The 144,179-nt window shown below is 37.7% G+C and overlaps 2 protein-coding genes across 2 annotated transcripts; one reads left to right on the top strand and one right to left on the bottom strand.

Annotated features, from left to right (window-relative positions):
- The first annotated feature begins 24,586 nt into the window (after positions 1-24,586).
- On the top strand, positions 24,587-57,287 carry Smarca5 (SNF2 related chromatin remodeling ATPase 5). The gene is made up of 24 exons (XM_076864203.2): positions 24,587-25,210; positions 28,635-28,709; positions 32,823-32,989; positions 35,220-35,320; positions 36,651-36,751; positions 37,476-37,655; positions 38,639-38,794; positions 38,875-39,006; positions 39,914-39,982; positions 41,660-41,769; positions 43,656-43,882; positions 45,684-45,805; positions 45,886-46,038; positions 46,887-47,019; positions 48,417-48,565; positions 48,772-48,891; positions 49,817-49,927; positions 50,243-50,356; positions 50,708-50,830; positions 51,402-51,534; positions 52,380-52,498; positions 52,911-53,123; positions 55,308-55,415; positions 56,006-57,287. The coding sequence occupies exons 1-24, from the start codon at positions 25,031-25,033 to the stop codon at positions 56,069-56,071; spliced, it is 3,162 nt and encodes a 1,053-aa protein (XP_076720318.1). The 5' UTR covers positions 24,587-25,030; the 3' UTR covers positions 56,072-57,287.
- An 11,995-nt stretch (positions 57,288-69,282) lies between these two features.
- Positions 69,283-140,816, bottom strand: Frem3 (FRAS1 related extracellular matrix 3). The gene is made up of 8 exons (XM_076865228.2): positions 135,638-140,816; positions 134,172-134,261; positions 94,406-94,552; positions 90,759-90,989; positions 87,647-87,772; positions 80,983-81,234; positions 71,274-71,423; positions 69,283-69,494 (listed from the first exon to the last, which is right to left on the bottom strand). The coding sequence occupies exons 1-8, from the start codon at positions 140,814-140,816 to the stop codon at positions 69,283-69,285; spliced, it is 6,387 nt and encodes a 2,128-aa protein (XP_076721343.2).
- Between the last annotated feature and the right edge of the window lie 3,363 nt (positions 140,817-144,179).

Genomic DNA, 144,179 nt, shown 5'->3' with positions numbered 1-144,179 from the left:
ACTTGTGATCCTCTTGCCTCAACCTCCAGAGTCACTATGATTACAGGCACATGCCAATGCACCTGACTTCTTATAATAATTCATAGGACTCATACTAGACTTTAGAAAATAAGTCAAGGTTTTATATAATGACACATGAATGAACCATTGCTATTGTATTTATATAATCAGAATCCACTTTTTAATATGATATCCCTGAAAGTTCACATGTACTTCAAAGTTTTAAAAGCAGTGAACTATACAAGCTATGATATTTCAGTATTGTAATTTTCTCTTATTTTGAAAAAATAAAACAATTTTGCTGAGGTTTAATTCATGTACATAGAATAACAAGTATTTAAAGTGTATAAATAGATATCTGAGTCTGACATATGTATTAATCTGGGAAATCACCATTACAATCTTTCTTTTAAATATAATATTATGTCTAATGTAGAAATAAAACAAATGTGTTATTTGATATGGGATCAAAAAGGGCTTGATAAGCTAAGTATGGTGGTAAATGCCTCTAATCCCAGGGCTCAGGAAACTGAGACAGGTGGATCACAAATTCGAGGCCAGTCTTAGCAACTTGGTGAGGCCCTCAGCCACTTAGTTAGAACCTATCTCAAAAAGGGGATGTGGCTCAGTGGTTAAGAACCCTTAAGTTCAATCTCTGATATGGAAAAAAAAAAAAAAAAGAAAGAAAAGAAAGACTTAATAGACTGCTTAGATTGCTACCTTCTAGATTTTTTATGCTGGAAAATTGGCATCAATATCAAATGCTTTATTTAGAACTGATAATATATGCTTTTTTTGTTTGTTTATTTTAATGTGGTGCAATGCCTCACATGTGCAAGGCAAGTGCTCTACCACTGAGCCACAAACCCAGCCCAATATGTGCTTTTCATTGAAGTAGAAAACATTAACATGAAATTTATCTCCGTAACCATTTCTAAGTCTTCAGTTCAGTAGTGTTAAGTATCTTCACATTATTGTGAAACATATTTTTTTTATTATTGGTTGCTCAAAACATTACAAAGCTCTTGACATAACATATTTCATACATTTGATTCAAGTGGGTGATGAACTCCCATTTTTACCCCGTATACAGATTGCAGATTTCCATAACATTTTCATTTCATAAATCTGAAACTATACCCATCAAATAACATTGTAAGTTTAGTACACATGCAGCCAAAGCAAGCACAATAGTATATGCTTTTGTAAATATCATTACTTTATTTGCCTTTATAGAATTTCTTAATTCTTTTGATGTTTTTAAGGACATCATTTATGCTGAGTTTAGTCCTGCATCATTTTGATTGACTTTTTGACTAAAAATGTTATGTCAAATTAGTCCTAAGAGAGTGTTTAAAGTGGGTATTTTCAACTTATGCCTAGAGCTTTTCTTTTTTTCTTTCTTCTTGTTGCTGGGGATTGAATCCAGGGCCTCATGAAATGCAAAGCACACGCCGTACCACTGAGCTCCACCCCCAGCCTCTATACCTGACTTGAGTTCTAGAATTTGCATCTTTATTAATATCATCAATAATTTTTATAAAAGAGCCTGATAAGCTCGTGCATGCCTGTAATTTTAGCTACTTGGGAGGCTGAGATAGAAGGACCACAAATTCCAGGCCAGCGTGAGCAATGTATCAAAATAAAAAATAAAAAGAGCTGGGGAGATAGCTCAGAGGTAGAACACCTCTGGGTTGGTGCAAACTATTCAATGTAAAAACATCTGCATTTTTAAAAAACCCACATATCTAACAATTTTTAGTGATCTACACTTCGGGTTGAATCTGAAAAATAATTGAATAATATTTAATGGTTTACTTTATTTAAATGATTTATTAATCACAGTTGCTATAATTTAAATTGTTTATGTATTGAACTCCCTTTATATTGTGCTACATTACTTGATGCCAGTGTTTGTAATCTATGTAATATATACCTTAACATGCACAGTTTTTGTCCTGATTTCTGTGATGTGAAGAAAACTCTCATTATCTCACTCAACTGCTTATTAGCTGATCCTTTGAATGTTGAACAGCCTTGGCAAAAACTGCATCTGCATATTATGCCCTTAACAATATCACACTGGGATGATCTCTACTGCTGCAAAGACATTGGATTTTATATCAATTTTGATTGCAATGTTCACTTCACCTCATGATTATAAGAATGTGATATAAAACTACTCATCTTTATGTCCATTCTTACTCTTTACATGTTTTTTGCCCCTTTCCCAAAAAATATTGCAGTAAAGATAAAAGTAAAATAAATTAATAAGGATCAAGTTATTCCTTGCTTGGTTCCCTCACCATTAGGGAGAACTGATCTACAATTCTGAAAGTTTCTGAAAAAATCCCAGTCTGAACTATATTTTGAAAGTCTAAAATTCTGTACACCAGGTGGATAATTTTCAACAAGAGTGCACAATTATTTATCACTCGAATTAGTTGGACATTACCTAGAAAGATTAGTCTGAATTTTTCCCCCATTTGGAGTTTTTCTTGTTATTTTTCAGTTATAGTTGACATATAGGTAGAAGATAAAAGCTTAACTTGTCCCACTGATGAGGTATCAGTGATATATTCCATTGAAATTAATCTTTTTTAAAATTTGTTTTTCTACAGTGATTTTTTTTAAAAAAATTTTTAGACGTTGATGGACCTTTATTTTATTCATTTATTTGTATGTGGTGCTGAGGATCAAACCCAGTGCCTCACACATGCTAGGCAAGTGCTGTACCACTGAGCTACAGCCCCAGCCTGAGAATAATCTTTTTATAAAGTATTTCACATTTTTTCCCAAAAGCTTATTCAATTATGCCAATAATATATTTCATCTATCTTAGACATCATTGGTGATTAATCAAGCATTTTAACTTAGAATTTATAATATTTTAATGTATTATCTAAGCAATATACAGGTGAAAATTTAATAACAACTGAATTTTGTACTAAAGATATGCTAGTAAAAACAAACAATAGAGCCTACATCTTGGGAGCAAATCTTTACCCCTCACACATCAGATAGAGCACTAATCACTAGGATATATAAAGAACTCAAAAAGCTAGACACCAAAAAAACAAATAACCCAATCAATAAATGGGCCATGGACTTGAAGAGACACTTCTCAGAAGATGATGTACAATCAATCAACAAAAACATGAAAAAATGTTCATTATCATTAGCAATTAGAGAAATGCGAATCAAAACCACTTTAAGATTTCGTCTTACTCCAGTCAGAATGGCAACTATTGTGCATACAAACAACAATATTGTTGGCGAGGATGTGGGGGAAAAGGTACACTCATACATTGCTGGTGGGACTGCAAATTGGTGTGGCCAATATGGAAAGCAGTATGGAGATTTCTTGGAAAATTGGGAATGGAACCACCATTTGACCCAGCTATCCCTCTCCTTGGTCTATACCCAAAGGATTTAAAAACAGCATACTACAGGAACACAGCCACACCAATGTTTATTGTAGCACAATTCACAATAGCTAAATTGTGGAAACAACCTAGATGCCCTTCAATAGATGAATGGATAAAAAATGTGGCATATATACATAATGGAATATTAATCAGCAATAAAAGAGAATAAAATTATGGCACTTGCAGGTAAATGGATGGAGTTAGAGAAGATAATGCTAAGCGAAGTTATCCAATCCCAAAAAACCAAATGCTGAACGTTTTCTTTGATATAAGGAAGCTGATTCATAGTGGGATAGGGAGGGGGAGCATAGGAGGAATAGATGGACTCTAGATAGGGCAGAAGGGTGGGAGGGCAGGGAGGGGGCATGGGGTAATTAATGAGTTGAATATGATGATCATTATTATCCAAAGTACATGTATGAAGACACAAATTGGTGTGAGTATACTATGTATACAACCAGAGATATAAAATAATTGAGCTCTATATATGTAATAAGAATTGTAATGCATTCTGCTGTTAAATATACATAAAAAATTCCTGCAATTACATAGTAATCACTCACTTATAACTTTATAGTAAGAGTTTATGTATAACATCTGTATACTAAATTTATAACAATATCTTATTATAAGTCAGTATTTAAGTTAAAAATATTTATATAATGTAAATATATATTTATAATGTATGTTTAGAAATATTAACATTTGTTTATAATGTTATATTTTTTAAAAAGTAATATATTTTACAGATTGTTTATAAATAAATATATACTTATATGACATACATCTATTATAAACCATACATATAATACATATAACATGTTAAGATATTTCATAATATATTTTATATTTATGTCTATATTTATGAATAAATATATTCTATACACATGTTTATACATGCATGTATTATCTACACATGATAAATGATAATATATCACTATATGTTATTAAAATTTATATTATGAATAAATATATTATACTAGTACTTTAAAATTAATTACTGATGACCTATTTTATAATGGAAATACTTATGGGTTTAAGGCTTAATTTTAATACTCACTGACTCAGCAATAACATTTTGGTACAGCAAACAAATGGAAGATCTGAACTCCAATATGAAATGTCAAATTTAGCCAAAAGTACCATAACCAATAGGAAATTTATTTCTCTTTTTTTAATTTTCAAAACATTTGATAATCATTACATCAGCCAGAAGACACAGCTCTCTGTTTATAAACACAGATTATCTTAGATATTAAATCATTGAGATTTTCCCATTATCAAATTTGCACCTCATTCACAAAATGGAATGAAAAATATCAGTCAAGTTAGAAAACAACACTTCACTTTAATCTGCTAGAAAACTATACTGATTTTGTGGGATGAGATACATTGGTACCATCTGTTGGAAAATTATCACTACAATTATACAATTTGTCTGAAATAATTAAGAACATCTGTATTAGTTATCTCTTGCTATGTACCTAACTATCTATCAAATTATCTGAAAAGTTAGCAACTTGAAGCAACAGTATACTTCAGTCACTGTCCCACAGTTTGTATGGATCAGGAATTTGGAGGGAACGCGGTTAACTGATCCTAGAGGTCTCCTGAGATGGCAGCCACAGTATCATTGTGAACTTCAGTGTTCTGGAGGCCTGCCTGGGACTGGATATCTGCCTCCAGAGCTGCCCCCTCATAGGGCTGTTGGCAGAAGGCCTTGGTGCCTCACCCACAGGCAGCTTAAATCCTAACATTATCACATCTGGGTAAAGAACAACCCGAATATTCATATGGTGTCCCTATTATTCCGTTTATAATGTAAACAATTGAGAGACAAAAATCTTTCAGGGGCTTGAATTATAAAATAAGCCTTCCATGATAAGTTATATCAAGCTGTTTAGGGAAGGGTGGCTTAGTGCAAACCCAAACTCTTAGAAAACCCAGTAATTTAGGGCCCAGATTTAAACCTGGCTAGTATTTTGGTAAGAAACAAGTTTTGATCCATATGGGATATGCACTGGGCACAATCCCAAAATTTAATTCAGTTTTACATGGTTACAGTGGCTGGATCAGGATTTTTTAAAAAAATATTTTGAAAGTTGTTTTAGTATTTCCCTTGAACTGAAGCAGAGATAGGGAAAACATGAAAACTAACATGAAGTCATAATTCGGTTGCAATTACATCTTTGTATTTCCTGTTTGGAGTTTTACCTATTTTGATCAAAATCATCTGTGATGTGAAATTAAGCCTCATCAGTTCAAAGTAGTATTTATTTTCCAGAGAGAACTGTGAATTGTCTATCTTATGAAAGATTCACCTAGTAAGGCAATGGGGCACCCACTCCAGAGCAAGATAAGAAAAAATAAGGGTTCTAATGACAGGCAGGACAGCACAATATTTCAGGCAGTAACCAGCTCTGGAAACATGATGTGTAAAATAATACTTGTTAGGGACTAGCTTTGTTTGCAGCAAGAAAGCTTGTGGTACTATATTTAAGACCCAGAGTTGTTTGCAGTTAGAGCAACACCACTTGGCTGGGAGCTTCTGTATCTAGGGAGACATGGAAAGAGAAAAATATTTATAGGCAAATGTAATCAAGGGAATTTAGAATGCTATCAACAAGATCAATGGCTCAGTCTCCCAGTCATTCCCACAGCCAGCATGTATTTGGCCTTCCTGTTTTGCATGTCTCACTATTTCAACCACCTTTTTTTTTTTTAAATTACTTCATCTACATTACTATTTTTTTCTTTTTTTGGTACTGAGGATTGAACCCAAAGGTGCTTAACCACTGAGCCACATCCCAGCCCTTTTTTATATTTTATTTAGAGACAGTGTCTTGCTGAGTTGCTTAAGGCCTTACTAAATTGCTGAGTCTGGCTTTGAACTCACATCTTCCTGCCTCAGCCTCCCGAGCCGCTGGGATTAGAGAAGTGCACCACCATGCCCGGCGCATATTAAGTATTGCTTCCTATTCGCACTTAAAGACAATATCTTATACCTTAAAATAGGAAAGAAATTTTTATCTCCCCACAGGACACACTGGAGAATTCAAAACCAGAAAATACTTGTCTTGGTCTATTGTGACCAAAAGACCTAACCAGAAAAATTTTAGAGGAAGAAAAGTTTATATGGGGCTCACAGTTTCAGAGGTTTCAGTCCAAAGATGGCCAACTCCATTGCTCTGTGACTGAGGTGAGGCAGAACATTGCAGAAGGGTGTGGGAAGGAAAGTAGCTCAGGAAAGAGAGAGCTCTTCTCACTAGGGACAAAATATATAAGCCACAGTCATGCCCCCCAGGGACCCACCTGCTCCACCCACTCCCCCTCTGCCTACAGTTACCACCCAGTTAGTCCCTTTCGGTGGATTATGCACTGATTAGGTTAAAGCTTTCATAAGCCAGTCATCTCACCTGTAAATTTCTAGCACCGTTTCACACATGAGCTTTGGGGGGACACTTAGTATCTAAACCATAATACTGGGAAATTTATAAACAACAGAAATTTATTGCTCACAATTCTTGAAGCTGGGACCTCCAAGATCAAGGTGCCAGAAAATTTGGGGTCTGGCCTTATTCCTCATGGCACCTCCTATGTGTCCTCAAATGAGAGAAGGGGCAGACAGAATCTCTCTATAAACAGGGCATTTGTAAGACCATTAATTCCATTCATGAGGGCAGAGCACTCATGACTTGGTCACCTCCCAGATGACACTGCCAGCATCACTGCCCTGGGGATTAAGTTTCAGCATGGGACCGGGACGGCGGTGGTACAATCATATCATAGCAACACTTTACATAGAAGTCCATAAAATTAACCTAAAATAACAATGGAATAGTCAAAAAGGCAAGTACAAGACCTTGAATTGTCGTTTAACTCTTTTTATTGGACATGGTAAGCTTATTGGTCTTTTATTATAGATGGCACTGTTGTTGAGTCACAAAATTTTAAAAGGATCTTTATTAAATCCAGATATTTATTATCTTATTATTCAACTAGCTCAATTGTTAAAAGCCAATGAAGTTAATTAGTATATATAATTAATTAGTATTAAGACAACAAAAAACCTGATCTAAAATAACTAAGTAGAACAAATTGGGTAGATCTATTTTTGGAACATCATAAGGATTAACCTGCAATAGATCAATCACATTTATTATAATTGCCACTGAAATATGTTACATTTATACTGCATGTAGTTATGCCCTCAAACTTTCATACTTAATTTTTTGACTTTTCTCCATCAAACAATGAGAAGTTAACCAGTTGGTCATGTTTAGCCAAAATATTTGCATTGTTGTAAGTAATTAAAATCAGCACACTAAATTTTGAATTCTGTGATAATTTCAAGGTCATTATAGAGAAGAAACACAAAGTCACATTCATTTCTATGCCAAGGTAGATAGCATTCAATAATATCCCCAACTTGGGGGAATAGTTTTTATCAAAATTTAAAACTACTAAGCATTTGACTTCTCTTTTGGAACTGAATGGATTATTAATATTTTTAACTCTCTTGGGTTGGTGTGGTGCCTGGCTCAGGTGGTGCCCCAGAATTCAGGGACAGCAATGCTAGAGGACTCCTTGGTACATAACCAATTAACATGCTCCACTCCTTAAGGGGCTGCCTGACTTCCAGGGTGAGGCCAGGATGCCTGAGTCTTGTCTTTACTCTGCCTTGGAGCAGAGTTGACATGTCCCTGTGGATGTGCTTAATTTTCAGTGATTTCTCTTCTGACTCTGTGTTTTTCATTCTTGTGCTCGGAACATAGTTTGTATTAAATGTCCTTTCTAATTATGTGGTGTTAAGCTTGGGACCAAGGACAGACTCAGTGAGGAGGCACAAATGGGCTCCACAGGCCTGTTCCTCCCCAGGCTCCTGGCAGCTGAGCTCCCTCTGTAATGATACCTAGTTAACAAATGGAAAAGAGGTTTCCCCTGTGCTTACCACTGGTCATTTCACATCCTTCCGTCTTTCACTAGGAAGGGGCAGGGAGAGTCACTAATTCCAATCCCTTCTCTTCCCCATCTCTAAAACCACAGAAGAAAAAAAAATTTAAAGTCTGGTAACAGAAAAGGAAATAGTATGTGGCTAATTTTATCTTGAAAACTTGCCCTGTGCTTAGAGTTCTTTTTTTTTATGTTTATTCTGGATCCATGATTGAAATTTTAGAGTTACCCTCAGTGCTCTCTGTCTACATATGTTTATAATTCAGAGACACTTGTTTTTATTGCATAAGTGTGTAATATTTTTCCATCTGAGCATAATTTCAATAAATTAGATTATAAACTCATTATCAAAGGGGCCTTTTCCAATTGACTGATAAAAGTAAATAAGAACTTGCTGGGGGTGGTAGCATATGCCTGTAATCCCAGTGACTTGGGAAGCTGAAGCAGGAGGATCTCAAGTTCAAACCCAGCCTCAGCAATTTAGTGAGGCCCTAAGCAACTCAGCAAGACCCTATCTCTAATAAAACATAAAAAGGGTTAGGGATGTGGCTCCATGGTTAAGACCCCTGGGTTCAATCCCTGATACAAAAAAAAAAAAAAAACCTTAAGTGGCTTAAATGACCCTAAAATTCCCAGAAAACTTTTCTTTATTTATTTCTTTCTTCCTTCCTTCCTTTCTTTTTTTCCTCAGATATTGGACCTGGGTGCTTACCCATTGACCCTCATCCCCAGTTCTTTTCATTTATGTTTTTGAGACAGGGTCTTTCTAAATTGCTTAGGGCCTTCCTTAATATGTTGTCCAGGTTGGCCTCAAACTTGAGATCCTCTTGCCTCAGCCTCCTGACTACAGGCATGTGCCACCACACCCAATTTGTAAGACTATAAACGTGCTAGAATCTAAAAGGAAAAAAAATTGTTCTTACTGAAACTAGCAAGAAACATTTTAAGAAACCAAGCTCACAGAAGTATATCTTTGACAAAGAAAACTAATTGAATATCTTTTCATTTAATTAAATTAGGTGTGTCTTCTCTGACTTATCAGTGTTAAGTATAATTTGATCCTGCCTGAATTCTGATGGGGAATTTTTTTTTTCAAAATTTATGTAAACTAGCCTTACTTCCAGTTTAAGATTGTAAAAACTATAAATTTGTGTTTAGTTAAATTGAATCATTATTCTGATTTTCAACAGTATTTTAATTTTATGTAAGTCAACTTGAAGCTAATTTCTTTAGGGAACTTAAAACTTTGGACTTACACTAAATTAGTTTTTAGGTATTCATTGTAATCCTGCATCATAAGTAAGATACAACACGGACACATTTGTTGCTAAGTACAATTTTCAGTTTATATGTTTTTGCTTTGTATTTTAAATGCTATAAAGAAGCTATTTCTTTGGGTCTGTTAGTGAATGTGCTTAATTTTGCTACTTTGAGCAGTTGTATGTGTGTGGCTGTACTAAAATTGTCATGTGTATTCCTGAGCTCCTAATCTGCTGAAATGCCAGTGTATGATATACAGTTCACAATATCTACCCTTCAGTTTTTGACAAAATAAAAGTATAGTGATTTAATTTGATTGGATTAAAAAATACCTAGAAATCTGGTAAAGCATTATTTTGGGGTTTGTCTGTGAGGATATTTCTAGCAGTAATAAGTGTGTGAGTCTAAGCAGATTAGGTGGGGAAGATCCACTTCAGGTGGATTTACAGTGGTCCCTCCTTATCCATGGGGGATACATTCCAAGACCCCTGATAGATGATTACAGATAGTACCAAACCCTGTGTATGTGTGTGTGAGTGTGTTCTGCATATACCTGCCTATGATAAACTTGAATTTATAAATTAGGAACAGTACAAGATTAATAAAAATAACTAATAATAAAATAAAGCAATTATGACAATGTACTACTATAAAAGATACATGGACATGGGCCCTCTTTTCCTGAACTCTCACTGTGTTGTACTCACCCTTCTTGTCATCATGAGATGATGCAACCCAACATGCTGAGTGGAGAGGGCTGAAAGATGGGGGCATTGTGACAGTGTTGTTCTGCTATCGACCCTCTGATGATCTGTCTCTTTAGTCAGACTTGTTCAACTCTTTTGAAAATGTGGTGGCAGCAGCCTCATCAGCAGATGCAAAACAGCTTCAGGATGTTCCTCATTGAAAGTTTAGTCCTGAATCCGTGTAACTGTCCCTTCTTTGCAGTAAATGGCTTGGTGTCACTCATCTCAGGGGATCCCTGCTGAAGTCTTCATACAGGCTCAATGCTTTCTGGCACCAGGTGTTGTTGTTGTTGTTGTTGTTTTCAGAGTAGAAATTAGAAGTTTATTAAAGGACAGCAGAAAAGACTTCTCCCGGAGGAAGAAGGGGACCCAAGAGATGGAATCCGTGGAAGTGCGGTTGTCTCTCCATTTTATAGTTTTTGGTGATGGAATGTAGGTGGGAAGGCCTGAAGGGTTGGGACACAGGTGGGCCAAAGAAGTAATCTGGGCAGGAAGGACTTCATTAACACTTCTTTGGGATGGGCTATCTTTAAATCTGCTGGGGCTGTTCATTAATATTTCTTTGGGATGGACTTTGGGCCTAGGGCTTTTCTCGGGACTTCATTAACATTTCAAGAGTTGCTCAACTTTTTCGGGAATTTATTCTCATGGCTTCCATTTTAGATCTCACTCGATATTAGACCCGATTTACCTAACTACACTGACTACCTAACTTTAAATCTGGCTTCATTCCCCCCTCTAATTTTGGGAACTCCTTACTGATGTAAGGAAAGGGGGCGAAGATCATTCTGGCTTCTTCAGGCTGAAAGGGGACGATGTTGGGCAAGCAGTTTGGAGTCCCCTTTAAAAATCGGGTCTATCGAGTGGTCCATGGTAGAAGTCCAATTGAGAAGTATAGGCTGGAGGGCCATTTGAATGATGGGTGGTCTATAAGAGAAACAAGAATTCATTAGTACTGGAACCAGATTGATGCAGCAATAAATGCCACAGCACAGGAATATGCCAATGAGTATGATGCCAAAGACAGAGACTAACAATGTTTTCTGCCAGGAAGTACCAGAGAACCAGGAGCTAAGATATTGTTCCCATGACAAAGTTGGTGAGGACATGGCTTCTATCTGAGCATGTAAATCTTTAAGGGTATTTGTCACATTGCCAGAATTTTCAGGAATGTAAACACAACGTTTAACTTTTAGGGTTATAGATGTCCTTTTTCTTCAGATACAGTATGACCTCTGTATCTAATAGAGAAACCTTTAATCTTGTTATTCAGGGCTGGATAATCATACTAGCAAACACCAAGCCTACCTGTGTAGGTTAGAAATAGCTGTAGGCCTTAAACTAAAAACTACTCTGGCAGTTCTTTTTGATAGTTATCAGGCATTTCTGTCTGAGAATCCTTCTTTGTAGCCTCCAGTCTTACTTATTTGGGGAGGCTAACATAAAGTGTATACCTTAAAATATTATTATTATTATTATTTTAAATGTCCAGGAATGGCTGTGTTTTGGTTTTACCTGTCTTTGGTAAGTGTTTAAAATGAAGCAGTCAAACTGACTTTTGTTTCTATCTTTTTTTTTTTAATATTTATTTTTTAGTTTTCAGCAGGCACTTTTGTTTCTATCTATTGTTAACAGTCAGCTGAGTTTTTATGGGAGTCATTCCTGGGGAAATTTGAGAGCGGCTTCTCAGTTCTGCTAGTGCCATTTGCGCCAGGATGGGTCTAGATCACCAGGTGTTGTTATTAATTGCATCACAATTCTCCTCATGTCTTCCACCCATAAATTTAATGCCTTTTTTGTCTTAATTACTATTTTTCACACTATGGCCATAACTTTTGCAGTTTGAGATATGACAGCAAAACTATCATGAATTTCTTTTTTTTTTCTTCACAATTTCATAGATGGAAGGTTTATTCTAACTACACATCTCAGCAACCTCAACCACATCTTATAGATGTTTTCTTTCCTTAAAAAGTCAACAATGTTCATTTTTTCACTTAAACACTTTACAGGTTTTTCTTGCCATATCCAAATTACCAACATGTCTACCCTTGTGCTTTGGGGCCATCATTGAGTAAAACAAGGGTTAATTGAACTCAAGCACTGCAGCATAGCAGCAGTTAGCCTGATAACTGTGACTAATAAGTGGGTAGAATTTACAACATGGATACAAGGGGAAAAGGGACGATTCACATCCCAAATGGGATGGAGTGGGGCAGTGCAGAATTTTACCAAGCTACGCAGAATAGCAAGCAATTTAAAATTTATGAATTGTTTATTTCTGGAATTTTCCATTTAATATTTTTGGACTGAAGTTGAATTCAGGAAACTGAAAGCTGTGGAAAGCAAAACCACGGACAAAGGAGGTGTTTGTTACTGGATCTGGAATGTCTCCCAAAGCCTTATGTGTTGAAGGCTTGAACCCCAGCTTGTCCAGCTATTAGGAGGTGGTCCTACTTAGAGGAAGTAGATCACTAGGGGTATTGGGACTTTATCCCCTCTCTCTTTCTCTATCTTCTGTTTCTGGCTGCTGTGAGCTGAAAAACTGTGCTGTACCACACACTCCCCGCCATGATGCTCTGCACCACCACAGGCCTAAAAGCAACCCAACTACGGCCTAAAACCTCTGAAACCATGGGACAAATATCAAAGGAATAGAAAGTCAATTTAAAGAAATGGTGGTACACACTTGTAATCCCAGTAGGCTGCAGCAGGAGGATCACAAGTTCAAAACGAGCCTTAGCAACTTAGGGAGGCCCTTGTCAACTCAATGAGACCCAGTCTCAAAATAAAACATAAAAAAGGGCTGGGGATGTAGCTCACTGGTTAAGTGCCCCCTGGATTTAAATCCCTGTTACCTCACCCCACAAAAAAAAAAAATGATAAAGTCCAAAGATGTCAAATTAAATATAAAGAGATTTTCACTGAAACACATTGTAATAAAATTCTCAAAAGTTAAAGACAAGAATTTCGAAAGCATAAAGTAAAAAACATTTTGTCACATACAAGGGAAACTCCATAACTTCTCAGCAGAGACCATGAAGGAAAAAGAGAGTGGAGTAAGACATTCAAAATGCTAAAAGAGCAAAGCTGACATCCAAGAGTACTACACTAGGCAAAGCTTTATGTTATAAATAAAAGAGGGATTTTACCAAAGAGATGAAAGATCTGTGCACTGGAAACTATAAAACACTGATGAAAGAAATCAAATAAGATACCAATAAATGGAAAGATAGTTCACATGCGTGGATTAGAAGACTTGCTACTGCTAAAATGTCCACACAACCCAAAGCAATATACAGATTCAATTTAATCTCTGCCACAATTCCAATGGAATTATTCATAGAAATAGGAAAAAAAATCCTAAAATATATGTGCAGCCACACACACACACACAAATACCCTTCCACCAAATAACCAAAACAAGAAGCAAGAAGAAAAGAGTTAGATGTTATACTACCTTTTATGATTAGGATCTAGAAATATCCCCTGAAAACCTCATGTTTTCAAAGCATAATCCCCAATGCAGAAAGTTTCAGAGGTAGGGTTTTTAAGCAATGATTAGAGCTATGACATCATTGGTGGATTAATCCACTTGATGGATTAATTGGAATGGACTACTGTGTGGTAAGTGTAGGTAGGGTTCTTTCTTGAGAAAGTAGGTCACTCAGGGCATATGCTGAAAGCCATAGCCAAGTAGGAATGACGCATGGCATTTTGGGGTTGAAAGGTGACCCGGCTCAGGGATTAGGGTGGCTCCAGGTTTAGGGTGGATCCTGCTGGGAATAGGGCGGCTCCAGGTTTAGGGCGGATCCTGCTGGGATTAGGGCATATCCTGCTACCTCCAGCGCCCGCTCCTTGAGTTCCTGTTGAGTTCTCGCGAGGTTCTGAGAGAATTGGTACTCAGAGCCTGGTGGAGGGAGTGTATTTTTCCCAGAACGTGCGTGTAGAGTGCCGGTGAGAGTTCGGGAATAAAGAGCTGCTGTTTGAATCTACAAGGCTGTGTGGTAGCTCGGTTATTTTGTGTCCAGCCAGACTGCGGCAGGCATACCCTTGAACTATCTTTTCTCCTCTCTCTCTCTCTCTCTCAAGCAAAACCACGGACAAAGGAGGTTTTTGTTACTGAATGTAACAAAAACTTCTGGAATGTCCTCCGAAGCCTTATGTGTTGAAGGCTTGGACCTCAGCTCTTTCTATATATGTTTATATGTGTACATATATATAGATGTGTGTATACACACACACACACACACACACACATATATATATATATATATATAGAGAGAGAGAGAGAGAGAGATATAGATATATAGATATATATACTTCCTGGCCATATGCCATATGCTGAGCAGCTTTCCTTTGCCACACCATGATGTTCTGTCTCATTTAGAGCCCAGGGCAATGGAATCAGATGAGCACATATTAAGATGGCTGAAACTGTGGATCTCAATAAACTTTTCCTTCTCTAAGTTGTTCTTATTAGATATCTTTATTATAGCAACAAAAAGCTGACTCACACATTACCTGATTTCAAAATATGCTCCAAACTACTGTTATCAATACAGTATGATACTGGTGTAAAGACAGACATATCAGATAATATAACACAATTAAAGAACCCAGAAATGAATCCACACATGCCCAGTCAACTGATCTTTAACCAAAATACCAAGAACTCATGATAAGAAAAGGAGAGGATCTTTAATAAATGATGTTGGGAAAATAAGATATTCACATGCATACGAATGAAATTAGAACTTTATCTCACATCACAGACAAAAATCAACTCAAAGTGGATTAATACTAAATGAAAAATCTGAAACATGAAAGTACTAGGAAAAAACAGAGGAAAAGCTTCTCACATTGCCTGGACAATGGTTTTATTTTATAAGATCCCCCCTCCAAAAAGCACAGAAAACAATAGGTAAATAGTATTGCATCAGACTAAAAAGTTTTGTCCAGCAAAGGAAACAATTAACAGAGTAATGAGACAGCCTATGAAACGAGAAAAATATTTGTCAACTGTATATCTGATTAGGGATTAATGTCCTAAATATGTAACAAGCTCAGATCTGGGGACATAGCTCAGTGGTATAGCACTTGACAAGTGAGTGTGAGGCCCTGCGTTTGGTTTCTATTACTATTACTACTACTACTACTACTACTAGTACACACACACACACACACACACACACACACACTATTCAAAATATGTAAGGAATTCAAACAATTCAATAGCAAGAAAACTAATAATCCAAAGCAATAAGCAAAGAACTTGAAAAAACATTTCTCAAAGAAGGCACACAAATTATCATCAGGCATATAAACACATACTCAACATTAACAGTCATTAAAGAAATGCAAGTCAGAATAGCAATGAGATATCATCTTATACCTATTTGAAAGGCCATTACCAAAAAGACAAAAGGTAAGTTTTGGCAAGAACATGCAATTAAGGGATCCTCGGAAAATGTTGATGGGGAATGTAAATTACTACAGCAATTGTGTTAGGTTTCTGTTACTTTAACAAGTGTCTAAGATAAATCAACTTAAAAGAGGAAAGGTTATTTTGGCTAACATTTTTGAACATTTCAGCTCATGTTTAGTTGGCCCATTGCCTGCTGCAAGACAGTACATCATGGTGGGAGCATGTGACAGAGGAAACTGCTTACCTCACAGAAGCTGGTAAAAAAAAAAAAGAGAGGAAAGAACTATTATTCCAACCTTAAGGGGAACCCCCAGTGACCTAATATCCTCCCATGAGACCCCATCTCTTAAAAGGTTTCACCACCTCCCAGTGGTGCCATAAGCTGGCATAGACTTTAACCCATGAGCCTTTGATGGATACCTACCTAATCCATACCAGCAATCATGGAAAACAGTATGGATGTTCTTCAAAAAAATTAAATTAAAATTAGAAATTGCCATATGATCCCCAATTCCACTTCTGGGTTGATATTCAAAAGAAATGAAATCAGGGCCTAGGAGAGTGATCTATATTTCCATGTTGATTATAGCATTATTCATAGCTAAAACATAGACTCAATCTAAGTGTCCATCAATGGATGAATGGATATAGAAAATCTCATAAATGCACACAGACATGAACTCATGTACTCATGCCCATGCTCATACTCACACAAACACAAGGATGAGAATTGATCATTCGCAACATCAATGGATGAACCTGGAGGACATTATCTAAATGAAAGAGCCAAGTACAGAGAGACCAAAACATTATGACCCCACTTACATATGGACACCTAAAAAGTCAAATTTATAGAAGTAGAGTATAGAATTGTGGTTTCAGAGGTTGTGGAGTGAGAGAAATGAGATGTTTAAAAGGTAGAAAGTGATCATTATTATCCAAAGTACATGTATAAAGACACGAATTGGTGAGAATATACTTTGTATACAACCAGAGATATGAAAAATTGTGCTCTATATGTGTAATAAAAATTGTAATTCATTCGACTGTCATATATAAATAAAAATTTTTTAAAAATAAAAAAATAAATGGTAGAAAGTTTGTATTATTCAAGTTGATCAATTTCTGGAGATCTAAACTATAGCATGGTTACTGCAGTTGATAATACAGTACTGAACACATGAAATTTGCTAGGACAGTAGATCTTAAATATTCTCAAAAACAAACAAAAAAACAAAAACAAAACAAACCATACACACACAAAAGGTGAGTATGTGAGGTAATGGATGTGTTACCAAGCTTGATTTTGGTAATCATTTCACAGTTTATATGAATATCAAAAGATCATATTGGGTAGCTGAAAGATATGCAACTTTATTTGTTACATTTCAATAAGGTGGTTAAAATAAAAAAGAACATTTTGTCTAGTGCTATGTCCTGAGAATTTTCTTCCATGTTATTTTTTTGTAAAAGTTTTACCATTTTCAATTTTACTGAAGTCTATTTATTATTGAAGTCTATTATTAAATTTTTTTGATGGTACAGGAGATTAAACTCAGGGAGTTCTCTACCACTGAGATACTTTCCAGGTTTTTTGTTTTCTATTTTAAGACAGGGTCTCAAATTTGCAATCTGTCTAACTAAACATCCCGAGTTGCTTGGATAGTAGGTGTGTGCCACCATGCCCAGATTATTATTAATTTTGAGTTACTTTTATACTAGGTTTGAGACTTATAGCAAGCTTCTTCTTTATCTTCATTTTCATCTTTTTCCTGACTGTGGACATGCCATTTCTCCTTAACAATTTGTTGAAAATGGTTCTTTCTCTGTTGAATTACTTTTACATATTTGTCAAAAATCAAAGGAATATATTTACATGAGTCTACCTGGGTTTTTTTTATTATGTTCCATTGAATATCTGTGATCTATGTATTACTTCACCAATATTGAACTCTCTTAATTACTGTAGCTATATAATGAGTGTTGAAATTGGGTAAGCTCCTCCTACTTTATTATTATTTTGCCCTATTTTAAAAGCTATTGTAGTTCCTTTGACTTTTCAGGTTACAACAATCTTGTCTATAACTAAGAAATCTTGTTGGAATTGAATTAAACTTGCATATCAATTTGGGGAAGAATTTACTTGTTTACTATGTTGGACCTTCTGATCTACGAACATGGTATGTCTCTCCTTTTATTTAGATTGTCTTTGATTTCTTTCACTAGTATTGTGTAGTTTTCAGCATTCAAGTTATATATATGTATATATGTTTTGTTCCATATATATATATATATATATATATATTTTTTTTTTTTTTTTTTTTTTTTTTTGAGACTGACTATGTAGTTCAGGTTGGCCCCAAACTTCTGGGCTCAAGTGATCTTCCTGTTGCAGTCTTCTGAGTTTAAGCATGTGCCATCTTACCAAGCAGTATTTAATTCTGTAAAGCAATTCTGACTGATATGATAATTTAATTTCTGAGGTCATGTATTCATTGGTAGTATATGGAAATACAATTGAGTGTGTGTGTGTGTGCGCGCGCGCGCAGGCGCGCGCACGCACTGAGCATTGAACCTAGGGCCTCACACATGCTAGGCCAGTGCTTTACCACTGAGCTATATCTACAGTCCATACAATTGATTTTTGTTCATTTTTCTTATATAATAAAACTTTGCAAATCTTATTTGTAGGTATGGGAATTTTTGTAGATTTACCGAGATTTTCCTATGGAGATGATTACATCATATGCAAATAAGGATAGTTTTGCTATTTCTTTCAGGGACTGTGTTGAATATGTATGATGTGAGCAGATAGCCTCACCAATTTGTGTTGTTAAAGGGAAAATATTACCTCATTAAGCATCATGTTAGATGTAAATTTTATCTTTTTTTTTTTTTTTTGGTGGTACTGAGGTTCGAACCTAAGGACTCGCACATGTAGACAAATACCCTACCTCTAAGCTAAATGCCAAGACTTTTCATTTTGAGAAAGGGTCTCATCAAGTTATCTAGGCTAGCCTTGAATTTGTGATCCACCTGTCTCAGTCTCCTGAGTAACTGGGATTATAGGCATGAACCATCATGACTGGCTAGCTGTAGGTATTTTGTAGATGATCTTTAAGTAGAGTAAGTTCCTATTCAGTTTTTTTTTTTGTCCAAGAATATTTATCAGGAATAGTTATTGAGCTTTTGTAAAATACTTTTTTTTGATACATCAATTGATATAATCATTTAACTTTTTTCTCTAACTTGTTAATATGCTCAATAATATTGACCAATTATCAGATACTAAACCAGCCTTATATTTATGGATTAAATATTATCTGGCCAGGGTGCTTAAGTCTATTTTTATATTGCTTAATTGTATCTGCTAATATTTTATTAAGGATTTCTACACCTATAATCATTGGTGATATTGGTCTGCCATTTTATTTCATTCTTTTTTTCGTATTGTCTTTCATTTGGTATCAGAGTTACGTTAACTTCATAAAATGAACTGGGAAATATACTTTCCTCTTCTATATACTGTAGGAGATTGTGTAGAATTGACATTAATGTTTCTTTAAATATTTGTTGGAATTCTCCATTGAGTTATTTATGCTTGGATATTTCTTTTGGGGAGTTTTAAAAGTTACATTATGTAATTATAATGCTAATCACATAATCTAATATTGTCTGAGTTATAGTAGCTTGTATTTTTCAAGGAAGTAGTATATTAAGTTGCTAAATTTATGTTTGCAACATTCCTTTATTATTCTTTTGATGTTCTCAGGGTCTATAGTGATGGGTCCTATTTCATTACTGATAATGGTGATTTATGTCTTCTTTTCTGTCTTTTTAGAGGTTTGTCAATTTATTTTATTTCAAATAGCTAGTTCTTTGTTACATTTTATTTTCTCTATTTTTAATTTCATTGATTTCTACTCTTGTATTTATTCTTTCCTTCCTTCTACTTACTTTGTGTTTATTTTTGCTCTTTTTTTCCTAGGTTTTTGAGGTGGAAGCTTAGATTTAAGGCTTTTTTAAAATGTAAGATTTGGTGCTATTTCCTGTTTAAGCAGCATATTAACTGTGTTCCACAAATTTTGATGTATTGTATTTTCATTCCATTCATTGTGTTAGTTTGAATTCTCTGGAGACTTCTTCTTTGACCTGTGGACTATTTAGAAGCATGCCATTTAATCCGGACATATTCCTTCTAATTTTTGAATACTGATTTTAAGTTTGATTGCATCATGTGTATGCATTTAGAATTGCTATATCTTCCTGGTGGACTGATGCTTTTCTCATTACACGATTTTCTTCTTTGGCTATTTTCTTCACTCTAAAGTATATTTTACCTGATAATGATATAGCCATACCTGTGCTATTTTAATTGTTTTTGTGGTATATCTTTTTAAATTTTTTTTACTTCCAACCTTTTGAGGAAATGAAACCCAAATTTCTTTACTATAGCTTTAACTATAAATAGTTAATTCTTCCAAAAAATGCTTCAAGGATAGTAGTTAAAATTTAAGGCCATGGGCTGGGGCTGTAGCTGAGTGGTAGAGCACTTGCCTAGCATGTTGCATTCGATTCTCAGCCCCACATGTAAACAAATAAAGTAAAGATCCATTAACAACTAATTAAAAAAAACTTAAGGCCATAATATTTGGGTTCTTAGGAGTATTTTACCTATATTTAATCTAATTAAGAAGAAGAAAATGCAGAGAGAACTAAAACAACTTTGACAAGAACTAAAACAAATTTAAAGCAGTGTTATGTGCATCTAACAGATATAGTCACCCACTGCTGTGGATTAAAGGCCAAATATGAAGGGAATGTATTTAAGCCTTACTTATTTATTAAGAGTGTGGTCAATGTTTCTCTAACTTACTTTCTTAGGTTTTCATAAAATAAAATGAGTTTCAATGAAGAGAGGTGCAGGATTCCTACTTTTGTCCTTTGTCAAATCTTAATTCCTATCTGTTACCATTCAGTGTCATAAGAGAGCCCTGGTTCTTTGACATCTTTTGTCCTCTGGCATCGTTTCTTTGGTCCACTGTTTTGGTACAGCATATGCTGTTCTTGCACACTAAGTCTAGATAGGAACTTTAGGTGTTAACAATGTGTATCTAATGATTTGAGATAGAACACTAACATGATTTTAAAATGCAGCATTCTGTCGCTAGGAGCATGGTTAAAGCACTAATCCCTCTGGTGTTTTCTTGTCACAATTCATCTTACCTTCTGCTTTCTTAAAAAACCAGACCCTTCTTCCAACCAGACTCTGACTCTTATCTTAGCCTTGTGATTCTTCAAGATAAAAATAGGTAACACTCGAACCCAGAGGTCCCCATTGAACACTATATTAAGCAACTGACATGCACTATTATCTCATTTAATTCTTATGACATCATTATAAGTATTATCTCAGTATTATTATATAATAAGAATATTTACATAACTATAAGAATGTTAATTATAAGAATATTATTTCAGTGTGATAATAAAAAGATATGAAACCAATTTCAAAGACATTGAAACTTACCTATATTTACACAACTAATTTCTAGTGCCTGCATGAATCTAGGCTTGCCTAAATTCCCAGTCTATTTTTTTAAGAACTACACTAATTTTACATTATGATATCAATTTGAGAAAAGCTAAATAGTTTTAGCTTTTGAAGCAAAACAGGCCTTTTTGATTTTTCCACCAGGTAAGTACTGCCATCTACCTCATTAACACAGCTAATGTCCCTAAGAACTCAGTTTGAAGTCATCCTGGTTTTTTATTTGTTTTTCTCCAGCTCCCCTTACCCCTCTCTCATTCTAGACCCTGCTCCAAATCTTTTCTTCTGTCCCTTATGTTAGACTAAAATTTGAACATTGTTTTACCCTTTTAGCTTCTATGATTCTTTCCTCAATAATTCTCCTTATACACCTTTCATATGAGAAATACATACAGACAAACATGTTTAAAAGGTAACTGCAATTGGGGGGCAGTATTTATTTATTTGCACTATTTTTCTTGCTATTTATTTCTTTCCTTAAATAGTTATCACAGTCAAGTCCCTTCATTTATATACTTATGTATAATTTGAGGGTTTACAAATCAGTCCAAGACTTCTTCTAAAACTGTAAAGAGTAAGGAAATACTCTGAATACTAAATGTTATATTCTACTTAACAATGTAAATATTTAATATTTTTTCAATAGTTATTTATGAGTGTGTATATGTCAGGTGACACCGTAGACACTACCCTTTTACTCTTTCACACTCTTTTTTTTGGTTAAACTTTTTTTTTTTTAAATAAAAGACAAATTTTCTTAAAACAAGAAGATGTTTAAAGGCTACCAAGTTTTAATTATTCAAGGTGAAATAAATTCTGAGAATCTTATATACAGTATTTGAAAGGAAAGTGAGGAACTGGGGAGACAGGTGAGCAAGAAATGAAAGATGGAGACCAGGCAGAGATACGCACAAGAGTTTATTTGTCAGAGCTGACAAATAAAGGCCATCTGGCCATAGACGGAGAGAGGCAATACAGCCTCAGATTCCTAGACTTTTTTGGGGCAGGCTCAGGGACTTGAGCCTGGTGGGTCCTAATGCAGGTGGTGAAAGGTTGTGTTGGTAGGAGGGAATGGTGAGCTTTCTCAGAAATGCCCTTGGGCGGTAAGCAAAACTTTTTCTTAAAATGGAGGTGGTCACTTAAGTTGGCCGTCCAGATGCTAAGCAAGTACATTACAGTATTGTTAGTGTAGTTAATAATAAATACTGTGTATTTGAAATTTTTGCTAGGAGTAGATCTTAAATATTCATCCTTCCACCCCATGAAAGGTACCTATGAGAGGTGAGGGACATTAATTAGCTTGGTTGAGGTAATCATTTCACAGTATATCTGTGTATCAAAACATCACATTATGCACCTTAAATATATATAATTTTATCTTTTGCAGTGCTGGGGATTTTACTCATGGTCTCTTGCATGGGAGGCAAGAGTGCTCTGCCATTGAGTTACACCCTCAAGTCTATATATTTTTTTGTCAATTATATCTCAATAAAGCTGGAAAAAAATTTTCAAAAGTTTTCCCAATACAATATGAAAATTTATTTCAGAAAAAGAAATGGAGACCAAAAGTTGGATATACATACCAACAACATTCATTTTCAATACTTTTATATAAATATAATTGGAAACTTTTACATATTTTCGAATTGCTAAAATTCTTTTTCAGGTAACACTTCATAATAAACTTTTCTGTATTAATGATTGTTAGAGGTTAATAGTTGATTTTATGGTTGGGCAATAGTTTTAGGATTATATTTTGGGATCTTAAGCATTTTTGTCAGGTTTTTGCAAGTACATATGAAGATGGTTATTTATTACATGAAGATGTTTATAAACTTATTTTATGTTATACATAGGCATTTGTAAACAATCTCAGAAACAGCATTTCTAATGGGGTGGGGGGTGCATTTCTCCTTATCTTAATTCTTTCATTATTCATATTTTTCTTCCTTGTGATACTAGTGATTTAACCTAGGGGCACTCTGCCACTGAGCTCTAACTGTGATCCTTTTTATTTTTTTATTTTGGGAAGGAGTGCCTTGCTAAATTGCTGGGACTGGCTTTCAATTTGTGATGTTCCTGCCTCAGCCTTCCCAGTAGCTGGGACAACAGGGTCACCACACCAGCTTCCAAATCTCAAGTCTGATCCAAGAATTCAATTACTTAAAAATTTTGCAGGCTATATATTCAAAGGAGATTCCTTCTGTTTGAAATTTAACATAACTAAGTTGGCTCAACCCTCAATTTTTGAAAATGTCTTTGTTATTCAACAAATATTGATATAATACTGGTCATGGGGAGGATAAGACAAAAAGACCTGATGAGTAGGGAAGGGTGTGCGGATTGTCTACTGTAATACACAGATTTGTTCTCAAACACAACACAATGTGTGGTGTGTGTGTGGCTGGGGCTTGAACCCACGGACAGGTTCACCATTGAGCTTTTTGAGACAGGCTAAATTGCTGAGGCTGGCCTGGCATTTCCCATCCTCCTGCCTTGGCCTTCCATTCCTTGGAACTACATGCATGTTCCACTACACCTGACTTGCTAACATTTTCGGGAGAAGAATGTGCACTTTTATATTTGTTACTTGAAAAAAAAAAAAAAAAAGATACATCCTATCACCTGTCTTTCTCATCTGTTGATATGCATGTTTCTCCCTTACTGGGTAGTGTGCACATTAGCTTATCTGCTCAACTTCCAGCAGATAAATTCATTGGAAACATATTACTTTGTACCTAAGGGGCAGAAGGTATTTAGAGATGATTTGCCGTAGATTTAAATGCACAGACTTAAGACACACTTTAAACGGATTTTTTTTTCTTACACAACAAAAAAAGGGAGACGTCACTTGGGATAACCAAAACGTCACGCCTTATGGTGAAGGCGGCGGAAGTGGGAAGGCCAACAGAAGCCTCTAAATTTAGGAAGCGCAGAACTTAGTAAAGGTGTCAACTAGTTCCGAGTACCCCAGACTAGCCCCTAAGACGCCGCGGCGGCAGACAGCAAACCGTTAAGAAAGCGCCTACTACGACGCTCGCGTCACGCCAAGGTCCCGACGCACAACCTACGTCTCTGAGCGTTCCCTCGAGGCCCCTCCTACCCTTCGCTCTAGAGCCCGCTAGAGGTCCTAAGGGGGCGTGGCCAAATGTGAAGAGAATGCGCTTGCGCGCCTGGGATCAGCCAATGAGCTAACTAGCAATCTCGCGAGGGTTGAAAGTCGGTGGCGTAGGTAGTTGTCTTGGATGCTAGCGAGGTAGATGATATCTATCAGAGGAAGAAGAGGAGGAGGTGAAGCGAGTTCCCAGCCTCAGTCTCTCTTTCGCTTTCCTTTCCCTCTCCCCGAGCCCTCCGCCTTCCTCTAAGTCAGCCCGCCCTCTCTGACCTCAGTGACCTGGTTGGCCCCGCCCACCCTCGTCGACGTGATTCCCGCCGTGAGGTAATCGCCGGTGGAACCCAGAGCCCCGCGGAAGAGGTCGCCGAGGAAAGGGAAGCTGCTGGGCCCGGCTCAGGCCCGTCGCGGAGTCGCGGCGCGGGCGAGGTTCCGGGTGGGCCTCTTGCTGCTCCATCAGTCCGTTGCGACGTAGCCACCCGCGCCTAGGCCGCCTTCTCCATCCCCGCCGGCCAGGCCTCTGGCAGCAGCGGGTGACGCAGACAGAACATCATGTCGTCCGCGGCCGAGCCTCCGCCACCCCCGCCTCCCGAGAGCGCGCCTTCCAAGTCCGCAGCCTCTGCCGCCAGCAGCGGGAGCAGCAGCAACAGCAACAAAGGCGGCCCCGAGGGCGGCGCGGCCCAGGCGGCTCCCTCTGCGGCCGGCGCCGGCCCCGCGGACGCCGAGATGGAGGTGAGGGCGGCTCGTGGCGCGGGAGAGGGTGCAGAGGGGAGGAGAGCTGGTTCCCTCGCCTTGGTGCAGGGGGTCGCGCGCAGAGTCGTAGCGCGTCTTTGGGCCCCGTGTGATCCGGAGTGAGGTTCCGACTCCTGCGCCCTTGCGTTAACCCAGTGCAGCCGATCCAAATGAGTAAATGGTGCTTTACGTTTAAATTGTGTTTTCTTTTGAGAATCTTGCCAAATCTTCGAACGCTCTTATTAAGCAGATGTTCTTGATTACTGTGTCCGGGGGAAACCTATTCCTTCCACCTCCATAATTCCCTCTCTCCTCCTCGAATCTAGGTTTTAGTTTCTACCAAACTTCGGGGGAGGGCGGGGGAGATGCCCTTTAGGAGTGGGATAGGCAGGCGGGTTGGGGCGGCAACTAAAAGCGGCGCATCCGAGGACTTGGGCCTCCTTTCTTCGTTCCGGTCCTTGCGGAGGCGGTATCTGTCTGTTCTGGGCAGAAACAATGGCGAGAGCTGGATGGCCGAATGCGCAGTGGGGATAAGCGGGGCGCAGCTGCTTCTGTGAAGGGAGCGGAGGCCCCTCCCAGGCACTGTTGCACCGGGAGGGAAGCGAGCTTGGCTGCAGTAGCAGCAGCCGTCTTGAGTCCCCATCTAATTTGGGGGTCTGGATGGGTGGATGAATGTATTACAGAATCAGGGCAGATGTTTGGCTTTCTGTCCCGGGCATTTCCGCTTTTTGGGTTTTGGCCTCTTTAAGAAAAAAAACTTAAGCACTCGCTGTTGAGCCTTTTGGGGCCTGGGTTGGCTAGGGGGTGGTGACAGTACCATGGTTTTGAGTTTGTGCGAATGTGCCCAGGCGGGTCTCATGGGTATGCCTCTAGGCTTTGCGATGTCTGGGAACAAAGTGATTGTTTCCAATTTTTATTCTTGGCCTTGGACCTGTTTGAAGATATTTTGTAGCTCCAGCCCAAAGATTTCTGGGATTTTCCATACTAAGGCAGAATGAAAGTAATACTGCTTCTAAAATGAGCCTTAATGCAAAATTAACACAATAAAGAAATGATAATGGAGTTTACCATTGAAGTGATAGGTTTTTTTGGGGGGGGGTACAGCTAGGGTAGGGTAAAGAAACTGAACTTTAAGTGATGAGGGTAGGTTTCAGTGGAATACATGCTAATACTCTGCAGTTTTCAGTGATTAAGATTTGTTTCACAGTAAAATATGTTCAGTGTTCTTTTATTTTCCCTTTAAAGTTTTAAATGGTTCTCTTGTATTATCAGGTCTGTTTAACTTGAATTCCTCCAGCTCCAAGGCGTAAGGGGTTTGGAAACCTTTGACGCTGAAAGCAATTGGGTGATTAAATATGCAGTTCCCCTACAAAGAGATGTACTTAGTTATCCTCAGGTTTCCAAAGGGACTTCTGTTCAAATTTGGGATAACAAATGTCTTACCAGAGGCCTTATTTAAGTATCAGAAAGGAGAGCAATTTAAATAAATATTTTGACTTTTTGAGTTCACATTTTAAAATTAAAATTGAGTTAAAGTTTAAATTTGAGTGATAACTCCTGAAATCAGTAGTATTTTCATTGGCCAGGTGAGGAAATCCAATTTGCTGATCAGTAGAACCTTTGCTAGAACTCAGGTCTGATTCCAAAAGTGAGCCTTTTCCCACACATCTTGCTTTGTCATGTACCTAAGATGCTTGGCAGTTTCAGTTATGGAAGAATGACTTAGTTACTTTTACCGTTATGTTAGGAATATCAGTAACTTTATTTTTTATCTTTTTTATTTTTTTCTCTCTACGTACGCTTCATAGTGATTTTTTTTTGTCTTTTAAAATAAATGTACCAGTTTTTACTGCTTCTTTAACTGAATTCAGAATGATTTGAGATTCAGAATGTTTTTCATGACTGAAGACCTTAGTCTAGTTATGCATTTGGAAAAAAAATACTCTAAATGCCTTTTTCTTGTTTGAAAGTAGAATTTAAGGTGATCTTTTTTTCTGACAAATCTCTTTTTCCCATAAAAAAATTGTTAGCTTTCCCATGTATTCAGTTAATTTTTCTTCTTGCTTTTTTCCCAGTAATACGTCAAGGAACAGTTCCATTTTTTTAGTTGTTTTTGATAGTGTTCACCTTATTTATTCATCCTCATTGACCAGACATAGGTAGACATGCTGTGTGCCAATAATTGTGTGCCCTTAAAAGGGCTGAAATTCAATTTTTTTTTAAATTATAGAAGAAAGAATGACAATTGTGGAAAGCACTTTGATTTTCTTTGGGTATACCTTTGGTAGTATTCCAGCAGGAATTTTGTTAATTGACATAGATGGTAGTTTGTCACTTTTATCTACAAAGACCAGAGATTTATGATGATATAAGGGAACACTGATGCTTAAAAGCCTTAGCAATGAAATTAGACTTGAATTTAGGTCATTTTGGCCCTTCTTCTAAATTCCAACAGCTCTTGTCTCCTATACTTTGTAATCATTTATAACTTTATAATATTATGTATTGACATGCACGTGTGTGTGTGTGTGTGTGTGTGTATTAGTTGTCAATGGACCTTTATTTTATTTATTGATATATGGTGCCGAGAATCCAACCCAGTGCCTCACACACACTAGGCAAAGCACTCTACCTTTGAGCCACAACCCCAGCTCAATTGCATGGAACTTTGTAGTGTAAAAATTGGTGCTAATTTTTTTGTGGCATTTGAATGCTAGGATAATCATTTGTAAGGATAACATTTAATACTAAGTTAGTAATCACACTGTAGTTAAGAGTATTCAAATTAGGCTTCAGGATACCTTTTTTGTAATATTCCAGATGATGGAAATTAAGAGTGACTAATGCTCCCTTCCATGTGTACATTTGTGTAAAAGCACAGTTAGATAGATGCAATTTTATGGTAAAAAGGGGAACTCTTTTCATGTTTTATACTATTTTAATTTGGTTTCATAATTTTATTAGAAAAAAGAGGTATAGGGCTGAGATTGTGGCTCAGTGGTAGAGGGCATGCCTAGCATGTGTGAGGCGTCTAGCAAGGTTCAACCCCCAGTACCACATAAAAATGAATGAATAAAGGTATTGTGTTCATCTACAACTAAAATATAAAAAAAGGAGTGTAGATTTGCCCATATGACTTGCATTGATAAGTAATTTTATTTGAGGATGATGTTGATGGTAATATTTTGTTTCAATCTTGGCAGCAGCCAGACAGCTTACAAAATTGGGTTAAACAGATTATTATCCCCATAGTATTTTATTTTATCCTTATCAGGTTTCCTCTCAGGTTAGATAACAGCCATTTAAGTGTGTAGGGAGTTTGGTAAGGAGTATATTATTTGAAATGTGCTTTGGGCTGAAATCAGTGTATAATGGTGAATTGACTATTCTGAAGAACAATCCCATGATTTTTCCTTTCTGTTAGGAAGTATTTGATGATGCATCTCCTGGAAAGCAAAAAGAAATTCAAGAACCAGATCCGACCTATGAAGAAAAAATGGTATGTTCTGGATATGTATAGAGTATGTAAAGAAACTTTTTGTTAGATGATTAAATATACTAAATATCCATGTTTACCTTTTATATTTAGAGCACAGATGTCTCAATGAAGTATGTAACCTGGAGTACTATAATTTCTATTTTTATTTGTCTACATAAACCAAATCTGATATTCAGTGAATTAGTGAACAGGATGTAATTGTCTAATTATGCTAACACCTATGAGATTTTAGCATCAAAAGTGAGGTGAGGGGCCAGGATTGTAGCTCAGTGGTAGAGTATTTGCCTTGCATGTGTGGGGCACTGGGTTCTATCCTTAGCACCATATAAAAACAAATAAATAAAATAAAGATTAAATTAAAAAAAAAAAAGAAAAAATGAAGTGAAGACCAGAGAAGTAGTTATTCTGTGTATATTCATTCCCATTTTTGTATTGGAGGTGGAACCCAGGGCCTTGCACGTACTCAGTGCTCTACCACTGAACTACCTGCCTAGGCCATGGCTGGGATTTTTACAAAAAGAAAACATGACACACTTTTTAAAGACAAAGTTTACATCCCATATGTTTTAGGAAACAACTTTTTAAAAAAAAAATATTTATTTTTTAGTTGTAGTTGGACACAATAACTTTTTAAAATTTTTTTATTTTTATGTGGTGCTGAGGATCGAACCCAGAACCCATGTGCTAGATGAGCGCTCTATTGCTGAGCCACAACCCCAGCCCAGGAAACAACTTTTTTAACATGACTTGACATAACCAGAGCTTCAAATGAGTTTTAACAGCAAATGCTTATGATCTATCAAACCCTGTTCTGAGGGCTTTATGTAGCATAAATACAAGAATATTTGAAATCCTTAAGGTGAAATGTGTCAGTTAATAACACTATAGTATGTTTCTTAAGAGTATCCTAATTTTCTTGTGTGTGTCCAGTACCCAGCATAGTATCTGGCACGTAGTAGAGCTTTATATATATTTTTAAAATGTACTTTTTCCTTGTCCTTTGATATTCTCTTCAAAATCAGCAGATATTCTTAAACCTCTTAAATACTACGAATCCTAAAATTGTTATGTTTTACGTATACATGTAAATTTATATGTACATGTGTAATATACATAATACATGTGCAGCGTTACATATGATTTTATATATGATTTCTATAACATTTTGTATATAAGTAAATACCCCTTTTACCCTTTACAATTTAGATTCTGACACTAACATTGTATTAGTGAATCTAACTTAAAATTTGTTGGCTTTAGTTTAATTATTCTTGATCTCACTTATGTTTGACATTGTTGACCACCCCCCAAAAAATCTTTACTTACCTTGAGACACCTTTTACCCCCTTGAATACCCTATTTGATTGTGCCTTTGTCCTTTGTTACATTCTGAACATTTCTTCCTGGACAGCTTGATTCTTACTACTGGATTTCACTTGCTGTCTTTAAATGGGATACTTTTATATCTTTTATTTTGAGCCCAGATACCTCTTATTGCTTGTTGGGCATTTACTTTTAAATCACATTGGGACCTCTAATTTGAGAATATCTAGAATTGAATTCACAATCTTTACTTTACACACATACTTAATGTTATTTCAGTGAATGAAAGTTTCTCAATATATATCCAAGATGCCTGTGACAATACCTCCTACTTTTTATTTTCTTACATGTTTATTGTCATAAATCTTTCTTTTTTATTTTCCCCCTTCAACCTAGCTCAATATTCTTTTTTTTTTTTTTTTTTTTTTAGAATTTTAATATTTGTTTTTTTTAGGGTTTTTTTTGGCAGACACAACATCTTTGTTTTGTATGTGGTGCTGAGGATCGAACCTGGGCGGCATGCATGCCAGGCGAGCACGCTTGAGCCACATCCCCAGCCTGTTCAATATTCTTTTATTTTGCATGCATGCACTTTTTTTTTTTTTTTTTTTGCCTCTTAAGTTTTTCAGTTTCCAAGCTTCATTTCATTTTGTGACATGATCTGCCTTTGAATAGTTTTCTTCTAAACAAACTCCCATGTCATCTGCTAATTCTTAACCATAGCATGGGTAAGTCCCCATTATTTACTCTTCATTCTTGAATCTGGGATTCTGAGCACTGCTTCCAAAGACAGAATAACTTTGTTTGTTTTTGCGGGGGAGGTATTGGGGGTAGACCCCAGAGGCTGCTTAACCATTGAGCCATATCCTATTTTATTTAGAGACAGGGTCTCACTGAGTTGCTTAGGGCCTCACTAAGTTACTGAGGCTGGCTTTGAACTCAGTCCTCCTGCCTCAGCCTCCCGAGCCACTGGGATTACAGGTGTGCGCCACCATGCCCTGCAGATTTATGGTTTTTATTCTTGGGCTTTTAGTACCTAAAACTTGACTTGGCTGTACCCTCCTTTCCCCCTAAGTTTTTGGATGTATCTTTCTACTCTATTTCTGCTAACCCTAATTTTCAGGCTTTCCACACACACACACACACACACACACACACACAAAATCACACTTATCTTATTTACTGTGTATTTTCAAACATATATATATAGTCTCTGATGCCTTGTTTTTTTTCTGTCTCAGAAAAAAGCTGGTCCATGGTTGTTCAATATAATCTCATTTAGTTCATTCAGTTCCCTAATTTTGCTATATTAATAGTTGCTGCATTTTAGGATCAATTTTTTTTTTTTTCCTTTTTACCACTTTTAACCTTTTAGGATCTCAAAATTATTTTCATTTTAGCCTGTTCATTCCCTTAAGCAGCAAGGTGCCTAGTTTTCCCCCTAGTGATCGGGACAATAATAGTGACTTGATAAATTTTGAATACTATACAAATTTTGAATACTATACTTTTACCTTGCATGTCTAGAATTTAACCTGTGGATTTATTTTCAAAGGTTATATATTTTGATCTCAAACATAATTACAGTAATTGTGAGTAGACGAGTTTCAGTTATATGTTATTGGCTTTTATTATATATAATTTTGTGTAAATGTGCACATACTTATATCTTAGTTCCGTACTTGAAATGGTTTGTAATCTTGAAAAGCATAAACTAAGGCACATCATTTATAGGATGTTGCCAGGGAGGAACATGTTGACAGCCTGTTCTAATTGTGCATATCAGGTTGCTTCTATGACTGTTACTATGACCCACTGAAACACTTTTACCACTTCCTGATGGCAAATTTAGCTTCAGTTTTTACACTATTGTGATTTTTAAGATAACCGTTTTCCCTTTTAAAGTATGTGGTTTTTATAACATAAATGGTGTTCGGATACCTTCAGTGTTTGCTTTGGAGGGTCTTTTTGTAAATCTCTAAAACTGACATTTTAAACATTTTTATGGCAACATTGTTGGGTAACTGGTTTATCTGTTGAACTTCTCTAGTTTCTCTTTGTTTAAACAGACTCTCCTGTCTAAAGTCTGGTTGCCTAATGTCTTGAGATTTTATAATTTTTTTTTTATGAAAACTTCTCAAGGATCTTACCCTTTTTTTGGTTTATACATATTTTCATTCTTTTGGTGTGGTAATAGGAAACATTCAAAGGGGCAGATGGCAGATATGAAAGGCAGGAATAGTGTTGAACTACATTAAGTTAATGAATATTTCATGGTTTTTAAGCCTGATATCTTTTTAAAATTTGACACTAGCCTAACTGATGAATGACCAGTGCCTTTTCTCCGACTTTTGAATAAATTCACTTGTAATGCACAATGCCTTTTAACGTCTTTAAAAATATTTTTTTTTGTCAACTATTTTAAAGTATAACATACATAAAATGATTTTGAGTTTTGGCAGGTATATGCAGTCATGTAAATAACACTACAGTCATGATGTAGCATAGTTTCCATCCTGTTAAAAGCTTCTGTCCCTCTGTAGGCAGTTCTTGCCCCAAACTCTTGCCACTTTTCATCTGCTTTGTGTCTGTAGTTAGTATTTCATACACTGTAAGTGGAATCATATACTGTAGACTTGTGTTTTGTCTTCCCTTGACAAAGTGCAAATTTTAAGACTCATGTTGCATGTGTCAGTAGTTTGTTCTTTTTATTCCTGAATTCATAATATGGAGGCTTATTGAAATTGATTTCCAAAGTTTTGATGAAATGTACCTTAAACTTTTTTGCAGCAAACTGACCGTGCAAATAGATTTGAATATTTATTAAAGCAAACAGAGTTGTTTGCACATTTCATTCAGCCTGCTGCTCAGAAGACTCCAACCTCACCTTTGAAGATGAAACCAGGGCGCCCACGAATAAAAAAGGATGAGAAACAGAACTTGCTCTCAGTTGGCGAGTGAGTAATAGTTTATACTTCATAATTCAACCTTGTTTATTACCAATGGTTTTCATTAGAAGCATAAAGCTACTTTATTTAAAAAAAAAAAGTTAATACAATTGTGTATTTGGCCCCATTGGCTTGGTAGGATGTAGCTGTAAATGTGTAAGTATTTTAAAATCCTGCATAGTCTTATTTTTTTATAGCATTATATAGTTTATGGATTGCAGCAGTTATATTAAATAGGGAAGTCAAGTATTAATGTTGTTTCTTACAGAGGGTACAAATGCATAAGTTAAGTATCCTATTTATCATCACATAGAAGTACTTAGAATAATCCAGGCTTGAACTTGGATCTGAACTGCTTATGCTCATCTCCAAAACCATATACACGCCTTGAGGGTATTACTTTTATGTGAAATTTGTGCTGGTGTGTGGAATATTGTAATAATGTATGCCACAGAAGTTTGTTTAGCATTTTTGTTAAACAGTTGTCTTCCTCTAAAAATTGAAGTGTCAAGTTGTATGCCATCGTTTGGTGGTGATTGAAAATAAGTATACACGTTGAATTTATCATATTCAGAATTTTTGTGCTGGTTGGATAACTTAGGACATTTAATTAGTAATAATAGATTTAGGGCATCTTGACTCCCTGGAATGGCTGCAGTTTCCACTGTGAAAAAAATGTGGTCAGTAATTGTAATACATAAGATTATCTAAAAGAAGAAATTAAAAATTTATCAATGTTAAATTCACAGAATTACCATGCAAGCAAAATTTCTTCATTTTATTTGAGATATTCTGTTTTTTCAGTATGTCTTATACCTTGTCTGTTGTGTCTAAAGTGCTATTTTAATATTTGAAACTTTTTAAAAGTCAACTTTGTATATCAGATGTATTTAAATTGTTTTAGAATTGAAGTTTATATCTACTTAAATATATTAGTGTCATATACTGGAAATTGGAACTACTATAACAAATACTTTTATGGGGTATTAATATTATTAAAGAAACCCCTCTATCACTAACCTAAAAGATAAAGGTAGCCCCCCTGAAGATATATAATGAGTTATTCAATTTGATTTGCTCATTAAATAGTGTTATTGGGAAAGATGATTTAGAGGTCTCAGTAGGGCCATAATCTGCTTTCTAAATTAGATCAAGATATTTACTGAAAGTATAAAGGTCTTGAAGTTGGAAGCTTCATAATTGGGAAGAAAGTGGTTTTATTCACTTCAGCTCTATAGAGGTGAAGCAATTTGAGCTTATGAAGTTGTAGTTAATATATGGTATTTTCAGCTTTTGTATATTTTAGATAACTGTAAAACATTTTAGATTTATATTTACTAGTAACTTTTTACTATTCACTTGTGTGTGTGTGTTTGTGTGTGTGGTGCTGGGCATTGAACTCAGGGCCTTGTGAATGCAAGGCAAGCACTCTACCTACTGAGCTATATCCCCAGCCCTTTTACTGTTCACTTTCTAGGTTAATTTAGATGCCTATGAAAAATTTTTATTATTATTTTTTTATTTTTTGTGAGTTCATTGTACTTTAATAATAAGGAAAAATTATAATAAGGAAAGCACAAAAATTCCATAACCATGCCTATTTTATTCTATGTGACTTCTTTTCTAAATGATAGTTGTCAAAATTGATTTTTTTTTTTTTTTAGGCTATAAGATTTGAGACACAGCAACTAGGAAATGGCAGTAACACCTCTCCCCCAAATTTGATGTTTGCCATGAGACTAATTTTTCTTCTGAAGCATAAATATGGGTATCTGATGTTTTAGGAATTCATGTAATCTCACAGATTAGCGGAACCTCACAATGAAGAGAAAATCAGGATTTGGAAGCTTATTCTGATTCCACACCCTCACAGAGTTTTAATAACCAAAAGTGACATTGGTTGTATCTGTACCAAAAAATATAAAAAACTACTTCTATAAATTGATAACATAAACTGATGTAACCAAGGATGTAAAATATTCAAATGCAGTATTTATACAATCAGTGAAAAGATATTCCCTAAACAGTTATAATTTAAATATAGCCACAGTTTCTTTGCAATTCAACCTATTAAGAGGTGGAAGCAATTGTTTTGTCCTTCATTTTATTTTTATTTAATTTTTTTTTAATTAAAAATTACTGTGGACTCTTGAGGCCAGCCACTTGACTTGCTATGTTGAATTGTAGCTGGTAGTTAAAGCCAAAACTCAAATCATTTGATTTTATTTTCATTTGATAGCTACCGACATCGTAGAACAGAGCAAGAGGAGGATGAAGAACTGTTAACAGAAAGCTCCAAAGCAACCAATGTTTGCACTCGATTTGAAGACTCTCCATCATGTATGTTAAACATACTTAAATTACTTGATTTTTGAAAGATCTCACTTTGAGACATCCTTCGGTTAATGTTTTGGATTTATCTTGGCTATAATTTGTACAGGGACTTTTTTCATAATCTTATATATTTATTGGTTGTGAATAAGTTTCAGATTTTTTTTTAAACGGAGGTAGTAATGTGTTATATAATGTGATATTGTATTTCAGAGGTGTATAAAATGTCTTTGAGTTTATTATTGTTTTAAGATACATGTAAAAGTAGGTATGATTTCGCCTTTTACCTGTTCTGGATAAGAAAACTAATTTGTAAAAAGAAAACAAAATTCATGAAGAATTTTGCTTACTCATCTCATGCTGTTATAGTAGCTTTAATTTTTTTTTGACATATATTTGTTTTCAGTGGTTTTCTAAAAGGAAGAGTATTTAAATAGGTTTGTATAGTCTTTTTTTCTTGTCTGTTGGCATTAGAGACTTACACATTCTCTTGAAGCCTAGCATCCACCCCACCCCTCCAAACCTCCTCTAATGCTGCTTTATTTACGTGAACTCTTATCTAATTGAACTTCAGCTGGACTCATCTAGTTAGAAATTCAGCAATTGGTTTAAGGTGTACACTTTCAGACTTCCTTTTTTTTTTTTTTTTCTTAGCACCTGGTGTCTATTTCTATCCCAATGAAATGAGGCCAGAGCCAGATGTATGGCATAGGGGGAAAGGAAATTTTGGATTATTTTTTGTCTCTCATTGTTACATTGTAACTAGCACTGGTTATTTTTCATCCTTAAGCAGTGATTTGACTTGGCAGGCAAAATAAGTAATGTGTATATCCTGAAAGAGTATTATTAGTCTAAGATGTATTGGGAAAGTAGCTTAGGAGAAATGGTGAAGGAAAAGGAATTTCCTATCATCTCATTTTTACTAGGAGGAAAATAAAATCTCCAGAGAACCTGTGTCTGATCTTTATGAAAGATGAAAGCGTTCGATCACAATTTTTTTTTTTTTTTGGTAAGGTTAGAAAGAGAAAGAGGTTAAAAAGTCTAGGACCAACATATGAAGAACAGAAATTGAATGATTTGGATGAATACTCTAATCCCCAATCATGTTACCAGGACTTGGTTATCTTTCACATCATTCGTGCTCCTACTCCATTGCAGACTCCAACAGCTACCTCTAATGATTTGGGATTTGCAGAATTCATGTAAGAATATCCTAGAAAAGAAAGCAAAATCAGTAGGCAAATGTAGGCCATAGTTAAAGCTCTGGGTATCAGATGAAGGGGGCTACTTTGTATTTCCTGCCTTTAAAATGTAACCTTGGGTTTTCTCTTGTTCTTAGATGTAAAATGGGGTAAATTGAGAGATTATCAGGTCCGAGGACTGAATTGGCTTATTTCTTTATATGAAAATGGCATCAATGGTATCCTTGCAGATGAAATGGTATGTGATTGGTAGTTTTGATTGAAGGCATGTTTTGTAACTTATTTTATAGAAAGTTTAAAATATACAGCATGTTTTGTTGATGGCAGTCTGGAATTTTTAGTAACTAATTTTCCTTCAGACTATTTTATAGTTGCATTAGTGAAGTCTTCATTTGTGCGGAATTATCTATGAAAATAGATTTAAAAATAACACATTTTGTGAAACTTTTTTAAAAAAACTTTTGTAGTACCATTGTGTAACCATTTCCCTCAATTTTTATGAAAAACAAACTGAGGTCATTAAATGTTTATCATCTGTAAATATTAATTTTGTTTTCTAGAATGGCAGCTTGTACAGTTTAGTTTCATAAAAGATTTTATCTCTTATTTACTACTATTAATTATATAATAAAGGTTTTAAAAAGATTCCTTATTACCGTAGGGGTAAAATACTTAATTGGTTGAAGAAAGTATAGTGTCAAAGGAAAAGTGTTTTGGTTCTAACTGTGCTACATGACCTGGGGAGAATCACATTTTCTGAGCCTCACTGGGGTGATGATAATACCTCTGTCATAGACTTGTGAAAATTACACTGTGAGCTTTCAGATATTAAGTTTTTGTTATATGTTAGCTATCATAAACATATAGCATTTCTTTTAAATGTTCTGTATATGTTGGGCAGTATAAATATGGAACCCTGCGTTTGTTTTTTATTGTTTTATGATTACTCTGAACTCTTTCAGGGCCTGGGAAAGACTCTTCAAACAATTTCTCTTCTTGGCTACATGAAACATTATAGAAACATTCCTGGTCCTCATATGGTTTTGGTTCCTAAGTCTACATTACACAACTGGATGAGTGAATTCAAGAGATGGGTACCAACACTTCGGTCTGTTTGTTTGATAGGAGATAAAGAACAAAGAGTAAGATATTAGTATTTCATTACATTTTTTCATATTAAAGGATTTTGAATTCAGGCTTGGGGTCAGGAATTGCTGGAGGAAGGATAAAAGAGAAAGGGTCTTTAGAAATATTAGTAATTTGTAAATGTAATATTGTCTAGATAGTTAAAATTTTTCCCAGAGAGAAGGCATTAGAGACTAAGAATATGGTTTTCCTCACATTTTGGAGGGTGATTGTATAAACTCAAAGCCTGTGCCCTTCAGCAGTATTTTGTTTTTAAAAACAAACGGTTTTGAATGTGAGAGGCAATTGGAAATTTAAGGAACCAGATTTTTAGGTTAGTGTTACAATGTTGATTAATAAATAACATCTTTTGGGGAAGAAGACGTGGAAATAATGACACCATGAAGAATGTAAAGGTCAGATTTGGCAACTTACTCATACTGCATTAAATGACTTTGTACTTACTTTGTTTTCCCTTTCTTTATCTCAGTGATGAGTGTGAATTGCTTTTTTTCCCTCATAGGTAACCAAAGGGTTGTGTTAAGTTACCAGATTGCTTTTTGTTTGGAACTTACTTAACCATTCTTTGCTTCAGTTTTCTTACTTGTGAAATGAGAGTAAAAATAGCAATGTGTTAATACATTTATGAATATGAAGAGGGGAATGAACATGTTTACTGCAAACAGTCCTTCAGTCTTCCTTTCTTCATATTAAAAACTTGTCTCAAGTATTCCAGGACTTAGTGAAATTGTAGAATGAAGACCTTTTGAAGTTTGTATTCATCAGCCTTGTCTTTTTTTTAAACCTAATGATTCTAAAATCTAAATGATGACTGATTATTTCAGTGATAGGAAAGCTAGTTCTGAATGTTTACATGATATAGCAACTCTATCCCTTTTTAATATTCCTACTCCCTTTTATGGATTAGATTACTTGTCATCAAGAAGTTTAATGTATAATTGATTGCTGAACGTTGTAATTTTTAAATTTTGCTACACAGGCTGCTTTTGTCAGAGATGTTTTGTTACCAGGAGAATGGGATGTTTGTGTAACATCTTATGAAATGCTTATTAAAGAGAAGTCTGTATTCAAAAAATTTAACTGGAGATACTTAGTTATAGATGAAGCTCACAGGATCAAAAATGAAAAATCCAAGGTAATTTGATATTCTGAACATTGTGTTTGAGAATTTAATCCATATTACAAATATTCTGATGATGGGATTGGTTCTTTCAGTTATCAGAAATAGTGAGGGAATTCAAGACTACAAATCGACTATTACTAACTGGAACACCTCTTCAGAACAACTTGCATGAGCTCTGGTCACTTCTTAATTTTTTGTTGCCTGATGTCTTTAATTCAGCTGATGTAAGTATTTCTAATTGTTTTCTGGTTAATAATTATGTTTTGTTTAATGCTTATGTGTTTTTATAATAGAATTGGCCTGCCTTTTAGTGCTACTTGAGGGAGTCATTAATTTCTCATGCTTTTATGTAGTTAAACCTGGTGTTAACCTATTAGTTGTCTGTGCATTCTTAGAATTTATTTTTGAGCCTTTTGGTTTTAGTCTCATTTCAAGTCATTGTTTTCTTTGTGTGCATTGGCATAGGTTGCCATTGGCATGACAGTCCTAGTTGATAGTCATGTTGGTCTGACTTTGTTTCAAGGATTGTGTTTGGGTTGACTGCTTCTATTTTCAGGGTGCTGCTTTAAGCATTCCCAGGTGAATTTGTATATCTCATATTGCTTATGTTTTAAGGCTCAGACATGACTTTCAAATATGACAAAATCTGCCTAACCTTTGTTATGTGATATTCTAATAAGCAGAACTTTTTAAGTCATAATATTTATCTTAAGTCATTAAGAAATGATGGTAGCAGCTAGGCGCATAGGTGCACACCTGTAATCCTTGCAGCTTGGGAGGCTGAGGCAAGAAGATTACAAGTTCAAACCCAGCCTCAGTGACTTAGCAAGGCCCTAAAGCAAATTAGATGCCAATAAGAATTTCCTCTTAACAGGATCTCTTAATGAGATCCTGTCTCAAAATAAAAAATTTTTAAAAAGCCTGGGGATGGGACTTAGTGGTAAAGTGTCTCTGGGTTCAATTCCCAGTACCAAGAAAAAAGAAAAAAATATGGACTTGAACTTAGTGGTTTTAGTAGATCACAACTCAAATATTATACAATTCTAGGAATTATTGTTTTATCTGGGATTATTGGAATTTTGTTGTTCATACTGTCTCTAACCTTAAGATATGTTTTATTTGTTAATCTAGGACTTTGATTCCTGGTTTGATACAAACAACTGTCTTGGGGATCAAAAGCTAGTTGAGAGGCTTCATATGGTAAGTATTTTGGAGTAGTGTTAAGCATATTTCTAATGAGAAGAAATGATAAAGATTAAAATTAGATAATATTCTAGTTAACAAAAGCATAATGGCTATAGAATCAAATCTGTTTGGATCTTATTTGATCTTATAATGGGGATATGGAGTGATGTGTAGTGGCTTAGTGTTGGAACCTAGGATGGGATTTTAACTTAATGAAGGTAAAAAGTAATTGCAGTTAAAAAAAGGTATAATGAGGGAAAAAGCATTACTTAATGACCCATATAGACTACTTTTAAAGCTTAGTCCCATTTAAATTCTATAGAATCTAATAAGTTACTTCTGAAAAGACAAATGATCCATCTATTGTTTGGAATTCTAGTGACAATATATAAGTCAACTAATATTGCATTGTGTGAGCAGAGCTGGTATTGTGGTTTTTGTTTTGATGTGTAGCTTTGTTCCTTTCTAGGACAATGCACAAGTGAAAGTTGGTAGGTAAAGAAATTTCCTCTTAACAAATCCTAGATAAAGAAAGATACATACCTGGTGAGCAGGAGAAAGCAGTACCTTGTAAACATGTTGTGGAAAGCCCCTTGTGACTTGTCACCTTTGAACTTGTTTTCACATTTTGGTGTGAATAATTCTTTGGGGATGGGGAATTGGAGGGGTAGGGGAGAGAAGGTTGCCCTGTGTATTTTAGTATGCCTAATAACACCCTTGACATGTCTCCTCCTCATTAGATGCCAGTAATAGTATACCTCTAGATGTAACAATGAAAAAGTGTCCCTAAACATTGCCAGTGTCCCCTGGAAAGCACAGTCATGCTCTGCGCCCCTTCCCCTGTGACCTGACCTTTCTAATATATTTACTTGATGAAAATTAATTGAACTATACACTCATGATTTGTATACCCTGCATATAGGTTGCTTCCATAGATTAGGATAATAAATTTAAAAGCTATTCATAAAGAATTCAGTGTGGACCTCCCAAATTTTAAGCACTGTATAAGGGCAAAATTAAAAAGTTTAAGATCTTGTTAATTTTTAAAATATTTTTCTTTATTTTTAAAAAGTTTTATGAACGTATGAAATCTGAAAGGTCGTACTTCATATTTTTTTTTTTTTCTAAATAGAAGATACAACAGGAAATCAGCAGTGTGAAGTGGCTGCAGAAAAAGATACAAGTTACTAGTTTTAAACCTGGAAGGCAGTCACTGTAGAAAACAACATCTTTAAAATGTACTACTGTTTTTAGTGTTTTATGAGTGTAATTGTATGTTGGTTAAATAACAAAATTCTATTATTACCCTTCAGGAACTTAGTAGTGGTAAATTATATATAGTTTGAATGGAAAAGTCCTAAGAATCATTTGATATTCGAGCAGACTAAATGTTGGTAAAGACATTAGTCTATATTTAATAGGTGATTTTTGTTCTTTTCTTTTAAATTTATTTTAACTAGGTACATATGACAGCAAAATGCATTTTGATTCATTGTACACAATTGCAGCAGAACTTTTTATTTCTCTGGTTGTTGCATGATGTAGTGTCACACCCTATGTGCAGTCTTACATGTACCTAGGGTAATGATGTCCATCTCCTTCCACCATCTTTTTAATAGGTGATTTTAAGATTTTGAAAAAATACTAGTATTACAGGTAAGGTCATCTCTGTTTCTCTTTGCTTTTTCTAAGGTTTTGCGTCCATTCCTCCTCCGTCGGATTAAGGCTGATGTTGAAAAGAGTTTGCCTCCCAAGAAGGAAGTGAAAATCTATGTGGGTCTCAGCAAAATGCAAAGGGAATGGTATGTTTTCTAAGATACTTGATATCACTATTCTCAAAATTTCATTTATATAGTATTTTGTTTTACTAATTTGTGCCTTCATGGAATTGTTTGCTGGATTGAACTCATCTTGAAAAGAGGCTTGCTCAGCATATGTATCATAAAATCTTGAAGTACAGTTGAGAGAATCACGATGAAGCATAGTAAATTCATTTTTTAATGAACTGAGACTTTAAATTTGGGACTTAAACAACAATACATTGAAAACCCTCTACTTTGGGATTTTTTTTTTTTTTAATTGTTGAGGACCTTTATTTTTATTTATGTATTTATATGTCTCACACATGGTAGGCAAGAACTGTACCTCTGAGCCACAACCCTAATCCTCTACTTTGGTTTTTAAGAGGAGAATAGGGTGGTGCAAGTGGGAGACATAGAGTTGGTTAACTTGGTGATTAATAAGTAATTGGATCATGGATTTTGGCTAGCTAGCCTCTGGTGAAATTGTAGATTATAAACATATAAAACTTACGTGCTTTCTTTTATCCCATAAGACTCCATGTATTTAAAACACTATTCTGAACCAAAGTTTTATTTTAGGCAGAATAAAATGTCCTTTTGAGAAATGATGATGATGATACCTGATAGCTATTTTTACATATTTGTATAGGGCAGTATATAAGTTGTGTTCAAAAGAGGGAAATAAGAGCTGCCCTCTTTACTTGTCTTACCATATTTCAAATGTATTCGATAACATATTTGCAAAATATTGGAGTAGCAAAAAGGCTAAAGGGATATATAGAGATCTGAGCATGCTCTCTGAGAAAGAGAGGTCCACTGTAGAAAGTGAGCTATCCTCAGTGTCCTCAAAACTTTTGAAAGGCTATTACAAAGTAGTGAAGATATTAGGCTTGTCTTGTATATATCCTATAGAACTAACACATGAGTCAGTGCAAACATAAGGTAAGTATTTTTTTTAGTTAAACATGAGTGAACTTTATCAATCAGAATGATGATGAACTTTACCTTGAGTAGTTTTTATGCTCCAGGATGGAGGTTAAACATAGATTCCTTAGGTTGCTTAAGTTATTTTGCTCAAGGGATTCAAAGTTTTACTGAAACTTCAGTGTTTACTTATTCTTTCAGTAAACTGAAATTCTGTGTATGCATTCATGACTTTTTTAGTAATTCGCCTTAGCCTGTGGCTGTAGATTGATAGATCTCATATCTCCCTCTCCCTATGTGTTTAAGCAGATGTTTAAATCACATTGTATTCATCTCATTTTCATCCTCCTGCCTTACCTCTCATGTTTCTTCCTTCTCAGATTAGGGTTCTACTCAAATGCTGTACTAGCTACATGGTATGTGAGGCAGTTGTGCATCACTTAATGTCAAGATAAGTTCTGAGAAGTGGGGTTTAGGTGATTTTGTTTTGTACATATCATATAGAGTGTACTTGCCCAAAGCTTTGAACTCACTAGATGATGTGATTTCATGGGACTGCTGCCTGTGCTCACTGAAACATCATTATGTAGTGCATAATTATAAATGAGTAATGGTACTTTCTGTTGCAAGACTAGAAACTAAAATTATGTTTCAAAATTATAATTACTCAAAAATGTTGTATTATACTGCTATATTTAATCCCATCCAAGGAGACCATTTTGTATTTTTCAAATAATGATGTCCTCAAGATCCAATGCATAAAGTATAGAAAGTAGCACACTATGGGCTATAAAGAAAAAGCAGAAAAGAGATTACAGATGATAGATTCTAAACCATACCTTAGAAGTTGATGACTTGTTTCTTACAGGTATTTCAGAGTTGAGTTGGAATGGGAGTATATAAAGTGGCAGGGTTTAGTCAGGGAATATTTGAGTCCTTAAAAATACTTTTCTTTTCAATAGGTATACTCGGATATTAATGAAGGATATAGACATACTAAACTCAGCAGGGAAGATGGACAAGATGAGGTTATTGAACATCCTGATGCAGTTGAGGAAATGCTGCAATCATCCGTATCTCTTTGATGGAGCTGAACCTGGTCCACCTTATACAACAGATATGCATCTAGTTACCAATAGTGGCAAAATGGTGGTATTAGACAAGTTGCTTCCTAAATTAAAAGAACAAGGTATTGTTACTTGCATCAAATTGAGAAATAATGGAAACTTAAAATGCTAGTGTTAAAACAAAGGGAACAATACCCTTTTGAAATGACAGCTCTGACACTTTTCTAAAATTTTCTGTCCATTATTATCTGAGGTTCCCCTCACTTCCTAGTAGGCCTTAAGTCTCTTAGCAGGTAATAAAGTAGCAGAGGCAGAAACAATTCCTGGATTTGGGTGTGTTTCTTTTTTGGGGGCGGGGGTAATGGGGATGGAATCCAGAGGCACTTAGTCACTGAGCCATATCCCCAGCCCTTTTTAATACTTTATTTAGAGACAGGGTGTCCCTGAGTTGCTTAGGGCCTCGTGAAGTTGCCGAGGCTGGCTTTGAACTCCTGATCCTTCTGCCTCAGCCTCCTGAGCCACCATGCCCAGTTGAGTTTCCATTTTATATATGCTTTCCTAGAAATTTCAGCTTTTTAATCTTAAAGTATTAGAAATTCTTCTTCTACCCCTACACAGATCCCAGATCTTTTGTTAGATAATGGTGTCATGGTCATGGTATTGTTTTTCAATTATTTGGTTTTAAAAATTTAATCAAATATAGTTTACATAGACTCAACATTTGTATGCTGATTTTGTAAATACAAAAATAGATGTGTATCTCTGCTATTTATATTGGTATATCGAAATTACATGAATTTGGAGAACTTAGTGTGAAGCCAGCTTTAGCAGTTAACACCTATGTAAAACTTGTTTTATCTATGATATACCTACTCTTTATAGATTATTTGAAGCAAATTATTCATTGTGTAGCTCTTAAGGATGTTCCTTAAAGATGAGGAATGTCACATTTTAAAAAATTTAATGATTGTGTAATATCAGATGTACAGTCATTTCAAATTTGTTTTTTCTCTGCATGATTTTGGTGGGAAAGATAATCGAACTAGTTGACGAATCTCCTGTGTGATGAATCTCTGTGATACTATCACAAACATAAGAGTTTGTGAATAGTTACTTTTTTCTTTTTCCTTTTTACACCTTTGTGTGGAATATGTTTCTAAAATATTTTCCTTGAAAACAAAGTAATTATTAAATTGTTTGGGAGGAGTGGCACGAGCTTGATAGGAGTTCTCAGGTATTGACGTGAGCTATATTAAACTCTGCAGGGAAGATAATGACTATTGAAGATCATTATACGTTTGGGTTACTAGAATGTGTGATGGTAGAAGATTATAAGTCTTAGCTTCTGAAAACAAAATTATTTCATAATCATTATTTTTTCAGAGTGGTCCCTTTGTCTTCCTTCATTCTGCTGAAGATTGCAGAGATGATAGGCAGCCACATAATTTGAGACATGGTAGATAAGTGGAAGGATTTAAGTGTAGATAAGAGGCATAAGTTTATGGTCCTTTGATTAGAACTAGAATGAGATCAGGGATATTTGGTGTCCATTGTGAAATATGGGAGGCTTTGTGAATGGAAGAATTGTTGTTGATTAGTGGAAGATTATTTTAAGTATCTGTGAGGTAACAAGCTAATGATTCTCTCAGGCTTTGGGATGGCAAGATCTCCCAAACTGGAGATAGATAGCCTTTTTGATTGCCTTAGTACATTACCCAAATATTATCCTTTCTGTTTGTGTCATGATGGAAAAGAGGTAAGAAATTACTGATTGGAATAGTTAATCATGTCATTTTTTACCTGAAACCAAGTAGATAACTTGAAATTAAGGTATAATATGTTAGTTTTGTTTAGCTTTAACTTTTGGAATAGATTTTTCTACTATTGAAGCCTTTAATAGCAGGCTATTATATTTTCTAACAGGGTCACGAGTACTAATCTTCAGTCAAATGACCAGAGTATTGGACATTTTGGAAGATTATTGTATGTGGAGAAATTATGAGTACTGCAGGTTGGATGGGCAGACACCCCATGATGAGAGACAAGTGAGTGAAATTCTGGGAAGGAGAGATAAAAATATCAGATAATACAATTTTCTGATCCTGACTTTATTTTATATCCATAGGATTCCATCAATGCATACAATGAACCAAATAGCTCAAAGTTTGTTTTCATGTTAAGTACGCGTGCTGGTGGTCTTGGCATCAATCTTGCAACTGCTGATGTAGTAATTTTATATGATTCAGATTGGAATCCCCAAGTAGATCTTCAGGCTATGGTAAGAGAAAACAAATATTCTGTGCGTAATAGATTTCATAGTTAGGCAAGCTAATTCTTCCAATGTCAGTGTCTTAACCCAGTAAATTTGATTTTTCTCTGATCCAATGGTTTAGTGAGGGTGTTTTGAATACCATCTAAGGGTATATTCATCTTACGGCTCTGTCCTAACTTGGGATGTAGGAGTCATCTGCTGTATCTTCTGTACCCTGATAGCAGAATTGGGAAGAGTAAAGAATTGCCCTGGGAATGTTTAGTGGGTCAGACCTGAAAGTGCTCCCACATTGATTGGCCAAAACTGAAATGTAGCATAACTTAACTACTTTGGGAACACCTCGCTGTTCTCTTACTTTACATGCTTAAATTTCATGCTTGTATATGGGAGTGTCTGGCTGGATCAGGAAATTATTATTATGCTCAGCATTATGATCTGTAGATTAATATGAAGATTTACAGATTTTTGTTTGATAATGCTAATGACTCAGTCTGTGATACTGGTGATCATTAAGCCAACTTTATTAAATCTGATAACTGGAGAAGATTTGATAATTATTACAAATAAGAAATGCTTTGTGGGAATGTGGTTTGTAGATTTACTAGATGTTAAACAGAAAATTGTATTCAAAGTAATTTTCAAATGTGCAAATTTCTCTATTGTATTTATAAATTTAGTAATATTTAAAGAATAGGAACTTTATATTGTTGGTGAAATTTATTTTTTTCATGTCACATCTTTAATAGAAAGCTAGAAAGTATCTTCTACTTAAGAATATTTTATCAGTATATACTTTTATGTATTATTTATATGACTTTTTAAGTATATTCAAAATAACATGTTATTTCACTTAGGACCGTGCACATAGAATTGGACAAACCAAGACTGTCAGAGTGTTCCGTTTTATAACTGATAATACTGTTGAAGAAAGAATAGTAGAGAGGGCTGAGATGAAACTCAGACTGGATTCAATTGTTATTCAACAAGGTGGGCCCTAGAACTTTAAAAATTTACTAAGTTGGATTGATAGAATGAGTGATTGATTGTACGATTGTTTTTTTTTTTTTTTTTTAAGGAGAAATCTCGTCTGTTGAGTCAAGCTAGCACCCAGTAGAGATGGTTTGAATTCCAAAGATTAAACCTTAGTTTTGTTATTAAGAAGATGGGTTGGGGCTCAGGAAAGTTGAGATCTGAATATTGATCTGCTAGTTAGCTGTTTTTTTTCTATTACCTGAGCCAGTTTCTTAATCTACTAGATGAGAATAAAAATAACTATTGCTTAGGATTTTTTTTTTAAATTATTTTTTTAGTTATAGGTGAACACAGTATCTTTATTTATTTTTTATGTGGTGTTGAGGATTGAACCCAGTGCCTCACACTTGCAAGGCAAGAGCTCTACCACTGAGCTACAGCCCCAGTCCCTTGCTTAGAATTTTTAAGAATTAAATAGAATGTGTATATAAAATAGCTAACATTCAGCATAATACTTATTAAATAGAGCAGAGTGATTATGCTTTGTAAGCACTGTTGCTTACTTGGGGAGATACCGAAGAAGTAAAAATTAAAATCAGAGAGTCTTATTTTTATAAGACTAAAAAACTACTTATTAAGTACCCTTTGTATGGTAAGTGTTTTCTAACTTTCAGGTTCTACATTTAGTGTGAGGGAGTGAGACACTGAGTAGATTAGAGGGTAAAAATGGAATTTTATTTTGGATTGATTAAATGAAACTCGAAATTCCCATTCTAGATTAGCGTTTTTAAGGAAGACACAATATTGATGCCTATATTTTTTGAAAACACGAATTACACAGATTGGCCAATACTTACCAATTGAAGGTCTTTATTAATGCTAAATTTCATCTCTGATCAAAGTAAAGTTTCAGGAGTTTTGAATTCTTCAGATAGAGAAGTTTTTAGAAACTGATGTTACATATTTCAGTTTTTAAAAGTTCGATTTCATGAAGGTTTTTTGTATTTCACTTTTCTGAGGAAAACTTGTCTTAAGAGATTTGCAATGATATCTTTTTTTGCTCATCAGAAACTTTTGTTTATAATGCTCACTTATATTTAAATTTGTGAGTTTTTTCTTCCCCAGTAATTTTGATTATCAAGTAGTGTATCTATTCCACAAAAGAGAATATCATTGAGATAATATATAGTAGGTGACATTACATAAGTCATAAGCTTTAGAAACATTTCAAAGCTGAAAAGTTGGCATTAAGTTTAATAGGAAAATGATCAGATGTGAATTACCAGTAAACAGAAATGATTGATGTTTGAGACAAAAGTACAAGTTTATTACATCTAACATTTAGAATTTCAAGTTTCCAGTAAAATAAAGACTGTTTGGCTAACCTTATACAATACAAACTTTTATCTCAGGGAGGCTCGTGGATCAGAATCTGAACAAAATTGGGAAAGATGAGATGCTTCAAATGATTCGACATGGGGCAACACATGTATTTGCCTCAAAAGAAAGTGAGATCACTGATGAAGATATTGATGGAATTTTAGAAAGAGGTGCAAAGAAGGTGAGATGCAGATTAAATAATAATGCTTTTAATGAGCGTTACAGACCAAAACTATTTGAGGGACTATTGTTCTGTGAATTTATAGATAATTTTTATTATTATTGTATTACTGTAAAAAGCAGCTTTTGTGTACGGTAAAGTCATTTTCATTTGACTGCATGTCTAGTGCTTTTTTCCTTTCTCATTCTGATGTTTCTTTTGTCTAGACTGCAGAGATGAATGAAAAACTCTCCAAGATGGGTGAAAGCTCTCTTAGAAACTTTACAATGGATACAGAATCAAGTGTTTATAACTTTGAAGGAGAAGACTACAGAGAAAAACAAAAGGTATTTTAGAAAGAGATTTAGTGGGGCTTGGGTTGTGGCTCATTGGTAGAGCATTTGCCTGGCACATGTGCAGAACTGGGTTTGATTCTTAGCACCACATGTAAATAAATAAAACAAAGGTCCATCAAAAACAACAAAAAATTAATTAAAAAAAAAAGATTTAGTAATGAAGCTTTATTTTCCTGGAAACATGAACTTTTAAGTGCTAGATGTAATACCTTGTAATTGTGTCTCAAATAGTTTTTTAATTAGATGTATATAAATGTATCTAAATTTTTTTCATTATAGAAAATTTTATGTTTGTAAGTGCTGAAATGTTTTTAAAGTTTATGTAACGAAGTTTAGTTGTATATGGTTATAGTGAAGTATGTTCTTGCAACAAGAGAATATAGTAGTTTGGGATATTAGAAAATGAAAAAAGTCAAAAAAAAGGTCACAGCTGATTTTTTTTTTAAACAGACTTGCTTGGTAATATGAAAAGGAATAATTTCTTAATTTCATAAGTAATACTTGACTAATGTAGAAATTGAGAAATACCTATAGAAAAGAAAATATAATTCTACCTAGAACGTATCTAGAGTTTTCCTTATTAACATTTGGGCACATATATCCTTAGAGGTTTTCCTAGGTTAAATGTGTTTCTCCATTTTCCTCCTAATTTGGTCATAGCAAATATTCTGCAGCATTTTCCCTCACATCCAACAGAATTATTCATTTGGGCAAGAAACACTTCCTGAACACCTGTGCTGTTTACTAGACATTGTCCTGTGTTAATTACATGGTATTCAGCAAAACATTATAGTTCCTACCCTTGTCAAAGTGCAGGATTTTTTTTCAGTATCTTTTAATTCTTAAACATCACTCAATAATAATTTGTTACAGTAATAATGCAAGTTGATGATTTTAATTGTTTCCCACATGCTAGATTGCATTCACAGAGTGGATTGAACCACCCAAACGCGAAAGAAAAGCCAACTATGCTGTTGATGCCTATTTCAGGGAAGCTCTTCGAGTTAGTGAACCTAAAGCACCCAAGGTGAGTTGACATAGCGTCAAAGTATCTTAACATTTGAAAATATAAATTACTTTTTAACATTCTTGCAATAAAATAAGATTGAATATTATACTTTGTATGCTTTTTATAGAATATCCTCTTCAGATTTCAGTTAACACTTTTTAAAATTAATTTTTAAGTTGTGTGTTTAAAATTTGATTAATGTCAGTTCAGTTTTATTGAAAGATATACTGAGTTGCTTGGAGAATTGGCTGTTATGATTTATGAAATGAGAAAACTAAGTGTAGTTATTTTTTTTTAATGGACAACCTTTTTTTTTTTCTTTCTCTTTCTTAGGCTCCACGACCTCCAAAACAACCCAATGTTCAGGATTTCCAGTTCTTTCCCCCACGTTTGTTTGAATTACTGGAAAAAGAAATTCTGTATTACAGAAAAACTATTGGGTACAAGGTAATTGCAGTTCTCCATTTTGTGTCCTCTTCCACCCTGAAATCATAAAATATATGAACATTAACTATTATTTGTTTAACTATTTTAAGCCTAGTAGGAAAGAATATTATTTATGTATCATAGCTGTATATGCCTAGCACATAATGTTTGAATTGTTCTTCATTAAAAGGAAAGGAAAAAACTTTATTCATGAATAATCTTTATTTTTAATATAATAAATGCAGGGTATTAGTATGTTTTCTCTTGTGATTAGATTGGAATTTGTGAAATGTTATTTAGTTGATTAAGAATGTAATTCATTACATGCTCTTTAAAATATATTGTTTGATGGCATGGGAAAATATCTTTTAGGTACCTCGAAGTCCTGACCTTCCTAATGCAGCACAGGCACAGAAAGAAGAGCAACTTAAAATTGATGAAGCTGAACCCCTTAATGATGAAGAGTTAGAGGAAAAAGAGAAGCTTCTGACACAGGTATAGTCTTCAATCGATTCAAAAGTTAGTAATTGTTAATTTTATAAAATATCCTGTGAGATCATGTTGGCATACAAAGTATATTTCTTATACAGAGAGAATAGCTGAACATGGTAAAACATGGATAAATGCTACATTTTAATTGTCATTAGTTGAGGTGGTCAAGAAGATTATAGATTTGCACTTGGTAGAGTGTGTGTAATTTTGAACACCTTATTTTCAGTGTTCCCATCTTTCCTGTGAATCTTCCACATTGCTACCAAGTTATTTTCAATTATAAACTTCTGCTTGCTGCTTTTAAAACATGGGATTCATTCAAGGTCTTTCAGAGTGCTATTTAACAAAAGCTTTCCTTTACCTTATGTTATTTACTCCTTTTAGCAAACTACAACAGCAAAAATTTCCCCTTTCATACAGCATATTTTACTGTCTCCAACTTTGAGTTATTGCTTGGGTATCTAAGCAATTAGAAACATTTTGTGTATTATTTGGAAGGATAGGTAAAGTATAATAGCATTTTTCCCATGTTTAATGTGCTGTAATGAAATATTTTGTTTCTTTTACTATATAGGGATTTACCAATTGGAATAAGAGAGATTTTAACCAGTTTATCAAAGCTAATGAGAAGTGGGGTCGTGATGATATTGAAAATATAGCAAGAGAAGTAGAAGGAAAAACTCCAGAAGAAGTCATTGAATACTCTGGTAATTCTTTTATTATTATAATACATATTTTATAAGTCTTGCAAGAGCTGTTCGAAGTTTCTTGTTTTCTTATTCTGAATTTTTATTCTGAATAGTTTTGATCAGCTAAAGTTTCCATTTTAGTGCCTTGTTTTGTGCTTTTTTAAAGAATATGAACATACACACACACACACACATACACATATATGTATATATAAATGTAGAGAGAGAAATACATATTTTTAGTTGCAGAAGGATACCTTTATTTTATTTATTTTTATGTGGTGCTGAGGCTCAAACCCAGTGACTCACATGTGCTAGGCAAGTACTCTACCATGGAGCCACAACCCTAGCCTGACTTTGTGCTTTTTGAAACAAAAAATGTCTCCCTCTCTAAAATAATTGTCTGTTTTTTTTTTTGTTTTATTTTATTTTCTCTTTTTAGCTATAGCTAAAACTATAGCCAAGAAAGCTAAAATAGACACAAAATAATTGTGCTTTAAAAAAATTTTTTTAGTGTGCTTTAATTTTCAATTTATTATTTTTCTTTCAGTTCTCAAGTATTAGTATGCTTTTGTTTTTTGAGGTCAGTTGGAAATGTCCAATTGAATATGTGTAGTTATGCTGTGCTGAGTATGCTTAGAATTTTAGATGAGAGGAAGTTTAAAGAGTTGGTAGGTAATTTAAATCATCCATTTATCTCTTCTTTCATTTAAGGAAATTGAAAAATTATAAGTGACTTGCTTTCTAGTATTAAGTGTGGGATAATTGGGAATGTTTCTTAGTCCTTTGCAAATAAATTACAACAAGTTAACATGTATGCTTCCTCCACTCATCCCATCTGACCAACTTTTATTCTTTTAAAGCTGTGTTCTGGGAAAGATGCAATGAGCTCCAGGACATAGAAAAGATTATGGCTCAGATTGAAAGGGGAGAGGCAAGAATTCAGAGAAGAATAAGTATCAAAAAAGCACTTGATACAAAGGTACTTTGTATGTTAATAAAAATTGTACTATCTATAATATAGGAAAGTTAAAGTAACTTTTTAAAAGGAAAAGCAGTGAAAGTTTAACATTTAAAATTTCCTCAAAGTAAAGCATTCAAACGTTATAGATGTTATTGTAATTTACCTGAGTAGTATTAGACTGACTTAACCTGGGTCAAAGGTGCCAAGATTGACTCCTTCTTAAGTAGTGTAAGGAAGTCTGAGTCTGTATTTCTCTTTATAATAATAATAAGGACTATAAAGGCTTGAGAACACAAGTTATATAATGTATTTGAGGTTCTCTGGATAGAAATTTTGATTTGAGATATAATATTTCAAGCTAATTAGAGTAAAGCTGAATTTGAAATAAAATTATGTAGGATTTGTATTTTATATATAATATCTTTTATAGATTGGACGGTACAAAGCACCTTTTCATCAGCTGAGAATATCATATGGTACTAACAAAGGAAAAAACTATACAGAAGAAGAGGATCGTTTTCTCATTTGTATGCTTCATAAGCTTGGGTTTGACAAGGAAAATGTTTATGATGAATTGCGACAATGTATTCGCAATTCTCCTCAGTTCAGATTTGATTGGTTTCTGAAGTCCAGAACTGCAATGGTGAGTGCTCAGGGTTTTTGTGTAGTATAGCATAGTTTAGACTGAAAGTCCTTTTAAGGTAATTTAAAATTTGTTGATATAGATTTTTGTCGTAATTTTTTGGTAGTGTCAGAAGTTAAACCATTTTCTTAGAAAACTAATCACATCCACATTTTAAAAATCTAGTATCATAAAATGTTTATTGGTCTAATTCTTTAATATGCATTTTTTAAACATTGTAATATATGATATAACTAATTTTTGATAGTGATGTTAATCTGGTACGAAGTGGGAGGCGATGTTGCCATCACTTTCAACTTCTGAATGTGATGTCTTTGATTTTGAAAGTGGACATATTTCTGTAGAAAGACTTTTTGCATGCAGGCATTTGTACATCAAAATACTGAATCTGGGTTATTTTTAAATGACTGAATGTAGTAAGGCACTATTTTGTAGTACTGATTTAATGCTCAGTTTTGTTTTTATTTCCAGTGCCTGGCAGTATCTGACCAATGTTCTCCATTTCTAACAACCTAAAATTAGAATTCAGAAAAGTTTAGCTTTGGTGGATTGATCCTTTTCTTCCATTGTTTCATCACCTTTGAACTTTTAACCTTAACTAGTGTTTTGCAAGATGATGAAAATGTAAAAATAGGTTCTCTGGTCTTAGGTTTGAGACATGCTAGGAGAAGCAAACTCTAAATATGTACTAGGATTTCTCAGAGTATTTGAGGTATATTGCCACCCTACATGGCACTGGGTAGTGTTCAGTGTTTACACATTTTATCAATGGAAAAAAATTTTCACAGGGTAACAAGAAGGGCTACTATTTTGTGATACCCAAATTAGGGTAATGTTATAATTCACATGGATTTACTTTGAAGGTAAAAAAACACTATATAAACATGTAATTAGGTGGAAGCTCTTCAGTGTCTTTTTAAGTAGAAACAGTGTGATGATTAATTAGGAATAATGATTGTATAGTGTCTGTAATGAGAGACAGAGTGTCACATACCATATAATACTATGGTCTAAAAACTGCATTACTTTCTAGCATGTCTCATATTAAAGCACACACAAGTCATGATATATATAGCCCCTTGGTGATAAATAATTGAGGCATACGTAGTTCTTGTCTAGAAGCCCAGAGGATTTATACACATATTTTGGAATACATTGATACAGCTGTTAAAGGAAACAATTTTAATGTTATTACCTTCTATCTCTATATGTTATTGCACATATTTCTAAGCTTTGTATGGTGTCTTCTATATAGTATTTAAATTATTATATCGTGGTTGTCTATGTAAAAGTTTAATTTATTACAGGAACAGAGTTACTTTTGCTCTATAAGTAATGGAGTTATTACCATTGATTCAGATGGATTTAGGTTTCCTGAAGTGTTGTTTACTACTCCATTATACTTAAAACCCTTTTTGGAGGATGTATAGATTGGTAGACAGAGAGGTAGATAGTCTTCCATGGTCATTTTTTCAAAATTGGGAAAGATAGCATGAGCTACTTTTACTACTTTAATTCTAATAATGCCTTTTTTTGCGGGGCCCGGGAGGTACCAGGGATTAAACTTGGGCACTTGATCACTGACCCACTTCACAGCCTATTTTTGTATTTTATTTAGAGACATGGTCTCACTGAGTTGCTCAGCACTTCGCTTTTGCTGAGGCTGGCTTTGAACTCATAGTCCTCTTGCCTCAGCCTACTGAACCTCTGGAATTATAGGTGTGCGCCACCACACCAGGCTCTGATAATGCTTTGAAGTGAAAGATTATGCATATGCTAACGTTCCAGCTGATTTTCACCTTCAGATTATGCATTATTGATTTTTAGAAATTTTGTGGTATAAATAGCATGGAGTTCTCAGTCATAGTAAAGTTAACAGTATTGCATATATTTGCATATATTCTGAGATGTTCATTTTCACTGCTTCAGTTCCTAAATGTAGGAAGGATTTGTGAAGAGTATTCACCAGAATGATGTAAAAAAAATCACATATGCTTTTTAAATCCTCAGCATGGACTCTACATGAAAATAAATTTCTTTTGCTTGTTTTTGTTTAAACTGTCAGTGTTTTATGAGTGATTTTATATTATCCTACTAAGACATAACCTTAGTTTAAAAATTGAAATTAGGACAACTTATAGATGGAAAATATAAGCTTATCATGTAATTATGTTTATAACTCAGGAACTCCAAAGGAGGTGTAATACCTTAATTACTCTAATTGAAAGAGAAAACATGGAACTAGAAGAAAAGGAGAAGGCAGAGAAAAAGAAAAGAGGACCAAAGCCTTCAGTAAGTATTCATGAATATGTGAAGGTGTACAGACCATGTAAAGTTCATTATTTTCTTTTTAAGTATTTGAATATTACTTGACTATCATTAATGTGTTAGTTTTTTCATTTTTTAATGTTTTGTTTTTTAAAATAATAGTTAAATTCTTTGAAAGTATAAATGAAACTTCACTGTACTGTGTAGGGAAAATCATGTTATCTTATTTAGGGGCTCCTGAAGATCTGCAAAGGTACGTCTCATGGATGCCCAGAGTGCACAGTCATTTTGGGAATACAGGTCATAATTTTAGAATAATTTAAGAAATATTAGGAAAACAATGGCATCACAACCCTTGCTTTTAGCTTTTAACTTTTTGTTTATTGTCCTAGTGAGGTCTTAGCAATGTTAAGATAAGCATTATAAAGGGAAAAAAAATTTTTGCTACTTAATAATAATGTGATTATTGGGGACTTGATAGTCTGGGGGGAAAAATTCTTGTACTTAACTGTTACTATGTAGCAGTTATAACTAAAGTGCCATCATACGTCTGCATATTATTTCATGTTGGTATTAGTCTTGCCATGAAAAATAATCCTTCTGTTTGTTTGTAGACACAGAAACGTAAAATGGACGGAGCACCTGATGGCCGAGGAAGAAAAAAGAAACTGAAACTATGAATGCATATTTGTTTCATAATCACTAACTTTAAACCAGTAGTTCTTTAATTTACGGGTCTTCATAAGATGTACTGTACAATGCTCAATTGTTATGTCATTCAAAGACATCAGGTTCATCTGTTTACTGAGCTAGAAATATAGTATGTAGTTTCACTTTTTTAAATGCAACAGCTGTGCTGAAATTTTTTTTATCGTTAACACTTGAAGTAATAAAATAGGCTTCATTTATTAATAAATGTTTCATTTGATTTATTTTTCTATTATAGTTCCATTTGTGAAGATTGTGATTTTTTGTTTATCCGCTATGATTTGTACACTTGTAAGGCTTTAAAACAAGCAAACAAGTAAAAAAAAAAATTGCAAATAACATTTGTCCCTTCAGTCTTCACTTGGTTGTGTAATTGTTTTAATTCACTTTGCCTTTGCAGAAATTTGGGTATTTTCTTTGTAGTGCTATTGAGTTTCATCTGGAAAGATTATGTAAATTGCATTCTCCTTGCTTATTATAGAATGGGGAAAAAGGCAAGTCAAATTATCATTAATTTCTATGCATATTTCTGTTATGCTTTCTGGTTTTATAGTTGGTTCTGAAGCGAATATGCCCTATTCTGTTGGAAGAATGGCCTTTTAGTTGTATAGCCAAAGACATTTAGTATTTTCTGGTTCCTTAAGGTGTTGTACCATTTTGTAAAAGGAATATTATTATTATTATTATTTTTTAAGTATTTGGTAAATATTTTGACAAATAACCTTCTGAAACAGCCACAATTTAGAAAGATAATGTCAGAACTAAGGTGATTTTTTTTTTTTTTAAATTTAGAAGGACCCAACTACAATAAGATGTGAATTTGTCATGTTGTTAAAATTGATAACAAAGTGTATTCACTCCCAGTTTATAGTATTTTTTGAGTTTTAGAGTAAATGAAAATTTTATTTTATTATATTTTAAAATAATTTCTAAGGGTTAGCAGCAAGACTGAGTATAATTCCAGTTTTTATTTTCTATGGAACAGACTTGATAAACTGGAGACCCTGAAGCAGGAATATCCAAACGGTAGTGTCAGGATTTTAGCTGTACCAGAGGCCTTTATGTGCTACACATAATTTGTATAAAGTTTTATATGTGCAAATTGGGTACATAAACAGTTCTCCATTTTTCTAAGGGAATGCAATAAATGTAGCATCGTGAATAAATATAACTTTTATAATCCTCAAAGTGGTCTTTTCTTTCCATTAAAAGTTTTTTTCTCACTTAATTTTCCATTTTTTTTCCCTTAGGACATTCTCTTTCCCTATACTTAGATTGCTTCCTCTCATATTTCTATTAGATATTTTCATCTGTTCATATATAATTGAAAATTCTGATTGATTAGTATTACTCGTACTGCATAATTTTGTGAAATATGGGATTGCTGATGCTAACATCAAACAAAACAGTTTTTATGGTAAATTATAGAGTAGTTTGGATTTATTACATGTTCCCCAAACTAAATTGACTTCTAAACAACATTGGATTCTTAAATAAGAGTTGTGACCTCATTTTAGAAAAAAAAATAATTGGGGGAAAAAATGTAAGGCTGAAAGAAAACTATAGAGGTCACTAAAGTCATGTTTTTCAGAGAAAGAAAAATTGGGAGGAGTTAAAAGAGTGGAAACATAGACTGAATTAAATACAGTACTAGTCCTTGAGAGCTTGCAGACTCAAATATAAAATAAATTAATATGAAGAAAAATGGACTTGGGAAAAGCATGAAAACTAATAATGCCTGTATTTAGCATTGCAGTTTTGCCAATACAGGCGATAATTATTTCATCAGTGAATGTAGATACCACTGTTGCATGTTCATCTAGAATGAAATCAAATCACATTTTTATTTGCTATTTAAGGGAAGGAAGAACGGTAACTAAGTTCAAATTACCCCTCTGTCTTAAAGAACTAATGGTGAAGATAGACTGAAAATTGGAAAACAAGCCCATCCCATACTGGTAGGATGGTGCCTGAAGTAAACCCAGAAGAGCCAGTGTTGACATAGTGATGTGTTACAGCAATCTATTATCTAGAATATTTCATTTACTTAATGAGTAAGGCTGTGTATATAATTTCTGTTGGGAAGGTAATGTCTATTACTAAATAAAATGCAATTGTTATTTTCTACTCCCAATATAAATGTTAATCTTAAAAAGAATGGGAAATGTTCCAATAACAAGCTTTATTTTTAAATATGCATAATGTTACAGCAATGCTTATGTGCGTTATGACGAATTAAAATTATTAGGAATTCTGCACTAATCAGTCATAATTAATAATTGTATTCATGGACATCTAAATATTGTATTTTCTCTTACAAGATTCTAAAGTCTAGTTAAATTGATAGAATTCTAGTATCTAGTTAAGATGTAAAAAGTAATAGCAAAAAGGAATAAGTGGGTCAGTATAAGTATTTGACACACAACCAATTAATCTACTGATTTGTTGGTAGGTTTCAAATTTTCTTAAATAGAATCCTATTGTATGGTGTTGGATTCCATATTTATACAGTATTTTAAAAAGCCATGTCAATTTTGTTTTTCCCTTTAGAGATCTGCAAGTCCTTAGTTCAGATAATGTTCATTAACTCCCATGCTGAAAAGCCTACAGTCCTTAATACTTGACACTTTCTTATGAAGTATTTCTGTGGGTGAATGAATTCACTAGGCAGACTCAAGTTGTAGGAGTTGAAAAAATATGAAGAGGTTGAACTCAAGTAAACTCAAAATAATGCACTTGTTTCAGACATAGTAAAATAGTTTTTTTTTTTTTCTATGACCATTTTAAAGAAAGAAGCAGCGCTTTATAAACTTGTATTTCAGTATATTTGGACCTAAACTGCCTGGGCCTCATGTAGTCACCTAGGTAAACCTTGACAGACGCAGTGGTTGGGTAGTGCTTTACTATCTTCATGTATGCCTTCCCCTAAAACCACCTTTGTAGCTTACAACTTGGGCATTAACTCAACATTACAAGTTTTACTAGAAAAAGTCACTAAGTATAGTGTGTTTTGAAAATTGAGGTCATAGTAATCCTCTGGCCTACCAGGGATATGTCATAAAACCTTTACCTGGGAGTTTGTTAGAAATGTAGAACTTTGGGCCTCGTGCCAGATCTGAATTAGAATCAGTCTTTTATCACTTAAAGGTGTTCAATATGAGCAATAAAATTTAAAAAGCTTGGGGCTGGAGTTATGGCTCAGTGGTAGAGTATTCACCTAGCATGCATGAGGCACTGGGTGCTATCTTCAGCACCAAATAAAAATATTGAGTCTGCCTAAAACTAAAAAATATTTTAAAAATTTAAAAAGCTTTGTTTTAAGATATTTTGCCAAAGCAAAATGAAACCAGACATTTTCAAGATTAACATGGTGATCAAGTTAATATGGATCTTGGGGTGGCTGTTGCCTGAACCTAGGGCCTTTTGTACTTTTCCACTGAGTTATTCCCCCTGTGCCCCTACCCCAACCTAGATTTTTTTTAAATGTAGGATGAATATTTCAGAATGCATTTTCTTGAATTTATGCAGATTTACCAGGGTCTCTTTATATACTAGCTTTTAAGTCATAATATCTTAATTATATCAAAGATTCATTTCTCCAGTGTGTCCTAAGACTAGCAACAGTGTCAACAACTGGGAGCTTGCTAAAAAAAAATTCTCTTGGGGCTGGTGGTATAGGTCAGTGATAGAGCTCCTAAGGAGACATGCTTAGCCTGTAAGAGGCCCTGGTTCAGTCCCTAGCATCAAAGAACAAACCTAAAAAACCTCTTCAGTCCATACTCAGATTCCTGAATCAGAATTTTTGTGGGCGGGGCCCAGCAATTTAAGCTGTCCAATTTATCTGTTGGTTATTGTTTTCCTTTTTAAAAGTGGAATAAGTGGTACAGAACTTTTCATCATCAGTTGCTCAAATTTACAAATCAGTGTATCATAAAATGCTGTGCAAAAAGTAAGTGATGAAATGATGGCCAAACAACATTTGGTAGTCTGTGCAAGGGACTGTTGAATTGTAAGCCACTTTATTACAGAAGTGACAAATGGTGGTTAAAGAATTAGACTTGCTGACACAATGACTTTGGATGTTTGTCTCGTTTGTTTCACAGGAGGGATACTTTTTTTTTTTTTTTTTTTTTTGTCTTACTGACGATTGAAAGCAAGGGCACATTACTACTTAGCTACATCTACCCAGCCCTTTTTATTTTTTATACTGAGATGGGATCTTGCTAAAGTTGCCCAGGTTGGCCGTGAACTTGTGATTCCCTCCTGCCTCAGTCTCCCTTGTAGCTAGGATTACATGTACCTCTGTCCCTAGCCAGGAAGGACAGTTTTTAAGTCAAAATATGTACAAGTAATTCTCAGACACATCCTGCTGTATATCTCACATTTAAGACATGATCTATCAAAGTCAGAAGTTTATGTTCCCATATTGATGCATTAGGCATGGGCAGGCTATTCAATATCTGTAGGTATTTTTCATTACTGTAGAAAGGTTACAGTCTGGGTGCTATTAATGTTGAATTTTTTTTTTTTTTTTTTGTCTTGAGTTCCAAACTGTATAAATAGGAAGAAAGTCAGTAATACAGTATATAGCCCGAGAATAAGACGCCAAGTCTTCCCTTCCACCTGGGCAGCTATGAAGATCCATACCCAGAACTTGTAGTCCTGTTTGCTCAGAGCTTTGCCCCCTGGGAACACATGAGGACTCAGGACAGCTTTTTTAGATTGCTTAGAAATGATGTGTTGAACATTAATGTCTCCCTGCCCAATTTTGAGGTACTGGAGATTGATTAATGCCTCTGGGTCTTGTAAGTTTTTTTTGTTTTTTTTTTAATCACCTACATCTGGAGTTGGCACTTCTGATGGCCCTTATGTTTTTAAGATTGTGCCCAGAACGAAGAATACAGTGAACTGATGACAGAATAGGCTTCTCTTTCTAAACCCTCACAAGCAGTGACTGTAAATTGTGTGGATATAGTACTCTCTTCCAGTTGCCTCCCTTGAAAAAGAAAAGATCTGCTTTGAGGAAGATCACAAAACATGAGAAGTGAACGGTGGGAAAATTGGAGGCTATTGTTAAAATGCATTATAGGACATGTGCCTGAAAGAGGGCAGCAGAGGAGAAGCTGAAACCATTAGATCTGTGGCTGTTTTACCACAGGAAATCCTTTTGGTCTGAGGCTCACCAAGCATCAAAATTCACATTGCCAAATTTTCTGATTTGAGTCTTTCATTGAGCTTTATCCTACAGGTGGTATGAGGTGTTTGATATTAGTTTTTAAACTCTAGTACTATAAAAGAATAGTCTCAATTTACTTCTCCCTGACTTAAACATTTAAACTTTTGATTTAAAAAATTAGCATTAAATCAATTTCATAAATGTGTTCAACATACCTCCTTGACCAACCATCTTGTTTTCCAGTAGCAACAATATTCTTTGGTTGTAATTCCCCTCTGTGTCCCTAAGGTAGTAGGCTACTGCCGCAGTCTGGCTGGGCACAAATCACGAGCCACTCACAGCTTTGTAGATTCAAACAGCAATTCTTTATTCCCGATCTCACACCGGCCATCTACAAACACGTTCTGGGGAAATCCACATTCTCTGCCCAAATCCACGCCACTGGGCTTCTGTCTCCCCAAAATACTGTCTGAATCCCGTGAGAACTCAAGAGGAACTCAGGCAGCAGGATACGCCCTATTCCCAGCAGGAATAACCTTCCTAAACCGGGAATGCCCTAAACACGGATCCGCCCTGGTCCTTGAGCAAGGTCACCTTCCAGGAGTCCTTCCACTAAGCAGCATGGAGATACGCTGGCAAGGAAATTGTCATACCTACTTTGCTAATGGCTCCCAGCATCTCCCCCCTTCTGATTAATTAAACAAGTAATGTGGCTTAAGGACCGTGCCTGGTAGGTTGTCCAATTCAACATATGGTTCTTACCCGTCATCGGAAAACTGACCTTTAGGCGTCAGCCTCCTGTCTTAGGTTGATACCACTGCAATTGGATCATACCCGTCACTGACTACCGGTCCAGCATAAAGCCATTGGCCCCCAAATTTTAGACCATCACTAGCAGAAGGGAGGAGGATACAGAAATGCCACGACACCAAGCCAATTGACGGCTCCTTTGGAAAAATTGCATCACTGGTGACACCATCAGCAAAGATATGCTAGCACTACCACAATTCGTTGCACCAAACGATAGATACATAGTCCAGGCAAGTTCTGCAAGCAGTTCAAAGCGGAGGAATCTATCAATATGCCCGTCTCCTCCCAAAGTCCGTTTCCTCCCAAAGTAAGTTGACTCCTTGATTGAGCATTACTTGTTGAGTTATATTCATTGATGCATCAGTTTATACAGTTTACTGTGATAGCTATCATAGAAGCTATAGTTTGGTTTTATCTTTGTCTTCACCGGCACTGGGATGAAGATAGGAATTCTGGCAATGATGCTAAAGAGACATTATCCTGAAAAGAATTATTAAATATAATGAAAAGGAAAGGTGAAAGTAAACAAACAGATCTGTTAACTTCCTTTAAAAACAATCCTTAACAGCTGTTTACCTGATTTAAATTAAGCCATTTAAATCACGTGAATAAAAAAAAATAATAATTCGGATCCATTTTTCATGAGCGCTCCTCATATATGAAATATGGACATACGCACACACAGACATACAACACAAAACACAAGAGTACAACACATAAGACAGTAATAAAGGCCTTGTAGCTTTACCTAGGTGAAATCTCCATTGCAATGTTTAAAAACTCCACAGTCAAAAAATAAAACTGATCAGAAAAACTTTAACCTAGGTTTGTATGAGCTCAAAAAATAAAATAGAACCTTATGATGTGGAAAAATGCAATAATAAAATAGATATTGAAAAAAGCACCCTGGTTAATCACTGTCGCAGATGTAAGAATGGCCAAGCTGGAGTTCTGGATATCAGCTGTTATGGATTTGAGTCAAATTATCTTCTTTTTGGTCTGTAGAAATTGCTTTAGTTAGTCTCTCTGGAATCCAAATCGGCTGCTGTTCTCCCTGTGGATACACACAAAGAGAGCCCTGACTCCAGACAATCACTGGGTCAGGACCTTTCCATTGTCCTGTTAGAATATCTTTCCAAAGTACTTTAGGCTTATGTACATTTTTTGGATACATATGCCTTTCCGCAGCACTAAGTCCTGATGAATCCAAATTTAAAAAGTTTAGAGTAAAAAGGGTTATTTTAAGTTTATCTTTGGGGGATATATACCCCTTTCCAATTCCCTCTTTTTGCTTTAATAAGTACGTTTTAATAGTTTGATGAGCTCTTTCAACTATGCCTTGTCCCTGTGGATTGTATGGGATTCCTGTTATGTGAGTAATGCCAATTGATGAGCAAAATTGTTTAAAAGAGGTAGAAGTATAACCAGGACCATTATCGGTTTTTAACTGTTTAGGAACGCCCACAGTGGCAAAATTTTGTAAGCAATGAGCTATAACATCTTTAATTTTTTCTCCGGCATGAAGGGAGCCCATCAAAAATCCGGAAGAGGTATCAACTGTAACATGTAAATATTTTAATTTTCCAAATTCTGGCAAGTGTGTGACGTCCATCTGCCAAATATGGTTAGGTATCAGTCCTCTAGGATTGACTCCAAGATTAACTTGTGGTAAAAAGGTCACACAATTTTGACGTTGTTTTATTATATGTCTGGCTTGTTCCTTAGTTATTTTAAAATGCTTTTGTAAAGTATTAGCATTAACATGGAATCTTTTATGAAAATTTGTAGCTTCTTCTAGTGTAGAGAAAATATGTATGTCATGTGTAGTTTTATCTGCTAAATCATTGCCCAAACTAAGGGCTCCAGGCAATCCTGTATGTGCCCTAATATGTCCTATAAAGAATGGATCTTTTCTGTCCCAGATTAGACTTTGTATAGTGGAAAACAAAGAGAAAACAGTAGAAGAAGGGGAAATCCTACCAGCATCTTCAAGAGATACTATAGCATTAACTACATACTGACTATCAGAAAATAAATTAAATACAGAATCTTTAAACATCAAAAAGACTTGTAAAACTGCATTAAGCTCTACCTTTTGAGCTGATTGTTTGGGTACTAAAAATGTAAAAGTTTGATCAGGGGTAACTACTGCTGCTGTACCATTATTTGACCCATCAGTGAATATATTTGGAGCATTCATGATAGGGGTTTTTCTTGTCATTTTTGGAAAAACTACAGGATGCTTAGACCAAAAAGACAACAAGGGATTAGATGGTAAGTGATTATCAAATGTAACATTAGATTTACACATGATTATTGCCCAAGTATTTAACTCATTAGCTAACTCATCAATTTGATCCATAGTATATGGAGTAATAATTTTATTGGGAGAAATTCCAAACACTCCCTTCGCTGCTTTTATTCCTTTGAGTATTAATTGTCCTATAGCCTCAGGATACCTAGTAAGAATAGTGTTAGGAGAATAAGATAAATGTATCCACAATAATGGACCTTCTTGCCAAAATACTCCTGTAGGAATATTTTTTGTTGGTAGTACAATAAATAATAAAGGCAAACTTATATCAATTCTATCTAAATGTATATTTTCCATATATGTCTCAATAATTTTTAATGCCTTTCTTGCTTTAGGAGTTAACATGCGAGGTGAGTTTGGATCTGATGGACCTTTTAGAATATCAAATAAAGGTCCCAACTCTCCTGTTGGTATGCCTAGATAAGGCCTTATCCAATTTATGTCTCCCAATAACTTTTGAAAGTCATTAAGTGATTTGAGTTGATCTACTCGTATTTGAATTTTTGGTGGACGGACCATGGTTGAGGATAATAGAACTCCTAAATAATTAATTGGAAAATTTAATTGTACTTTATCTATTGCTATCTCTAGATTATAATTTTTTAATAAGTTTGTAAGTGTGGCATAACATTCCAGCAATATGTTTTTATCTTTATGTGCCAATAATACATCATCCATATAGTGAAATATTTGTAGTTCAGGATTTTGATTTCTAAGTGGCTGGATTGCTTTGTTAACATATATTTGACACATAGTTGGACTGTTAGCCATCCCTTGAGGGAGTACTTTCCATTCATATCTCTGATCAGGACCTTCATGAATTAATGCAGGGATAGTAAATGCAAAATGTGGACTATCCTTGGGATGAATTGGAATTGAAAAAAAACAATCTTTAATATCTATGGCTAAAACATGCCAGATTTTTGGCAAAGCAGACAATTGAGGAATCCCTGATTGAGCAGGTCCCATAATAACCATCTCATTATTAATGGCTCTTAAATCTTGCAATAATCTCCATTTACCAAATTTCTTTTTGATTTCAAAAATGGGAGTATTATGGGGAGATATGGAAGGTTGAATATGTCCTTCCGCTAATTGTTGTTTGACCAGATCATGGGCTACTTGTATCTTTTCTTTAGTCAGGGGCCACTGAGGAACCCACACTGGTCTTTCTGATTTCCAAGTAATTTTGATTGTCTCAGTGACCCTTTCTGAAAATCCAACCCATGTCTGTCTGTTCCTTGATCTATTTGAATTGGTGCTGCTATACCTTGTCCTTGTTTTCCTAATCTTTTTTCTTTCCTAAAACCTTGTCTTCCCTGGGAATAGGGCGTATCCTGCTGCCTGAGTTCCTCTTGAGTTCTCATGGGATTCAGACAGTATTTTTGGGAGACAGAAGCCCAGTGGAGGTGTGGATTTGGGCAGAGAACGTGGATTTCCCCAGAACGTGTTTGTAGAAGGCCGGTGTGAGATCGGGAATAAAGAATTGCTGTTTGAATCTACAAAGCTGTGAGTGGCTCGTGATTTGTGCCCAGCTAGACTGCGGCAGGCTACTGGCAATAGAGTGAACATGAACAAGAATTATTGGGATTTTGGACCTGTAGAGTAGTGAGGGTGAGTTGGCCAAACAGCCATATTCCTTATTTTCTGGATTGTATTTGGGAATGTGCCCATCTTCTGTATACATAGGAATATCCCACATTGAGAGTAACCTACATTTTTGTTGTTTTTGTTGCTATGAATGGAACCTCGGGCCTCACAGCCTGGGCAAGTACACTGTCACTGAGCCACACTCCCAGCCTCTAAATTTTGAACTGAGGAGGTGATTAATTCTCTAGCATCCAAGATGTACAGGTCTTACTGGTCCGATGCCAATGCTTAATATTGTATATCATCCATCTTCAGTAATAAGAGAGACAATGCTGAAGGCTTTGTTGTTTAAACAAGATAATCACCACATTAGCAAAAAGGCTATTAATACACTTGCAAAGTCAATAATTAAGCATATATTTTTCTTTCTCAAGCACACTGTCTTTGAGGGTGTAAATAACCCAAGGGTGTTTTTATGTATATAGGTTGTTTCATAAATAGGGGAAACAAGTGGAGCTAAATAGAGATTATTTCTTCACCTTAAGCTGTTGTGAATTCCTACTTTGATTCATGAGATGATAAGCTTTTCTTCTTTAGTCACTGAAAACAGAATTTGAATAAAAAGCACTTGATGATAGAAACTTCTTTTTCATCCCAAACCCAATTTTGTCTTCAAAACAATTTGCTGTGAAACCTTAAACGCAACTCCGGTGCTGTGCTGGAATTGGAAGGTGGGGGGTCTCACCTACAGAGACTTAGCATGAAGGTGACCCCAGGAAGGTCAGACCCTAGGAGGACAAAGGTGCCTGGGTGCTGGGGAAGGGCAGATTGCAGACAACAGCAGTCTTTCCAGAGCCCAGTTAACAAAGAACACACAATATTCATTAAACATGATAGAAGTTCTGCCCCTTGTTTCAAAAAGCCTAGAAAATTTCAGCACGAATTAAGCACTGCTCCTAGAGACCATGGTATTCCTCTGTTACTGACATTTGAGGGTTTGTTGGTTTTCCTTGCAGTGCTGGAGATGGAACCCAAGAACTCATGTGATAGGTGAGATCTACCACTCCATAAGATCTGGCTTGGTGAACCGACCATGGGCAAGGAGGGTGTCACATCCCAAACTCCAGGGCACAGAAGCTCCTGTGCTTGGGACCCTTCTGGACCTTGCCCTATGTGCCTCTTCATCTGGCTGTTCATGTGAACTCTTTATTATTAACCAGTAATAGCAAAATACTACGTATTTTCCTAAGTTTTTTGAGCAAATTATCAAACTATCACACCTGAGAAAGGGGTTGTAAGAGCTTGTGACTTGTAGCCAAGCTGGCAGAAGTATCAGAGGTCTGGAGCTTATGTCTGGAGTCTGAGGTGGGAGAAGTTTTGTGGGACTGCAGAACCCTGTGGGGTCTCACATAACTCTGGGAAGATGTTGGACACCCAGTAGGTGTCTAGAGAGGTGAAGGATTTGTTGTTGGTGTGGGAGAAAACCAACACATTTGGTGTCAGAACTGTTAAGAGTAGAGCAATACCTGTCAATTACATTCCTTGATATGTGGATGACGAGTAGATTAGGGACAGGACTGCCTACAACTTCTTTCTAAATACAGGTTTGCATGGTCCAGGCTGGGATTCCCATGACTTTTAGACATGGTGCATGTGTTGATGTTGCTTGGAAGCAGCAGCACTCTCAAATGGGCTGAGTCAGGTCTTCAAGACAGGGTCTCAACTGCTTCTACAAACATTACTTCACAGTCAAACACCGAGTGTCTTATTTTTTGTACTTTCTAGTTTACTTTGCCAACATCAGCAAATTCTGCAGATCTCTCATTGGGTACTAACTTCCTGTGGCTGCTGTAACAAACTGTCCCAAACTTGATGACTTATCACGATAGTCTATCTTTCATAGTTCTGGAGGTCTCCAGAAGTCCAAGTCCCTGGGCCAAAGTCTAGGCCTTGGCAGGGCCGACTCAGGGCATTGTGAGGCTTAGGGATATATCTGAGAGTTATCCTGGCCCATGTATATTTTGTATATAGCTTTTCCCTAACATTTGTGAAGGTTCTGTATCTTTCTAATCTATAGAAGAAGTCCAATACATGGTTGTTAAATTTCATTGAGTTTATAAGATTTTTGTCCCCAGTAATTGGGCAAATTGTATGATGAGGGAGGATTATATTCTTTTGGTGAATTTGTCTTCCTTCAGACAAGAATCAGACAAAACTGGAAGGGATCTTAGAAGTTGAATCCAAATTTCTCATTTCACAGAAGGAAGAGCAAGGTTAAGAGTTACAAAGTAGCTTAGAAAAATGTTTTCTCTGAATGGGAGAAATGAAGTCAAGCACTGAAGCCAGGCTCAGGCTGATGGTGAACAAGGACATCTCCACCCATCTGTGCAGGTTGCCTACAGTAATGTTTGGGAGAAAGACTTCTTGAATAGTTTCTGTTGAACACCAGGTTGGCTTGGAAATAGGTTAATGTCTGAAACAAATTTTTACAAGTTATGCACAATAAATACCTCAAAAATAGCAATAGGATACAAAGATGTGGCTTTGTAATAACTTGAAATGATTTATGTGACATGTGTGAGGTACAATAAAGACTATAAATATTGTCATTCCAAAATTAGTTAAGAACTAATTGGGCAGTTTGAGAACTATGCAAATCTTTAAACTTTCTTTTTTCCCCTCTCGGATACTTATATTTTTATTACCTTACTGTTTATTACCCTTTTTACAAAGGGGTGCAAAAGCAGGACTTGTTGATGAAACTACGTCCCTACCAAAGTGGCTCTGATGAAGGGCTGTGGAGGGAAATTAAACAAATGGCCAAGAGGAACTTGTCTGCAAATTTCAGATATCTGCACTCCCATCCAATAACCCAGAAAATTCAAAACAGAATGATGATGATAATGATCATGTGTGTGTGTATGTTCACAAATGAAGTATTTCATGTTCAGCCTCAATCAGTAAAGAGAGTTCAATCTTTGGTACTCAGTATTGATTTAATTGACAATAAAGGGTTTTACTGGTCTTAGAAACAAAGTAAAAGAAAATAGAAATAGGACAACAAAAGCACAGTCTCACTTATTGTGGGCTCAATCCATTTTTTTGTATATACATATTTTTGTCTCCATGCAGTTGCATAAACTATTTTTGCACATATCACCAAAACTATAACACCAATGGCACTACAACAGCACTACTATCCCAGAGTTGCAAAGCTCTAGTGACAGTGGAGCTTTATTCTGCTTATATTTCTCAGGAAGCCTCTCGGTCAAAGAAACTACAGGCACTCTTCTTTAGTCAGCAATGCTGTCATTGATGATAACGGTGGTTTTATTGGGTTCTCCAAGCACTGCACCAGTAGGCACCTGGAGAAGTAATTCAAACCTCTCTGGACCCTCCAAGACGGGCTGTCCCAAGTCATTGAGGATGGTCACTCGGAATGTCTGCATGTGTACTCCTGGGGCAAAGTCCAGTCTTTGGATGACACCAATATAATCAACTCCAGCTAGGGGCAAGGAAAAGGCACTGGTGAGACTCTTAGGATTCATTGTTGTATTTTTCAGAGAAAAATGAGATGGCTCATCAACTCTGTAGCAATTGCCTTTGTCCTCAGCACCCACTCAAAATCATATTGTGGGCTCAATCCCTAGAATGGGTAAATTTTCATATCCTGCCAAATCCAGTTCTTCATCCTATGTCCATGTGCTATCCTTGACTCGCACATCATTTTCCAATCAGTGAGTGGCACGTCATTTTCCAATCACTTTCACAAAGAATCCACTGAATATAATAAAAGCTCTCTGAGGGATGCTTCAATTAGAAATGAAAGGGATTCCTTTTTTAATTTGTAACCTGGAAGCTAACTTTATGAATTTTATTTTGATGCGTTTTCACTCATTCACCTTTGCCAGACATCTGGTTTAACTGTGCAACTTTCTGCTCAGTTTTACTCAGCCATAGAGCTTGTGCCTGCCATATTCTGGGTTGTTAATCACTTTTGCAAGCTCCTGCCCCTGACCTTATAGCTTCTTTGCTGCTTTTTGAAAAGTCATCACCTGTTATGATACCAACAGTGATAAGCGCTGAACCGAAACTAGAAACCCCCAAGGAATATGAATGTATTAATAATTTGAGGAAGAGAATATTTATATGGTCTCAAGTTAACTGTGCATAAAATGCTTATTAATTGAAAAGAAAACAAGTAACTTTATAGTGGGAAAACCTGGATGATACCACCTTAATCAAGTGATCAAAATTAACACCTCCTGTAAAAAATTTAAATGGAAAAAGTCCAATGAATCAATTGGTCTATTCGTCTTTGGTTCCATGTATATACCTAGAGTAAGAATGACCCTCTATGAAGATTAAAAGAGAAAGAAATCAAGAGAAAAAGAAACTGGTAAGAATCATTACTGGTTTCATGTACAATGTCCTGAGATAATTCGCTAGAGTTCTTTTTTTTTTTTTTTTTTTAAGAGAGAGAGAGAGAGAGAGAGAGAGAGAGAATTTTTAATATTTATTTTTCAGTTTTCGGTGGACACAACATCTTTGTTGGTATGTGGTGCTGAGGATCGAACCCAGGCCGCACACATGCCAGACGAGCAATTCGCTAGAGTTCTAATGTGTGAATTCTTCCAAGTGTTAAGTAAAATGGCCATGTTTATTTACTTTAACATTCCTGGATGCATGATGAAACTGGCTTTACATTTTTATTTCATAAATGTGCATTTTACTCTTCGTATGCCTCATCAGTTAGTGCAGCTTTTTAGATTACTGGGTATTATTTACAGGAGTTTTGCTTTTTCTTTGCTTTTATTTTAAAATATTCTCAGAGGTTTTGGATACACAAGATACTAGTCTGGAGCTATGCTTGCTGTCCATGTCCCAGGAGACCAAAAGGTCCAGCTGCAAATGTGAACATGTAAGTGCAGCGTAGATGGAGCTGCCTTTTCCTCAGATGTGACTGGATTCCTCCAGGAGTTGGGACTTGTTCAGCTATTCTGGGGGTGCCATCATCTGAAATATTCTTTATGAACTGCTTAACTACCTACAAATATTCTGAACTTTAGAAAATTAATCTGAACTTATTAGAAGCAAGTGGGTAATGAATGAATCATAAATGGTGATGTTTGAATATTCTATATATTTTATAGACAGCAGAAATTGTTACATATGCACGCATGTGATCTCTGTGTTCAGGTAGGAGATGCCTGTCAAGAAAGGCTAGGCTGGACCCTACTGAAAACACACATTATAATGTTGTATCCATTCAATGGCCTCTTACCTTCTGCTGACTTCTGCTCAGTCTTCCTTGAGCTTATGGTGACAGATGATGCCTGGGAAAGATCGGCACCTGCTCTCTTGACACACACCTCCACATAGCCAGCACGTTCATCAACATGATACTCTGCATCCCCAAAGTGCAGGTTAGGCTCTGCAGAGGCACAAAGGACAAAGAATGCTTCCACCTCCCAGGAGGACCCTCTTCTTTGGCCTGGTGTGAGCCTGGGTATTCTTTACAACAGCAAGACTTGACAGGTCTTACAGGTCCTGTCAATATTTAGCTCAGGGGAAAAAAAACCCAGAAACTCCCCAGAAGCCATGTCAAAGAGCGACAGTCCATGACTTTGACTCCAGGAAGTACCTGGAGATAAAATCAGTTGGAACCCTATTCATTTTTTTTTTTTTCTGTTTTAAGAGCTCTCTTTGAAAAAGGAGGGGAAATTGGCCAATTGGCTGTAACTCGGACAAGTCAGTGACTCAGAAAAGATGGTGGGGAGTTAGGGAGTCTTTTCTTCTGTAGAAACTGTTCTTGATGTTGAGGCAGGGTTCTGAATTTGGGGACTGCTGCTGTGCATTTTCCCAAGGCATTTGGTGATCACAGGGACAGACACTAATCCGAGGGGAGGCAGGATCCTGTTAGCAGAGATGCCAGATGCTTTTTCCCCATAGATGCAGGGAAGTGGCTCTCTGGAAAGAAAGCTGAAGGAGGCCAGAGCAGGTCACGGCTTGGGCAAACGTGTATCTTCCAAAAGGCAGGAGCATTTGACAATGAGTGTTGAGGTTTGGCCAAGCAAATATGCAAATATGCCTGATTTATTCTGTTCTAAAAAGTAGCCTACAAACTTGCCCATTTAAAGATTACAAGGCTTAGCTGTTATACTAGACATATGCTGTCCTAAAAAATATTTTGAAATAAATGTTTTTGTTTGAATTATGACATCTGGAGGCCAAAAACCAAACCAAAACAAAACACACGTCTCCTCTAACCCGCCGCTACCAAAAAAACAAAAAAACAAAAAAACAAAAAACATTGAGAAGCAGCTTCCCCTAAGAGGAATGACCCTGAAATTGGAAAATGGAAAATCAAAGTTATAGAGATGACACCTTCACAAATATATTTCACAAAGAAGCATATTTGACTTAAACATTTGGAGGGTAAAAATCAGATTTAATTTGCTTAGGATGTATTTTAATAGTTTGTAAATGCTGAGAAAAATTTTACTATAACCTGCAAGACCTCTCATAATCTGAATTGAGTCCATTTTTTTTTTCTGGAATCATCTGCAACTTTGCCCCACACTGTGCCCTGTTTCCCAGTTGCTGTAAACAGCTCACAATGCATCCAGTGTAGCAGGTGCTTGGAGCCTCCATCTTTGCTGGTGATGTTGTCGGAGCTAGAGTGTGACAGTTTGGCAAATGCTGACTCATGCTTTAAGAATTTGATAGAGTTACCTGTCTCAGGGAAGCCACATCTAACTCTTTCAGGAAACTAAGCATTCTTTACCCCATACCTCTTTAACATTTGGCGTAATTTTACCACTGTGGTAATGGGTTCCATTTGCCATTTGCATTTGGCAAAGGTGCTAAGGTCATCTCTCTCTTTTTTTTTTTTCCATGTAAGAACCTTCCACTTCATCTCCCCATTCTTGCCAATGATGTTTCTGGTGTCTCCAAGGTTGGGATGGGAGAGGCAGGATAGCAGGAAAGTTCTTTTCTTGATGGGTATCTTCATGGTGATCAATACTCTCTAGTCTTGGAAGATGGAAGAAAAGCTGATTCTGTTTTCCACGGGCTTTTTTTGTGTGGGTTCTTTGGAGACCTGTCCCTCCCATAGTTGGATATCTCTTCTGTGGTCTCTAGACACAGATGAAATGTCAATATTCTGACTGGTTATTTAATCCTTTCTCAACTCCTGTGCGTTTGGCACCACCTCTGCTGAGGACCATTCAGCCCTCTAGATGGCACTTTTGGCCAAGACTTAAGATAAGCCCAAGCTTGCTGCTCTCTTTCATGTGCAGCTCACATCTGATTGATGGCACCTTCCTGCTTCCTTTGCCTTGATAAATTCTAGGAATACTGCTTAATCCCAATGCAGTCCCTTTTGTTTGCTCATTTGTGACAGCAGCTAACTATTTATCTCCCACACAGTGATGTTTCAGGCAGAGCCAGACTCCACCTGTTCTCCATGCACATGACATTTTTTTTTTTTTTTTTTTTTTTGCAGGTGGCATGCATGACGTCCCAATTAGTCTCCTTTCTTGATTTAGCAACTCTTGGAAAAGGAAACTGTTGAAGCTACATTCTATCGTGGTGTTTTGTGTTCTTATTAAGGCCTATGGACTTCCCAAGTTCAGGGGCCACATCCCACATCCCTGTATTCTTAGTGACACGGTGGCCAGCATATTCTCAACATTCAAGAATTCACTGGAGAATAGATAATTTTAACTAATTTATAAAATATTTTAAATTTATTACAAAGTTGTTTTAAAATTTGGACAAAGTAACCTGCTTTTGAAAAAAAAATTTTTTAGATGTTGATGGACCTTTATTTTATTCATTTATTTATATGTGGTGCTGAGAATAGAATTCAGTGCCTCACACATGCTAGGCAAGTGCTCTACCAAGTGAGCTACAGACCCAGTGTAACCTGCTTTTGACAGAGAAATTATACTGTGTGGTTGTGAGGAAGGGCAAGGAGCAAGAAAGATAAGAAAAAATTTGGATCACTTATGACACTGTTTAAAGGGGGCAGAAGTAAGAATTCATCTCCACCTCCTTATTTTTGTGGTACTAGGGTTTCACATATGCTGGGCAAGTGCTGTACCATGGAGCCACATTCCCAGCCCTCAAGCCTCTCTGAATAATAGAATATAATATGTGAGAGGAGGATATTGTCACATGGAAAAAAATCATTAAGCTCCTCTGAGATGCCCCATGTTAATTTGTATTAGGAGATTTGTCAGATTGGAGAAAACAGTTCCTAGCACGGTTTTCAGATAGTCCTTATCTGAGACACTAGCAATGATTCCTCAGGACAGGCAATTAGGAAAGTCTGATTGAAAGTCTGAACATCACACCTGTGTTCAATGAATTCTACACCTGTACAGCCAGAGGTATATCTCACTGAAAAGAGAATATTTTAAAAAAGAGAAACAGGGAAAAGCAATATGACAAGGTGCAAAGTGAAGGTCTCAAAAGACACATGGCTATGCTTTAAAAGGAGTTTAGTGTCCATAGTCACAGAAATTTAATGCCAAGGCTTGTAGAAGAGGTGACATAAACACTCTGTCAACTTTGAGAAACCACCACAAACAGAATGAGTATCACAAGGTGGAAGCCAAAATGCTTTTTCAGTTCCTCATCTAGAATACAGATTCTAGAAATAGACTGGTAAACTTAGTCTTTGGAAAAATTCTAGAGCTACTTATTGGGACAGGTTCTGGATTCTTAGAAAAGAAAGAAAATGCATATGAATTTTGGATCTTTAACATACTGTTTGAGGTGAAGTCAAATTCAATCTTTCTTTCTTTTTTCTTTTTTTTTTTTTTGTACCAGGGATTGAACTCAGGAACACTTGACCTGAGCCACATCCCCAGCCCTATTTTATATTTTATTTAGAGACAGGGTCTCACTGAGTTGCTTAGCACCTCATGGTTGCTGAGGCCGACTTTGAACTTGCAATCCTCCTGTCTCAGCCTCTCGAGCCACAGGATTACAGGCATGTGGCACAACACCCTCAATCTTTCTTTTAGTTCAGTTCAACAAACATCTATTGAGCACCCCCAAGTTTGAACTAAGCAGTATTAGGATGGAGTGGGAGAGGAGAGTGGCAGAAGTGACTTGAGCAGCACCCAGTGATTGGGTATAGGATGCCCTGCAAGCTTAAAGTGAGGAAGGTGGGCAAGGGAGGCACCGTAGGAACTCAGTTGAGAATAAAGGAGGAGAAATGATGTTGAGTGGGAATAGAGAAGGAAAGATGATGAGTTCAGTTGCAGATGTGGAGTCTCAGTTGCCTATGGAAGCTCTAAATGGATAGCAGAAACACTATCATGTGTCAATCTAGAATTCAAGAATCTAGCTAAGGCTGGCGATGAAATCTGGGAGGGCTAAGCTCAAAGGGTGAGGGCGAAATTTCATACAGGAAAGTATGATCATCCAATGGGAATGAATAAAAAGAGAATCATGGTGGGGGGCATCAACCCTTAGGGAGCTAGGTTAATAGACAGGAGCCCTCCAGACAAGAAATAGACACAAATAAGCAAACAAAAAATAATTGGAGACATGATTGGGTGGGTGGGGAGCAATGTAGGGAAGCAGAGAAACTAAGACAGTAGAGAGCAGAGAATTTTGGAAAGAATGAGCAGCCCTGGTGTCAAATACAGCACGCACATTCAGGAAGATAGCAGTGTGCGAGTGGACAGTGGCGATCAGCAGCAAAAGAATCAAGATGCACCTTAGGACACGGTCAGTCGCATGGTGTGAATTGTAGAGCCCAGTGAAAATAGGGAGACACTTTGCTCAAAGGCCCACTTGATCAACACTGTCTGTTTTTATGCCAGTACTATACTGTTTGACTACTGTGGCTTTGTGAAGCATTTTGAAATCAGAAAGCATGATAGTTTTGCTCTTCTTTCTCAATTGTTTTGGCCATTTGTGGACTTTTGTGGATCCATGAATTTTATAATTGTTTTTTTCTATTTATGTTAAAAACACCATTGAGATTTTGACAGGGATGCATGGAATCTGTAGATTGCCTTAGTATGGGCATTTTATTTATTTTTTATTTTTAAATTTTGAGACAGGGTATCACTAAGTTGTTGAGGCTGGCCTTGAACATGCAATTCTCCTGCCTCAGCCTCCTAAGTCACTGGGATTACAAGCATGTGCCACAATATCCAGCAGTTTGGGCATTTTAATTAGCCTGGAATCTCTTTCTGAGCCATATCCAGTCCTGTTTTTATCTTTGTAAAAATTTCTTTCATGACTGTAATTTTCTATGTGCTAGTCTTTCAATTCCTAAGTTAAACTTATTCCCAAGTATTTATTCATGTTAAAGAATTGTTTTTCTAATTCCCTTTTTAGATAATTCACTGTTGGCTAAAGCAATACTATTGGTTTTTATATATTAATAGGTAGACTGCAACTTTACATTTATTAGTCCTAATAACCTTTCCTATTCTCTTTTTACCTCCTCTTTCTTCTTTTGTTTTGTTTGTTTAGAGTTTTCTCTATAGAAGATCCAGGGACAATTTTTCTTTATTTCTAATTTGGATTACTTTTATTTATTTATTTTATTGCCTAATTTCTCTGCTTAGGACTTCCAGGATGATCTTGAATAGAATTAGAGGGGTTGCACCCTTGTCTTCTTCCTGATCTTACAGGAAAATCTTTCAGTTTTTCACTGTTGAATAGGATATTAGCTGTGGGCATTTCATATATGCTCTTTTTCCACATTGAGGTAATTTCCCTCTATTATTTGCTGAGGATTTTTTTAATCATGAATTAGTGCTGAATTTTATACAATGAACTTTTGTTTTTGCATCTATTGAGACAGTCAAATGAGGTGTATCCTCTTAATTGATTTTCAGTGTTGAACCATCCTTGCATTCCAGGGATCAATTCCACTTGGACATAGTGACTGGTCCTTCTTGGCTGTTGAATTCAGCTTGTTAGCATTTTGTTGATAATGTTAGCATCTATGTTTATCAGGGATATTTGTTCTAGTTGTTTTCTCTTGCAGTGTCTTTGGCTTTGTAATCAGGGTATTGCTGGCTTCATAAATGAATTTGGAAATGTTCCATCCTTTTGAATTTTTTGGAAGAGTTTGAGAAGCATTGACAGTAATTCTTTAAATGTTTGGTAGAATTTATCAGTGAAGCTCTGTGGTTCTGGACTTTTCCTTGTTAGGAAGCGTAATTAATGATTCAGTCTCTTACTAGTTAAAGGTCTGCTTAGACACTCTATTTTTTCATAATTTGGTCTTGGTGTGTTATTATGTTTCTAGGAATTTATCCATTTCTTCTAGGTTACCCAGTTTATTGAACTATAATTAATTTGTTGGTGTCATAGTATCCTATGATATTTATTTCCATGGCATCAGCTATAACAGCTACTCTTTCATTTTTGATTTATGTGTTTGAGTTTTCTCTTTTTATCTTAGTCTAGATAAGGGGTTGTCACTTTTTTATCTTTTCTTTTTTTTAAAGAGAGAGAGAGAGAGAGAGAGAGAGAGAGAGAGAGAGAGAGAGAATTTTTTTTTAATATTTATTTTTTAGTTTTTGGCGGACACAACATCTTTGTATGTGGTGCTGAGGATTGAACCCGGGCTGCACACACACCAGGCGAACATGCTACCACTTGAGCCACATCCCCAGTCCACTTTTTTATCTTTTCAAAGAATCAATTTTTTCATTAATTTTTTTCTATTGTTTTTCTCCTTTCAATTACATTTGTTTCTGCTTGATCTTTGTTTCTATCATTTTGTAAACTTTCAGCTTAGTTTTTTCTCTTTTTTTCTCATTCTTTGAGATGCAAAGTAGTTTGGATCTTTCTTCTTTTTTAGTGGCAAGTATTTTTGGCTGTAAACTTCCCTCCTGGCATTGCTTTTGCTATATCCTCTAAGTTTCAGTATGTTGTATTTTGCTCCCATTTGTTTCAAAGTATTTTTCAATTTCTATTTGATTTTTTTTTCTTTGCTCCATTGGGGTTTTCAAAAGTGAACTTTTAAATTTCCACATGTTTATGAATTTTCCAATTTTATTTTTTTATTTTTGGTATAAGGGATTGAACCTAGGTAAGCTTAATGAATGAGCCCCATTCTTAGTCCTTTTTATTTTTTATTCAGAGACAGGGTCTTGCTAAGTTACTCAGCTCCTTGCTAAGCTGCTAATCATGGGCTTTGAACCCATGATCCTCCTGCCTCAGCCTCCAGAGTTGCTGGAATTAAAGGTGTGCACCCCTGCACCAGGTTCCAATTTTCTTTCTGGTTTTGATTTCTATTTTCTTTCCTCTGTAGTGGGAAAAGATATTTGGCATGTTTTCAACCTCCTAAAATTTGCTAAAACTTGTGATGTCTACTCTTTAACTGAATCTACTCTTTCCGGGAGAATATTCTGCGTGGGTTTCACTGTTACTGCTGTTGGGTGGAATGCTTGGTCCATTTGGTCTGTAGTGTTGCTTGGGTTCCCTGTTGGTTTCTCTCTGGTTGTTTCCTCTTTATTGACAGTAGAGTGTTGATGTCTCCCACTACTATTGTGTGGCTATTTTCCCTTTCAGTTCTTTCAATGTTCTCTGATGGTGAGTGCATATATAATTATTATAACTACCTGGTGAAATGATCCTTTTATCATCACATAATGCCCTTTTTGTCTGTTGGGTCAGTTTCTAACTAAGGGGTTTTAATTTTGCCTTATTTAAGTACAGCCTCCACTGCCATTTTTTTTCATTACCTTTTGTATGGAATATCTGTTGCCTTCCATTACTTTCAGGCTATGTGAGTCTTTCAGTCACTGTTTTATTTTTTTTGGGGGGGGGCAGGAGGGGCGTACTGGGGATTGAATTCAGGGGCACTCGACCACTGAGCCAGCCACATCCCCAGCCCTGTTTTGTGTTTTATTTACAGACAGGGTCTCACTGTGTTGCTTAGGGCCTCACCCTGAGGCTGGCTTTGAACTTGCCATCCTCCTGCCTCAGCCTCCCGAGCTTCTGGGATTATAGGTGTGAGCCACCACACCAGCCAGCCACTGTCTTCTAATTAAGGAATTTAATCCATTTGCATTTAAAGTAATTATTGATAGGAAAAAATGTAATATTGTCCTAACAGATTTTGTTGCTGCTGTTGTGCTGGGAATTGAACTTGGGGCTTCAGAATCCTAGGTGAGTGCACTACCGCTGAGCTATACCCTGTCCCCTGCCTGTCATTAATTGTTTTCTATTTGTCTTCTTGTTCTTTTTTCCTTCGTTTTGTCTTTTAATGTATTCCTTTTTTTTTTTTTTTTTTTTTTTTTGCATGGGTATGCTTTGATTCCTTTCTCTTTCTCTCTCTTAACTTCTATAGGTAGTATTTTTATGGTTACCATGAGATTTGCATAAGATATTTTATGATTATCACAGTTTGTCTTAAGCTGGTAACAATTTAATTTCAATTGCATGCAAAAACTCTACACTTTGACTTTTCCCCATACTTTATGGAATGGATGTCACAATTTATGTCTATGAAAATTATATTCATTATTGTATTTCTAGTTGTAATTACTTTTAATATTTCAGTCTCTTAATCTTTATTCTAGACTTAGAAATGATTTACCCACTACCATTACAAAATTATAATAGTACATTATTCTGTATTGCTATATGTTTATTTTTACTAACAAATCTTGGACACTGGGCAGCTATTTGTCCCAGCAGAGATGGCTGTTTTGGTCGGATAGCACTGCTAATATCTCACACCTCAATCATCTGTTTACACAGTGGTTATCCAGGTAGAGCCTTCTTTAAATAGAGAATGAAGGACTCTGGTTTTTAGTTCTCTTTGACTTTGGTTATTCACTGTAATTTATAATTTGGCATTTGTCCTCACACATCCATCTCCTAGGGGCCTGTATCTTGTCTTTAGGCTGGCTGTCAAAATGGAGTTTTGGACCTCTGACCTTGACAGGTCATGGATTGGCAGACTAAACAGCAAACAAAAAATTATTTTTAACCTCACTCATATTTACCTCTGTTCTATGGTTGTTTTAAAAAAAAATCAAGCAGGAATTGTCTTATAGTACATGATAAATTTGTCATACCCATTTTGAGAGTATATACCCTGTTTAAACTCTACCCAGACTGTTTCTCTGGGCATAGCTCTCAGTTTTATGGGAGGTGTGGGACTATAGGAAAAGCACTCACATTAGTTTTGGATCTCTGGTAGCAGGCTGGTTTAATCCTGCCTAGATCTGAGCACAGTACCCCACAACCTCTCAAATCCAGGCAGAGGCTTGGTTAAGAGATGAAGCCACTAATCTGAGATAAATCATAAAAGAGTCTCATCTTGGCCATCTTGAGTACCATTTACTTTCAAAACTGCCCCCTATAGAAATAACAATGGAAACCTAGGGTGACAATACTGGACTTGATACTTCTCATCACATCAGGGAGGGAAGGGCTGGAGTTGAAGAATGAGGAGCTCCTCTCTTCTCTGGCTGAATTTCAGCTGGGCTCCCCAGGGACAGGAGCCAAACTTCCTGCCAGAGAGCCCTGGGAAGAGGGGGTCCAGATGCCTACACATGGAGCTCCTAAAACATAGCACAAATAACCCCTGTGCCATTTGAAGACTCTCATGCACTGTTGTCAGAGAGGATCTCCATGCTGCTCAACTGAGGTCCTTTGTGGGGCTGTCTTGGTTGGGAACATAGATTCTTGACTCAGGTCCACTTCTTGGCTTCCTTCCACGTCTTGGGTCACCTTCTTGGCCTGTATTCACTCTTTTTTTTTTTTCCTCTTAAAAATAAAGTCATACACAAGTATTTAATCTTCCCGTGTTGCTAATTTGCTGTAGATATTGGTGATGTCTGTCTATTTGAAAAGATACCACTTTTGGAGAAAGAAGAACATCAAACATTCCTTTAAAAGATAAAATAAAGTTAGATTTGCCTTTTAACTGTTGAAAGAATATATGAGCAGGAGGCAGCTACGGCCAAGAGTAGGGAAGCGGGAAACGGACTTACCATCCTCAGCATCAGCCAGGATGATTACCTTGGTGGTGGGGAATTTGGATCCCAGCTGCCCTCCCACAGGCAGGCTCAGTGAAACGCTGAAGGATTCTTCCTCTTCATAGAGGGAGTCATCGATGATGAGAACCCGGCAGCTCTTCTCCGTCTCATCTTTGTCAAAGAGGAGGATGCTGGTGTGGTCTTCTGGTAGTGAGACGTAGTCAGAGAAAGATAAGGCCATGGACGGAATCATGCCTATGGCAGACCCTACAGGAATGTCAGAAGGAGCAGGGAAGGTGAGGAGAATTCCAAATGGGGATTCCTTATTGGTTCCTCAAACAATTTCCAGATGATAGCTCTCTGAATTACAAGGCATGCATCTCTTCCAGTCACCAATATTAAAGTTGTGATTAGAAAGCTTTCAGAATAGACTCTGGTATTTTGGCATGATCCAGATTTACTGCTCTTTCAATAGGGTGTATTGAGTATGGTTGGTTTAGATTAAGGGCTAAATGAACTGAAGGATCGTAGGCTGTCAGAGCTGGCTCAGCTCAAATCTCTCATGTTATAGATGGGAAAACTAAAGGGCAGAGAAATAAAACTAGAAAATCCATAGCATGATAATGGTACAGAATTTCTTCTGCCCCTACACTGTCAAGACATAGCTGTGAGGACTAGGAACATAATCTAATTTTTCACTCTGACTAGAGTTCCTTGTATGACACCATAACATAGCCACAAAGCTACTTGTTAGTTTACTAGGCATGCAGGACTGATTGGGGGATTTCAATTTAGGTCCACTTTAAGTTTTACTATAACAACTTACTTATATTAAGATTCATCAATGTCAATACACCATTTACAAGTTGTAAATGGACACAGTGTCTTTCTTTCTTTATTTTTATGAACTGCTGAGGATTGAACCCAGTACGACACATGTGCTAGGCAAGTGCTCTCCCACGGACCTACAACCCCAGCCCCCTTGATGAGTTTTGATAAGTACATAAGATCACCACCAAAATAATAATGTGGGACATTTTTATCTACCCATAAAAGTTGACTTGTAGCCTCTATAGTCCATCTCCCTCCGGGCCTCCCAGCCCTCAAAAACCACAGATCTGCTTTGTGTCACCCTAGGTTTATTTATTTATTTATCATTTTTTAAAAAAAATTTTTTTTTAGCTGTATTTGGACACAATGCCTTTATTTTATTTATTGTTATGCGGTGCTGAGGATCGAACCCAGCGCTTCGCATGTGCTAGGAGAGCCCTCTACTGCTAAGCCACAACCCTAGCCCTAAGATTTATTTCCCTTTACGAGAATGTCACACAAGTGGAACACACAGTACTTCTGTGTTAGTCTTTTGTGGCCAGATTCTTTCATTTAGCACCTCACTTTGAGACTCACTCATGCATCATGACTTCCTTCTCTTTTACTGGGGACTCCTCTTCCTACAGTTTGTTGACCCATCTACGAGCTGATAATGGGTTCTTCCTCATTCTTAGCTGTTTGGAACAGCGCCACTATGAATATTCTAGCATTGGTCTTGGAGTGGGTATATGATTTCATTTCTTTGTAGTAAGGACTCAGGAGTGGGATTTCTGGGATTTAGTGCATTTCTGTATTATGAACAGCAACCCAGTTTTAGAGCTAAAAGAGTGAAAATCAGCCACAGTAATTGAAATGACTTAGGGCAATATTTTAGATAAGTGATATTTGAAAAGTATAAATATTTCCCACCATAACTTTTCCTTAATAAAAAGCAATGGGAATATGGCAGGAAGATTCTGGAAAGGATACTCTGGTCTTGTAAGGACCTTTCTTGTTTGTGGTATGGTATGTGGGCAAATGCAAGACACTGTCAGTGCCTGATGTCTCCTAAACATGAATACGAGCTGGTATCTATGGCTATATGCTGCATGGGAGGAGGACAGCTTGCTAAAAAGTAGTCTCCAAAATGACATCAGAGGCTTTGTTCAAAGGGGCACTGACTTACAAAATGTTTCAGAACGATTTTAAAAAAACCAAACCAGATTTTAGAAGAATCAGAAAGTCACCTATTGATTGTTTTATTAGTGTGGGAACATATAAAAAGTTTTAATATGGAGAACTGAAGAAAATAAAACCTGTTTACTAGGGCCGGAGCAGAAACTGTGATTAATGTCTGGCTCAAGGGGACTCTCACTGGGTGGTAGGTTGGCTAATTTTCAATGTGGTTCTGGGGCCTTGAAACCTTATTCTTTCTATCTCCCCCCAAAACCTCTGCCTCCAAGAGTTCTCTGAGCTCCTCAGCCAGGAGAGGCTGGTTCTTGGGATGGCAAAGGTGAGCATTATGGCTAAGTGACAGAGGTAGGCACTTTCCCACTAGAAGGGAATGGGGACAAGTGCCAGCAACAAAGGAAGGCAGGTGGGGTGAGTCACTCCAGGACACACACGCACACACACACACACACACATACACACAGGAAATAAAGGTCTTAAGTCTTACAACCTATAATTAATAGTAATCATTTGGAACATTTTTTAAAAGAGATGTTTACACAGGAGGACTTTATGTTGGAGAATATACGTTCTTACTGTGCCTAGTCATCAAGCAGGTGACATAAAAAAAGATGCCTGTCAGAAGCAGCGTGCTTAGCTCCTCAAGATAAATACTCAAAGCAGATATACACTAGGCTCACATAGTAGTCAATAATGCCTTTATAAAATTAAATAAAATGATTAAATCTCTTTGTCAATATATGACCCCTTTCTCCTAGGAGTCTTGAAAATTTATTTTGGGAAACCATTTCATCAGTTACATTCTATGGTCAAGAACACAGAGTACTGGCATTTATTTAAGTTTTAAAAATTTCTATTTTATCAGTAGCAAATTAAAAAATCCCCAGAGTGGAGATAAAATTCTTTTGTGATTGGAGGGAAGCGGAGGAATAAGAGGTGAGGAGGGCAGCTGGGGGAGGCGGGCTGCACAGCATGGGGGCTTCCATCCAGAGGATGCTCTGTGACTTCTGTTCCCCGCCTTTGGCCAGTGAGTACCCTGCAATGCTCTCACACAACAAAACAACTAGAAATAATTATACTGGCTTTTCTGTATTCCCAGGAAGCAAGGAAAATCACCTGGAGCCAACAGCAAAAACAAAAAAACCCAATGTCCCAAAACCTGAGCCTGATAATCTAGAGCAGGGTCTCTCAATGGTAAACTGGTCTCCTCCCTTGAGCAAGTGGGACACCAGCATAGCAGGGGGTGCCTGGGCCTCATGTGGATATCTCAAGGAGCTGTTGTGGAGTGGTTGATGATTCCTGGGGACCTGGGGCTGCAGGAGGGTTTCTGAGTGTTGCCCTGTCGATTCTGGAAGAAGCAATCACATCCTTCTCAGAAAAAAACTTCTTCAAGAGAAGCCCCACAGAACTTCCACAGCTTTTGATCACATACAGGTGAGAAGATCTTAAACATTTTAAAAAGTCCTTGCTACAAAGATGACTTTTAGACTAAGGACTACTTCTTTGTTGTGTGTGTGTGTGTGTGTGTGTGTGTGTGTGTGTGTGTAGGTGCTAGGGATTGAACCCAGGGCCTTGTGCATGCTAGGAAAGCACTCTACCAACTGAGCTATAGCCCCAGCCCCTGGACAACACTTAACAGCAACATTGGAAGCCAGAACAGAGTGGAGTAATGAGTTCAAAACACTGGGAGAAGATTACTACCATCCTAGAAGCTTCAAAGATGGGGTTGAGATAAAGTTGTATTGTGATAAATTGAAAACTGAGTTTATCTCCAGCAGACCTACAGAAATGGAACTTTTAAATGACATTGTTTGTACTTCAGAAAAAAGAAAATGGTTCCCCAGTACCCTATGAGATGCAAGGCATGACTTCTGTTATCTAAAAGCACACTCATAACCAAATAAATCAACATATCCCATGTTTTTTTTTTTTTCAAAAGGCAGAAGAGGGCATGTTTTTTGCCTGGATATGCTTGGAACTCTCTCTCTGAATAACCTGCTTCCCATCTCCTTCGTAGAATGACTCAGAGAAAAAGTCCATGTACTACCAGCATCATGTACATTTTAGCAATTCTCAGTTTTAACCTGATTTTACTCCATTTGGGAATTGAAAAGTGAAGAAGAGGGAAGTGAGGTGGGGTGAAGTACTCCTTGTGGGCTCCTTCCTTCCCCAGCTGGCTGCCCAGGGATCCCAGGGAGAATGCACCCTGCTCTTGCAGAAAACACTTTCTTCTCTTTGGGCTTCAAGCTGGGCAGCTTGACACCATGACATAGTCTCTATCTACAACCAGAGGGTCTCCCAGATGTGAATGGGAGAAATGAGGTGGTAAACAGCCTATTTGGTGGATCACAGGAGATTGCTGAACTGCTGGTGTCCACTTGGGCAGTGGCTTCCTCCTCCCATCCCCTGACCACATGGCAGGGCCACACCCACATTTAGCTTCTCATGGGATTCCTCTGTGGGACCCAACTTGCCAACAGGTCTCCAGGGGCGAAGGTGGCATTCCCAGGAAACTCTGAGCACAGCAGGCACCCAACTCACGTTGTCTGACACCTGAGCTTTGACCTGGGATTCCCCAGGTCAAACTTGCAGTGAAAAACCAAGGATTTAACAGGGTCGGGGCCCTTCCTGGAGAACGAACCATTGTGTGTATGGTAGTACCCTGACACGTTTTGTGGAATTATGAGAGACTGATAATTGTGAATCTTCTCATATTGCCTGTCACTGTGACATTGTCTTTACCTCCAGCCTGTGGGTAGGTACTTCACCCTCTCAGAGGATGGAAGTACAATTTGGTGATTTAAGCCTCTTTGGAAATCTTGTTAAATAAATGTTTAACAATTATGTCATGAATAAAATACGCTTGAGCTGTATTAATGATTGAATGGAGAGCAAGCTCATGCTTTGCATGTTATTAATAATGCACAGCTACCACACATGGCTATAGGTAATTGAAAAAGGAAACAAAGATTTTTGTTTCTTGTTTTTTTCTTTTTTTTGCTCAGCTTTGATAGGCTCCCAAGGCCCTACCACTAAAGTTTCTGTCTGCCCAGACATAATCTGTACTTGCTACTTGATGGAAATATCCCTCATTAGTACTTTCAGACCATGACACGGCGGGTTAGTATTAAAAAAAAAGTGTGGGGGAGAAAGAAGAGCTACAAGAATTATTTCTCCAATATTGCTTTTTCAGTAAGTAAGAGCATCAATCTCGAGACTGAATATATGAGCAGACAAGAGCTATACTGTTGATAAAGGCAGACACCCACACACAGTCTGCAGCAATGATCCCAGAAGCCAAGCCACAGTTGATAGCCATCAGCCCCAAATAGTCAGGCCCTAATAACTGTCTGTCTCCATGATTTTTGTTCCTCTCGTAACAGGCCTAACAGAAGAAATCCAGGTATGTTCTTACAAACCATGGAGGAAGCCCTGCTGCTTCTTAGCCTGCCTTCCCCTGCGTCACAGCTGCCAGGCAGGGCTTGCCTGATACCCTCTATTTTTTCTGCTATAAAAACTTCTCATTCTTGTGCCTTTGAGTCTCTGCCAAATGCAAGTGACAGTGACTGACTCATCTTGCTCTAGCAAGCTCTGAATAAATAGTCCTTTTTTTTTTATGGTTTAGATGTGAGGTGTCCCCCAAAAGCTCACATGTGAGACAGTGCAAGAAGATTTAGAGAAGAAATAATTGGGTTATGAGAGATCCTTAACCTAATCAGTGAATTAATCACCTGATGAGATTAATCACCTGAGTGCTAACTGGAGGCAGGTGGGGTGTGGCTGGAGGAGCTGGGTCATTGGGGTGTGGCTTTGGGGTATATATTTGTATCTGGTGAGTGGCGCCTCTCTTTCTGCTTCCTGATCATCATCTGAGCCATTTGCCTCTGCCACACTCTTGCTCCATGATGTTCAGCCTCACCTTGAGCCCAGAGGAATGGAGCCAGCTGTCCATGAATTGAAACCTCCGAAACCGTGAGCCCCTAAATAAACTTTTCCTTCCCTAAAATTATTCTGGTCAGATCTTTTAATCACAGCAGGGAAAAAGTAGACTAAAACACCTTTCTTGTTCTCATTTGGGTGGTATTCGTTTATTTCCACAATTTTTCTTTATTGCAGTTACTAATAAGTTAGAGACTAAGAGGTTAAGGGACTAGGGTATTGGTGGCTAAATTCTGACTATATAGAAGTCAGAAAGAATGGAAGCTTATTTTGGGATGGGAGGACACCTGGTCCCAAGGTTGTAAGCATGCATTTGTAGATGTAAAATAGGAAGGGAAGAGAAGAGACTGAATAGTATATGAAGACTCTTTTACAGTGTTGCCCACAGGCAATTCAGACTATTATAAATACAAATTATTCTTACTTACATTTTCACCATCATATGTAAACAGTTTTCATATACAGCGTCTCATTTCATTCTCACAAAATTTTGTGAGATAGTAGAAAAAGTTGTTTTCATCCCAATTTTGAAAGACAATTCATCTGAGACCAGCTCAGAGCAGCCAGGACTCCTGTGCTGGGTCAGCAAGAGAGGTTAGCCGCAGCCCTAGATGACGAGTGGCCCAGGGGTCGGGCGCCTTGCCCTCTGCTTCATCGCCACCTGCACAACTCCAGGGCCACCACAGACTCATTCTAATAACCTACTTCCTGCCTCCAAGATCCCCATGGAGCCTCCTACCTTGATGAGTTGAGCAAATGACCCTTAGTTCCTGGCTTGCATCTCCAGACCTTCTCACGGGAATAAGAAGCTCCCCAGTGCTCTCCTGTATTTTATATTCTGCCTCAGGAATATAGACTGTTGATTCTAGAAAAGATGACAGAAGATATTTCAACAGGGTTTAAATTGGGTTGATAATATTTTAACACATCTGAGCAGAAATACACATAGTCTTTGACCCCTGCATTTTCCAACATGATCAACAATATTAAATATTGTGAGAGTAGGAAGTATTATTCCCCTAGAACAGCAGTGAAATTGGAATACAGGACTCCTTCTAAAAGGCTAAAAATATTTTTTTTGCTAAAAATGTTTTTCAGAGGCCTTTTAAAATGAAAGGAAAATCCTGCTGCAATTCTTATTTATTTTCAAGTAAAATTTTAGATCTCTTAAATAGAGATCTAATATTGTTGCCTTTGCTTTACTTTTATGGCTCACTTAAAAATATGTTTTTAACAATCAGGTAATCTAATTCATTAAGGAAGAAAAATACCTTTTTGCAGTATTCTGTAAATAACTTCTTTAACATTTATTGAACAAATACTGTGGATAAGACACTGTATGGGCCACTTAGTATGCAGAGAAAAATAAGTTACAGGTCTTGTCCTCAATTTTTAAAATAATTCACTGAATTGTGCATTGTGTGTGGGGCTGTGTGTGTACACATACCTTGACATACCATTAAAACTGTCATGAAATATCAATATGAGTATTGGTCATGTCTCCCTGATAGAATGATTACACTATTCTTCTCTGGGATTTTTAATGGTTCCAAGGCATTCATTAAGCATGCACTGTGCAATTAAAAATATCTGTTTGTGGGCTGGGGCTGTAGCTCAGTGGTAGAATGCTTGCCGTGCCTGGGTGAGGCACTGGGTTTGATCCTCAGCACCACATTAAAAAGTAAATAATAAATAAATAAAGTTATTGTGTCCATCTACAACTAAAAAACATTAAAAATTTCTGTTTGTTTTAAAAAACAAGAACTTAAAGAAGGTTGGATCCACAGTGTCCAGTGGAGAACTGAAGTAGGTATCTGGATCATACCACATTTAATTGCCTCAGGTCTTTTCCCCATATCAAGTATGTAGCTAGATTTTTTTCCCCCTGGCAATGTGAGCAAGAAGGAAAAATGTTGTAGGAGATCATCCTTCCTTCTTTTGGAAATAATACTAATCTAGAATTCAGGGATAAATTATCTACTTATCATGTATTACATTTTTTTCCTCTTTACTTTCTTCCCCAAATTAGTTTTAACAGTACTGCTATCAGCTTTTAGGAGAACACAGGTCTTGAGTTACAGGGGGAGAAAAGCCAGTTGTGATTTTCTTTCCTCCGTTTAATACCCCCTGACACGGCCCACTTCCTCTACATCTCTCAATTTCAAAAGTTGGCATCATGAAGGAGCTCAACCAAGTTAAAGTTATGATGTCATGTGACAAAACCGATGGGCAGAGGACTGAGTTCTTCAGGCACATTCTGCTTTTCCAATCTGGAAAACCCACTCCTACCCACTGTGGTAATCAAAACCCACCTTGCTTTTCAAGCCTCGCCTCAAACCCTGTCTCCTCCATGAACCTTAATACTTTGGGCCATGGTGAATGCTCCACATCCTTTCTTTCCCCATCTGTCTTATATTTGGCTCATAATTGATTCATGTTTCTAAGCATCGTCACAAACAACACCAACCCGACACTTGTTCACAGGGTGGTGGGGGCTGTGTTTTCTTTGGTGTTGGCCTAAGTGCATGCATAGAGAATGATGTTTTTGTTTTTTTTTTTTTCAAATTGTGTTTCCATTAAAGTAGAACTCAGAGAATTTAAAGAATATTCCTTGGAGAGGACAAAACAAAACAACAACAAAACATCCATAGTGCAGTTTGGGGAAACCAGGTTAGACAAAATTAAACAGATTTGTTTGCAAGAGAGTATCTCAGAATCCTTAATATGCTCATGTGAATTAGGATTTTTCAAGACTGAGGAGGATTGAAATGGTTCCTAGAATTATTTGCTCTGGGAAGTTTTCCACCCCTGTGAAGTAGACATTCTATTATGCTAACATTCGCTGATGTGGTTAGGAGCATGTTAATACAGGGAATTTCTCCCAGAGCCCTGTGGAACACAAGGCCAGCTTCCTGGTTGTAAGTTCTGCACTTCCAGGTGCACTTAGATTTTTTTTTTTTTTTTTGGCTAGTATGATAATAAATATGTCTCAGTATTACTTCAAAGATGAATATTAAAAGCCCCCTTTAGGGAATCATCTTCTTGGCCAAAATGGGACAGCAAATAGTGTGATTACTAGTTAGAGGTTTTTTGTTTGTTTGGTGTTTAATTTCTCTGGATATTAGCTGAATGAATGAAAATATAAAATTGGCTGATGAATTCAAGAATATGATGCACAATTTTAACAGAACTGTGTGGAACACATGTAAAAATTGATGGGTTGACAGGTACCCAGCAGCCACATCGAGGACAATGGAGATCTAAGTCTCCACTTGAGCTGCTGAGTGGACTGCAGAGGCTGCAGGGAAAAAATGAGCCTGTGGAAAAGAGGCCTGGAATAAGCCCTGTGGACTAACCCTCTCGGGCCAGGGCTGCTCCAAACCAGTGCTATGCTGGAAGCTTGCAGCAAAGACTCTATGTAAAAAGAGTCCTGGCAAAGATTCTATTTTCATCTTCTACATTCTTTTAAAAAAATCCTGCTGGGAGCAGTGGTGCATGCCTGTAATCCCAGTGGCTCAGGAGGCTGAGGCAAGGAGGATTGTGAGTTCAAAGCCAGCCTCAGCAACTTAGTGAGGCCCTAAGCAACTCAGTGAGACCCTGTCTCTAAATAAAATACAAAAAAGGGCTATGGGCATGGCTCAGTGGTTAATTACCCCTGAATTCAATTTCTGGTCCAAAAAAAGAAAAAAATTCCTGAAAGCAATCACTTCCTTGAAGGGATTCACCTCACATTAAATCATAAATGAGTATGAATGCATCCACTGAATAACAGACTGAGGAAGACATGAAGGCGGTACATGGACCCACAAACCCAGACTGACTAGTAGAACACATCCATCAACGTCACATACCGTCTTCAGGGTCCACAATTTCAACTGTTGCCATTTCTGGAAACTCCAGTGCAGCCATGTTGGGCTCTGATAGAACGATCTGGAAAGTTTCTGAGGCCTCGTACTCATTGTCGGGTATAATTCTCACCTTCCATGTGGCTGTAGTCTGTCCTGGGTTGAACTGCACCTGTTGATTGGTCTTTCCTTTAAAATCTTTATCTTTCTTTGCAGTTTCATCTTTGGTTCCAATGCCTGAATAAGAATCACGAAACCATAAATATAAAGTCAAGGGACTGAAGGAATATTCTCCCTTCAAAGTGGTTTCTATTGTTAATGAAAGTAGATAACACAAACATTGCTTCTTTTTGTTCTTTTTTCCTTTCGTGGTACTTGGCATTGAGCTCAGGCCCTCCTTCATAATAGGCAAGTGCTCCACCAGTGAGCTACAATCCCCAGCTCTTTACAAATTTTTATTATGAGACAAGGTCTCACTAAGTTGCCTAGGCTGGCCTTGAACTTGCAAACCTTCTGCCTCAGCCTCCCAAATTGCGGGGACTACAGGCACAGAACACCAGATATGGCTTCTTTTAATGCTCCAAAAGACACTTATAAATGATGCTTCTTGGCTAAAAGGATTTAAGTAAGCACAAGTGAACCAAATTGAGGGGAAAGCGGGAGGAAGGAGTAACAGAAAGAACACAGTGATGAGCTTATTTATTTCAGCTTCTGTATAGTAGGGCCTCTGATGTGACCAACTCTTTTGGGTGCTGGGGATTCGGAGATGAATAAGATACCACCCTATCTGCCAGAAAGCTCACAGTCTAAATAGAAGCTCATAGTCTAAATAGAAGATATTTAAATTGAGCACTATGGAGGTGGGGATCTTTGGTGGTTTTATTCACTTATGAATTCCTGGGACAGAACCTGGCACATAGTTGGAACTCAATTAAAATATATATTCTGAATTAAGAAATAGGAACTAATGAGTACCCAAAGAGACTAAACAACAACAAAATTATGTTAAAATGTCCAATATTAGATACGAAGATGAAAGGTGCTACCCCATTGAGACTGAATAAATACTTCCCTCAGTACAGAAGGTTTGAACAGCATTGTAGCATTGTTTTATTTTAATTTTAATATCCTAGTGAAGTTTTAATGAAGCAGGAATACTTTAAGTATCATTGTCAGGTTTAGGGTCTGCATTTATTTGAATGTGTGAAGTCAAACATGAGTTGATACTAGCTATGGTGAAAAATGACAAAGTGAGATTAACAGCCCTTTGTCTGATTCTCTAATAATCCAAAACCTGGAAAAAGATATCCAAAGGTGTAAAGTGTGAAAATAATTTCTAAGGCAGGACAGCTAGTATTGTCTTTGCAAAACTGCTAAAGGAAGTGTGTAATCATATAGTCTGGTAACCAAGAGTAAATGTCCAGTTTGGGAAGAATCTCTTTTGGCCACATGTCGAAAGTGGAGACAATAATGAAGATGGTTGATGTCCTCAGCTGAAGCTTATGTAGAGCAATTGGCGTTGCTACAGGAATGAAGCAGGCATGTGGTTGTTTACTTAATATAGTTGTTGAGCACTGGCTGTGTGCACGGGGCTGAGGATGTCACCCAGAATTAGGCACAGCCACTACTCTAGATGTTATTTAGATATGGGGAGATAAGCAGATGACCAGGTGGTTCCAATTCTGTTTGACAATGCCAAGAATAATAATGCCATAGAATAATAATAGTATTATTATTGTGCTCAATAAACTGTAGCTACCAGATTAACAGTCAGGAACCATGCTAGATGTATTTAGAATTATTATCATGCATTATGCACATATTATATCACATATCTTATTGTGGGTAATCGACACATAAAGAAACTGAAAGCTCTTTGGATCATTGCAAAAAAGAGTAAGTGGCAACACAGGAAGCCAAACTCCATGGTTATTTCTTTTTTTCATCTAGATTCTGTGCTTTGCTACTAGCCCTGGCCTGGGGTGGGATGGGACTCTTAGGAGGACTTCCAGGAGCATCTGAGTGAGATGCTTTGGAGGTTCACATCTGTGGTGTGGATGTGGTTCTAGGCAGTACTGTCAAGAACAGAAGGTTGACTATAGCTCGTGCCACAGCAAATGCTGGGTGACAGTCATAAGCCCTACATTGTGGGGGAAGGGACATAATTAAAATGGAGTTCTTGACCATATGGAGCTGGAAATTTACTGGGAAGACAGACCCATTAAACATGCCTGGGGGTGGTTAGTGCAACAAAGATCCATGTGCAGGGCAAGGGGACAGAGCCTGGCAGAGGTGCTGGGTTAGCCAGACTGGAAGTTCTTCTGAGGGCTTTAGTTAGTTTGCAAACGTTCAAATGGTTCTATCAACTTTTTTTTTTTTCCTTTACTGAGATAGGATGATATTAACCCGCACTCACAAGAAGACCTTGAGACAAACAGCTTTGGAAGAGGCAGATCTGAGCTGAAGTTCTGGGTAGCAGTTCCACCAAGAGTCTGTGAAGAAACCTGGGACTTGGCCTGAGGCTGGGGCGGACCTCTTTCTAAGAGAACAGTCCTAGTACAGAAGCCGTGGGCCTGAGGATGACCCTTGGAGCCCATTTTCTTTTAGCTTACTTCCTCCTGGCTTCTCTCCAACAGTTTTGATATGTTGGCTGGATTGAGTTCTGCTTGTCTGGGAGGCCCAGAATGCTCATTTGTAAAATGAAGGCAACACACCCCTCTTTGCCTCCTTAATATGAAACTGAAGGCAAATGATTTCTGAAAGTTCTGGCAGGTAAAGATGCTACAAAATATAATGCATTATTAGAATGATTATTATTAATTATTAATGATGGTAATTAAATTAATTATGCAGGCATGACATTATATATGTGTGTGTGTGTGTGTGTGTGTGTGTATGGCTAAAAAGATATTTTTCTGTACTAGGTCCTTGTAAAACAAAAAGTTTCAATACTGTACAGCCTCATAGAAGTTATAATCTTATAGCAGGGCTAAAATAATTAAACATAATCATACGAAATAAAACAAACAACAGTAATGCATCTCGTACTATTAACAATTCTTCAAAGAAATAGCTAGAGCTAAACATAATAATGCTTTATATGCTTAAAGATATGTTAAAAGAAATTGAGTGACTTGGGGATTGTGAGATGGCTAGGCAATGTCTTAATTTTCCTGGAATCCTACTGAGTTATAAAAGAGAATGTAGCTGGGTGTGGTTGCACATACCTGTAATCCCAGTGGCTGGGGAGGCTGAGGTAGGAGGATTGCAAATTCGAGACTAGCCTCAGCAATTTAGCAAGGCCCTAAGCAACTTAGTGAGACCCTGTCTCAAAAGATAAAAAGGGCTGGGGATGTGGCTCAGTGGTTAAGTGCCCCTGGGTTCAATCCCAGGAACCAAAAGGAACAAAAAGAGAGATGGGGGGGGGGGGGCGGGAACATACACTGCCAGAAAGAGGAAAATTGAAAAGGGTAAAAAAAATTGATATTATCTGAGCCTGTAGTTCACAGTGAACAATTTTTACATATAGTTTGCTAGGGGTTCCCCCAAGATGGTTATTGATCCTCTTTCAATCTATTCTCTTCTAATTATTTTTAAGCCTGCATTTCATCCTTCCCTGACTGTTTGCCAACAGCCAATCCCAAGTAACTTACTGACAAAGGATGTTCCTTCAAGGTAGCCTCTGCGCCGGAGGGTCACTCTTAAAAACACGGAGTCTTCATCCACAATGTAGTACTCTTTCTCCAAAGAAATCCAAGCCCAGTGTAGGTGGAAAGGCTGGTTTGTCAGTTTATTTCCTCCTGTAGTTGACAGGCGTGATGGGGAATTCAGTGGCAGTATTTGGTAAAATTAATGATCAGGGTATGTATTTTGCTACCAAAGCCATGGGTTTCAAAACATTTTATTTTTTGAAAGAGAGACTAAGATTCTTTGGGTTTCTAGAGAACATCAAGGGGATCATCCTAAGTCCTATTATCCCTGCTGGATGTGCAGGGAGCTAGTGTCTTTTCTTAAAGCAACTTATTGCACCAGGGCTCCAAAGAACCACAGCTTGACAGCTTTAAGTGCAGGTTGTATGACCTTCATCCTTTCTTCCTGCCTCCCTGTTCTCTTCCTGTCTCCTCCTCTCCTTCCCCACTTCTTCCTCTTCTCTGCTGTCTGCTTCTTTGCATTGGGAGGCATCCACGTGCTCACACATTGTTCTGGAGTTCCCTGAAGGCAGCGCTCACATTCTGTTGACTTATCACTTTCAGGACCTGGCAGGGGGCCTTGAACTCAGATACTTACATGTTTGAAAACTGCCCTAGAGGCAGCAGACAAGGATTGAAGGCTGTGATTTCTTCTTGTCCACACCACGCATCTTTGTGGAAGGTCAACCTGGCCCCTTTATTTGGGGTGCACTATGGGTTGGAAGAAAGGGCAGTTCTTTCTCAGCTGGGGAGCAGTGGCAGCAAATCCTCACTTCTAAAATGACGTTGAAATGGGTCTCTCTGTAACTCAGTTTCCACTGATGGGCCCATGGAGAGGTGTCCGAAACCAAAGGACCCGGGGATAGAGCATCATATGAAAAGTTCACTGAGGAAAGCTTTACTAACCAGTTCCAGAACTGTAGGGGGAGACCGGAGTGAACGACTCATTCTCTAGAGAGCTGAAGTGGCCTTGACCGGGGAGAGAGAGTGAGGGGCTGCACTGGTGTAATTCAGCGGCACAGGGGTGGGACAAGGAGCATGCAGGTGGATCAAGGTGGGTCACCACCCAGTGGGGCCAGACAGGGAGGCCAAGGTTTCTCAGCAGGAAGGATGCTGGGATCTGACTGTCAGTTTCCATGAACCACAGAGCAGTAAGTGACAAGGAGCTATAGGCAAGGAGGCAGGAATCTTCAAGGAACCCATGAAGCGCCAAAAAAGTAAAAGCCCCCTTGAACAGCGGTCACCCAGGAGGCTCTGATATTGGGAGGCAACAGCACTCCTCACACCAGCTATGCTGTTCCCCTCATTCCTTTGCTCTTTCTCTTGCTCTCTCTGCGGCCACCCCTTGCTAGTTCACTAGGGGAACATGACCACGGAAAGGGTGAAACTGGCCTCAGCTCTCCTTCCATATTGCAAGTCCAGCCCATAGCGACAGGGAAAGTCCCATATAAAACAGTTCTCAGGTCTATTTACTGCTTGGGACTGTGAATTCTAATGATCAGATTGGTACTGTTATTTTTATTAAATATGATGACTATAGGATTTTTTTTTCATGATATGGTGACTAGAAAGGTAGAAAGAAGAGAAAGAAAAGACTCTTCCTCCTGCTACCACCATTGGATTAATGCTAAAAAGACCTACAGCTACAATTATAATTGGATTCACTACAGATGATGCTTATTGGGCATGCCAGGGACACACTGATGCATAACCCTAGGAGAAATGCGTACTTTCATATGTTTACTCTTTGTCTTCTCTCTCTTGAAAATGACATCATTGATACTAGTTTGGATATTCTGATAAATACAGAAAAAAATATGACAAATAAAAAATACCAGAAATTCTACTGTTTTTTAAAAATATTGACAGTTTGAGACCATCTTGATTCTGCATGGATGTAATCCTGGGATTCTGAAATCTTGAGTCAAAATAATAGGTTGTATTTACTTTTGTGTCTTTTTCTAAATTGTTTCATGTGCTCTTTATTTTTTTATTTATTGATCTTTATTTTACAATCATATTACAGACAGGGTAAATATTAGTCTCATTTTATAATCAGACAGTTTCAGGATGATGAAGTGACTTGACCAGGTCCGCCCTGGTTAGTGTCCAGGCCAGCCAAGCCCAGATTCAGAGTGCAGGGCTCTGTTTTTGACTCTGAGCTTCTACTCCTACAATCCATGCTCCTCAAATACTGCACAAGGAAACTGGGCAGAATCTGTTACAGATTGGACTCTCTGAATAAGAAACAATGAAGATTATGCTAAGTCAAGTTAGCCAACCCCCCAAACAAATGCCGAATGTCTTCTCTGATATAAGGGGGGTGACTCAAAATGGGGTTGGGAGGGAGAGCAAGGGAGGAAGATTATCTCTAGATAGGGAAGAGGGGTGGGAGGGAAAGGGAGGGAGAAGGGGAATAGCATGGATGGTGGAAGGAGACCCTCATCATTATACAAAATACATGTATGAAGATGTAAAAAAAAACTGTAATGCAAAAAAAAAGCAACAAAGTACATGTATAAAGGCATAAATTGGCAGGAACATACTTTATATACAGAGATATGAAAAATTGTGCCTATATGTGTAATAGGAATTATAATGCTTTCCACTGTTGTCATGTAGTTAAAAAATTTAAAAAAAAATTAAAAAAAACAAACAAACAATGAAGAGAGTGTGCACAGTGAGACACAGAAGCATTCTGTACTCTTGACACAGCTATTTGCAAATCTGGTCAAAAGCACAAATTCTTGAGTCAAATGGATCCACGTTCAAATTCTGGCTCTGCCACTTACTAGCCATGTGATCACAATCATGGACACATTATGGAACTCAGCTTCCTCATCCATAAGTATGATAACAACATGATGTGCTCTATTGAGCTGTTGTGAGGATCAGAGAAGCTGTTCTACAAAGTGCCTGCACACATTAGGTGTTCAACATCTGTGGTTAGTTTCCATGATAACTTTGAAACAACATAGAATTGATTTAGATTAGGCTGTCTTGCTGTTGCTGCTTCTTCTTCTTTGAGGAACAAATTCATTATGATGTTTTGGAAAATACCAAAAACCATGAAAAACAAAGCTGAATATTTGACTGTATGAGAAGCAAAATACAAGTAAAAATAACTTTTGAAAATTGTGTCTAAGGGGCTGGGGATGTGACTCAAGCGGTAGCATGCTCGCCTGGCATGCGTGCGGCCCGGGTTCGATCCTCAGCACCACATACAAAGATGTTGTGTCCGCCGAAAACTAAAATGAAATAAATATTTAAAATTCTCTCTCTCTCTCTCTTTGAAAAAAAAAACCATTCCTATATTCTTTAAAAAAAAAAAAAGAAAATTGTGTTTAAGCTTCGAGAAACATATTTTAAAAATGCCAATTTTCATACTTTTCTCAATAGAGCAAAACAAGTTCACTAACCCATAACAACTGGGGTGTTTCTAACTGCTGTAATTTTTTAAAATTAAAAAAATAAATAAAAGCATTTGATTCCACCCCGGGATCATCATTTGTAAACAAGGTTCTCAAATGTCAGTGAAAATAGATGATAACTTGAAAGCAAAAGCTATTAGTGGATGAATTTAGAACAGAACATGGTAATTGTCATTTGGGGAAGAACAGCTTGTAACACTCAGGTCTTATCAAATACCAAATAAACACAAAATGTGACTAGACCCAACCTTTAAAATTCTTTTGTAGAGTAGTGGCTTCACAAAGCAAAAGGAACCCAGTTAGTGCCACAAAGTTCTGTGTTCTGTAGCTGTTATTCCTCTCTCTCTTTTTTTTTTTTAATTCAGGTATCCTAGGAACAGCCTCTACTTTTATTGTAATGTTTCCAATTTTAAGGCAGTTTCTTATTACTTTCATATTCGTTTGCTGTTCACCTACATTTTGTCTGCCCCATACCTACTACAGTGATCATTTGCTTTGCTTTAATTTTAATACACCTAGCTCTTGAGTAAGATAAGAAAATGTGAATATGTCCCCACTTTCCGGTGTGCGGGCTTCAGTGCTGTAATCTGACACCTTAGCACATCAATGCTTCCGCAAGCCTGTGATTGCAGCCAGGCACTCCTATCAATGTACTTGGAAAGAGATGAAAAATATAAACATCGTCTGACTAAATAAGTAATAGTCTATGCATGAAAATATTTAAAAGGAAGGTTCTTTAAACCAAGCGCTAGGAGGAAGAGACTGGGCAGAAATTGTTTCTAGTTCTAGATGAATCTGAGAGGTGAAGTTCGTCCCTGTATGTTTTAAGGCTATAGTCATTAATTTTGCTAAATAAAATCAACCCCAGAAATACAGCTGCAAATATCTAGGAAACAACTCAGTCCAGTTTTGGTCTAAAAATACTGGTGGCTAACATGTAGTAAATAGATGCATTGGGAGATTATAGAAAAAACAAAACAAAACAAAAACAACCAAAACAGCTGATTTTGAAAAGTCAAAAGAACTGAACAGTGATAGAAAGTTTTTTTAAAGGTGTTTTCTCTTTCCTTCTTTCTATAAAACAACTCAGAAAAAGATTAATGGCCCTCTGGTATATGGGTCATATCCTACAGATTGATTTTTTTTAATTCCCAATGCCCAGGATTGAACCCAGGGGCCCTCTATCACTGAACTGCATCCCCTGCCATTTTTAAAAAATTTTATTTTGAGACAGGGTTTTGCTAAGTTGCTGAAGTTGGCTTCAGACTTGTGATCCTCCTTCCCCAGCCTCCTAATTAGCTGGAATTATAGGCATGCACCACCATGGCTGACTTATTGATCTTAAATACCCACTTCTTGCCCTGCGTTAAAGACATTATTATTTTTTAATTAAATGTGAGCTTGTGTCAAAGACAATATTATTTGATCCTGGGACTGGCTTAGTACATAATACTTAAATTCTAAAGGATCTACCATTGCAAATGCCAGTTTACCCATGAAATAACTCAATATTCAGAAAGGTTGTGTTATTGTAATGCTGTCTTTAAGTAGAAGTCATTCAATATAGTAATGATAATATCTATATGTTTGTTTCCTCATCATGGGTACTGCCCTTTTCTTCTCCAATCCAACCAGAAAATAAGTCACGCTTGTGTGAAGCCATTACATGATAACACAAGGCCAATACGATTATTGATAGAAATAGACGAAGGGAAATGAGGAAAGGCTCCTTGGGCTGGGGTGGACTTGGAGAAATGGGTGGCATTTCCTCTGTGGACAAGAGGTAGAGACCTTCTTAATGTGGAAGGAGAAGAGGGCAGCCCTGTGGGTAGCAGAGTCTGGGGTCATATAATGCCCGGTACCTTCTCAGCTACTTGTAATGCAGTGTTCTGTAGTAAAATGAGATAAAGCATGAAAAATCTTTCAGAAGGGATTCACAGCTAGCCCTCATGCCTTTCTTTGACTGTTTTCCAACACAAATGGTTTCCTTTCCAAATATGTTTTAAAAATGGACCTCATTTTGTGTATCGCTGGATCAGTTACTGGGAAGCTGGAGATTGTCTGATTTTCTGTAACCCCTGGAAAGTTACAGGAACAAAACCAAAATAAGCTTAGAATATTATTTGATTGAACAGTTGTCACCTGAAAAAAACTGTAATTTGTGGTACAACTTAGAATGGGTAGTCCTGAGTCTTAGAGTAAAATCCGAAGGTGGTAATTTTAAAAATTATTTATAGCTTTAGAAAGCTATTTAAAATTTCTGAACAAAGGTTTCAAACTTTGTCATGAAGTTTGAATCAATAAAGTAAATGGAAAAATTCTTTATTCAAAGCCAACAGCAACTAACATACATTTTTTCTTCTAAGATCTCTTATGAGTGATGATTCATGCCTGATGATTCACATTGAATGCTCTTGTTTTCTGTCACCAAATAACTCTTCCAACTTTCTAACCTAGGCAAAGGACTTTGAAACACGTAAGGACAATCAGAACTAGGTGTTACAAGTGCAACAACAACAATTTATTTATTTATTTTTTAATCAGGGATTGAGCCCAGGGGCACTTGCCCACTGAGCCACATCCCCAGCTGTTTTTTATTTTATTTCGAGACAGGGTTGCTTAGGGCCTCACTAAGTTGCTGACATTGACTTTGAACTCTCAATCCTCCTTCCTCAGCTTCCCAAGCCACAGGGATTACAGGTGTGGGCCACTGTACCAGGCAACAAAAATTTCTTACTGCTGTTTGGTTGTAAACATTTTACCTTCTGGATCGATCCAACATGGCGGCGGGCAGAGAGGCTGCACTTTCACTGTACTCCCAGTGATGGGGGCATAAAGTTGCAAGGATAACTCTTGGATCCTTCCAACGGAGATTCTCCTAGCAAAATTCCATTGAAGAGAGACCGCCCGGGAGCTACTAGGATTTTTTAAAAAAACGTCTATGTGACCCGGACGAGCGGGACCCTGCCGCTAGACGCGGAGTACCAGATTCACCTTCCACAGTCCGCGCACCGCGGGCACAGCTGCAGATCTGTCCACCCGCCCGCAGCAAAAGTGACTGGGTCCCGCTAGATGCCGAGACACAGCTTGGCAGGAAGAAGTCTTTAGCCAAGCCCCCACGACGCAGGAGCTGAGGCGAACCGGGCCGGACCAGTTCCACCCCTCCCCTCGGACACTCCGGCAAGGAGCCTGGGGCCCGCCATAGCAGAGAGGTGACGTCATCGGAGTTCGGCCGGCGGAATTCCTTCCCAGCAGAATCCACTTTAGCAGGTGCGTGACTTCCCATACTGATACAGGCAGCCAGGAAACTTCATTGACTTCTCAGGGTTCGTGTCCGTAGGGAAGCAGAGGGGATCCCAGACCCCAAGGCCCCCATATCACCAGCGGTGACCGCCAGGGTCTTAGCCGCCAGTTTACCACAGCACTGGGGCTTAAAAGGGACACACGATGGGGCTGCAAGTGTAACTAGACCTCTGGAGAATCACTTATGGGGAACAGGACCTGGCTGGCAGGCTGACAGGAGGAAGGGGGTTAAGAGCTGGAGAAGTGAAATGGCTCGGGACTGACAAGTCTGAGAGACTCCCAGGAGACGCCCTACAGAGATAGCTCTCGGCAGGTACAGAGCAGACGCTCCGCTTGGAGGGCACAGCTCCACCTACTGGAAGAGAAGAAGGAGGATCTCCAAGACTTTAATTTATTTTTTATTTTTTATTTTTTATTTTTATTTTTATTTTTTTAATTTTTTTTTGTTGTTGTTGTGGTTGTGGTTGATGCTGCCGATATATTTTTTTTTCTCTCACCTTATTCTCTCCCTGATCCTTTCCCCCCTACTCTTTCTCTCTTTCTATCCAATTTCAAGTTTTATTGTTCTTTTCATTCCCCTCTAATCTATCTCTCCCTCCATCCTTTTATCTTTTTAACAGCACCTTCATCCCCTTACCCCCCAACTCTCATCCCAAGCATTACATCTTCCATTGCGTGTAATTGTCTAAATGCAAATAGGTGAATATCTCGAGGCTGTCTATAAGACTCCCAAATACCTAGCTACTAACAACACCCTGATCCAATTGCCTGGTAGTATCCACCTTCAGTGGAGCAATCTTCTAAAGTAGCCAAGACATACTAACCATCGTACCACCAGAGCACCTAACCTAAACGTATAGACCTAAGAACAAACAGCAAAACATTATATGCATACAGAACCTAGAAGCCTTATATGAATTGAATGAATCTGCTTTAAAGCACAACAAAGCCCAACATTTCTAGGCATAATCTCCCAACACAAAAGAGAGACAACAGAGAAATACAAAGCCAAAACAAATGTATAGGAGAAAGCAGTTACAAAGCAGTCAAACAGAGCTGGATAGCAATGTGAACAATATGAAAAAACAAGGGAAAAAAGGGTTACAAACAATGCAGGACAATCTAAATGTACAAGAGGACATAGCAGAAACAGAAACTTGGACAGGGAAAGAAATCAGGGCATACCTAATTCAGATGGAACGGAATATTAGAGAAGACATGAGACAGCAAATCCAAGCATTGAAAGTATATTTTGAAGAGGAACTAACCACACAAATTCAATCAGTAAAGAATGAGCTTTATCAGGAGATAGAGGTGTTAAAAAAAAATCAAGTTGTAATCATAGAAATGCAAGAATCCGTAAATCAGATTAAAAGCGCTAATGAGAATATTACAAACAGACTAGATCAAGTAGAAGTCAGAACATCAGATAATGAAGACAAAGTTTATCAACTTGAAAAGAATATAGTTAACACAGAAAAGATGCTGAAATCTCACGAGCAATCTATCCAAGAGATATGGGATCTTATCAAAAAAACAAATTTGAGAGTCATTGGGATAGAAGAAGGCACAGAGAATCAGTCCAAAGGAATGGATGGCTTACTAAAGGAGATAATACTAGAAAACTTCCCAGAGATGAAAGATGGAATGGATTGCCAAATCCTGGAAGCTTACAGGACCCCAAACATCCAAAACCATAATAGACCAACCCCAAGACACATAATCATGAAGATAGCTAACATACAGGACAAGGAGAGAATACTAAAAGCTACGAGAGAAAAGAAGCAGATTACATTTAGGGGTAAACTAATTAGGTTAACGACTGATTTTTCATCACAGACTTTGAAAGCGAGAAGATCCTGGAACAACGTATTTCAAACACTGAAAAATAATGGATTCCAACCAAGAATACTGTATCCAGCAAAACTAAGCTTCAGATTTGACAATGAAATTAAAATATTTCACGATAAACAAAAGCTAAAAGAATTTGCAGCCAGAAAACCAGCACTGCAAAACATTTTGACCAAAATATTACAAGAAGAGGAACTGAAAAATAGCGCCCAAAACTAACAGTGGGAGGTATCTCAGTAAAGGGGAAGAAAAATAACCAAAGACGGAAAACTAACCAATCTAAAATAAATAAATAAATAAACATGACTGGAAGTACAAACCATATTTCAATTGTAACCTTAAATGTTAATGGCTTAAATTCACCAATCAAGAGACATAGGCTAGTAACCTGGATTAAAAAAACAAATCCAACAATATGCTGCCTTCAGGAGACGCATATGATAGAAAAAGACATTCACAGACTGAAGGTGAAAGGTTGGGAAAAATCATACCACTCATATGGCCATCGGAAACAAGCAGGAGTGGCCATTCTCATATCGAATAAAGTCAACTTCAAACCTAAGGTAATCAAAAGGGATAAAGAAGGACACTATATACTGTTAAAAGGAACCATCCACCAACAAGACATAACAATTATCAATTTATATGCACCAAACAATGGTGCTGCAACATTCATAAAACAAACTCTCCTCAAGTTCAAGAGTCAAATAGACCACAACACAGTAATTATGGGGGACTTCAACACACCACTCTCGCCATTGGACAGATCCTCTAGACAAAAGCTGAACAAAGAAACTATAAAACTTAATAACGTAATCAATAACCTAGACTTAACAGACATATATAGAATATATCAACCATCATCAAGTGGATACACATTCTTCTCAGCAGCACATGGATCCTACTCAAAGATAGACCATATATTATGCCATAGGGCGACTCTCAGTAAATATAAAGGTGTGGAGATAATACCATGCACCATATCTGACCATAATGGAATGAAGCTGGAAATTAATGATAAAAGAAGGAAGGAAAAATCCTGCATCACCTGGAAAATGAACAATATGGTACTGAATGATCAATGGGTTACAGAAGATATAAAGGAGGAAATCAAAAAATTCCTAGAGATAAACGACAATACAGACACAACATACCGGAATCTATGGGACACAATGAAAGCAGTTTTAAGAGGGAAATTCATTTCCTGGAGTTCATTCCTCAAAAAAAGAAACAACCAACAAATAAATGAACTCACACTACATCTTAAAACCTTAGAAAAGGAAGAGCAAAACAACAGCAAATATAGCAGAAGACAAGAAATAATTAAAATCAGAGCGGAAATCAACGAAATTGAAACAAAAAAAACCATTGAAAAAATTGATAAAACTAAAAGTTGGTTCTTTGAAAAAATAAATAAGATCGACAGACCCTTAGCCACGCTAACGAAGAGAAGAAGAGAGAGAACGCAAATTACTAACATACGGGATGAAAAAGGCAATATCACAACAGACACTACAGAAATACAGAAGATAATTAAAAAGTATTTTGAAACTCTATATTCCAATAAAATAGAAGATAGTGAAGATATCGATAAATTTCTTAAGTCATATGATCTGCCCAGATTGAGTCAGGAAGACACACACGATTTAAACAGACCAATAACAAAAGAAGAAATTGAAGAGGCCATCAAAAGACTACCAACTAAGAAAAGTCCAGGACCGGATGGGTATACAGCAGAATTTTACAAAACCTTCAAAGAAGAATTAATACCAATACTTTTCAAGCTATTTCAAGAAATAGAAAAAGAAGGAGCTCTTCCAAATTCATTCTACGAGGCCAACATAACCCTGATCCCAAAACCAGACAAAGACACTTCAAAGAAAGAAAACTATAGACCAATATCTCTAATGAACTTAGATGCAAAAATTCTCAATAAAATCCTGGCGAATCGAATGCAAAAGCATATCAAAAAAATTGTGCACCATGATCAAGTAGGATTCATCCCTGGGATGCAAGGCTGGTTCAATATACGGAAATCAATAAATGTTATTCACCACATCAATAGACTTAAAGATAAGAACCATATGATCATCTCGATAGATGCAGAAAAAGCATTTGACAAAGTACAGCATCCCTTTATGTTCAAAACACTAGAAAAACTAGGGATAACAGGAACTTACCTCAACATTGTAAAAGCTATCTATGCTAAGCCTCAGGCTAACATCATTCTAAATGGAGAAAAACTGAAGGCATTCCCTCTAAAATCTGGAACTAGACAGGGATGCCCTCTTTCACCACTTCTATTCAACTTAGTTCTTGAAATACTAGCCAGAGCAATTAGACAGACAAAAGAAATTAAAGGCATAAAAATAGGAAAAGAAGAACTTAAATTATCGCTATTTGCGGATGACATGATAATATACTTAACAGACCCAAAAGGGTCTACAAAGAAACTGCTAGAGTTAATAAATGAATTCAGCAAAGTGGCAGGATATAAAATCAATACGCATAAATCAAAGGCATTCCTGTATATCAGCAACAAAACTTCTGAAATGGAAATGAGGAAAACCACCCCATTCACAATATCCCCAAAGAAAATAAGATACTTGGGAATAAACCTAACAAAAGAGGTGAAAGATTTATACAATGAAAACTACAGAACCCTAAAGAGAGAGATAGAAGAAGATCTTAGAAGATGGAAAAATGTACCCTGTTCATGGATAGGCAGAACTAACATTATCAAAATGGCGATATTACCCAAACTTCTCTACAGGTTTAATGCGATGCCAATCAAAATCCCAATGGCATTTCTTGTAGAAATAGATAAAGCAATCATGAAATTCATATGGAATAACAAAAGACCCAGAATAGCAAAAACAATACTAAGCAGGAAGTGCGAATCTGGAGGTATAGCGATACCAGAGTTCAAACTGTACTACAAAGCAATAGTAACAAAAACAGCATGGTACTGGTACCAAAACAGGCAGGTGGATCAATGGTACAGAATAGAGGACACAGAAACCAATCCACAAAATTACAAATTTCTTATATTTGATAAAGGGGCTAAAAACATGCAATGGAGGAAGGATAGCATCTTCAACAAATGGTGCTGGGAAAATTGGAAATCCATATGCAACAAAATGAAACTGAATCCCTTTCTCTCGCCATGCACAAAAGTTAACTCAAAATGGATCAAGGAGCTTGATATCAAAGCAGAGACCCTGCACCTGATAGAAAAAAAAGTTGGCTCCGATCTACATATTGTGGGATCAGGATCCAAATTCCTTAATAGGACGCCCATAGCCCAAGAGTTAATAACAAGAATAAATAAATGGGACTTACTTAAACTAAAAAGTTTTTTCTCAGCAAGAGAAACAATAAAAGAAGTAAATAGGGAGCCTACATCCTGGGAACAAATCTTTACTCCTCACACTTCAGATAGAGCCCTAATTTCCAGAATATACAAAGAACTCAAAAAATTAAACAATAAGATAACAAATAACCCAATCAACAAATGGGCCAAGGACCTGAACAGACACTTCTCAGAAGAAGACATACAGTCAATTAATAAGTACATGAAAAAATGCTCACCTTCTCTAGCAGTCAGAGAAATGCAAATCAAAACCACCCTAAGATACCATCTCACTCCAGTAAGATTGGCAGCCATTAGGAAGTCAAACAACAATAAGTGCTGGCGAGGATGTGGGGAAAAGGGTACACTTGTACATTGCTGGTGGGACTGCAAAAGGGTGCAGCCAATATGGAAAGCAGTATGGAGATTCCTGGGAAAGCTGGGAATGGAACCACCATTTGACCCAGCTATCGCCCTCCTCGGACTATTCCCTGAGGACCTTAAAAGAGCATGCTATAGGGATACTGCCACATCCATGTTCATAGCAGCACAATTCACAATAGCCAGACTGTGGAACCAACCCAGATGCCCTTCAATAGATGAATGGATAAAAAAAATGTGGCATCTATACACAATGGAGTATTATGCAGCAATAAAAAATGACAAAATCATTGAATTTTCAGGGAAGTGGATGGCATTAGAGCAGATTATACTAAGTGAAGCTAGCCAATCCTTAAAAAACAAATGCCAAATGTCTTCTTTGATTTAAGGAGAGCAACTAAGAACTGAACAGAGGAAAAGAGCATGAGGAAAATATTAACATTAAACTGAGACGAGTGATAGGAGGGAAAGGGAGAGAGAAGGGAAAGTGCATGGAAACGGAAGGACACCCTCATTTTTATACGAAATCACATATACAAGATTGTGAGGGGAAAGGGGGGGAAGGGAGAGAATGGAACAACAACAGATGAGATAGAGAGGGAAGATGAGAGGGGAGGGGAGGGGGGATAGTAGGGGATAGGAAAGTTAGCAGAATACAACAGTCACTAATATGGTATTATGTAAACATTGTGAATGTGTAACTAATGTGATTCTGCAATCTGTATTTGGGGTAAAAATGGAAATGCATAACTCATTTAAATCAAATGTATGGAAGATAAAAAAAAAAAGAAATAAATATAAATTTTTATAATAAAAAAAAAAAAGATAAAAAAAAAAAAAAAAAAAAACCAAAACATTTTACCTTCTGTTCAGTTACCTGTGGTCATTTATACCTAGGATACTCTAAAACTTTTTGGGTTTACAGATTTTTGGGGGGCATATAGTAGTACATTTCTCTACCAAAACCCATATATTTACCAATTTTACTTGTAATTCCAGGGGATTGGTTATTCAGAGTAATGAATAAGTTTAATATTTCCCTATTGATGCTCAGTAAATGATTTAGTTAATATAATCATCAGTTTTTGAGGAAAAGAACAACCTGTGATCCATGAGGAGTGCAGTATTGAAGAGTCAATTATTGACTCTATTTCTTTCCTATCCTGCATCTAAATCTTCAAATCATGCATAGAAAAAAAAAGTGGAGGAGTTTCTCACCATCAAAATACTTAAACCCATTCAATAATCAGCAATCCTGATCGTGTAAACACCTTCTAAGGGTCCTTTCAGTTTCTTAGTTTGAAAATTATAGAAAGAAAGAGTTTTCATTAAGTCTAGAATTCCTTCATAGACCTAAGTTACATTCAAGGTTTTTGAAGGACTGATGAAAAATTACAATTGATCAATTTGGTGATTCATCCAATTACTCCATGTTTATTATGCTGTTCACTGTTTCAAGTGTCCAAGACACAGAAAGAAGTGCAACAAGATCCAGTGAGAGTAAAATAAGCAAACAGCATGTGACGTGATGTTAGTGATGAGCAATATGAAGAAAAATAGATTAGTTGGATAAGAGTGGCTGGGAGAATCTGAGGGACAGTTAATATAGAGTGTGATTTTTTTTTATTAGAAATTAGGGGGAGGGCTGGGGATGTGGCTCAAGTGGTAGTGCACTCGCCTGGCATGTGTGCGGCCCGGGTTCGATCCTCAGCACCACATACAAACAGATGTTGTGCCCGCCGAAAACTAAAAAATAAATATTAAAAAAAAAATTTCAAAAAAAAAGAAAAAAAGAAATTAGGGGGAAGAGCTGGTGGTGATTCACGTGTGCAATCCCAGTGACTGGGGAGGCCGAGGCAAGAGGATTGTGAGTCCAAAGTCAGCCTCAGCAACTTAGAGAGGTCCTAAGAAACTCAGTGAGACCCTAATGCTAAATAAAATATAAAAAGGGGCTAGGGATGTGGCTCAATGTTTAAGCACCTGGGGGTTCAATCCCCAGTATCAAAATAAATGAATCAATCAATAAATGGGAAGAATATTCTAAGCAGAGGGAAGAGTAATTACAAAATCAATATGTCCACATTTTAAAACTAATCCACATTCTGTCATGACCAGCATCTACTGGAGCTGTATCCTCTGATGCCTTTTTCATTCTTTGCCAGTCAATCAGCATTTAGAAAGGAAGAGTATCATTTTCAGACCCTTAGTGTTCAATATAGCCATGTGATTAGCATGATTTTATTTTCTGTTACCCATCAGCCTTGGAGCTCCCTGTGTCTGTTTGGACAATTTGTTGTGGATGAATCCCACGTCCTCTAGGAAGAGGTCAGAGAGTGTCATCTTGCCGCCTTCTTTAGGGTGGGGCATAAGCACATAACACACACTTTGCCAGTGGCTTGAGATGATGGTTCAGAAGGGTGCAATGTGAGGATTCGGAGCTGCCTGGACCTCATATTCTGGAGAGGGTTGCAGTGAAGGTTTCTGTCTTCAGAGGTGTTGGTGGTAGAGGTCAGGTGTTCAGGAACAAGAGCGCAAACTGTGCCTACTGGCCAAGGCAGCCGGCATCCTTTCTGGCTGCATAGTCTATCATTGTCTCTCTGACTTAGAGATGCTACTGAAGCTCACTTCTACTCCATTATGAATTATTTCTTGGCCTAAATGGCTACAGTAGACTTGCAGCTAAGAAACCTGATTCACACACCACTGAACTTGTTTTTCTCTTAGTTGAGGTTGTAAAGGAATAGGAAGGCACACACCCAAAATAGAAGATTTGGGGAGGGGGTAAGTAGAGCTGGATTTCTCAAGAAACTGGGCCTAGGAACATACTATCATTAGGCTCTAAAAGACTGCCCTAAATCTCAGCCCCCTAGAGCCACATGGTTTCTAGTTAAGACTCCTCGGTGGGCATTTGTTACATTCTGCAGTCTCTGAAGAGGAGCCTGCCTTCTCCATGTCTCCATGCACATGGTCGCATTCATTGTGAGTTTAATTATTTCTGGTTCACGTAACCAGCTAAAAAAGTTTCACATCTTGGCAGTTCAGTGGTCAAGCTTGGCTCTGCTTGGCTGAGGTGCAGTTAACTGTGGTCTTGGCTACAGTGTCAGGGTATGGAGAAGGGTAGTTCTCAGGGAAGAAGGCCTGTAGATTCAAGGTAACACAAATTGCTGGGTGTGGTGGCGCACGCCTATAATCCCAGCAGCCCAGGAGGCTGAGGCAGGAGAATTGTGAGTTCAAAGTCAGCCTCAGCAAAAGCAAGGTGCTAAACAACTCACTGAGACCCGTCCCTAAATAAAATGCAAAATAAGTCTGGAAATGTGGCTCAGTGGTTGAGTGCCCCTGGGTTTAGTCCCAGTTTTCCCCCACTCCCCCCAAAACCAGATAACACAAATTGCATCTATCTTTACATGAGAACCCAGAAACTGGGTGAAAATACTGGAAGTTCCTTTGCGTTCTTGTCTCTAATAATTCTTCTATATTCAGATCTCCAAAGTAAAATATACAGATAACAAATGGAAGCTAAATGGGATAGGAATAGCAGGGATTTTAGAAATAAAATCAAATGGCCACCTGCCATTAATTAACTATATTAACTCAGGAAAGCTTAAAAAACTTTTGGGTTTTAGGTTTCTTGACTGCCAAATAGGGACTCTAACAATAATGACAACAGTAATAATATCTTCCTCACAGAGTGGCAAAGGCTACATTGGATAGTGAAGTTGCAAATGATTAAAACAAGAAACTGGGGAACATTAGGTGATATTGACATCAATAAACACATTTTAATAGGGAAGCAGGGGAAAGTAAGTACAAATCAATATTTTTGAATGCATAAATTGATTAGGTACAGAAAACCATTTATTTGCTCATTTACACAACCTATAAATAATGACTGTGCAATCAAACAATATATCAGGCCCAGGGCTATGGGTTTTGCTAAGAGGTGTGGACCAAAAGACATGGTGGGTGTAGTTTCTTCAGAGAGGATGTGGACAGTCTTCACAAGACAGTTTGAGCTTAAGCATTGGGCAGTGACAGTAGAGGGTTAGAGAAAAATGAAGGACAAATGGACAGAATATGGGGATGACTGGATGGAACAAGGGATAAGGGCTGTTGGGGATGATTCGGAGAGCTCAGTGAGCATCTCGTGTTGGATCCTTGCAATGAAGATGTAATACCAGCAGATAGAGAGAACTCAGGAGAGAAGGCAACTTGGGAGTTTGATTTTAGATTTTTTTTTGAAATGATAGTAATAAGTGGAAAAGTTCATCAGATACTTAGCTGTGCAGAATAATTGGGGGACAAGCAAAGGTTAAAAAAAAAACATAAATTTTGGACTAATTGTGATGCAGCCTCATTTACCAATATTGGTATTGCCCTCTAACATTGAGGAGCCTCATCTGTCATTGGGGAACCGTTCTGGTTTAGAACAGAGTTCTAAACCTACAAAGTTCATGTGTAAGACAATGCAAAAACGTTTAGAAGCGAAATGATTGGGTTATGAGAACTTCAACCTAATCAGTGCATTGATACAGATTAACTGGGCAGTAACTTTAGTGGGGCAGTGGCTAGAGGAGGTAGGTTACCAGGGGTGTACCTTTGGGGTTTATATTTTGTCCCTGGTGAGTGGCACTCTCTCTGCTTCCTTGTTCCTATTGTCCTGAGCATCTGCTTTCCTCCACCATGCCCTTCTGCCCTGATTGTTACCTTGAACCCAGAGCAATGAAGTCAGCATCTATGGACTGGAGACTTCTGAAACTTAAATAAGTGAGACTTAAATAAACTTTTCCTCCTCTAATTGTTTTTGTCAGGTCTTTTAGTTACAACAATAGAAAAGTTGACTAAAACAGAGTCACAAAATTTAAATAAAAAAAAAATTTCAGTTGAGGCAGGGGTGCTGAAACGTGGCTGTAACCCCAGTGACTGGGGAGGCTGAGGCAAGAGGATCACAAGTCTGAGGCCAGCCTTGGAAACTTATGAAGACCCTCAGCAACTTAGTGAGACCCTATGTCAAAATAAAAATAAAAAGGACTGAGGATGTAGTTCAGTAGTAAAGTGTCTCTGGATTCAATCCCCAGTACAAAATAAAATTAATTGAACAGACTATTTCCTCTTAAGTGCTTAATAATTCAAATGAAAATATGACATTAGACTTATGATTTCTAATATCACAAGGCATTTTTCAAATAGCTTCATTGTTGTGTTTATTTCTACCACTCTTATCATAGTACAGTTTAAGATATATTTGAATTCTATAAACATCTACTCACATACAGTTGGAAATAGTACCTATTCCTCAAATTTCATTTAATTTCCTTTCTGTAGAATCTGGTTTCCTTCCTAACTGAGCAATTAGGTTAATAATTTGGGGACTCACTATATGGTTAACATACCTCATTTACTAAGTGGATTCTCTGTAAGGTTTGTTCACATTATTCCTCCTCTTTAAGCTTTGTGGACCTAAGAAAAATTTTCTTTGTATGGCAATAGACGATATAATTTGTGAAATCATACTTTGATCATTTCCTGATTTCTATAATTCTCAATAAGGGTACACTGACGTTTAAATTTCTACAATTTCCACTCAAATTCATAAAGAGTAAGAGAATAAGTGAAATATTTTAGCTAAATATTGTATTCAGTTTCACACTGTACACATGCAGCATACCCATGCCATACCCCATAAAGATGTATAAATATTATATCTCAAAAACTCTAAAAAATTGTATTTGAGATTTAATTTTGATGTAGTTTATTTACTAATTCTAGTTTTGGAAATGATCTCTTCTTTTAAAAATGCAATAGTTTTAGAATTAAAATTAAAAAGGGGGCTACATATCACTAATAAAAAATTTGAAAATTCATTTAATAAATGCTGACTCCAAATAGATAATATCGAATACCAAATGATAAAATGGTAATCGCTGTCAAATGTTAAATGTTTTTTGTCCTTGAGATTGAAAAAATTTGGTTGAAAAGGATAGGCTATTTGATCTTAAGTGTTTGATGATTAAAATGACAGGCTAACATTATAGGTCTTTATGTTTTCTAATACGCTATGACATTTTCAAATAGTTTCATTGTCATAGGCATTTAACTTCTTCAGCTCCCACCATAGTATAGTTTAAAAATGTATCTGAAATCCAAAAGTAGCAACTCATCGTGTATTTGGAAATAATATCTATAATTAACCATTGTCACATAGTGAATATCAGCATCATTTGGAAGAAACTGCAACATAGGGCCTCATTGTAAGAAAATATGTTACTCTGAATTGGTTTCAACATTTGCAGCTCCAGTTGCATGTCAACAGATTATAAATATAATGGTCTTGTTTCTTCTTAGTAGAGCTATAAATTGAGGGAGATAAAGTAACTAAGATAGAAGGACTTACAAATCAAGTAAGAGAAAAGCCCAATTGCATATCTGCTGGGTCTCCATTTTTTCCCGTAGCAATTTCAAAAACATACCCTGTTGGGTAAAATATGTCCTTTTTCCTTTCTGAGCAGGAATACAGTACCAGCTGATGGTGCATTCTGATTTCTCTGACTTTGATTCAACTCTGCCGTGGGCCTGAATGATTCTTTCCACTTGGTGTTTCAGGGTGCAACTACCCGTGTCCCAGAGCTGGGCAGGAGAGGTGGCCCTCTGGAGTCTCCATCATTACAGACAGGGGCACTGTATTTTTGAACAATAACCTTATTTCATGCAACCACACATCAGGTTTTTCAGAAAAGAAGAAAAAACTAAAAAAATTAAAAAATCTAGGGCACAAACTGAAAAATAACAAAGAGATATCTGCTGTCATTTCTCTGGTTCTATCCTAAGCTACAAGATGCTACCCCCAGACTAGGCTCCCGAATCCACTCCTTCCGCCTGTGGAAATGCGGGAGCAGGTGGTTGAGGACGGAGGGTTCTTTGTGCTCACATGGTCAGTGGGTGGGTGGGACATCAGGGGGTGTCAGGGGACAAAGCTTCCCAGCTCTAATTTGGTAACAAAGGGGTGTTTGATACATTCTTTTTGGAGATGTCCCAAATGGTCTTGATGATATGTTTGGCTCTCTATTTTAGAGAATAAAAATCTGGCTGGGGTTGTAGCTCAGTGGCGGAGTGCTTACCTTGCATGTATGAGGCACTGGGTTTGAACCTCAGCATCATATAAAAATATATAAAGTTACTGGGTTCATCTACAACTAAAAAAATATGTCTCTCTCTATATATAATAATATATTTATATATAAATATATATTATATAAATATAAATTATATAAATAAGTCTAAATATAAATAAAATGTATAAATAAGAATAAATATATAAAAATATATAATTATATATATAAATATAAAAAAGAATAAAAATTAACATGCTACTGGGATACATAACAATTCAAGTTCTCTGTGCCCTTTTCTCCTTCTTAAAATAGAGTTCTTCAATATGAGCATAGTACGAGCTTGGGAAGAAATGAAGGATACAGATTTTCTTGGATTCTTTTGCGTATTTTGTGTCAAGGGGCATCGCAGGCTGCTTTTGACATGAAACAAAACCCAAAGAATCCTCAAAGCAGAACCTTAGAAAAATCAAATACTTTGTAAGACTGTTGTGGCAGAAGTTTTCCATTGGCTGACAAGTAGCAGTGTCCCCCTCTCGTAGCCATATGAACAGTGGTTACTCTTGGTCCTCAACTTGACAGAATTGAGAGCTGCCTATAAAATTGGTAAAGCATATTTCTGTGTGTGTGTGTGTGTGTGTGTGTGTGTGTGTGTGTGTGTGTGTTTCCAGAGATGAATGAAATGTGGGTCAGCGACTGAGAGGGGCCGTCCCTGCCTGAATGTAAGTGGCACCATCCAGTAGGCTGGGGACCAAGACAGAAGGAAGGGGAATAGCGTGCCTGTGGACATGCCCGACTCTTCTTGAGCAGGTAGGTTTTTGCTTTGCCATCACCCAAGGATGCCAGACCCCAGCTTTTGGACATGGACTTGCACCAGCCACTCTCCAGGTGGTGTCCATGCCTTTGGCCTTCTATCTGGGCTATGTGATGGCACGTTCCTGTTCTGAGGTTTCAACTTCTTGGACTGAGCAGCTACTGATTTTCCCAGCTCTCCAGACTGTAGACGTCCACTGTGGGATTATTCAGATTCTGATTGTGGAAGCCAAAGTAAATTTACATACATATTCTATTGTTTTTACTCCTGTGGAGAAACCTGACTAATACATGAGCCATGTCTGTTTGGGAACTGGGGCTTCACATGGATTAACTGGAAGAGGGGGAAACACTGAGCCTTCTTCCATCTCAGGATTTAAGGAGGACACAGAGACAAACTCTTCCTTCCAGAGAATGTATATACTATGCTATATGATAAACTAAAACAACTTTTAAAATTGTTCTTTTTAGATACATATGACAGTAGAATGTATTTTGACATATTATACATATATGGAGTATAACTTTCATTCTTGTGGTTGTACGTGATTTGGAGTAAGACTGGTCGTGTATTCATATATGAACACAGAAAAGTTATGTCCTTTTTATTCCACTGTCTTTCCTATTTCTATCCACACCCCCTCCCCTTCATTCCTCTTTGTCTAATCCAATTAACTTCTATTTTTCCCTTCCCCACTCCCCTTATTGTGTGTTAGCATCAGAAAACATTTGGCCTTTTTTTCTGGGACTGGCTTATTTCACTTAGCATGATAGTCTCCAGTTCCATCTTTTTACCAGCAAATGCCATAATCTCATTCTTCTTTAAGGCTGAATAGTATTCCATTGTGTATATATAACACATTTTCTTTATCTATCTATCTGTTGAAGGGCATCTAGGCTGGCTTCATAGCTTAGCTGTTGTGAATTGAGCTGCTATAAACTCTGATGTGGCTGTGTTACTATAGTATGCTGATTTTAAGTCTTTTGAGTATATACCAAGGGATGAGATAGCTGGGTCATATAATGGTCCCATTCCAAGTTTCTAAGGAATCTCCATATTGCTTTCCAGAGTGTTTGAACCAATTTGCAGTCCCACCAGCAATGTATGAATATACCTCTTCCCTCACATACTCATCAACATTTATTGTTACTTGTACTCTTGATAATTGCCATTCTGACTGGGATGAGATGAATCTCAGTGTGGTTTTAATTTGCATTTCTCTAATTGCTAAACATGTTGGACATTTTTTCATATATTTACAACTTTCTATTTGGAAATAAAAATAACCACACTCATTTTTGGATGTAGTCTAGGTTGGTACAGAGAAAGTGACTGGTATTTTATATACAGAATTAGATTCCTTTTCTTCATTTTTATCTCACTCTGTTTTCTTTTTCTTCCCTATTGGAAGTTAAGACTATGTTTGATCCTTCTACTTTGGAGCCAGGGACACCAGGGCTTGCTGTGTCCTAAGTCAATTAGCAAAATAAATATTTTTTTCCATGACAATCATGAAATATCACTAGTAAGAAGACAGGGATACAGCACTGCCTGCTAGACTGAGAGGGAGCTGAGCATGCCCATCAGGCTCACCGAGAACCAGTTCTGCTTGGGTAAGTGCCACGTCCAGGTGCATTGCCTTAGTATCATCGATTCCATAGCCACTCTGCTGCTTACTGTTTGAAATTATTTACATTCACTTCTAAACTCTTAATTTGGTGCTACTTTTTTTCTTGGGATTCTCCCCTTCTGTATTAAGATTGTTAAAAGGATCAAAAGTGATCCTAGATGTGGAAGTTTTGGAAAATTTTGAATTTCCCTAAACTGAAGTTTGTAAGGCTCTGAGTGGGACAAGAAGGCTTCTCTATTGGCAGAGATCATGGAAGGAGATCAGGATTTGGGGAGCAAGCTGGGCAGATTGGTGAGTCCTATTGAAGTGAATCATAGGAATTTTTATCTTTTCAAATTAAAAAAAATGGTTGAATGTCAGCAATTTCACATGGTTCATCTTCACATATAGAGAGGTGACTGGAAGAGGATTGGACTCAGAGGGAGGAGACCTGGGTTGAAGCCTCAGTGACACTACCTAGAGGCAACCGTGGGTGCACTTACTTCTTGGGAAGGCCCAATTTGAACACAGCCAGTCAAGGAAGCTCCCTTGAGCAATGGCTTGTCTCTGTCCTCTTTGCATGACCTCTTTGGTAGCAGCTCTCGGGATCCTATGGTTCATTGTTTGCATGTTATTTTCTTAGTACACAGCACTATTTCCAAGAGAAAATAAGTTAACTTATTTCGCAGTGTAGGCAAACAATATTACTCAGCCTACATCCGTATGATCTGAGAAATTAAATGTGAATTCCTAGCTGCACATGTCTTTTCATCTTGTAGCATGTAGCACAGTTCCAGCAGTTAACAGGGGCTCAGAAATGCCTGTTGAATGATTGAATGCTTCCTGGAGAAAACCTGACCTCAATATAGATTGAAATATGGAATGAGCACTGCTAATAATTTAGTCTATGTACAGTTTGTAAATATGTTGCTTCACAAGTGAATAAGGGTTAAAATTTTCTAGGAATATCATAGTATGAAGATGAAGATTATTCTAGTTAGCAACAGGGAATTCCTGTAGCCAGGCTCTTGGATTCTTAGTTTAGAGTTGCTTCTACAAAACTGTGTGGACCTTCAGGCTGTGAACTGATTTTTGAGTCTTATTCTAAAGAAATCTTTTTAAAATGATACATATATAATTTCTATAGCATATAATATTTAAGTTTTTTCACAGTCTGCTTTTTAAAATTTTTAAAAATTTGTTATATATGACAGCAGAATGCATTACAATTCATAGTACACATATAGAGTACATTTTTTCATATCTCTGGTTGTACACATAGTAGAGTCACACCATTCGTGTCTTCATACATGTACTTAGAGTAATAATGTCCATCTCATTCTACAGTCTTTCCTACCCTCATACCCTCCTCTCCTCCCTTCCCTCCCCTTTGCCCTATACAGAGTTCATCTAAACCTCCCATGCCCACCCTCCCATTATGAATCAGCCTCCTTCAATCAGAGAAAACATTCAGCATTTGTCTTTTTTGGGGATTGGCTAACTTCATTTAGCATTATATTCTCCAACTCCATCCATTTATGTGCAAATGCCATGATTTTATTCTCTTTTAATGCTGAATAATATTTCATTGTGTATGTATACCAATTTTCTTTATCCACTCATCTGCTGAAATTCATCTACGTTGGTTCCACAATTTAGCTATTGTGAATTGTGCTGCTATAAACATTGATGTGGCTGTGTACAGTCTGCTTTTTAAAAAAATCTTCTATAAATTGCTCATGTCACTCTGGCCAGGTAAGTGTGTATTTGACTGACATCAGAAAAGAGAGAAATTCACAGATGCATATTTTCTGGAAAGCCATACTGAACTGTATATCTTAGGAAGGTGGGATCCCTCAATGAACTAAGTCTTGATGCTTCCTTATGGGTGTCTAACACATGTGTGTTTGTGCTGATGTCAGTGACTAGTGGCTCTGAAGTACTGGATGTAAAAGCCTGAATCATTTATTCTCTTAAGAGCATAGAGATAAATATCACATCCCTATCTCTGCTTATATGCATAGTGTACTTAAAGGCTCAAGATTCCAAGAGCCATCTGATTGACACATGTTAGGAAAAGGAGATCCACGTGAAGGTCCACATGAAACAAAGGAGATAAATCTTGGGAGGCATAAAATAAAATTCTGTTGATTGCAGGTCAGATTTGGGAACTGAGGGGGGTTCACTAACTGTTGTAAGTGGGTTCGGCCAAATCTTAGAACTGCCCAAGAGGAGAGATGACGTCTGATTTGAGGTTTGATAAAAATAATAATTAGGGAGAAAAGGCTGGAAGATAAAGTAAGCCACAGCAAAATTCTGCAGCAATAATCCATTGTTAGTCCATACACTATAAAATTGGTCAAGCCAGGGATTCAACAGATGTCATTAGCCTAGTTCTTGGCAAGCACTTATCAGGCTAAGACTATAAACTGAGCTTTTCTTTCCAGGGGAAGCATTCCATTTGCCAACAATTCCTTCCTGCCAGACCACAAATCAACAATGGCTAGATAAATGAAAAGCTTCTACTCAACTCTTGGGTAAAACATTCTTTTCTCTAGAAAAAAAAAAAGAGCCTTTTAAAAAAGCACAAGCTATAAATGATCCCAGTGGGATCCACTAAAGCAATCCACTATCAAATCCATAAATCTCACAGATACTTAGGGAAAACAGACTGGGTCTCTTAGCCATCATTTTGAATGATGCTCTTAGTGGCAAAAATAAGAGGTGGCAGAATAGGTCCCAGCTGAATCATGTTCAGTGGCAGCTTGAACCTGGATACTGCCTGCAGCCATGGTAAACAAGTAGCTTCAGAAGAATTCAAAATATATTTTACTAGAATGAAAAGAGTTTTAAAAAGCCTAGATTCTTATATACTATTTTATGAATTATGCTGCTGCATTATTTGACACAGCATAAAATTATACAGTTATGAGGAACATTCAGGTAGGGAAAGAAATGTGACTGGGAAAATCACACAAAATAATCATCCAGGCCCTTGGTCCATGTCTTTCCCTCAGGCTTATTCTCCTTGTTATGGTTTGGATAAGAGGTGTCCCCCCAAACTCCCGGTAATGCAGGAATATTCTGAGGAAAAATCATTGGGGGGTAACCTAACCAGTCCATCCTGGTTTGGATGGACTGACTGGGTGGTAACTCTAGGTAGGTGGGACGTGGCTGGAGGAGGTGGGTCACTGGGGGAATGTCCTGGAAGAGTGCATCTTCCCTGTGGCCTCGTCCCCCTTTCCTCTTTCTGCTTCCCAGCTGCTATGAGATGAGCAGAGCTCTTCTACCACACCCTTCCGCCATGATGTTCTGCTGCATCTTGGGCCTAAAGCAATGGAGTTGGGCCACCATGGACTGAACTTCTGACACTGTGTGCCAAAATGAACTTTTTCTCCTCTGAAGTGGTTCTTGTCAGGTATTTTGGCCACAGTGATGCAAAGCTGGTTACCACACCCCTCCTGTTGTTATGTATAAAGGATATGATTGTAGTCAGCCTACAGAAGGCTGCTACAGTGTGGATCAGGATGGATCAGGAGCCCTACCCCGGCAGGCCTTTCTTCCTGTTTTATCTTTACCCTTTCCACATATCTGCATTACCTTCTTTGTCTCTGTGGAGCTCTTGCCAGTTTCTAGAAGACTAGTGTTTAGTATTTGTACGTACTCTCCTTTAAAAATTTAAAACATAAGAATGATTATTTAATAAGTAGCACCCGCGAAGAGGTTTCTCAATATATTCTTCCCATTTCTAATTAAAATTGTAAGGTAACACTTCACTCCCATGTATTTCACTGGACAAAGAAAAGTGGCATGACTTTGGAGGGACCTGTATCACTGGGGAGAAGAGGAGAATCATTTCTTGAGTGAAAGCCTGACGCTGTTTGTATGCATGAGCCCATCAGGGTGGACTGCGGGTCTGAAGCCCACCTTCAGAGCAGAGGAGCCCAGTGCCCTGGGCCTTTGGTGAGGAATCAGTGGAAAGCAGAAGGCTTCCCTAGGGTGCATGACCACGTTAGTGGTCTCTACAGTTGCTTCTTCACTCTTGAAAACTCCTTCTATTTGTTAAGTCTGAGAAAGGGAGACCCTGATTTACTCTGATGGTCTCCTCATTCAGGGCTTCTCTACGAAAGGCTGACTCATACCATCTCCTTGCTACATTAGGAGCTACATCTCCTAGCTACACTTTTTGCTTTAACACACACACACACACACACACACACACACACCAAATTCCTTCCTAAACTTCTGTGAATGAAGCAGTGGCCCACTGAACTCCAGCGTCTCCATTTTCCTTGGCAATTAGAATTCCTGCCAAAGAGATAAAAGACTCCCCTTGCCATACAATGACCCTTAAACTGGGTTTCCAAACTTATTTTTTTTTTCTATTATGTCATCCTACTGGGAAGTGAGGGAACACTGAATCTAGAAAGAAAACAAGTTAAAGAGCTGATAGCAAGTGAAGAACTCAGTGTGGTCATGGAGGACAAGTGGCTGATGGCAGGAGCCTCACAGAGCTGGAGAGGCAGCGAGGAGGGGTGGGGTGGTGGGAGCAAGGTTGTGGAAAGGACCTGAAGTCCCAGTAGAAATCTGACAGCCAGCGTTCCCTTCCAAATGTCTCCACTTGCACAGTATCCTGCCTAGGAGTCCTTTTTCCTACAGATGAGCTCACAGGAGGGAAAAACTGAGGTTGCAGAGAATAGTCAATTAAAAACACCAAAGGTTGGGCTGGGGAAGTGGCTCAAGTGGTAACCTGCTCGCCTGGCATGCGCGGGGCGCTGGGTTCGGTCCTCGCACCACATAAAAATAAAATAAAGATGTTGTGTCCACCGAGAACTGAAAAATAAATAATAAAAAATTTCTCTCTCCCTCTCTCTCTAAAAAACAAAAGAACAACAACAACAACAAAAAAATCAAAGGTGAAATTATGTAGAAAAATATCACCTATCCATGCTTAATTAATCACAGAAAATATATCTGCAGAAAGAAGCCATTTTATCAGAAAACAACTCAGATTAATCCGTCAGGGACACAAGGTTGCCCAGCCAACTCAGCTACACTTGAGGAAGTGAGAGGAAAAACCACTGCAGGCCTATGCCACTGTATTCAGTGGTTAACAAAACAGGAGTGTTTTGTCCCCAGAGAGAGCCCTCTCAGGAATCTCTTCTCAGTCTCTAAAATTAACATTAGGATGATTCCTAATTGATTGTTTTGATCACTTCGCAATTTAACTTTGGAGATTAAGAATGCAATTTTGCCAAAACGCTATATATGCTTAAGTACCCACGGACAGAGGTCACAGCTTGAAGATTGTAGAAGATAGTTCTAGATCTTTCATTTTGAGCAGTGGATGGGAGAACTCTGGTGTCTGAGAAATTCTAAGTTAAGAAAACCATAAATTTCAAATTAAGAAACTCTGAGAGACCAATAATTCTCAAAGTTGCATAAACACAAGATTCTTTTTTTCTTTTAGTATAACACCTATGCAACTGCTAGTTCCATAGCACTCCATTTAGGAAGTAGCACTTAAATTATTTGGAATTCGTATCAAAACCATGTGAAAAAAGATTCGTTCCATCAGAGCTTCTCCAACCCTAAATTGAAATACTGCTAAGAGCAAGTGAGAGTGAACTTGTCCTGAGGAGGGGCTAGTCCTAGGGACTTGAAGCACAGCCAGAGGCTATGAGCTTTGAAGTCTCAGAGATACCTTAAAAATTCCCTGTGAATTCTGTATTCTGTTTCATAATAAAAGCATTTGTATTAACATGAAAGTAAAACTCTTCTTAGGGAATATGTGTCAGATTTACTGAGTCTTCCCACAGTCACCATCTCATGGATACAACCCCTATATGAAATGACCAATATTCCTTAGAAGACTTGGTAATGAAGCTATGAAGTTTCCTAGGAAACCCATCCAATGCACAGGTCTAACAATTTCTCACCTCATTATAGTTATAAACTTAAAAAAAGGCTCAAGTCTAAGTGTGTTTTCAAAAGAAATCCAATTGATTTTCTATCAATTGACTCTTATTATTCTTCTCACTGGAATGAAAGGTTGCCCAAGGCAGCCATGACAGTAGATATCAAGAAGTCCTGGGATCTTAAAATTGAGAGGAAGCCTTCCACTCCAAGTGTATCCCCAAGAGAAATAAATCCATGCAAAACGAACCTCTACACAAAAATCTGAGCATGATTATTCTTAACAGCATTATTTCTAATATCCTCAAAGTGGACACAACCTGAATGAGTAGGAGTTAGCCAAACAGAAGCAAAAGAAAAAGAGGAGTGCAGAGGAATAAAGAGAGAAAGAGTACAGGAAATTAGGGAGACTGCTTGAATTCACTCTGACTGCATAGATCAGAGAGCAGAGGTCTGGCAGGAGCTGAGGGAGTGAGCAGGCTTCAGAACATCAGTGATGTTACAAATGCTGTCAGCAGACTTCACCTGAGGGCAATGAAGGACCAGTAGAAAGGTTTAGACATTCTCAGTCTCTCCATGCTGCTATAACAAAATATCATAAACATGGGCTTAGAAACAACAGGAATTTATCCCTCACAGTTCTGTAGACTGGGAAGTCCAAGATCAAGGCACTGGCATATTTGGTGTCTGGTAAAGGCCGATTTCCTGGTTCATGGGTGGTGACTTCTCTCTGTGTCCTCACATTGTGCAAGGTGTGAGGGGTCTCTGTCTGGCCCCTTTTATAAGGGCACTAATCCCATTAGCAAGGGCTCTGTCCTTATAAACTAATCACCTTTTGAAGGCCCCCTCCCAACCCCATCACCTTAGGGGTCAGGATTTAAACATCTGAATTTCTGAGAGGTACAAACATTCAGACTGTAGCACTCATTACACTTTGTTCACATAATTTTTTCTGCAGTATGAAGAATAGATTGCTGGCAGAGGCAAAGTTAGAAAAGGGGAGATGAAGTGTAAAATAGAAGAGGTGAGAGAAGAGGATGGGTTCTATTTTAATTACAGGAATTGGAATCAACAGATTTTGAGTTTAAGGAAGGAAAAAGAGGAAGTCAAAAGTGGCGCCCAGGTTCCTGGCAAGGGGACTGGATGACAAAGTGACAGAGAATAATGAGTTCAACTTGGACAAGGTTGGGCATGAAATTCTCATTCCAGATCTAGTCATTTCTAGCTCTGTGGCTCTGGGCAAATCATACAACCCTTTTGAACATCTTTACAAGATAGAGATGCTAATTCCTGCTCGGTTCATAGTCACGAGGCACTAATTAAATGGTGTACATGGAAACCCTTTATGAACTGCTCAGCACTGTACAACAGGAAAGTGCTGCCATAGCGATTGCTGCTCCAGTGATGAATGAAAACCTCCTTCATGATCATCACAGCTGTCATGATTTACCAAGAGACAGGCCTAGTGGGTATGTTTAGGCCTGGGGATCAGAGGCCCTAAGGGACAGGCCCAGCTCTGCTGCCTGCTGGCTCTGTGATTAGCATAGCTTACTTATTCTGAACTTTCAAGATTATGTCAAATTACTATATTTACAGTGATTGCCCCTTTTAATTTCAGACTGTAAATATGATAGAACTTTTCAGATCTAGATTATTTTGACTTAGATGAACGAGAAAATAATGGGCAGAGGTTCTGGATCTTTTGTGTGGGATGGAGCCCTTTGGCAGCCTGGCAAAGTTAGAAAAGGGGAGATGAAGTGTAAAATGGAAAGAGGTGAGAGAAGAGGACAGGTTTTATTTAATTACAGGACTTGGAATCAATAGATTTTGAGTTTAAAGAAGGAAAAAGAGGAAGTCAAAAGTGGCCCTTGTTAGAAGCATGTTTCTAAATGCTAAGGAAAATGCACAGGATTATGTAAAACACACACACACACACACACACACACACACACACACACAAACAGAAAAACCAACCAACCAAACAAAAACAATGATAACACAGGTTTCAGAATCTTTCACAAGGAATTTCTGTGACTGTCATGGAAATCAGTTTGGCAGTTCCTCAAAAAAGCTAAACAGAGATCCAGCAATTCCACTCTTAGGTATATTCCCAAAGGAATTGGATGCAAGGACGTGAAGATATTTGTACACTAATGTTCATGATAACATCATTTGCAGTAGCCAGAAATGGTGAAATGAACCACGTGTCTACCAAGAGATAAATGGATCAACACAATATAGTGTGTACATAGGAAGGAATATTGTTTAACCACAGAAATAAATGAAGTACTGACACATGCTACAAAACAAAAAACCTTGAAGACACTGCGCAAAGTGAATTAGTCAGATGAAAAGGACATGTGTTGCCATGAGTCCATTTGTATACATATCTAGGGAGGAAAATTTATAGAGGCATAAAGTATATTAGAGGTTACCAGGAGAGAAGGAGCAGGGAGGTACTGTTTGTGTTTATGTTTATTGTGGTTCTGGGGATGGAACCTGGGGCATCACACATGCTAGGCAAAAGCTCTACCAGCCAGTTACATCCCAAGCACAGGAGTTACTACTATTCATACTACTACGGAATTTCTGTTTGGGGTGATGAAAAGTTTTGAAAAGAGATACACCCAGATGGTTATATACATTGTATAAAAATGATTGAAATGGGAAAATTTATGTTATATAGGGTTACTACCAATTAAACAATTTAATGACTTAATATACTAAAAATATAAAATTTTATAACTTAAATAGATGAATGGTATGGTATTTGAATTATATTGCAAGCTTTAAAAAAATAAATTTATGAAGGAGTACTTACCAAAATTTCAAAGTAATCATGAAGAGAATGGATATTTTGACATCCCTGTGGTACCTATAATTTGATATTTCTACTGGTTGCAAAGTCAAGGTGCTCTTGGTAGTACTGTCATTTATTGTTACCTGTGTTTATATATATTAGGGGAAATGCTGCATTTTAAATGGAGGTTAATAAAAATATTCTTTATTTCATCCGGGTTCACCACCTTCCCCAATTCTATCTACAGATCTCTTGGATTAAGATCTTCAGATTCACTGTACTGAAAATAAATACTTAGTGGGAAACTGATTTGTCTTTATTCTCTGTGATTCATCTCCATAAATAATTTTGGCAACTGACACTCTAGTATAGGGTGGCGCTTACATATTTAATATTGCTATTAAATCAAACTCTCTTTAAACAAGGAAATGGGAAACCTATTGCCAGTCTTCCCCCAAATAATGGTTTAACTCCTGCACTTCTATCCAGTCAGTTAAAAAGACTATAAAGTCATCATCTTAAGAAACTCATTTTCTTTCCTCCTGATTTCTGGCCAACTGGCATATATTCAGAGACCATGGGCCATTTTCAATGTCATAACTTTTTTGGTTGAGTAACTCATTTGGCTGTCCCATGCCGGGCTCCTTCCAGCTGTAATACAGCCAGGGCTACACAGTGCCTGTCCCAGGGTAGCTGAGCACCTTCCCGGATGAAGGGAAGACAGAGGATGTCTGGCTCCTGCAAACTCACTGTGAGAATGAACATTTCACAAAACCAGTCTCAAAGGGAATTCCATTTTCTTCCCTTTAGTAGGATTTCTTTTCTGTCAAGTTTTTCTGATGTACTTAGCTTTTCTAAAGCAAACATCATGACAAGTCATTCTGACTCAAAGAATTTTTACTTCTAGAAATAATATAATGGCACACCTTCCTCAGCACATTTATGCTAGATATAATAAAGGTAGTTTAGTATATGACATGGAGATTGCTTTAAAAGTAGAACTCTTACCTTTATAGAGATATTTTTAATAAATACATCAAGGGATTTTATATTTTCTAACAACTATTCTGTAGAATGAAAGAATAAGACCTAAGTAGGCATTCAGAAGGTAAATAAAGTCACAGTGGAGTGTGTTGTGGGAAAGAGAATGAAGAACCAAGGGACAGGATGAATGTGATGAACATGCACGGCTACTTCTACAAGCCAGACCAAAGAAATTAAAAGCCGAGGAAGCAGATTGGGAGGTTGAGGCAGGACGATCATGAGTTCGAGGCCAGACTCAGCAATTTAGTGAGGCCCTTAAACAACTCAGCAAGACCCTCTAAATTAAAAAAAAAAGATTAAAAAAGGGCTGGGGATGTGGCTCAGTGGTTAAGCACCCCTGGGTTAAATCCATGGTACCAAATAAAAAGAGGGAGAAGAAAAAAAAAAAAGAATCTGGAGGCCATGAGTTTTCCACTGCCCACTGCTCATGCCACACTGCATGACAGTCCATGCTTGAGTTCACTTTCTAAACAATTTTCAGAAGCAAAACCAACTACTTACTTGCATGTGGTATTTAATAACAAGTTTAATTAACAAAGTGCTGTGTCCTTGACACTTGATCAGGCCACGCCTTCCCTGTGTCCTTGAGCCCTGGATGAGGCCCTGCATTCCCTTAACACTGTCTTGAGCTTCCTCCAGTGGCTGACACCACGCTGACTGGCTTCCCCTTTTTGCACTATTGCTAGTGCATGGGTCTCTGGAAATCTGACCAGCCTGAAGCACTAGGTGTGCATATCTTACTATATTATCTGCTGCGGATGAGAACGGGGCTTGATATCCACTCTGGGCATCTTACACATATTCAATTTCTCTACTACCTTCTGATAAATATAGGCCGAGGGAAAATTTGTAGATGGATACATGTGTATGCATTCCAACTTTTTATAAATTACTTTAACAGAGCCTGAATCATCATCATGCATGGGGACAACACAGTGCCTTCCTTGATTAAGAATGACAAGCAAATGCCCAGCAGCGGACTGAGGGAAGCTCAGCCAGAATGCAATGTGCAAATAGTTTTCTCATGAAAAACACCATTTCCAGTGAAGCCAGACAATCAAGGCGGAGGGTGAGTCATCCACACTAATTGGAAACAGTGGTTTTCAGTTTTTAGAAGTGGCAGTGGCATCATTCAGTGGCATCTGTGTGACTTGCCTATTGGGGCAAGAACTCAGGAACGGCTTCTTTTTCTTTCTTTCTTTCTTTCTTTTTTTTTTAGGGAAAGAAACTAGTCTAAGGTTGAGAGGCTAATGAAATAGAAAAACTAACTACATTAGGGACTGGGGTGCATGATGGTGAATTCTCTTATACAGATTATAATTCTATTCTTTCGGTTCTTTATTAATTTCATGGGAAGTTTTATGTAACACCAGTGAATGTACCCAATTACCTTCCTGGTTCAGTTTGTTGCCCCCAAAAATGTTACCCAAGGACTTGAATTTGTGCAGGTACTACATACAAACGTCAGCATGCCTGTAGTTTTTGCTTTAAATTATCTTTTCGAATTCCAGAGAAGCATGCCACTTTTGAGCTAGTAGTAGATTAACACATTTAAGGATACTTTAAATATTGACCTAATTTCAGAAGGATTAAGATTTTATAATTTTCTTATCCTTCCACATTACTTCCTGGATTAAGTGCCAATCACATGAATAATAACCATTTTATTCAACCTCATCAATATTGGTTTCTCTCTATAAGGTGGTGGCTAACACCCATGTCACAATGTATCATGGAAGTAAGGTATAACCAAGAAGCAAGGTATAGCATCTGAGATAAGTGTTCAGGAAGTACTGAGCCTCAATTTGACAGTATTTTACCTTATTATCAGGAAGACTGATATATGTTAACTAGCCATTCCAAGTGAGTTCATTTTTTCCCTATTTTTTTTTTAAAGAGAGAGAGGCAGAGAGAGAGAGAGAGAGAGAGAATTTTTTAATATTTATTTTTTAGTTCTCGGTGGACACAACATCTTTGTTTGTATGTGGTGCTGAGGATGGAACCTGGACCGCACGCATGCCAGACGAGCACATTACCGCCTGAGCCACATCCCCAGCCCTTTTCCCTATTTTTAAGAGAACTGTATGTGTGCACATACCTAAATATTAATATACACACATATATGTATGTACACACACATATTTACTTATTTATAATTATTTACTTGGCACATGTATATGTACATGGAATTTAAGACTTAATCTTGCAGTTGCAAAGTTTAATTTTTTTTTTTGGTACCAGGGATTGAACTCGGGGGCACTCGACCACTGAGCTACATCCCCAGCCCTATTTTGTATTTTATTTAGAGACAGGATCCTACTGAGTTGCTTAGTACCTTGCCATTGCTGAGGCTGGCTTTGAACTTGTGATCCTCTTGTCTTAGCCTCCCGAAGGATTACAGGCGTGATGCAACACTGTGCCTGGCCTGCAAAGTTTAATTTTAAATTCATCCCTGAAGTGATTATTTAACATCCTGCACATGTAATTCAAAATAAGAATAAATTTGAGTTTTTCAAGCAATAAGCTCTGTTTTCAAGTAGCACCATGGTTCCTAAATTAATGCATATGGTAGTCAGGATATTTAGAAAGTAGAAGACAAAGGCAGAAGATAACACAACCAGGCAATCTAGGCATAATATGTACTGATTTACTAATAAAGAATATTAAAAGAACATCATTCACAATATTTCTTTTTCTTTCAAAACTGTTTTCTCTTTTCATTAATGACTTTTGGAAATGAGGGTTTTTTTTTTTTTCTCTTGTATCAGCACTTTCTTAGGTTACTGCATGTGTAAGCTGACTATTTTCATACATGGAATTACATGATTAAGAAAACTACATTATAGTGACAATAGAACCCCATGTTTTATTTTACGAAGAAAAGTGTCAGCAACAAGTATAATTGTTGATTCTTTTCTGCCTGAAAAGAATCTATCCTGATTTGCCTGTGTTTAGGTTAAGGAATCCATTACATCATTAATGGGAGACATTTCTGAGGTTCATACAAGTCAGGAGAATGTGGTTAGTCATAGTAATCAATATTATTGAACCAAGTTGGTTGTGAAGTATTTGAGCCCTCCTTTTTTCTTAAATGGAAATTGCTTTTTTCTACTAATAAGAGTGGCTATTGTAAAGCATTTACACAAGAATTTTTTAAAAAGTAAAAGAAATACAAACAACTTATAAGCCATCATTGACATTATAAGTCAACTTTACTATCTTGCTATATAGATGCTGTAGACCTTTTTCTATGCATATATATGTGTGTGCACTTACGTTTTCATGTAATCTCCTTACACCTTTACACAATGGTTTCTACATGGTTTTCTTCATTTAGTAACATTCTGAAAACCTCTTTCCACATTTGCACACACAGATTTATTATGATATCATCTTCAAAGGCCCAAAGAATGTTTTAGAGTCTTAATAAAGTTACACCTTCCCCCATGTTAAAAGGAGCTAGGGAAATACATTGAGCACTTTGTCCCACCACTAATTACACCGTCTCTTGGATTCAAACGCATTTTAATTCTTTATCTGCTCATTTCTTTTTTTAAAATTTAATTTAATTTTCTACACAAGTGGAGCACATCTTTTCATTTCTCTGATTGCACTTGTACATGATGTGGAGTCACACCATTTGTGCAATCCTACTGGTACATGGGGCAATGATGTCCATCTCATTCTACCCTCTCTCCACACCCTCTCCCCTCCCCTCCTTTTCTTCTGCCCAAACCAAAGTTCCTCCATTCTTCCCTCGCCCCTCCCCCCACTATGGATCAGCATCCATTTATCAGAGAAAACATTTGGCCTTTGGTTTTTTGGGATTGGCTTACTTAGCACAATATTCTCATCTCTATCCATTGACCCAAAAGTGCCACAGTTTCATTCTTCTTTAAGGCTGTATCTGCTCATTTCTATTCATCTCCAGAATTCTCTTTGTTTTTAACTTATATACTTTTTCTTTTCCTTTTTAATCTTTCCCCACATTTTAAAATTGGTGCATTATAGTTGTACATAACAATGGGATTTGTTACATATTCCTACATACACATAATATAATTTGGCTGGTATAACTTAAATGCTTTTCTACCACTGTTTTTAATTTAAAATTAAAACTATTTGGAAAATAATAGTAGACAGTCTCCAAGGTAGGGCTTCTTTGGGTCAAGTGTGAAAATGTTAGGCCATGGATCTGATAATTTGAGTACTGAGAGACATTTCTGTCTTGCCTTTGAATTCTCAGATGTGTTCTAGAAAGTTAAAAATTCTAAGTGTGACACTTAACTATATGGGCACACTCACTGGATTTATGGTCAGTTCTAACACTTCTTTGTATTTTCATACTTTTCTCCTGAACAGAAAATTGATATTTTTATGGACCATGAGGCAAGTATCAGGTGAAATTCAAATATCAAAATGCATAGCATTAATTGAATTGGCTTTAGAGACTGAATAATTTAAGAGAAAATTAAACAATCTGTTTCAAGTCTTACAAAGAAAGTTAAATATCTGTAGTACATCAAAAATTAATATTATCTTACTTGTATTTAACTATTCACTGAGGTTTATTAAAAAGAATTTACTTGGTCCCTTTAGGTGATTCCTTTATGTCTATCATTTTAATTTCTTAATCTTAAAATTTGAGATAATAACTCCTATCCCTATCTTGGAGGTTGTAGTAAGAGATCAAATGGGATAAAACTAATGGAACACTGTAAAACATTTATAGAAATATTAAGTGCTGTACAGGTTTAAGATTATATGGTAAGTGGAAAAGACCCATTTGGTGTAGGTATAGTAGAGATAGGCAAAATTTCAATTCAGATCTATGAATCTTTGAGCATGATGACCTAGGGAGAGGAAGATTAACGAACCTGACAGTAGATTTAATTGGCACAGTTCAGAGCTTTAGAAATCTAAGATGTATCCCCCTTTCTGTGTGTGACTTTTATGGTAACCTTGAATGTAATGAAATCTGCCTCCAAAGTTAAAAAGAAGACTGAGAGTTTACGCTGGAATAGCCTGAGTCTGGATTACTTAAAACCTCACAAATTGATGGAACCTACAAATCAGTCACATTGGCAAAATCTTCCATTTAAATTGCTAAACTCTCCAAATGAGGATAGTTATGTTCACAGCATGTGAGAGGAAAGGAGAGAGCACAAGTTCATTGAGCAACTGATTCATGCTAGCCTCATATAACCCAGCTGAAAATGCTAAAGATGGTATTTATTGAGTGATTGCTGTGTTCTGGACACTCTTCTAAGTGTCTTGTGTGTGTTGATTCTGTTAGCACTTGTGGTAGGCAGAATAATGTGCCCCTAAAAATATCCACAGCATAATCCCTGGAATCTGTGAATGTTACATTACATACCAAGAAGGACTTTGTAGATGTGATTCAAAGATTTCAAGATGGGGAATTATTCTGGATTATCAGAGGGGCCCAATGGAATCACAGGTCTACAGAGAAGTGAAAAAGACAGTGAGTGGGTGCCAGAGTCATGCAGCATGAGCAAGCTGGCCCTGGGGACAGGGGAGGGTGCAGCCTCCAGAGGCTGGAAAGGACAAGGAAAGGCTCCTCTTCGAGGAACTCCACAAAGAAATGCAGCCTCACCCAAACCTTGGTTTTAGAACAGCTAGAGCCATTTTGCTTTTCCTGTCTCCAGAACAGAAAGACGCCAGATTTTGTTTTAAGCCTCTGCATTTGTGATACCTTGTTATACTTCAGCAATGGGAAACTGACCGAACCCTCTGATAATCCCATGGAGAGCTTAGGATTCCAGTTCACAGACCACTAAGCACAGACATTTTCTCAAAGCTAAGCCTCTGCTGTGGGGGTGAAGCTGGGATTTGAATGCAGGCTGCCTGGCTTCAGGACCCATGAACTGGAAGCCTTTGGAGTATCAAGCTTGGGGTTTTGGTAAAATTGCAGCTCTAGGATCATCTTGCCGGGACCCTCACCTGTAGGATCCCTGAGCTCACTCGAGACATAAGCCTGATGCACAGGCGTGGAGAAAGTTTATAACCTCTTCAGAGTTTGAATATTGGTACTGAAAACAACAATAATAATACCACCACATTCTACTTCCATCTAATTGTGAAAAGTTCATCCCTAGAAGTCTGTCCAGCTAAAATAGCTTAAAATGACTGGGATGTACCTTCTGTTAGTGCTATGTACTTTCAGGAAAGAAAACTTTTAGGTCAAATTGTAATTTTCATGAAACATTCCATTTAGGGAATCATCATCTAAAAGTGGGATATCTTAAAAGGAATAAAAAGGTTAAGTTGGCTACTGTTAAGAGATGAATTCATAAATACTTGAAAATATTAGATAAAAAAAATGTTTAAAGGGAGTTTTTCATCAGTTGGTGGAAGCTGTTTTAAGAATGCTCATCAGTAGCAGACATGGATCTTAGTTCAGTGTGTGGCATTAAGAGGAAATTTAAAAATCCCCCAAATAAATGAATGCACACATATTTAATTAACTCATGGTTGCGCAATACTTAAGGATCTATCTGTTTTAATACCAACTATTGACAGATGGATCCTCAAATATTTTTGAGTCTGTTCTTGATAATTTTTATCATTTTTATTTACAAAGGGCTTCTTTGTTGGGTTAGAAAATTCCACCTTTGACATGATCTCTGACTTTCCAAGATTTCAGATTCCTGAAGCAGTGGTATTATAGCATTAATAATGAAGAGTCCCAGCTTTGGAACTGGCAAGACCTGGATTTGATTCCAGCTCATTTGCTTATTACCTGTATGACTTCAGACAAGTTATTCAACCTCAGTGCCTTTATGTGAAAATAGGATTCCAATTCACATCACAGTATCATAGGGATTAAAAGTCACTTTACACACACACACACACACACACACACACAATCAGCCTCCTAGAAAACACTAAAAAATGTACACAACTCACATACAATATCATCACAGATCATTCTTGCTCCTGGCACTGCCCACAAAGCAGCATCAGAATTTTTGAAGGTGTCATCCTCAAAAACAGAAAGGAAAATATTCACTATAAAATATTCTTATTTCCTTTTGACTCAATTTTAAATGCATAAATTCATCACTTTACAACTCTGATTCTTGAGAAATTGGGGAAGGGAAGAAAGATTTGTTTTCACGTTTAAGTGAGAAGATGGAGAGGGGGATCAGGGTTTCCTGCTTTGGGCCATTAATAAAATTATCTCACTTGATCCTCTTAGTGAGCCCCTTGAATTAGGCATGAAGACCATCATTTTATAGATGGGGAATGAATGACAAAGAGGTCAAAGTAACTCATTCAAGGTCACATAGAGCAAGTTAGGATTCAAATGCAGCATACCATCTGGCTTCTCACATAGGGTTATTTGCAATAAATCAGTTCTTGACTGATTACATGATTTAGGCAGAAAATACTTGTTCCTTGCTGGCAGGGACTGAGTAATGATTTATACTGAAAGAGGTTATTGAGTGGTGAGCAGCACATGGACATAATTTCTGCTGTTATCCTGTCATACTGAAAAATGATTTTTCTTCTGACCACATAATTATCCTATCTTTAGCTGTTGAAAGAACTTTTTTGTTAACCAGTTGCTACCCATTACGTGACTTTCAAGATACAGTGGACAGACACACTACAGCAGGAACAGGCAGCTTTTTTGCATATTCTCCTCTATGCCAATAAACACATTTTTTATCCCACCCAAGATTACGATTCTAAGGTCAGGGAGCCCTAAGATTCATTTCTGCAGCTGAAATCTGAATGAAATCTAAAGGTAGATTTTCTAATTTATTTCAAAATGATAGAATCCAGTAGCTGTTTCTCAGAGTCCCCTGAAGATAGGATTCAGTTGCCTTTAGGATGTCACACATAATCCAGGACAGCTACCAGGAAACATTCTTCACATTTCCTTCATCAAATTCCTCATTGCTTTCTCCTCTGAAACATTGATTTTTCAAGAAGCATCGAGCACAGGACCACAAATAAAACCAAAAGAATTCCTTTGTTGGTATGAGGTATGACATCTGTTTTGCCTATATAAAAGACACAGTTTTTTTTTTTTCAACTTTGCCTTGATTTCAAATTCATGATGGGTCTCTTTTAAGGTTATACTGTTGACTTACCATTGTCTTCAACAGAGAAGTAGAAGATGTCCTCTGCTGCCTTGCTGCCCTCGTTCAAGACGTAGTAGACATGCATCTCATCAATGTCAGCTTGAAGACAGAGCAAACATCACACTAAGTCACACTAGCACAACAGAAAATGGGGATTTTAACAACTTCAGTGTTTCAGCAGGGTATGGAAATAAATATCACAATAAATAAAATTTGAAGTAACAATGAAATGAACATGAATCTGTTTCTTAAAGTTACAATGACAAAAACAAAGCTTTAGAATTTTTAAAGACCTACTATGTGTATGATCTTTGGCATAATGTCAAAAAGGAGGACATTATAGTTGGCATGCTTTATAGCATCCTGGCTCAATGGAAAGTCAGGTCTGTTGGGTTTTAAGTTTTCAGCATGAATATAGAGCTTGGCATCATGGTGGATACTCATTAACTATTTGTCAGAATGAATTGAAATAAGAGTAACAGTTATATACAAAGAAAACAGAAAATGAGGATAAAATCGTGTTTTTCCTATTATTGATTTTCGTGAATTTTTAAAAAAACATATTCCTTGGATCAATAGTTGTATTTTTTCATATTGGTAATTATTCATATTTAGAAAAAATTTTTTAGTTGTAGTTGGATACAATACCTTTATTTTTATTTATTTTTATTTTTATGTGGTTCTGAGGATCAAACCCAGTGCCTCACACATGCTAGTTGAACGCTCTACCCCTGAGCCACAACCCCAGCTCCAATTATTCATATTTTAAGGACAATTTTCTTTTAGGGGGAATTTATTTATAAGAACAATTCTTAGGGAACCATACATGATTTCATTTGCTTTAGAAGCACTTCTGCAAATGTAACCCAATTGTGTTTTAAACACCTTCCATAAATTTACTGATACTGAATCCAGGCTTAAATGCATAATACTTGGGACATTTTATGCATCTTTATGCACAGGGGTACCTAAAGAAGATGTAGGACAATGCAAAGAATATCCAAAAGACACCAGGTGTCACATCACCTAGAAAAGCAGAGGGACTTGATTCTATTCTTTGTTTTTAAGAGGCAGAAATTACATTTAGTACACTAAAAATGCAGTATAATGATTTATATCCAAACTCCAGTTAGCAGACAAAATAATCTGAACTTACTAATAAATGATGCAAAGGATTTCTCAATATGTCTTCTTAACATTCAAAACCATTCTGACATTATTGAAATGAATGCAGCTTTATCTTACAATATTTCGGAAGCTAATGCCTTCTCCTGTGTTTCATAATTTTAAGGTATAATTACAAGCTTTGTTGCCTTTTTTTTGTTGTTTTCAGAATAATTTTGTATCCCACTGTGTTTTATTAGAACCAGAGTCTTACTGCAAATGAGCTGAGGTCAGAACAGTTTTACACAGGGCTGAGAGATCTGATGCACCGAAGGAGACAGACAGAAGAATCAGGGAAGGATGTGACTCACCTTGTGTAAACACACGAGTGCTCTTGTATCCAAGGCCAGTATTGATGAGGAAGCCATTCTTTGGTCCTCTGGTCACTTTATATTTCAGGAGTCTGTGGGGACTGTCCTGATCTTCTGCCGTTAGTGACTTGCTGGTGAGGAGGAAGCCCGTGTGCCCCGTGTGAAGGCGTTTCCAGGCTGGGGCTCCCCTGTTAATGGCAATCTGGGGGAGGCTGCTGTTGCCGGAGCCTATCTGAATCCTCATTTCCTGGGGTTTGTGTGTCTCCAGGGCAGTGTCTGGGAAGACACAGAAGTCAGTGTGAGTGCCATCCGTCACAGTCAAGGAGAAACTGTCTTCAGGGTTCACACTGCCATCGTGCCAGTAACTAATCAGATTCTCGTTCAGGTCTCGCTTGGTAAAAGTGGTCACAGGATGGCTACCATTATACAAAATCCTGCCATGGGTGGGAACCTGGATGATGGTAAAGAGAAGAAGATCATCTGGGGTATCTTCGTCTTCCACTGTTAACTCAGAAGGGGTGATCAGCTTCCTGTCTCCTCTCTGGAGTGTTAGTTTATAGATGGTCAAGATAGGTTTCTTACTGTCCATAGCCTTGATGAAGATCCTGAAGGTTCTGGACACGGGGTTGGGTCCATCAGTCACTCTCAACTCAAAACTATCTGTCTTTATCCCATCAGTGGAAGTATGGACATAGTATATTTTGTTGTCAGTCAATTGTAACTGAGTAAAAGAGACAATGGGTTCCCCAGGATGGTTAGAGCTTTCCAAGTGACCCAGGCTAGGGGCCACGGTAATGCTAAAGTGAAGTTGTTCATCAGGGCTGTGGATGTCGCTGGTGTTAAGCACTTCAGTGGTAAGAGTCACTCTGCCACCTTCCCGTAAAGTGACCCCTTTGCTGACCACCTCAGGGAAGACTCTGTTTAAGCTGCCAATGGTGACGTAGAAGTAGCGGTCTATCAGAAGGTTAACCCCATCAGTCACATCAAACTTGAAAAGGTCAACAACCCCTTCTTGGCCTGTGTGAGTATAACAGATGAGGCCTCTGTTAATTTCATCCTGGGTAAAGTTCATCCCCAGAGTGAGGTTGTTCCTCACTTCTCCTTCGGGCCTTCTTAGTCGTTGTAGAAGTCCTTGTCGTGGTCCAGAATGGAGGACAAAACTGACGCTCTTATCATCTGAGTCAAGATCTGTGGCCTTGAGGACCTGCTTTGTGATGACCTTCGAGTGTCCAGTCTCCACTCCCAGACCCCTGTTGATGGTCAGCTGTGGGGTTTCATCATTCACCAGGATCACCACAATGGGGACCTTCTTATGGGTGGTATGCTTGCCATCACTCAGCCAGACCTCAAAACTGTCCTCGGTGGTCTCTGAGTCGTCATGCTCATACACAATGGTGGAGGCCTCCTGGATCTCCTGTAATGTGAAGCTGTAGACAGGCTGGTTACCTGTGGCCAGCTGCTGTATGATTCGTCCATGTCGAGGGAGGGCTGTGAGTTGAAAGTGGAGCTTGTTTGGTGGTAGGTCAGCATCTGCTCCATTGAGCAGTAGGGTGTCTATGACTAAGCTCATCCCCTCTAATACCACAAACTCTTGGGTAGAAAGTTCAGGCTGCTCATCATTGGTGGGTAAGATGATCATAGGGAGGAAGACTTTTGGGGAGAAGTTGATGCCATCAGAGCAATACAAGGTTAATTTGTCTGCTTGTGGCTCGACCCCCTTGTGGATACTCTGTACATAATTGATATGCCCCACTTGGACATCCCTGATGGAGAAGGCACTGATGGGGCTACCAACCCGGGACACATCTGAACCAGGAGCTGGTGCAATGTTTTCCAGGTAGCCAGAGGCTGGCTGACCAGTTATTATGCACAGGATTTTATCATGGGGTGTGTCCACATCTGCAATCTTGAGATGTTGCAAGGTTAAGGGGACCTTCCCACCTTCATAGACAACGAAGGACTCCCCCACCAAGACCTTGGGGGCCACATTGTCCACTGGAAGCACAGTCACTCGAACCTGCACCCTCTCAACTATGCTGTCCCCCACTAATGAGTGATAAGAACCCTTGGAGAGGAGGAGGCTGAAGACATCAAGCTGCTTTTGGAAACCAACTTCACCTCCAGTGTGGACATAGGCTACTGCCCCACTGATGAGGTTCTCTAGGGTGAATTGTTCTGTGTGCAAACCATTCACCAGAATAATGCCCAATTTGGGACCATTCTCCACAATGAAAGACAGCATTGAGTTGTTCATGTCTTTCCTGACATGAATAACACCTGGGGTGATTTCTGTGGCACTATTCTCCAGTACATCTATAGAAATATCCAAAAATGGACTACCTGGGATTGAGATCCTGGAACTTTTATTAGCTACAGTAGGATGTACAGAAATCTGGACAGTGATGGGTACACTGTGTACCCCGTCACTTACCTCCAGATGGAAGATATCACTGGTATTCGAGTCTTTGCTATGCTGGTAAGAGACACTCCCATTAATGATATCAGCTCTCATGAAAGATTCCCCTGGGACCATATGTTTTTTACAATACTGCAAATGTCCATGTTGGGGACTCCAGACTAGTGTGAAGACAATTTGGTCAATGTCAGTGTCAGGATCTATAATATCCAACTCATTACTGCTGAGGATAAAGCTCTCTCCCTCTAAGATAGCAAAGCCTCTGTTGATGACTTCTGGAGGCTGGTTGTCCAAAGGCTGCAGGAACAATGTGAATGTGCCTGGTATACTATTGCCTGCAGCATCTTCTACCTGGTAGGTAAACTGCACAACTCGAGGTGCAATACCCAGCTTCTCCTGTGGGGGCCGGTAAGCAATCTTGTGGTCATTTACCTGGGCCTGCGTGAAGTGCATGATGGGAATGTCTGGTGAATCAGCAAGCACAATTTCTCCAGTCTGGACTTGGTGGTTGCTATCTGTATCAGTTGGGGGTGTAAGTACGGTGTACCAAAGTTTCTGTTCATCTAAGTTCTGGTCAATGTATTGGAGGAATTTCTTCTGAAAGTGTGTGAGTTGGTAATTGTGTACAGTCATTTTCAAGGTAGTTCCTGGATATAGCTCTGGACTTAGCATATCCATTGGCAGGGCATTTATGGTGAAGAAGTACTGCTTGGATAGATTGGGTGGGTCGTGGTCATCCTGCACATGGAAAGGCAGCCGTACCATTGCAGATTGAGGGCTGTGTGGTCCAAGATGGCGGAAGAAGAGCTTCCCTTCTGTTATGTCTTTCTGCAGCCACTCAGTCACAACCTTCTCATAAAGTCCTTCTTCTTCCACATAGTACCAGTCATCTAGAGGGGACAGAGGTGGTTCAGCCTGCTGCAGCAACATCTCCCCAAGGTACTGACTTGAGGAACCAGAAGCTAGATCCCATTCTCTCTCTTCCTCTTCTCCCTCCAGAGGATGGTCACCCAGCACAAAGCGGATGGTTGAATCTTCAGAATCAATATCCTTGGCACTCAGGACAAAGGGGGAGATTTGGACCACCTGCTGTTTGGTCAGTGAGAGTCCTGTGTTGGCACTGACCACTGGGGGCTCATCATCCACAGGTATAATGGTGAGGGGGAAGAGGAATTCCACCTGGTGGTGCCCATCCTCCATCCGGAAGATTATGTTGTCACTGTAGGTGTTGCTGCCATCATGCTGGTACACCACTCGCCCCATTGCCAGGTCCACCGGTGTGAAATACTTGTATCCTGCAGGTGCCCCAAGTATCACCAGCTGTCCATGTCTCAAGCCTCTGACTGCAGTCAATTTCACCTCTTCCAGGTTATCTCTATCACTAATCTGAAGGTTGTGGTTACTGGACAGGGACTTTGACTGACCTTCAAAAAGCAGCAATCCCCTGTTATAGCTAGTCACTGGGGCCAGGGCATTGATGGGCTTCACTACCACCAGGAAGCCAAAAGGGTCTGAGGTAGCGCCATCTTCATCCACCACCTCCAGCTCCATCTGGAAGATGCGCTCCCCGTCAGAGCTCTCTGTAGGGGGCTGGTAGGCGATTTTCAGCTCGCGCAGCTCCTGCTGAGTGAAGAAGGAGACTGGAAGGCCCAGGGGGTCGTCAGTGCTGACCACAAAGCCCTGCTGGTTTGGGTGCCCTGGTGGGGCTGTGGGGGCATTGAGAATGTGGAAGACGAGGTCGTCAGGGTCTGACTCAGTGTCTTCTGCTGCCAGGGCCTCCGGTGTCAGGGCTGTGAGCACCAACTGATCAACTTCCACCATCATCAGGGCCTCTAAGCTGGGCCTGGGCGCCGTGTTCTCCGCTCCCTTCTGGATCCTCACTAGAAGATGAAAGTGCTCACGGATCAGCACGTCCACCGAGCCAGCACCTGGGCCCTCTCGTCCCAGCAGCTCCACCACCATGGGCACATAGTCCCGATTGGGCCAGGAGGTGGTGCGGGTGTGCTGGTAGCGCACTCCAGCCAGGACGAACGCCTCACAGTCTACCGGCTTGCCCCTGGGGAGCGGATCTCCGGTGGCATCCACCAAGCGCCCGTACCTGGGCAATGGGTCACCCTCGTGAGGAAGCGGGGTGAGCCGGCACCTGCGGGTGGCCGGGACTCCAGACTTGGGGGAGGCAAAGTCCAGCACTCTCCTGTCAATGGTCTGACTCCAGCCCCGCAGTTTGAACACCGTCAAAGGCCTGTTGCGCGTCACCAGCTCCAGCTGGGAGAAGACCACGTCCACAGCCAGCGTGAAGGGCAGCACCAGCGCGCGAGAACCGGCGTCGTAGTGCAGCTGCAGCCGCACCCGGGCGCGTCTGGGGCTGCGCGAGCCGAAGTGAGTGTACTGGACCTGGCGAGCCCCAAAGGCACAGGGGAAGCGGCGAGGAGAGAGCGAGCCTGGGAACGGCGGCAGGACATCCAGCACTGTTACCTCGCACCCATCTCCCGGCTGCACCTGGATCTCCAGGTCTCGGTGTGGGTCGAGCCAAAGCGAGCGGCCCAGGGGCACCCGGAGCCCGGGGTTGGCAATCAGGACGCTGGGGCCCCCCTGGTTGCTGCCATCAAGTGCTCCCCAGGCAGGCAGGTAGAACACCGGTTGCGTCTCGTTGTCCGGAGAGGGTGCCTGTCTCTGCAGCGCTCCACAACTCAGGAGCAGGCAGGAGAGCGCCACGACAAGCTGTGGGGGCGTCCCAGAGGGGGTCCGAGAATCTCCAGCCATAACCAGAGATGAGACCCTGGCTTTTGGATGCCTGGAGGGTGCCCTATCCAAAGAGGGGTTCCACTTAGCCGCAGGTGCAGGAGGCGGAGGCGGAGGCGGTGGCTGCTGTCAGGTCAGGTGCGGATGCGCGGATCCAGCAAGCGCCAGCGGCTGCCTTTTGGCTGCGGCAGGTAGTAGCGGGGGAAGGGGATCTGTCCACCTCCTGCTCAGCCCGGGTCCCAAGTCTCTCCTCTGCTGGCGCCAGGGACCGCCCAGATATTCCCCGGCGCGGGAGACCTAGAGCGGGTGCAGGCGCTCTGTCCTCCACTCCGGGTGGCTTTCCCCCGCTACCTTACAGACCTTCGCGCTGAGATGGGTGACCCGCCATGGTGCAGCCCCAGACTGCCTGCGTCGGACCAGCTGGTCCGGATACTCTCTTCAGTGAGTGCCACAAAGGGATTGTCCCTCAGGGGTCGGAGAGAAACCAAGAGAGACTGTAGCCGGGTCAGTCCTACGCGTGGGAGACGCCGCTCTTGTGGCGTGGTCCATTCATTCCGGGAATGGTGTTTCCGAAAGAGCCGAGAGACACCATTCCTCTTCCTTATCGCTGACAGGAGTGCATTTTCTTGCCAAAATTGAGTCTCACTTTGGACCTCAAAAAAGCTGGCGGGAGCTATTTTGCAAATACGATTTTCTAGCTGTCTGATGAAGCAGTTTATTCCAGGTTTTGTAATTCCCTGTTTCCAAAACAACCCTGCCATTTTTTTTTTCTTCTGCTCAGGTTTTGGGAAAAAGGAACAACCTCAGGCTGGCAAACTTGAATAGCTTGTAATCTGTTTCTAATCAGTGGGTCTCACATAAAGCAATCCAGTGTACAGGTCAATTTTTGTCCATTTTTTCAGCATGTGGTTTCTAACTCTGATCAACAGAGACTTTGAGTTTATTAGACGTGTTGTTTCCTAATTCCTTTCTTTGTATTTTATATATATATAGTAACCAGAAGGGAAGATATCAAGAGAAACAGTACCAGAGAAAATACCACAGACACTTGCATTCATCTCTATGAATCAATCCACTTAACACCAGGAATCGGACTCTCAAACTTTCTGTGTCTTGTTAGGTACAGATTCATCTTAATTTTTTTAAGTATTAGAAGAGTCTGGTCACTGTGCAGAACACTCTTTTCCTTTACAAAAAATATTAGGTAATGTGCTTTCTCAAGGAATTAATATGAGCGAGGGCTACTTTTTGGTTACAGTAAAAATGGAGGCATACAAAATTGTACTGATAAAAATGGTTTCAAGAGGAATACAAATCCTCCCTAATTTTTTTCCTTTTTAAAAACAATGTTGCAGATGCCTGTTTTATTCACTTTAGTAGCTTTAATAGTAGCAGCAGCAGCAGCAGCTGCCAATTCTCCAAGTAAGAATAATGTACTAGTACCTTCAAAGAGTTAATTTTCTCTTAAATATTAAATTTAATCATCCAGTGAAATGCTGTGCTCTATATAATCCACTAAAGTAGAATGCTAGTACATCTCTTTAGCACACAAATTTGTTCACATAACAGAATTTTAAGAGCTAGTATATTTGAAATAATGTATGTTTAACCTAATTAGTCCAGTGTGTCCAGAAAATATTATTTTAAAATATTTTTAATTGAAATATAGTTAAATTCCATTACAAAGGAAAGAGGCATTGCTATTTCATAAAGCTACTGCTTTGCCCAAGGATGAGTTTTTACAAAAGAACACTTGTTAGTATGCATATATTAAATTTTGCCAAGTGAATTTTCCTGTGTAAGTGTAGTTTTTGTTTCTGAAACCAGCACCACTCACTTTGGGGCAGCAGCTTCTTCATGTACTATTTCCATTAGAGACAAAATTTGAGGTAGCAGCTAAGACTAAATTGCTATATTTATATTTTGGTCTTCTGGCTTGCCTTTTCCGGCATAATTCCCTCTCCCCTTCATCACCATCTAATGTCTTCAAAGGTTCCCCCACCCCCATAATGTATCCATTTCTCCATGGTTTCTATCTGAGACACACCAACAAAACTCTTTCTTGGGTTATTAACCTACATGTAGCAAAACACTATGATACTCTCTCCTCTGATCCATATTGCTGCACCCTTCTGGTTTTCCTCCTATGTTCCAGTTAAGTCCCATGTGGTCCCTGAGGCATGTTACTAAATTTCTGTTTAACTTCATATCCATTCATTCACTGGTCTGAAAACTTCTGGGCTGGTCTTGAGTTTTTTCTGAGAGCAGAGAATATGCAATGCTCACCATTGATGCCCAGAACTTATGCTAATGACTGGCATGTAGCATACACGTAGCAGGAATGTAATAAATATCTATTCATTCATTTATTGACTGAATGAATAGTTAGATGCAAGAGCATAATAAATAGTCACTGACACCATGCAGTCTAGGCGCTAAGTGAAGATGCAGGTGAAGCTTAACTTCCTTTCATCCTTAGAATATGCCAGTTCTTTAAGATTGCTGTCAGCTCTGGTTAGAGAATGCAAATTTGATTTTAGCCAAAATTTATATTATCAATCTCTTCTTTCCATGGAGCAGTTTATTTATCCATATTGCCCTTCTAAATCTCACCACCCCAAATTTATCTTTTAAGCCTGAGCTGCATTACAAGTGTAACAGAAAGCAGGATGGAAAAGAACTATAAACTATGCTCTGTGCCCAGGGTTTTCATAAGCTCTACATCAAGTGATCCTTGAAAAATCCTTGCAAGGTGGTTATGTGTCTTATTCGTAATTTATATGCAATAATAGAGCTACACTCTATGTAGCTGTTATAAGAATTGAATGGATTACTACACATAAAAGACTTTGAATAATGCCTGGCATACAGTCAGCACTCAATAAATATAAGTTACTATTATAATTATAGATGGAAAATTGAGATTTACAGGAGATAAGTGGAAAATTGATAAGTACTAAATTGAAATTTACAGGGGATAAGTAGAAAAATTTTACCTTGAAAATTAATTCCACAATCACTAAAAGTGTAACCTACAGAGAAGGACTCCTCCATGCCCTTGACGTCCAGGGGGACTTTCTGTCTTGTCCCATTTCTTAAATAATTGGCTTTGCCCTGAAGTTCACAGAATAAATGACATTCAGGAGGTAATAAAAAAGAGACTATGTGTCCAAATATTCTGCATGTGTTTTGGCAGAGTGATGATCCATTTTTAGCAAAGTCATATTGAGCTTTCTGGAAAGTGACAGAACAGGTGGGAAACGTTCCTGCCTCAGGAATGAGGACACCTACAACAGCAATTCTTACTTCCCCAAGCAAAAGCAGCCACGACCAGCTAATCAACCTGATCATCGCTGAAGTCATTTTTTTTCCCTCCCAGGTGGA

This window comes from Callospermophilus lateralis, chromosome 8, assembly GCF_048772815.1.
Source record: "Callospermophilus lateralis isolate mCalLat2 chromosome 8, mCalLat2.hap1, whole genome shotgun sequence".
In the NCBI taxonomy this organism is placed as follows: domain Eukaryota; kingdom Metazoa; phylum Chordata; class Mammalia; order Rodentia; family Sciuridae; genus Callospermophilus; species Callospermophilus lateralis.
Note: the sequence above shows the minus strand (reverse complement) of the source record. Positions and strands in the feature narration are given on the sequence as shown.

What these genes read in the sequence shown, in the direction of transcription:
- Smarca5 (XM_076864203.2), top strand. Translation starts at nt 25,031, where the DNA reads ATGTCGTCCGCGGCCGAGCCTCCGCCACCCCCGCCTCCCGAGAGCGCG. An exon ending in AGCAAAATGCAAAGGGAATG is followed by an intron (nt 41,770 to 43,655) that starts GTATGTTTTCTA and finishes TCTTTTCAATAG; the next exon opens with GTATACTCGGATATTAATGA. An exon ending in AAGTAGATCTTCAGGCTATG is followed by an intron (nt 46,039 to 46,886) that starts GTAAGAGAAAAC and finishes TATTTCACTTAG; the next exon opens with GACCGTGCACATAGAATTGG.
- Frem3 (XM_076865228.2), bottom strand. Translation starts at nt 140,816, where the DNA reads ATGGCTGGAGATTCTCGGACCCCCTCTGGGACGCCCCCACAGCTTGTC. An exon ending in CACTCGTGTGTTTACACAAG is followed by an intron (nt 134,262 to 135,637) that starts GTGAGTCACATC and finishes TCTGTCTTCAAG; the next exon opens with CTGACATTGATGAGATGCAT. An exon ending in CTTCTCTGTTGAAGACAATG is followed by an intron (nt 94,553 to 134,171) that starts GTAAGTCAACAG and finishes TGTCAACTACAG; the next exon opens with GAGGAAATAAACTGACAAAC.